This window comes from Protopterus annectens, chromosome 6.part1 (assembly GCF_019279795.1).
Source record: "Protopterus annectens isolate FY-2018-M chromosome 6.part1, PAN1.0, whole genome shotgun sequence".
Classification (NCBI taxonomy): Eukaryota; Metazoa; Chordata; order Ceratodontiformes; family Protopteridae; genus Protopterus; species Protopterus annectens.
This window is the reverse complement of record NC_056738.1, coordinates 374,760,699-374,901,129: the sequence shown is the minus strand read 5'-3', so window position 1 is coordinate 374,901,129 and position 140,431 is coordinate 374,760,699. Positions and strand designations below refer to the sequence as shown.

At 38.2% G+C, this 140,431-nt stretch overlaps 1 protein-coding gene across 1 annotated transcript; it reads right to left on the bottom strand.

The window, feature by feature from the left end:
- Nucleotides 1–19,238: 19,238 nt before the first annotated feature.
- Nucleotides 19,239–117,452, bottom strand: CHRM1 (cholinergic receptor muscarinic 1). Its single transcript, XM_044075787.1, has 4 exons — nt 117,293–117,452; nt 85,721–85,810; nt 54,922–56,617; nt 19,239–21,523 (listed from the first exon to the last, which is right to left on the bottom strand). The coding sequence occupies exon 3, from the start codon at nt 56,545–56,547 to the stop codon at nt 54,943–54,945; it is 1,605 nt and encodes a 534-aa protein (XP_043931722.1). The 5' UTR covers nt 56,548–56,617; nt 85,721–85,810; nt 117,293–117,452; the 3' UTR covers nt 19,239–21,523; nt 54,922–54,942.
- Nucleotides 117,453–140,431: the final 22,979 nt, after the last annotated feature.

Here is a 140,431-nt window from a genome sequence, read left to right as displayed (position 1 = left end):
ATTTGATGGTGTGCATCACTTTCATTATTTGATGGTGTGCATCACTTTCATTATTTGATGGTGTGCATCACTTTCATTATTTGATGGTGTGCATCACTTTCATTATTTGATGGTGTGCATCACTTTCATTATTTGATGGTGTGCATCACTTTCATTATTTGATGGTGTGCATCACTTTCATTATTTGATGGTGTGCATCACTTTCATTATTTGATGGTGTGCATCACTTTCATTATTTGATGGTGTGCATCACTTTCATTATTTGATGGTGTGCATCACTTTCATTATTTGATGGTGTGCATCACTTTCATTATTTGATGGTGTGCATCACTTTCATTATTTGATGGTGTGCATCACTTTCATTATTTGACGGTGTGCATCACTTTCATTATTTGATGGTGTGCATCACTTTCATTATTTGATGGTGTGCATCACTTTCATTATTTGATGGTGTGCATCACTTTCATTATTTGATGGTGTGCATCACTTTCATTATTTGATGGTGTGCATCACTTTCATTATTTGATGGTGTGCATCACTTTCATTATTTGATGGTGTGCATCACTTTCATTATTTGACGGTGTGCATCACTTTCATTATTTGATGGTGTGCATCACTTTCATTATTTGACGGTGTGCATCACTTTCATTATTTGATGGTGTGCATCACTTTCATTATTTGATGGTGTGCATCACTTTCATTATTTGATGGTGTGCATCACTTTCATTATTTGATGGTGTGCATCACTTTCATTATTTGATGGTGTGCATCACTTTCATTATTTGATGGTGTGCATCACTTTCATTATTTGATGGTGTGCATCACTTTCATTATTTGATGGTGTGCATCACTTTCATTATTTGATGGTGTGCATCACTTTCATTATTTGATGGTGTGCATCACTTTCATTATTTGATGGTGTGCATCACTTTCATTATTTGATGGTGTGCATCACTTTCATTATTTGATGGTGTGCATCACTTTCATTATTTGATGGTGTGCATCACTTTCATTATTTGATGGTGTGCATCACTTTCATTATTTGATGGTGTGCATCACTTTCATTATTTGATGGTGTGCATCACTTTCATTATTTGATGGTGTGCATCACTTTCATTATTTGATGGTGTGCATCACTTTCATTATTTGATGGTGTGCATCACTTTCATTATTTGATGGTGTGCATCACTTTCATTATTTGATGGTGTGCATCACTTTCATTATTTGATGGTGTGCATCACTTTCATTATTTGATGGTGTGCATCACTTTCATTATTTGATGGTGTGCATCACTTTCATTATTTGATGGTGTGCATCACTTTCATTATTTGATGGTGTGCATCACTTTCATTATTTGATGGTGTGCATCACTTTCATTATTTGATGGTGTGCATCACTTTCATTATTTGATGGTGTGCATCACTTTCATTATTTGATGGTGTGCATCACTTTCATTATTTGATGGTGTGCATCACTTTCATTATTTGATGGTGTGCATCACTTTCATTATTTGATGGTGTGCATCACTTTCATTATTTGATGGTGTGCATCACTTTCATTATTTGATGGTGTGCATCACTTTCATTATTTGATGGTGTGCATCACTTTCATTATTTGATGGTGTGCATCACTTTCATTATTTGATGGTGTGCATCACTTTCATTATTTGATGGTGTGCATCACTTTCATTATTTGATGGTGTGCATCACTTTCATTATTTGATGGTGTGCATCACTTTCATTATTTGATGGTGTGCATCACTTTCATTATTTGATGGTGTGCATCACTTTCATTATTTGATGGTGTGCATCACTTTCATTATTTGATGGTGTGCATCACTTTCATTATTTGATGGTGTGCATCACTTTCATTATTTGACGGTGTGCATCACTTTCATTATTTGATGGTGCATCACTTTCATTATTTGATGGTGTGCATCACTTTCATTATTTGACGGTGTGCATCACTTTCATTATTTGATGGTGTGCATCACTTTCATTATTTGATGGTGTGCATCACTTTCATTATTTGATGGTGTGCATCACTTTCATTATTTGATGGTGTGCATCACTTTCATTATTTGATGGTGTGCATCACTTTCATTATTTGATGGTGTGCATCACTTTCATTATTTGATGGTGTGCATCACTTTCATTATTTGATGGTGTGCATCACTTTCATTATTTGATGGTGTGCATCACTTTCATTATTTGATGGTGTGCATCACTTTCATTATTTGATGGTGTGCATCACTTTCATTATTTGACGGTGTGCATCACTTTCATTATTTGATGGTGTGCATCACTTTCATTATTTGATGGTGTGCATCACTTTCATTATTTGATGGTGTGCATCACTTTCATTATTTGATGGTGTGCATCACTTTCATTATTTGATGGTGTGCATCACTTTCATTATTTGATGGTGTGCATCACTTTCATTATTTGATGGTGTGCATCACTTTCATTATTTGATGGTGTGCATCACTTTCATTATTTGACGGTGTGCATCACTTTCATTATTTGATGGTGTGCATCACTTTCATTATTTGATGGTGTGCATCACTTTCATTATTTGATGGTGCATCACTTTCATTATTTGATGGTGTGCATCACTTTCATTATTTGACGGTGTGCATCACTTTCATTATTTGATGGTGTGCATCACTTTCATTATTTGATGGTGTGCATCACTTTCATTATTTGACGGTGTGCATCACTTTCATTATTTGATGGTGTGCATCACTTTCATTATTTGATGGTGTGCATCACTTTCATTATTTGACGGTGTGCATCACTTTCATTATTTGATGGTGTGCATCACTTTCATTATTTGATGGTGTGCATCACTTTCATTATTTGATGGTGTGCATCACTTTCATTATTTGATGGTGTGCATCACTTTCATTATTTGATGGTGTGCATCACTTTCATTATTTGACGGTGTGCATCACTTTCATTATTTGATGGTGTGCATCACTTTCATTATTTGATGGTGTGCATCACTTTCATTATTTGATGGTGTGCATCACTTTCATTATTTGATGGTGTGCATCACTTTCATTATTTGATGGTGTGCATCACTTTCATTATTTGATGGTGTGCATCACTTTCATTATTTGACGGTGTGCATCACTTTCATTATTTGATGGTGTGCATCACTTTCATTATTTGATGGTGTGCATCACTTTCATTATTTGATGGTGTGCATCACTTTCATTATTTGATGGTGTGCATCACTTTCATTATTTGATGGTGTGCATCACTTTCATTATTTGATGGTGTGCATCACTTTCATTATTTGACGGTGTGCATCACTTTCATTATTTGAGCAAAACCCAAGACCCATAAGCTACTAGTCTACTTTCTTGCAGTCGTACTTCTTGCTCCAAGCCCTTGTTAGCTGTTATCCACTTAAAGTGTATCTGCTTGTGATACATCATAGAACTTAAGTGTAGATGCCTGATCAATAGCTTTTTTTGGTATCAAAACTCCTGTCTTACTCTTGTGATGAAAAATAAACGATATAATGGTCTAGTAGCTTCCTTAATAATACTATTTTAGCTGACAAGTTGTGCAAGAAATTGTAAAGATATTGCATAATACTAAAAAGCTGCTTAAAAGATTACTTGTCATTGAATTTCTGCATGTTCACTATGAGACTGTTTTTATCAGAGTCTGGTTTAAGACCTTCAGAAGTCTGGAAAAAACAGCAGCAACAAACCGACTAATGCTCCACAAAAAGAATAAATCCATGAACTTGCAAGCTAGTAATGCAAACTTTTTATTCCATAAAGCGCTTTTTGTCTGGCTGGATAGCTAGACTTCTTCAGATTCAATTAAATATTCAAAACACAGTGTATAACATGAACATCAGTCAGCTGATCCACCCCACTAATTAAAACAGCTGATCAACACCAACCAATGCATATACATACCCTCACAGCCTAAGCCAAAATGCCTTAAACACACATACCATGAATTATATCTACTTCTAGATAAATTAATTAAAATCTACTAACATATTTATTAATTTAAATCATAATTTATATATCCATAAATATTCTAAAAGCATTTTAAAAACATATAAAATACTTAATATACTATATGTAAAGTGTAGAAGTCAGAAACCATACCTGTAAATGAGTTTCTGACTTTAATTATGTACATACTCCAAAAACCATCTAATTTAAACAAACTAAAACAGTTAAACTAATGATGCAAAACTCATACATTGCTCCTACTGGGACAACTCTATTTAGTAAAATAATATAATATAATATGCATAACATGAAAAAATCATAAAATGTTTGCTATGTAGAATAATATTCATTTCTGCCCTAAAAGGTTTTTTAAAAAACTGCTTTAAAATATATATAGCTGTGATTATCTTAAAAGACTTTTCAGTTTTAAAATACATTTGATAGAATACATCTCATTAAGACCTGGAGCGAGACATGCAAATGTATGTAGTTGCCAAAACAATTCCATTTTTTCAAGTAACAAATGTACTGGGCCACCTCTAGCATCTGAGGTTACACATTCTATAACTCTAAACATAAAACCATGATTAGGAAAAGAGTGAGTGTGTCTACCTAAGGCATTGTCTAGTTCATTATTTCTAATGCTATACAAATGCTCATATACTCTGTCCCTCAACCTTTTATCAGTCTTTCCTATATAGAAGGCAGGGCAGCTGTGACACTTAGCAAGATAGACCACTCCTTTTGTATTACAATCAAATCTATGTTTAGTAGTATATCTAACTCCTCTGATAGAGATGTTTGTCCCTACCTCTATGTATCTACAATATGGGCACATATGACTTTTATACATATCCCCATGTTTTGTACTAAAATTAATAGGTTTATGAGTTTCTAATAGATTCTTCAAATTCCTACCTTTCTTAAAGACTACCTTAGGAAAAGCATGTAGTTCTTTAACAGTAGGTAGGTCTGTTTTTATAAATTCCCACTTCTTTCGTATTATGTTTACAAAATTGTAGTTATCCACATAAAATGTGAGAATAAGACTACATGGGTCCACAGGTTTGCTAGGTAGCTCATCCAATAAAGTGCCCTCTTGGGCAATAACACTATCTAATCCTATATTGTAGGGTTTAGGGACTAAAATAGGTCTATAAGTACCTAAAATTCTCTTTTTTATTACCTCTTGACTTATTTCATCCAATAATACATCCGGATAGCCCCTCTTTTTAAACATTTCTACTAGTTAGTTACATTCCTCCAAAAAGTCCTGTTCATCTGAAACCATTTGGGATGCCCTTACTAATTGTCCTTTTACTACGGAACGTTTTTGAAATGATGGGTGGCAACTACTGTAATGAAGAAATGTGTTGGAATAAGTTTTCTTTCTAAATGTACTTGCTTTCCAACATTTGTTTATTCTGTCCTTTCTTAAATCTATATCAAGGTAAGATATTCTATCACTGTTAAATCACTGTGTAAATTTTAAAAAGTTAGTAGTGTTATTCAACTGGTTAACCAAGGACAAGGCTTCATTTTTGTTTCCTTTGAATAAAATAAATATATCATCCAGGAAGCGAGTATAAAAACTGATCTGTTCCATAATGTGGGTCACTCCAAAAATGTGTTCCTGTTCCCAAAATGCCATAACTAGGTTGGCAAAACTGCTGCCACAGGGGGAGCCCATAGCAACCCCTATCTTTTTGTAAAAAGTATCTGTTGTTGAAAGTAATAAAGTTGTTGGACAAAACAATGTCCAACAACTCTTCTATTAGTTTTATTTCACTTTGGGGGGGCCCCCATCCTGTGTAGCGGTAAGCCTACCCATGCTATACCTTCATTGTGTGGGATGGAAGAATATAAGTCCCTCAAGTCAACTGTAAGGAAATTAAAATCATCCCTGTATTTTAAGTTGTTCAAGTTGGCCATAAAGGTCCAGGAATCCTTACAAATTTAACTTTGTTGGATTACATATTTGTTAAGCATATGGTCAATAAATTTTGAGCAAGCATAAGTAATGTTGGCTCTAGCATCCACTAATGGTCTCATAGGGGGGTTAGTGATAGACTTGTGAATCTTTGGAACGCCAAAGATAGTAGGTATTCTTGGTGCTGGTGTGTCAAGAAAATTAACAATTCCTACATCTATCCTTGCTTCAATAAACAACTCATCAAAAATAGAACAAATTCTAGCGTAAGCTATGTTTAGCTCATTTTTAGATACTTCAGTGTATGTTTCACTTGCTAACATTTCTTCCATTTTCTTAATATATTCATCCAAGTCTAGTATCACTAACCCACCCCCTTTGTCCGCTTTCATTGTTCTCACTCGGGCTTGCTGAAGCACAGATAAAGCTTCCTTTTCTTCTTTAGTTGTATTGAATTTCAAAGTACAACTTTTTTATTGTTATTTTTGTTTGAAGTTACTTGGTTAAAAAAATCTAATATACACACTTTTTCAAACAAAGCTATAGTAGGTTGTAATTGAGGGCAGAAAGTACTAGATACATAAAATGGTGTTACTGTGTGTTGCCCCTCCCCAAACAAAACTTTAAAATTAAGTTTTCTTGTAAACAGTTTAAAATCTGTAATTAATTATGCTATGATAGTTTTTACCGTGGGGACAAAAGTAAGTCCTTTTGGTAGCAAATCAGCCAGAACCAAATTCACTTTAAATTCAGAATAATTAAAATTATTAAAGTCACCTTGCGTGTTACACAATACTGTGTGTTTTAATCCATTTAGTTCTGAAGTCTGACTTTCCAGTCCTTCACTCTCTATTGTTTCTGATGTGAACTTTAGTAAACATTCGGAGCTCCCTGCCTCGGGTTGTAGCCTGAGGCAGGATGCTGAAATTTTTCTCCATTGTTTGGACCATGCTGTTGGCCCACAAAGTTAGTCCTCCTTCAATAAGCTCCTCTGTTGTTCATGTTATTATTGCTAGTGTTATTATTAGAAGCATTGCTCTTCTTTTTAGTGGATACATATACTAGCCCAAAAAGACAAAGACGAAAAACTGTTAAATCCACGAAAAAGGCACTGCAGCTCTTAAACGAAACTCTTTATTTACAGATGAATGGTAAGCGCTTTCACCGGCACTGTCGCCAGCTTCTTCAGACCAAATTCAAACAAGTCAAACACAGTCCCCACTCATTTTATATATTTACAGAAACATCCAATTAGTGAATAATTGATTAATGACCATACAAATTAATGAAACAAGATTTTTCTTAAAAAAGTTAGTAAGATATATAGAAATATAAAAATGTCTTGTGGATATAAATAACTAAGGGTAATATTTGTTTATATTTATTTTTAAATAATATTCAGCATTCTATAAAATGATTATTAAGGTACATGCTGAATTTATTTTGTATTTTACTTATTTTATATGCACAATTAATTTAAGGAACTTGGTTGCCTTTTAAATAATGACATTTTTAAGTGTCAAAGGGTTTTTTTAAGAAAAATCTTGTTTCATTAATTTGTATGGTCATTAATCAATTATTCACTAATTGGATGTTTCTGTAAATATATAAAATGAGTGGGGACTGTGTTTGACTTGTTTGAATTTGGTCTGAAGAAGCTGGCGTATTGGTGCCGGTGAAAGCGCTTACCATTCATCTGTAAATAAAGAGTTTCGTTTTAAGAGCTGCAGTGCCTTTTTCGTAGTGGATACATATGTCTAACCTTCTTCACTCCGATCTGATCCCTGAACAGGTAGAGACGTTTGGTTCACACCTACTGCTGCAGTAACTTCCTGAATGCCCAAATTTTTTTGTATACCAGATTGTGATAATGATGGTGCAGGGTAGGCAAAACCTTTTGCGTACGCTTCTCTGTCCCGGTTTAATTTTTTTAAGCTTTGTGCTTTTTAGCTTTTCTATATGCTGGTCAATACTCGTGAATGACCTTTCATAGTCGTATTTGTATCTATGAATGGTTTAGGTTGTGAGGGTATGTATATGCATTGGTTGGTGCTGATCAGCTGTTCTAATTAGTAGGGCGGATCAGCTGACTGATGTTCATGTTATATACTGTGTTTTGAATATTTACTTGCATTTGAAGAAGTCTAGCTATCCAGCCAGACGAAAAGCGCTTTATAGAATAAAAAGTTTGCATTACTGGCTTACCGTCATAAGTCTAAATATATCCCATGCACTTCAGAGCACACAACAAATGACTCTCGTATTCAATCTCAAACCTTTCTCCATTAGCCTATCAGCTTTTTAAATTGCAAGTCATGATCACATTTAGTATCTCCCCAATCTAGAAGATCATCGATTATACTGATACCTTCTTCCATTCATTCAATCATTTCAGCTACCACTATCTAAAATACTTCTTGTGTGGATGATATTCCAAATTGTAACATGTATTTACCCAAATGTGTACAGCTTTAAACCAGCATTACCCAGGATGTTTTGCCAAACCTCATGATTGTTATTAAACACAGAAAATAACTTAACATTAGGCATGGTTGTAGAAAGTGCTTCAGTTTTTTGAATTGTATAATGCTTCATTTTAATCTATTTATTCAAGGTTTGAAGACTATAGATATTCTAAACCTGTCCTGCTTCGCATCTGTCACTATACTCATTCTTTCATTTGGTTCTACTTGATTAACAGTTACACCTATAGTTTCCATGGGCATCAGTTCCTGCTCAGTCCTGCTTTTAACTTCTTCTACAGCTTCTGTTGTATCAAATGAAATCTTACTATGACATTCCCTTGATAGACTGTATAAATTTAAGAATAAGTCGCATTATCTCATGAAAATGTCAATAATACTTTGAACATCGTCTTGCTTGGCCTTCAGGGAAGCATTTGCAACAACATTCCCATTAGTGCATTTGCTAGCAGTATTAACACTTTCAGCAAATTCTTTCAAATCTATTTTTCTATTGCTTTTAGCTCTGTTAAACTCTGTTAGTAATACATTGTGACTGTTCACATGATCATATTTTGTACTAATAGATGTACATGCTGTCCCTTTTCCCATTTTGCTTGCTCTCACTTCTTGTCTTCTCTGTACTATAATTATAACTTTCTGCATGTCTGTAAACCATTCTGTAGTGGCACAGTATAAGTCCTCTTGGCCATTGTCTCACCAACATTACAACACAGTATATTTGGTTGATTTAAATGCTTTTCTAAGGATACTGACTAGGGAACCAACTTGTGGATTTCCTGCTATTTTACTTGGAATCAAGAAAATGTGACCCATTGGCTTCAGTATGTGCCTAGAATATGTCAAAAGAGTGCACAGTAGTTTGCATATAGCTTTAAGCAAGCTTAGTAAGATAAGTCATGTCTGATAGTGTATTGTGTTCTGCACAAGTATCAGGCTTAAATATAATCGTTGACTTAAATCACAAGCTTTTTAAAACAAAAGTCAGTTTTACTTACAGCATGAAAGGCATGCATATTCTGTAACTCAACTGTAACCACAAACACTTTAGTTTTATTCTGTTTCTTTGCCTTTGCTACTTGCAGATCTTACTATACTTATTTATTTTATTTATTTATTCACATTTCATTATCAGGAAAGTTTGACTGGGTATGAACTCATTTTCAGTGGAGGCATGGGGAGAAAAGCTCCAAACGTTTTACAAAACATTTTAAGAATAATTTTATAGTCTTTAAAAATAATATAAAAATCAAATAAAGCTTAAATAATCATACCAAATTAGACATGATATGAAAACATTGGTTAAGAATAGATACAAGTTATATGACAATGATTTAATAGAGAAGTTCTAGCCAGTTTATAGAGAAATTAAAGGTACGTTAGCATTATACAAACAGGAATTGCAATACAAAGTGAGAGAAAAATCAGACTTATGGTAAATCTGGAGAGAAAACCAGGGGCGAGAATTTGATAGAAGTAAGGAAGTGAATGAAGAAGGGAGAGTAAGGAGATGTAAGGTATAAATAGGTATTTGTGCACATTTAGAGATATTGTTATATCCATATATATTTCATATATACACATGCACATGCACACAAAACTTTCTATAAAGTTTTGCACATCCCTGCAAAACGGTTAGAATCTCTAGTCTATAAGCCAAAGTAATGGGTCTACAAATGGTGTTCTCATGCCTATAGCTGCACTGCTTGCATTGGGTGTGGTGTCTGACTGCTCATTTATTTGTAGGCACCATCTAGGATACACACATGGCATCTTTATCTTCACTTTTTATTTACTTTATTAATTTTGAGCTGCATTTTGCCATTTTGTTCATTGAGCTTTATTTTGCACACTTACAATTCCTCAGTCATGCTTTTAAACTGAATATTAGAAAGCTCAACTAGTCTAGACACTTTTACTGTTTATCAAGTGTCAAGTTTGCATCTCTTAATAGTGAATTTATTTATTTTTTTTATTTTTATCTTACATTTGTTGACCGGGATAGTCTGACTGGACGAGGTCTATTTACAGCAGAGGCCCGGGGAGAAAAGCTCCACATTAGTTAAACAATAATTAGCAAAAAGTAATAAGACAAGCAAAAATCACACAAGAAATAATACATACTACAATAGATTTGTTTGTAAATTGCATAAAAAATATGATGCCAAGTTGGCAATCATCTGAGGTGTTTCTATAACTGTAGATAGTAGGAAGTAGGAAGGAAGGTAAGATGGAGTAGAAGAAAGTAGGAGAAAAATTAACTAATGCATGGACAGAGCTAGGAATTCATAAGATGGGACTTGAGTGAGTTTTTAAACTGTGTTATAGAAGATGCAGAAGTCACATTATGGGGGAGATTATTCCATTTTCTAGCTATAGTATGAGACAATAGAGCTTTACCTGCAGTGTTGTTAGCTCTAGAGATACAGAGGAGAAATTTGTCGGTGGAATGGAGGGGACGATTTGCTGAGTAATGGGTCAGTAGTTGATTTAGAGCTGGAGTTTTGTGAGGATTCCTTAGGATGGTGCAGGCAAGAACTAGTTGGTTGTAACTAAGTAACTGAGGAAGTTCTAGCCATTGTAGCTCCCTTAGAGCTAGGCAGTGATGGGTTCTGAATGTGGAGTTATTGGCAAACTTGGCAGTTTTATTGTAACATGATTCAAGTTTGTCTAGGTACAATTTTCTGACCTGGGTTAGGATTGCTGCTGCATACATTAGGGTGGACAATAGGTCAGTTTGAGCTAGGGTGACCCGTGCCTGATCTGTTAGGAATTTTTTGTAAATATATAGAGTTCCCATTTTTTTATGTACCTTTTTATGTTTTGAGAAATATGGACATCAAAGTAAAGATTTTTGTCAATTTCTACACCAAGGAGTTTAGTATGGGGAGAGGGAGAAATTACAGTGCCATTATTAGATGTGATAGTGAAGGAGAGAGGAGGGGTTTTAGATTTGTTGGGGATGAATAGGAGTAATTTGGTCTTGTTGGGATTTAAGATAAGTTGCATATCAGTAATCTATCTTTCCACGGAGCTAAACGATTCCTGGGTGAGTTGTTGTAAAGTGGTTAGTGACTGGGCTGAGCAGATTAGTGTTGAATCATCTGCGTACTGTGTAAGTGAGGCATGCTGGGTGGAGGTGTATAGTTTATTGGTGACAATAGAGAAAAGAAGTGGGCCCAAAATTGAACCTTGTGGTCTTGTGTTACACTTATGGTAGTTGGAAGTAGAGGAGATAGTATACCTTGCCATTGGACAGATTGCTGCCTGTCAGCTAGATAGTTTTTGAACCAGGCAAAGGCAATAGTGGGGGGGAGGGAGTCAAAGGATAGGAAGGATAGAGTGTCTAATGGTATGGTATGTGAGACCATGTGAAATGCATTGGAGAGATCTAAGAATATAGCTGATACAAAATTATTGTTGTTTCTATGTTGGTTGACCTAATTAATAAAAGAGAGAAGTACGGTAGTTGTGCTATGATTTGAGCAGAAACCATGCTGTGTGGTAGAGAGGAGATTATGTGTATTCAGGAAATGCATAACCTGAGTATGAATACATTTTTCAAGTAGCTTAGTAAGCGAGATAAAATAGTAATGGGGCTGTAGTTTGAAAAGTCATAGGAGTTGCCACCTTTATGGAGAAGGATAATATATGAGACTTTCCATGGTTGAGGAATGCTGTATGGCTTCCTGTATGGAGTGGTTGATAAGGACTGAGACAGGGTAAGCTAAGGATTCAGCTGCTATTTGTAGGAATTAGCAAGTATATCATCAGCTACAAGAGTGGTGGGTTTCAGTTTTAAGATGAGTCTTTTGATTATAGAGGTGGGTACAGGAGAGAGAGTAAAGGAAAGTGAATTATCTGGACTTATGGATGGGGTAGATATAAAGCTATTTTTAGATAGCTGGGCAGATAGTGACAAAACAGATTCTGTGAAGTGATGATTAAATTGAGAAGCTATATCATCATTATTAGTGGTGTTGGGAGCTGGAGTGGAAGATTTGCCAGGTTTTAGTAGGGAGTTGATAGCTTGCCAAATCTTTTGGGGATTTTTGGAGTGTTTGTCTTGGATACCTAGGAAGTAGTTATGTTTATCAAGTTTTCTTTGTTTTTTGGCCTGATTCCTAAGTTGTTGGTAGCTTTGTTTGGCTAGGCTAGTGTTATTCTTTTTCTAGATTTTCCAAGCTTTATCTCTGGGGTTTAGTTAGGCTCTTGTGCTCCTACTTAGCCACGGGGCGTAGTTTACTTTAGCTCTAATTTTTCTAATGGGAGCGACTGTATTAAGGAGGTTGATGAAAGTACTGTTGAAGTCATCTACTGCCTGGTCTAATTCTAGAGTTTGTAGTGGATCCCAGTTACATTGTTTTAAAATACTGTTAAGAGTTTGTGGGTTTAATTTGTGGTCTTCCCTGATTTGTTTACGAACTATAGGTTTGGGTATGTTTGCACGTTTCCATAGGAGGAATGTGGGGAGATGATCACTAAGTCCATCTGGTAGACAGCCTACCTGGTAATTTTGTTTGGGGCAGTTCACCAAAGTCCAATCAAAAATTGATTATTTTGGGGATTTCTTTGTCCATTCTAGTGGGGTTTTGGATGAGTTGAGAGAACCCAAATAAGTTAATGTGGTTGGAGGGGTTGTTAGAGTCACAGTCAGAATTTAGGTCACCTAGCAGGATTGTTTCCTGAGGGAAGTTATCTGTTGTTCATTGTAATATTTCCTCGATTATAGGAGAGTTGCTTCCTAGAGGGATATAACTACAGATAATGCTGATTTTCTTTTTCCTGTTTAGAAATAGAACTGGGCTTAAGGTTTCGGCATTCTGAAATTTAGGTAGAGGAGTTTGTAGAGGTTGGAGGTTGAGTGTGTTTTTAAAGAGAATTGCAGCTCTGCCTCCCTTCTTACCTCTTCTATCTAGTCTTAGGATATTATGTCCTGGAGGGAGAATTTCTTCGTTTATAGGTGCTGGGTTTTAGCCAGGTCTCAGTAATGGTTAGTATATCAGGGGAGTAGTGGGCTATGAATGCATGTAAGTCAGGTAGTTTGTTAGATATATAGAGTTAAGGTTAATAATAAGTAGGTCTGATGTCTGTTTGTCTGAGAGTATGGTATTGCATGGTACTGCATTTGGGTGTATGTCTCCTGAGATAGGTAGCCATTTTCTAAGAAGTAGTTTAATTTTAATTGAGTGTGCTAGTTCTGTATTAGATCTGGATGATATTTTTCTCTGAGCTATATATTTAAAATACAAAATGATGTTTCTTATCAAGGAATCATGGAAACCACCAAACTCACAGTCTTTCACTATGCATTGCCTCATAAGTATCTCGTGATTCTTTAATCCCCATAATTTCTAGTGAAAAATAAATCTTACAAATGGAAGATTGTTGTTTGGCTTACAATATGCCCGAAAGCTCTCAAGAATGATAACATTTTCTTTTCTTCTGTTTAAAGGTAAACATGTTAAGTACTTTAACTGATTCTCCATACAGAAACACTGTATGCCAACTTTTCTGAAGTTCCAGTTGTGGTGACTACAGCTTGTTTTTAAAACAGTTTTCAGGCAAGTTTCCATGCAGCTTCAATGATGTTGGTGGTTGTAGTGAGGACATTTGAATCAAGAATGAACAAAGTACAACTGAAGAATTGATAGTTCTGGGGTATTGAGAGTGGCAATCAAAAATAATTTACTGCATTTGAGAATGTGACTCAAAACTGAAAAAGTAATATTATAAGCAAAAAATGTAACATTACATGATTTAATATTAGTAATACAAAAATACAAAAATTTTACATTTTTCATTTTTCTAAAAACGAAAAAAACAAGACTGGCTTGTCAGTGCATGTAGCTTAGACACTATACAGGGGTTTCTGAACAGGAAACTTTTGCAAACTGAAGAAAATTTCTACGGAATTTCCAACATTTGGAGAAGCATAAGAAAGCGACATCTGCTGTTAAAAATAGCTTTGTATCTTATATTATATCCCCCAGTCTCTGACAGCATGCAGAATATGTGCACTACAATTCTTCTCATAGATATCATCTTGAAACGAAGTCTGTATTATTTAAAATGAGTAGGAAAGAAATTTATTTAAGGGACTTTCTGCCTCCGAGCTGTTTTAGAGGTAACAGAAGTATTTATTAGTTACTTTTAATGCTGTAAACTTCTATGGACCTTTTGTCCTTGGGACCTTGCTGAAAATGGAATTTTGCCTAGTTGGACTCGCCCAGTAAACAAATACAAATAAAATAAAATAAATCTTATGACAATTTAATTGCCTCATTCATACTGCATTGTGTGCTTGGTGAACTACGGATCATACTGTACTAACTTTATGGCAGCATTAAGACAATAAAAAAACAGTTTCAGCAGTTCAGGTCTGCTATCAGTCATCACATAATTTAAAGTTTACCAGCTAAAAACTAAGACTGCTATGCAGGAACATAATTAAATATTCCACATAAAGCCAGTGCAGATGTAGAGTTTATAACAGGGGAATGGGTTTGGGAAGATCAAAATATCAAACAGGAATCGGTCCAAAGTGTCACAACAGACAGATTACTGGATAAGTGAGGCTAGCAGACAACAGGCTCATCCGTTTATGCAGTCTGCCATTAACAACCCATCCACTAGAAACAAATGCAAAATTTCAGAATTACAACACTGTTCCCATACTCCCATCATACAGCATTTTAGAATAACATTTTACCTTTTGCTTTTCTTTGCAAGAAAATTAATAATTTCTGTTTAATCAGTATTGCAAACACTTAATGGACATTCACATCTTGCCTTGTACACTTAGTACTCAGACAACAAAGCAGCAAGAACAGATCTATGCATGTGCATTCTTGTAGACACGCATAACAAATATTTATCAGACTATCTCTGAGGAGCCCTTTACAATGATAAAAAGTATGTATCTGTGCATATGCATATGCTTATGCTCACTGACACCTGTGATTATACGCAATGCTTCTGGTGGTTACTTCTGTTACCTCTGAACCAGTTCAGAGGCAGATGTTCCCAGAAATTAAGTGCTTTCCCAGTCATTCTGAATAATACAAATGTTGCTTGAAGATGAGATCTATGAAGAGACATTTCTAGTATGTGGAGCCATGTAAATATATATCATTCCTACTATATTTTTTTGATTATCAACCTCAAAAATTATCGCATGTGGGTTTCTTAAAAAGTAAAGGTGGGATTCAGAGAATGGAGCCAACATTGTGTAGTAAGCACTTCAAAACAAGGTCAAATCAAAGGAAGCAATGTGTGTCACTATATACTATGAGGTCTACATGGCAAAACATCAACACTGGAGAGCAGCAGGGCTCCATTTTTGGGATATATGCTGTTTAATATGTTATTCTTGACCATGCTAACTATATCTAATTTCTGGATGTCATAGTATGGTTATGACTACCCGCGGTGGTGGTGCTGCGGTAGCGTTGTCGCCTTATAGTCAGACGCTGTCCGGTTCGATTCTCATCTAGAGCGTCTTCTGCATGGAGACATGCGTGAATGGGCGCACCTTCGTTGAAGGTTGTGCATCAGGGCTGGTAACTCGGCACGTAAAAATCAACTACCAATCATTAGCAGACCGTAGTTCTGCTGTGGCGACCCCTAACTGGGAAAAGCCGAAATACACAACATAGTATGGTTATGACTGCAAAACAGGGAGTCACAGCAACATTTCAGATATTGAGAATTTGAATAGATACTGAAATACATTGAAGATGGGCTACTCAAATGATTTATGGTTTAATGTGAATAAATGTAAAGCTGTTGCACATGGTGTACTCAGGAAAACTGACATATGGATGTGCCATCTATATCTTGAAATAACTCCTTATATTAAGGATCAGGGTATCACATTTTGATTTGGTCTGACTATGAAATAATATGTCATTGAGATAAATACAAGAACCATGGAGAAAATCAGGTTGAGATTAAGACATATAGAATCCGGAGACTTGGATTTAGTCAGAACACTGTATATTTCAACTGTATAGCATATAATGGATTATAACTTATTTTTTCTTACTTGACCTTGCTGATATTGTTATGTTAGAATCATTTCAGAGTAAATACACAAAAAAAGTGAATAGTATAGCTGACTTTCTCATTCAAACAGATGAAAACAACTCTATTTATGTAATACACTTTAAAGGAAAGCTACATTTGGTTATTTAGGAATGAGACTGGTTTAATTATTAAACAGACAGAGGACCAGTATTTACAATAGGAAAGACAGAACGTGTCAAAGAGATAGATATTTGTCACAAACTTTATCCAGGTATTTGAATAAACTTCTTCTTAGGATTATGAAATAAACAATATGGGTAAGTATATGAGAAATAGGAGATATGTGCATTGTATCTAGGACTCTGCACTTTTAATGGCCTAATTAGTTTACAAGGTGAAAATAACTATCCGCTGACACATGTGGGACACACATACAGATAAACTATTTGCTGAAAAATAGGAGAGTCTTATTTTCACCATATCCCTCAAATGTATTCAGAAATATTGTCTCCTTGGGGGATCCAGAGCATGTCTATGGCATTTTTTTCTGTCTACATTATATGCCTGTGCATCTGATTTCAGAATATTGAACAGTTCCGAACATGGCCATTGACTGCCATGCTTGGGGCTTCCTATAAGGTGCCATTATCAACTAATTGCAACTTCAAGTGGAGAAAAGCTAGATAGTTGCTACCTGTGTAGATACAGTGCAGTTACTGTGTCTGGGGCAACTCACATTCAAACACTGAGTACTAGGCAAATGTAATGGATACTTGTCCAGTATATCATGTAGAAAATGCCACAGGTTGTTTTATATGAATATTTTTTATCTTTTCCCTATGTAAAAGTATGCTTCTTTTGTGCATGCCATTAAAAAATAGCTAGGCAATACTGGGTCATTAAGCTTCTTATCACATTTCCTATTCATGTGCATAGAGGTTGAGAGGGGTGGTGTGTGTGTGTGTGTGTGTGTGTGTGTGTGTGTGTGTGTGTGTGTGTGTGTGTGTGTGTGTGTGTGTGTGTGTGTGTGTGTGTGTGTGGGTACATATACAGTTTTTTTTTATGTATATACCGTATATGTGTTGAGGTTAGCCTGTAACTTTACTCCCATAATGGAATGCACACATACTTTCTCATGTTTAAGTATCACAATAAATATTATACATTTTCTTCTTCTGCATCGTTCTCACTGCAACAGTTCATAAGGGATATCTTAAAGCTATTTGCTAACAAAGATCTTTATGGGATACAGATCAAGCACTCTTGTTCTTAAAATATTTTGGTATGTTTTTTTTTATGAGAAATATAGTATAAGGAAAGCTTGTTTTCAAAGAACAATGCTGAGACAATGTCCAGTTTTCATAGTGCTGCCCTCCTGTTGTGCATAGAGGTAATCCACGAATATTGGCACCAGATAGATATGCAAATATAAGCAGTGTATGTGATTCATGTTGACTATAGAAACATGCAGGCATGTTGTTAAACACTCCAAAAGTGCAAAGTACTTGAGGATAAGCTTTAAGTGGAGAAGTATTACGTGGGTAAGAAGCATTAAACATTAGCAATTTGGCGTATAACTGCAGTTCATACAGATAAATGTAAAAGGGCCTCATTTGTATACAAAACATATAAAGGATCCCAAACTTACATGAATATGTTTAACAGCACCATATTAACTCGGGATAAGTAGAGTTATGTGGTGAATTATTTAGGAAGCCACGGACTTTCTAAAGCAAAAAAAAAAAAAATATATATATATATATATATATAAATATGGGAAATTATTATGAAACAGTTCAAAATGAGGTAAAATTACTGAGTTAACTTTAAGAAATGTTTGTTTTATTCATATGATGGGGATATTACAGCAGCTTTGGTGAATGAGCTCTCATGTGCAAATGGGAAGTCATGACAGCAGCAGTGGAAATGATTAGTGATCACTCAGAAAAATTTACTTTGGTGTCTTTTAGTGCTTATGCTTGCATTCTAGAAGTACTGAAGTGGCAAGGATGTTTTGTTGGCTGAACATTTGCCTTTACTGAGAGATTCCTGAGTGTCATTGAGAGCATTATATGATTACAAGAATATGGTAGGGGTGAATGAAAGGATAGATGTGTACTGTCAATGTATTTGTGATTGTGCTTTAGCACATCTTTACTTGACTGGACTCTACATGTGTATGTAATTATGGGGGTTGTGTCACATCATTTTTTTCTGAGGATGGCAGGTGTTGTTAGACTGATGATTATGTGTAATGATGGTTTAGAAAAAGGGAACAAGGCAGAATGAGGACAACATAAAACATTTTACACAAGCAGGCATCTACATGGATTGCAAAGTAGATATAATAGCCACAGTAATGTTTTTTACAACAGATGTGTTCACAGCGCTGATATTTGACTATGAATTGCAAGTGAGCCAAAGAAATTAGCATATGGCAGTTTGCATAATTTCTCTTTTACATCTCACTGTTGTTAATTCACTTTACATTGAGTTATAGCCATTGTGCATTAATGTAAAAGGCATCTGAATTGCACACTAGAAATGCTCATTGGCAGATAGCTTGGATACCTGCAAAGTTTTAGCACAACTATGAATACTGACCAATCTCTCCTGTTCAAAACATAACTATGTTGATATTTTACATATTCTGACAAAGACTGTTGAAAATCATACAGTCTTGTTTAGCTGAAGCACTGCTGAGATAACTAGATTGTATGGCCCCACTAATGACTAAACAGAACTTGTACAAGAAAAGACACAAAAATTAAGTCTGTGTATGAAATCATGCAAAAACAAATGAAAACACAACTTATGGAGAAGCAGAGTTATGTTCCAGTTTTATTTCTGTCATTTGGTGAAAATAATATTACAAAGAACATTGATACCCTTTGTGAAATAAAGTGCTGGAAAGTTGTGCAATGATGTGCCTCTGTTGTAATAACTTACATGGTATCAAGAAATTAAGTACTGTATCTGGTTGTGATGCAGTTGGGAACAAAGCTGTGCTGAACTCTCTGATCCAGTTCTAGGGAAAACCATTTTTACAATGGAAATCCTTTTTAATACTGCAACATTTCTTCAAAAGCAGGAGCTTCCACATTCTGAAAGCAGGATATTAGATACAGTATTATACGTACGCACTTTATACTATTGACAATTTCTATTCAGTGTACCACATTATGTGATTTACAAAGCACAATTCAAGAATCAACAAACAAACAAATGCATTTTCAAACTTGATTCATTACAACTAACATTGCATAATGAAAAATAAAAACAAAACTGCCACACCCACTTTTGTAAAGTTTGTGTGAGGAATTAAAAAGACTTAACAGATATTTTGCTTTTCTGAAGAAACCCACAAGCACAGTAGTCACCACAAAAGGATGTAGCAGCAATGGAATATCAGCTAATTCTCACTAGATTCTCATAACACTCTGTCCTGCTAACTTTTTTCTGTTGATGGGCTTTCATCAGCCCCATTCTTAAGACAAGCTATGTCTTCTCTTGGTGATTGCTAACTGCAGATTAAACATGAAGTTGCAGATACACCTCTTTCTTAGCACTTCTGTCTGTGATTTGAAAAGGCAGCTTGTCAGATCAACAAACTACAAAAATACTGCATTAAGCAGAAATGAGCCCAAATTCTCCAAACTGTACCTGCATGCTTTATGATGCCACTCAATTTTCTTTACTAGATTGTGCACGTGCCACATCCTGAAAAAGCCATTTCAGCACAGGAGGCTTTGTATAGTTATACAAATTATAAATAAAAAATAAATTCTATAACTTAGTTGTATCACTGTTTTCATGTACACAAACTGCTTACCACATTTCTAAGTTATCTTACTTATCTCTTAACTGGAATCTGTTGTCTTCACCATGTAGTTAATAATCTGCATGGCAGCTCTTTACATTGTTTTCAAACTGTTCTATTGGTTTTATATTCATAATTATATGCTACCTGTACCTTACATTTATTGTTTCTGTACATGCATTATTGTCACTACTACATTTGATACTGTTCAGTCCCACCTATAACCCATTGAAAGCTACACAGTTTAGCTTTATGGCACCAGTCACCAAATATGAAATAAATACAAATAAATATATTTTCTTTATTGTGTGAATTTACTGGGTGCAAGTTCCATTCTTGTTCAGTTTTATAGGAATTCTTAAGCTTTCCTTTATGACTGCTGTTGAATTCAGAGTCAATGTGGTTCAATAATTGCTTTCATAAGATTCTCTAGAAATAGACTGGTATGAGGTTAGTGTGAAGCTTTTTTTTATGTGTGTGTGTGTGTGTGTGTGTGTGTGTGTGTGTGTGTGTGTGTGTGTGTGTGTGTGTGTGTGTGTGTGTGTGTATCAGTGTTACTGTACATTGTGCACCCTTATTTTTCTCTATAGGTGCATACCACGCATATCACATATACACACATGTGGAGCACCTCAACAAAAGATTTTCAGTAATCTTCTGGAAATTAATCAGACCTTGGGAACAAACTGTTTCATTCATCTGACATCCCTTCAGTCACATGCATTTTTAACCAAATTCATCTTAGAATAGCTGTTGAAAAAGTTGGTTTCTCACATTGACTAGCTACCTGTTAACACATCACAGGAAGAAGACACATTGGTGCAGTCAGACTCTGTGTTTTAGCAGCATGTTATATGTGGTAATAATTCGGTTCTTCTAAGTATGCTGCTGTGTTTTAGAAGGACACAGAACCATACTCCCAGTGTCTTTTACTGTCAGTACTTATATGAAATGGAGCAATTCTGTGAGTCACCTGACTTTAAGCAGCATATGGAATACAGCTTTTACCTCCAGTATCAAGCTTTCATATGTTCCTGCAATGTACCTTTCATTTGATGATCAGAAGAAAAGATATGTACAAAGCTCGAAACTAATTCAAAACACTGTCACGTTTTGGTGGAGTTTCTTTGGTCTCCCATTTTTCTCTCTGTCTGCTGTTTATAGATGTACCCCTTCTTTGACAAGGATCCTAGGAACACATGGCTGCTTCCACACTGTGAATCCTTGAATGAATAGGATACTAAGCCATCCTCCACATAGGATCACTGAGCCTTAATGTGCTGCAAAAGAGACAGAGGGATTGATTGAGATATTGATTAAGATGAGCTCACTTTATGCTTCATTTGTAACACAGGTTCATAAAAGTTTATCTTGTTTCATGTTGCAGCTGTGTCTACTTTAACACATATTAACGGTGGAATTAAAATGTGCATATTACATTACATTTCCTTTATGGTGGGGGCAGTTAATAAATCTGTGTAATCTGCCCTGTAAATGCATTTGAGATGTTACCTATTTTCCATCCGTAACTTCCCCTAGCTCTCCCATGTGTTGTTGAATGCTTCTGAGACTTCCACTCATTATCACTTTGGCAGTGTATTCTATGGCTCCTGTCTGTGAAGAAGGAGTATGTTATGAGATCCACAGTGTACTTAGTCCCTGAAACTAGATGCTTGTGCACTCCCCCCCCCTTTTAGGGAGACACTTTTATATTGTGCACAAATATCAAAGCTCTGGCTTCTAAAATCTCTTGTCAAATCACTTTCTCCAGCTCCATCTCATAAATCCTTACCGTATTTTCCTCTTAACAACTTCCAGAACTATGATGTCCTTTTCTTTCTATTGCCTCCAGAACTGTGAACTGACCAAGGACTGGTACAGTTGAAGCATTACCTCTTTGCTTATGAAGTTTACATCTCCCCTAGGTTATAACCTGGCATTGTGTTTGCTACTGTGCTCTAACTCTGCTTCTGGTCATCCAGTCCAGGTATGCTAACACCTCAGACCCTTTTCCTTCTCAACTGCCACCTCTTTCATTCTTCTCAATGATACTTCACTCCAGGAGTTATTGTGACCCAGAAGCAGAACTTTGCACTTGTAATAGTGAACCCCAGGTGCCATCTTTCTGTCCACTTGGCCAGCCTTTCTAAATCCTTCACTAAACAATTCCCCACATCATAAAAATTCTGCACTTAGATTTGTCTCATCAGTGCTAAGGTAGATCCTACTGTCTTTTTTCCCTCAAGTATGTATGAAATAAAAACACTGAACAGCATCGGACCTAGAGCTGACACCTGTAATACTCTATTGGCCACTTTCTTTATCCTTCATGTTGTTCTTTTCATCATAACCCTCTGTGTCTTACCTTTAATTATACAACAACCCCCTATTAAATATTCAAAAACGTGCATGCTGATTGGTCAGTGTGCACGTTGTAAATCAGAGTTATAGTAATTACTATAACTTTTTTCACACTGTTTCGCTATGAGATTCTCAGTTGCTTTTTTTAAACCCATTTAACATATCGAAAACAGTTTGTAAAAAGCAACGGAGATCTTGCTTTCTCCGTTGCTTTTGCCCACAGTTCTGATGTACTACGTAGGCATATGCATGCACAGTACATCAGAACTGCCGCAGAATACCAGAAAGCTGCGGAAGGGCAGCAAGGAGGCATTATACAATGCCATTATTTAAGAAAAGTAATTTTTTTCTTAAATAATGTCATTATAATAGCATAACCCACGCCTGGGTGTGGGTAATGCTGATTTACCCACGGTTGGCTTTGTTTGGCCACTCGGGCTTCGCCCTTGTGACCAAACCACGCCAACCATGGGTAATTCCAACATTACCCACACCCAGGCGTGGGTTATTGCTATACTATACACCAGCTCATTGCCTTGCTACTGGCCCTATTCCCAAACCTTCCAGTTTTCCTGTTAGCCATTGTGTGGTACTGAACCAAAGGCCTTTGTGAATTCTAGATGGATCACATGTCTTGTACTCCTCTGTCATGTTCACCTGTAAACCATTCATAGAACTGGACCTGGTTTGAATGACTGCTCCTTCTGGCCATAAATTTATGTGGATTTCTGCCACTCAGACATCAGTCCAGCAGACATGGCACTGGAGTAGTCTGACAATATGTCAGGGCCAAACATATGGAGGGACACACATTTCTCCAAGCACACAGACATGCAAAACAAAAAAAAAAACTGGCAGAATGACATAAAAACAGGTGCAAGGTGTCAAGAGAACAATAACAGTTGAGTTTACAGATTTTGACTGCTGCTGTTCATGGTCTAATGGCTCAAATAGGTGCATAATTCTTTACATTTATTACTGACTTCAAATAAAAGTCAAACACTATATGCTACTTGGGAAGTTTACCACCATGGGCTTTTATGGAGGAAAGTGTGGCTTCATACTTTTAATGTTGAACTGGCAAAGGACATTTTTTTAAATTTTAGATTAACTTCAGAATCTAGCTGCTTCCCAGGAAGCCTCGAGAACTACTCTTAAGATCCTTGGTAAAAGAGTCACAGTCTTGGGGTTTTGTGTTCATTCTACTTCATCTATTATTTCAATGGTTTATGCTAACTGGTGGGTGGTTGGGGGTGGGCAGCTGAATCACATAGAAATATGAATGATAATTCACCCTCTTCTCCACATGCTTACTTATACAGAGACCCTTACTTTTCCTTTTGACAGATACTCTGATGAACTGAACCAACCACACACACACACACACACACACACACACACACACACACACACACACACACACACTCACACTCTCACACACACTCACACACACATGCACGCGCACACACACACACACACACACACACACACACACACACACACACACACACACACACACACACACACACACACACACACACACACACACACACACACACACACACACACACACACACACACACACACACACACACACACACACATGCACCTCTCCTTCTGATTCAACATCTTAAGAGGAAATTTTGGCATTTGTGAATGAGGATGCAACATGACTCATCATACATGAACTGCTTGATGCCAGTGAAAAATTAACAGAATTAGCTGTAAGCAGATTCACCAAATGACCAAAAAGTCAAATAAACCTTTTTTTAATATACTGAGAATCACATGCCATTGTTTTACTGGCAGTGTTGATCACTGAGCTAGAATTAGTAAGGAGGTGTGATGGGATCAGCTCCCATAAGAGGTTGTAAAGGATAATGACTTAGTGTTCTGAGAGTTTATGAGTAAACCTTTCAATTCCTGAGTGAGTGATAAATTGTTTCATTAAAAATTACTTTATCAAAAAATAACTTGCTGGCCTTGGGTGAAGTAGAAAACCACCCCCCTCCCCCCCACCCTCATGAAGGAGATTTCACTCCTTACTTAAGACAGCATTCTCTGAGGCCGCACAATCTTGTAGCAAATCTGTAGTTTTTTGATGAAAGAGTCCAACAGTCAATTGATACAACTAACGTTTGTGTGTTTCATATTATTCATCAAAAATGTCTTTGGTTCTGATGTTCTTGGAACTCATTTTTCTATTATTTTGTATTTTTGTATTTTTGCTAATTTCTTCTTGGTTGAGTTTGCTTCACTGAGGTCACCTGTAATGAGCTGATCTAGATCCAGAAATTCTGCTACCCTCAACAAATGTTTCATTCTGTTTCTGGTATTCCACAACTAATACTTATCAGGCCTGAAGAGGAGTCTTGACTTTCCCATTACTGTGATTACTCTAACAAAGTAAGATTAATGCTGGAATAATATCACTGTTTTAATGTGCTGATTGATGCAGTCATTCATCTAATACTTGAAATACCAATGTCTGTAACCTTCCCTTAACCCTATTACTATCTAAATCAGCTTTGACAATAAGCTATTACTCTGGAAATATTCAGTTATATTACCCTGTTATAAAAGCTGATGCACTTCTGCTACCTAAGCTGCAAAGAATAATAAGAAGAGCAGAAAAGATTGTGAACACTAATCGTCCTACCTTACAGGAGCTCTTTGAACTGAGATGTAAAAAGGTTCTGCAAAATAAATAGAGTGAAACTTCTCATCCAGTGTATGGCTGGTTCACTAAACTTGCATCTGGTAGAAGGTTAATGAATATCCACTGCAGGACCTCCAGATTTATGAACAGTTTTTATCCAACTGCAATAAGACTCATTAATGCAGATGTAAATCTGGATGTATCCAAACTATAATAGACTGTTACAGTCTCAAGTGCAATATCACCCAATCTCACCTCTGTGGATAGTGTATGTTTCTTTACATGTGTTAATTATCTAGTAGTCAGTGTTATCCAGTGGATATAAATAATGTACAAGCATGTGTGTCAGCTATCTAGATATTTATTTTTGTACTATAGTTATTATTTATTCTTTAATACCTATCATGTCTGTCCTTTAGTGTTTGTTTTCTCCTGTAAAAGAGCTGACACTCGAAACTTTAAGTAGCACTTGAGTTTCATAAATGACAAAGTTTATTTGAATCCTTGCTCCTACAGTTGTTTGTTAAAGCAGAACATAATATCATGTGGTGCTAACTCCTACATAGTGCAGGGTGCTAGCTACTTACATCATTTTAGCTGCTTATTCCCTCTAGCTCCCAGTGATTACAACACCTTACGCAAACAACCCCTCCAATAAATTCACGCTAAAAGTAGAACATCACATTGAAGGAACTCCTAAATCTGGTGGAACTCTTCTTATCCTCCTAGCTTGTTACTAGCATCACCTAGTTACTCCCATTTCTAAGCCACAGGGGTCCTTAACTGTACTTGTTGAGTTCTGGTTCAGTTATATTTCCCCCATATACTGGAAAGTGTAGCTGCCCTTAGAGTAAAAAGTATAGATACCCATTTTTCTTGCCTTTTTGAACCTTCTTATATTAGCTTTTTTGACATCCACCGATGGGCTTACCCTTATTGTACACAGTAACTTATGTAGTCAAACAAATAAAGATAATGAATGCAGTTTGTTCAGCTCAGCAAATTAAGCATAGATAACCATTTATTTCTCCCACAGAATGAAAGTAAATGTTCTGTTTGCCTGTTTAACCCTAGGACTTCTGGGATACTTCATAGGTTCATAGGTATATACTAAGCTAATGACCACCAGGGCCATATTAAGCCTAGCCATGCAACCCAACCCACTGTGTTCCTATGTACCTTGGGTGTCTATTAGGAGTGATGTGTTAGTTTAGAGGTGTCTAGTCCTCATGGCTCTAATGGACAGAGGCAGACAGTAAGTAAATTAAACCTAACTAACATGCCACCCCTACAAAGTCCTTACAACACCTAATACAGACTACCCCTCCAATGCCGCCATATTAAAAGTGGAACATCACATCACTTTGAAGGAACTCTTAAATCTGGTGGAACTGATTCTAAGACTATGGCTTAGGAATAGCCAGTAATGTCAGAGATGTCTATATTCTCCAGAGTGAGGGGAATTTGTAGGGTGGGGCAGTTTCTTGTTGAGGGTCCTAACATGAAACACCATCCCCTTAAAGTTGCTTTGATTTTTTTATTTATTTTTTGCTATGTTGGAACGTTTCTCATTTTTGTCATTGCCTAAAAAGGCTATAATGGGATGGATAAAGTTTTAGTCAAAATCCAAAAACCCAGGGGAGACAGGTGCGGACCATCCTTGGCAAAGCAATAGAGGCTGTTAACTATGTTCTCTCATGCTAACAGATATTGAACCCCCTGGAATGACACCAGAAATTAAACCAACTGTTAAAAATTAATCTCTGATTGCAATTCTCCTACAGCTATCAGTCTGTTTAGTGTCTGTCTTGTGGGCCTACTACTTGAATTTCTGGAACTAAAGAGAGGAGCACTGTCCATATTATTGGTGCCCTGATAAAATGTTTTTTCTCCCTACTCAAGTACACTGGTTTGCTGGACCTTCACGCCACAAGAGGATCAGGATTACTCAGTAAGTGTTGGCGGCTTACTTGAACCAAAATATGAAGATGGTTGAAGAAGGTCATAAAGCTGATGATAAACTTAACTTTAAACGAGACTTCTGTGGCTGTCCATGCCTTTCTGAGTACTTTCATGGCATTACTATAGACTGCTATACTAATGGGCTAAGATTAGCGGAGTAAGGAGAAGCATTGTTATGATCTTAGCAGAAAAGTACCTGCACATGTCAGTCACTGACAACGTTTGTCTAGATAACTTTTTACATCGAATGGGTACTTTTCATAAGTTAAGCAGCCACTTTATTTTTGGTGGGTGCCTGCTGTGCCCCCCAGCTTCCTAAAGTAGTGCCTCTAAGCTCAGGGACTGAGGAAGTCGTGAACTGCATCTGTGTGCTATGTATTCTAATACAGACTCTCATCACTATAAAGGATGTTCGTTTGGGTGGGTGTTTGACAAGATCAGCCTGATGTTTTGGCATTACTCAGAATGTGAACGTGCTCACAAGTCCTTTTTGGGCAGGTGATAATAAATTTAAGTGAGAACATTCGTAAATTAGAAGTAATGGCTCCTGCCTCCTGTTAATGGCCACTGTCCTCTTATTTTTTGCAGATCCAGTAAGACAGTAAAGGTTTCCCTAGCTATAATTTGTTTTGCAGATTTCTGTCATCTCATTGAAGCAGTCTTCCAATTGAACTTGTCAAAACTGTCTGGTCATAAATATATGGCATTAATAATGTGAAGTTAAACTATGTAATGCTTGCTTTTGGTGAGTAATAGAAAGTCAACCATAAATCTTTAAATAAACTCATCAGATTAAAAGAAAAATGTGAATGAATCCACACAAGAGACAAAGGTAAATCAAATTTAAACCACTGACAAATAAAATAAGCCTTCCGAGGTACAACGACAAGACTACAAATTAATCCGTTTAAGCTGCGTTAATTAAATGCACACTTTGTGTTCAATTCACTGACCGAACTTCTTCAGACAAGAAAAAATACTGAATTAAAAACATTTCTTTTAAATCTATTTCAATCTGTTTAATTCCCTGTCACAGGGTACGTGGTGAATACTTCATTGAATTCTCCAGGAAATATATCAAAGGATATATGTATATGTACCTTAAGAGTGTGTGTAATACACAACCATTGAGTACCCATTATGTTTTTAAAAATATATACATATATCATTTTAAATTTATATCTGCTATCTTTCAATCTTGCTCAATATGGCAAATAGAAATTAGAGGAGAATTCTTAAGAAAGGATTGAAATAGCAATTGGGTATTTAAAGTAGGCTATTGGCTATCAGCCTTTATTAGCTGCTTGTTCTATTCTTGTGTAATAAATAGGCAAATAATATATGAATTAATAGCAACTTAAACTTCTCGTATGTCTCAAGGTATACAACGACTTTTAGTACAAGTGGTTACCTAAGGGTGGATTGTACATAAATAATATAAAAAAGTTAGATATTATGGAGACTACCCAAACTTTATTTATGTTGTTGTTGTCTTTCGACTTTTCCCAGTTAGGGGTCGCCACAGTGGAACTCTGGTCCGCTAATGATTGGCAGTAGAGTTTGACGAACGCCGAGGTGCCAGCTCGAAGTTCAACCTTCAACGAAGGCATGCCTATTTTTTATATACAGTTATATTGTTTCTTCCAGCGTTCAGTTAAAATGTTCAGTATATTGAAGAAGTATGGGTTAATAGTTGCAAACGAGGTCAACTTTACTTGTTGACATCTGTTTTATTTAGTATGCTGTACTAGTAATGTATGCGAGTGTTCACTGATGTGTTTATGTGATACTGCGGTGGTGGTGCTGTGGTAGCGTTGTCACCTTATAGCAAGACGTTGTCCTGTTCAATTCTCAATTAGAGCGTTTTCTGTGTGGAGGCATACGTGAATGGGGCGTGCCTTCATTGAAGGTTGTGCATCAGGGCTGGTAACCCGGTATGTAAAAATCCACTACCAATCATTAGCGGACCGGAGTTCCGCTGTGGCGACCCCTAACCGGGAAAAGCCGAAAGACACAAACAAACAAACTTTCAGATAATGTGAAAGGTTCAGTCAGTCTGTTGCTGAGCAATGTATGCGAGTGATAGATAGTAGTAAGTAGACCCGTCCATTGATTCACTCACTTTGGAGTCTGTCAATGGACTTAATGGGCGGGGACATATGATGAAGTCAATGAAGTATTCACCACGTACCCTGTGATAGGGAATTAAACAGCATGTGACTGTTTGGGCATTATTTTAAAATAAATGTTTTTAATTCAGTATTTTTTATTGTCTGAAGAAGTTGAGTCAGTGAATCGAACGAAAACTGTGCATTTAATTAAAGCAGCTTAAACGGATCAATTTGTAGTCTTGTCATTGCACCTCAGACGGCTTTTTATTTAATGAATCCACACAAGACATTATGTCTGCAATGCAATATGTGCCATAACCCTGGGCAGTAACACAAGAAGAATATCTGAACTTTTAAGCACATTTTCAGTACAGTTACTGTAAATAACAGTCCAAAAATCCAAACATGTTCTGACATAAGACACATACTATCAACAATAGAATTAAAAGATGGTTTAATCTCTGTGATATTATTAATGGAAGAATTAACACCCTCTGCAGCTTGATAAAGCATTTAAAGAACATTTTAGACACAGTGTGGACTTGATGCACCTCAAAATATAGTATGTGGATATCCCACGTATCAGATTTTATACAGTCTTCTCTTTTTAGGTTAGGCACACTGGCTTCCCTGGTCCAGACGTGCTATACCCCATATTTCTCAAGCTGATCACTATAGCACCCATTTCACATTTTTAATTGCCCCACATTACCAGCATTACAGTAGAATCCTGAAACAGCCCATCAGTGCCCCACTGCCAAAGGTTGGAGATCTGACCTATCTGAGAAACATATGGCTTTATCCTTTCTTCCCTTTGCAGCATCATGGCTTAAATAAGTAGTCATTCTGCATTAAAGGAAATATTTACATCATATCTTAGAACATATATATTGCCGTCTGGAAGAGTTTACCGATTACCTAATCTGTGTCCCAGACACAAGGCTTGTGACCACCAGGGCAACTTTTGTTGACAAAAGTCTTTATTTCAGTGGATTATAATTCTTTACTACAGAAGCTGTAGAACGTTTCTATTAACCATTATCCATTTTTCTGATTCCTTAATCACCTAAAGAACAGAAACTATAGTATAAAAGTAAGCTAGCCTCTCTCTGCTCCTCCCTTGTTCCAACTATGGTATGTCCTATGTTTATGTTTTGAGACCCATATATTAAGCATCTTTATAAATAATCTTACCTCACACATCTGAGATACCTCACCTAACCTGAACATGAATGGTCTAGTGCTGTACCAGTCTGCTTTTACACTGGTTATCCCAATAAAATGTGTTTGAGACATTTGATGATGGTTCCACATGCACTGTCCTCAGATAAATGTGGCAAAACAATAAATAGACTATTTGATTCCCATTACACACTTAAACATCAAATATGTGGACATTATGCTCACCTGATGGCACTCTACCTGCGTTTGGTGACTCCTCTTAAGATATGGTTAGATTTAAATCTCTCAGTTTTACCTGGGATAGTTATTTATGGCATCTTGTTCACTGAGTAGACCTTAATGGATCTTTAGCTCTTTTTTAGGGGAAATTCTAAAGTGTTATTTGCATAGACTGAGGAATATTTGGTCAGCATATCATGGAAACTCCCCCTATTATTAACATAAGCAACCAAGGCAGATAGGACCTGGGTTAGACATCTCATACAATTTATTTATTTTTATTTATTTATACTTTGTTAACTGGGATTAATCCCACCAGGTCAATAGTCTGTTTTCTGGGGAATCTTGGTGCTATTCATACTGACTAGGGGAAATTTGGCCAGGGCACTGAATAATCTTCCCCCTCACTCTTTTCTATAATTGTATCAGGATGTTTTACATCCACTTCAGCTACCTCCACCTCAGGCAGATGGGGCCTTGGTTTTCTGTCATCTGAAGGACAAAGAATGGAACTGTTTAGAAAATACCTTATTTTACAAATTTTAGGTTCCTTTCACTTGGTGTTAGGTCAGCTAAAAGAAATAGTGCCCTCCGGTCATATTGGGACTAAGGATTATGTTCCATGAATGGTGTTTCAACTCCCAAGTATAAAACCTTCCACGTCATGTCCTTCAGAACAGGATTATACATTTTTGTTTGCGATATACATCACTGTTTGTCATTCCATGCCAAACTATGAAGCAGATGGTGAGTGGATCGGGGGGGGGGGGCACAATACTTTATCAACGGTATTTCCCACAAAGTACTCTTATGAAGTATGTCCTCTGCTCTTTTCCAAACTAAAACCCAGACTACTGAAAGTGCCCTGTAAATCATATTCTAAATACAGCATCATTTTGGGAATGCTCAGAACAATGGCACTAATTTTATCAACTGTTGTGCAAGGAAATGTCCTTGCTCATAGAAGTCACAAGGAATAGGGTACTTAAGCATCTGGAGAACTAGGCACCACTTTAATTAAGGACGGATGTTTAAAACAAGAAACAATTTCCATACTGACGATGTATTTTTCTTTTTTGGCAAACTGAGTATAAAGTTAAGCATGGTATTTAGTTTGCATTTCCTGGAAACCTGTTTTAAGCTCTCTGTTTAAAGTTCAACAGGCCACATTTTGCTAGGGAGTGCCTGAAAAGGTAAAAATAACTCTGCTTTAGTTTTATACAGGAAGCCCAGCTGATGAATTTCAGAGAGATATGTCTGAGAGAGAACATTTTGTTCAGTGGGCACAATGCAATACCAGTTGCTGATTTTTAAGATAAGATAAAATGAATAGTGCAATAATAATATTTAAAAGAAATGAAATTTGATGTGGTGTTTGATGTATAAAGTATTATTTGTTACTGTTCTCAAATCCTGACACTGGGCTCAGTTTACAATCCTCCATCCATGTTTATTCATTCTGATACAGCACTCCATAATGCCTTGGGGGAAATTGTCACTGGGAGCGTAATTACTGGATGTGATTTAAACTGCACTATGAAACAGAACCTTTAGCTCTAGAAAATAATTCAACACTAAGCTTAAGTACAGGAGGTCTGCATATCTGACAAACTTAAAAAGCCTTACAGGCATTTTTTCTACTCATGGAGAGTTTACTTTATAATTCCCACTGGGGAGTGAAATCTAATTTAAATTATTTGCATGTTTCACTATGGTAGATAATATAAAGCTGATTTTTGCAATGATGAGTAGTTTGTTCCAATGAAGCATTCAGTTTGTGCTAAGTTTTCTCCTATTGATAGGGCACTGAACTGGTCTATACAACTCTTCCTCCTCCTGTAGGCACCAATTAGTGTCTGCACTGCTACCCATGACTCTGTTACTCTTTAAGATGGAACACCCAGCAGGCTTTTAGGGAGTAGGAGGAACCCCACAGAAATGCAGACTTCACACAGATAGCGACTTAAGGTGAGAATCAAACCCCGGAACATGTGTCTGTAAGTCAAACATCTTAACCATTAAGCTATGATGTCTTCACTGATAGGACACATCTTCAAAGTGGATGACATAATGGTAAGGAGGAGACTGCATATTCTATGCAACAAGGGCAGAAGGTGGAAAGGCAGCACAGCAAAGTCTCGGCCTGGGATCCAGTGTCTAGTACCACCTTGGAGCAACCAGTTTAAGTAGAGTTTTGCTAATATTTAAGGATAGATGAAGGATTTAAAGCTGCTCATTTTCTTGCTGAGACATCGCTGAGATCTTTCCATTTGAGATATATGCCAGGATTTATACATACTAGAGGGGACATTGTATTTGTTGATGGATCTGATCAAGGAAAAGTACAGTGGTAAAACAATGTCTTTGGATCTTGAATATATTTCCTTGGAAATTATTTGGGCTAGATAGAAGGAGTTGCAGACTATGGTGGAAGCATGGCAATCAAATGAGAGAGAATTGTCCACATGAGCATACGAGTATCTCATGACTACATGTGTCTGAGTAGGAGTACCATGAGGAGGGAGCAACTTTTTTCCAAATACTACTATGCTGCACTTTTTGCATTTAGTCAGAGACCGTTTTTGGTGCACTAGGTATGCAGACATTCCAGCCCTTCTTAGAGCCATTTAATATCAGTGGATGAGTGGGTAACAGACCCCAGCTTGGAGTTAACAGTGAATGTGTTCAGCTACACTTCTATATTATTGGTGTGGATGTCTGAAAAATAAATTTCAAACAGGAGAAGGCTCAGCACTAATTCCTCTGGTACCACACTAGCTCCAATTGTATGTTCAGAGGGAGTACCAGCAACTTTCACAGCTCAAGATATGTCAGATATCTGATTTCCAATCCATCAGACAACATAGGGGTGTAAATTTAATTTGCCTAGTTTTTCAGTAATACCAACATGGACAGCAATGTCAAGGCCAGGTTGAAATAAGAAGTAGGCATAGAGTGACCACTGTCCGATCACTGTCCTCAGCCTCTGTAACCTTTTCAGACAACATTACTCAGTTCAGGAGGCAGGCCTTCATAAAAAACAAAATGATCAGGGTCTAGATCAGGTAAGTTGTCTATGTCTACATACACAGGTTCTGCCATGACACTTTCCATGGCTTTACACAAAGATTGGTGAGGATGACGGGCCTATTATTACCCCAGTCTGTAGAGGGCAATCCTTTTGCATGGAAATCACAGTAGCTGTTCTCCAGGCATCAGGCAAAAATCCTGTAGATAGGATGAGGCCAGACAGTTTAATCAGATGCATGGAATACATACTGATGAGAATGTAGTTTAGTATGTTACCTGGCCCCATAAAAGTATTATTTATTATTTAAAGTATTATTTTTAGCATTTGACAGGGATTCTTAGACTTGTTCCAAGGAGATTTCAAAGAAAACTAAATTTAATGGTTAGTGTGGGGCCACAATGTGGGTATGTGGGGTAAAGCTAGCACTAAGTTGGTCTGTTAATATATTGGCCATATCCATGAGATCAAAAAGTATGATATTATGGATGAGCACAGTGGAGTAGTGGACAGTATACCTTACTTTCCTAATCTAACTAAAGAAAGATTTCTATGTTACTTTGGTATATGTAGCGACCTTAAGCTCATGCTCCACTTTTTATTCTCTAACAGTACTCTTAGTTTCCTTGATGGCATATGACAGTGTGGTCTTTAGGTAGCATGACAGGGAACTTTTACAGCTTGTTGCTATTTTTCTTTTTTGTTATACAGTTTATTAATACAGAAGTTCCATAAGAGAGGTTGGTTTATTCCTGCATTTACCATTATATTTAGGAAGAACAGGTACTGACTTTTCTATGGTAAAAGACTGAGGTGAATGTGACTACCTTCTCAGCTGAGTCCATTTGTGGGGATTGTTGAGAATTTTGGTTAGTTCATCTAGACAATGAAGTAGGTTTGCCCTGGAAATCTTCTGAAATACATTCTCATTTAGTGATTGCAGGGTATCACTAGACCAAACAGAGAAGATGACTGATTTGTAGTCACATATAACCAAAGATAAGGAGATGTGATAACGGGGTGGGGGACAATCAGGGACTAGGTTGATAAGGACCAGGTCAAGGATATTAGTTTTTGTAATAAGTAGTTTTACAATTTGCTCCAGTGCATTATTGTTAACAAAATCTAATAAACACTGAGCATATCCATTTTTAGAGTTGTAAGTGTGTCACTCAATGTTTTGGTAGTTGAAGTCCCCATATCAAGAAAGTTTTTGGTTTGATATTTAACCCTTAATGGCATTAAGGTAATTCTACGACCTTTTGGGGACAGTGATGGGGATGTCTAGCTAGCAATGAAACAACAGTTGAATTTATTAAGGGTGATTTCATTCTCCATGAGCTCCAAATTAGAGTCATGGATAATTTTATGTGAGGTGATTGTACTTCTGACAAATATAGATACTCCCCGAAGATACCCAAGGGCTTGAGGACATGCTAGGTTCTAAACTCTGATATAAAGGGAGTGCTGTGACTGTACTGAAACTATGTCTCAGTAAATACACAAATATGAATATGTATGAGTTGTAGAAGGGGCTCAAGTTTTTGGCATCATTCTATTTATACTTCCAGCATTGAGTGGTGTCACCATGATGTTGGCCAGATTTGAGTTTCATAAGGGACACCAGCAACAATCTGCTGACCAGTCTAAAGGACATCATCAAGGACCATTGGATGGAGCGTTTCAAGAAGCTTCAGAAAAGCATGAAGTGCTCTAAGGAAAATGAAATCAGGAAAAGCAGGAGGCTCGGATGAAATAATAGCAGATATCATAAAACTGTTGGATACAGTAGAGGATATATGGCTCCCTGGGATACTCACTGCAGTAGGAAGAGGCAGCTGTCTCCTGAATGACTGCAGAATAAGCATTCTACTGCCACTGTATTCACAACTACAGGCACTGCAGATGTAGCAAACCCCTGTCACACTAGATAAAAGTACTGGAGAGGGTGACTGTTATATGAAAACTCGGAGTTATAGAAAGTAAGGTGGCATATTAGCATTTTGGATTCAGATTAGGATGCAGTACAATTGACCCAATGTTTGCAGTGAGACAGATAGTGGAGAAAAAGCTCCCAGACTTTGAGGAAGTGGATTACTAGTTACTAAGGAATTAGTACAGTCTATAGATCCAATGACATATGTATCTGGACTCCTATTCACACTAGTGACAGTCTACATCAGAAAACAGGAGGGAAAGATCAGCAAAGCTGGAAATTTGGCACTATAACATACTCTGAACAGGAGCTTAGCAAACGATAAAGTACTGGAATGTAAAGCTGATGGCACATGGCATGAAAATGAGTGCAGATAAGACAGTGGTCATGGCAGCAAATAGAAAACTTCAACAGAAGCAGAAAATTGGGTTCACTATTTAAATTCTAGAACGTGTCATGTCGAGTCCCTAAACACTGAAAAAATAAGGCCAAAAATAAGTAACAGCAAATACTGAACATTTCTGTTCTACTTTAAACTTATCTTTTGCAAGGGAAGCATCTTGTACCTCCTTAGTACAGGCAAGGGCAGCTTCCATCCCCCCAAACATATATACTCCTACTCTGATATCACCATACGTCTGAGAAAAGTGAATATTCTGTGAAATGGCCATCTTGGACTTAGTCTATGTAAGTCTGGATTTTTCGTCATTCAGTCTCAACATTCTTGGCCTCAGCATTGAGAGTCCTGACATTTCAAGTGATCACCAAAAAACTGAGACAGATGAGAAATAGTGGAACAGATTAACAGCTTCAAGTATCAGTAAGGTGTGCATGAGGAGAAGGGAAGTCTGAATAAGGAAGCCAAAGCTAGAATCAGAGGCAACTGGCAAAAAATGTGAGGGGTAGTGTACAACAGAAGAAGTGGAAAAGCAAGATCTGCAAAACCGTGGTGTGAACAGTGCTTCTATATGGCACAGAAACCTGGGCAGTGAAAGCATAGGAGCCGAGAAAGCTTAAACTAATGGAAATGAAGTACATATGATTATGCATACACACCGTGGGACATATGAAGAAATCTGGACTTCAGAGCAGAAGACAAAGTAGCCCAATAACAGTAAAGGGCAAGGAGACCAGATCACATGTGCAGGAAAGCAGAAGGCAATTAGATAAAACAGGTGTGGAAGAGACAGGAAGAAGTCAAGAGGAGATGCGGATATCCAGTCAAGTGATAGATGGACTATGTGAGAGAGGACCTGTGGCAGTTAGGCATGACTGTCAAGGAAAGTAGTAGAAGGGCACTGAATCAATAGAGGTGGCAACAGCTGATGCAATATCCTGACCCCATGTAAAATGGGACAAAGGAGTTTAATGATATTTCTAGGGAGCAGATTTACATTGTAGCAGGTTCCTGACCTAGATACTCCCCATACTCTGGAATAGACTGCCCATACATGTCAAGCAGAGTGCCTTCTTGGCCCTCTTTAAAAGGAACCTTGATGATTGAATGGGAGATAGGAAATTCAACCCAGGGATCACGTCAGTCGTCCTGCTAGAGAGGAGTCCAGGGAACTAAATATTGTGGGAAGAAATATCCAGGGAATTGTTATGGCTAGGCTTGTATAGGCCCTAGGGTCGATAGCATAGTACCAACATATGAACCTATGTGTGGTTTATTTCCACATCTTTTTCAATCCACAAGGGCCTATATATTAATATGGATGAAGGCTACCTAAATAAAAACACTATCATATGGGTCAGGAACATGTGAAGCAGATGTGGTAGCTACTCAGTCTGGTAGCAGGTTGTGGGGACAAAGGGACAACTTTTTCCAGAGGGAGGGATGTAGCTGCCTTAGGATTATAGGTTATTACTAGGCAAATTACCCTAGAGGGCCTTTTTAAGCCTATCTATGCTTTCCAAATACATTGGACAGATTTTGATACCATAGATTTTTATATGGGGTATATATAACTTGGACATGACTGCTTCCTCTTTCTAATAGAGTCATAGGTGCCAGACCAGGGGTAAATTTATGATATCCCCATCCAAAGGTCCATGTTGCAGTTGCATAAGTGTGGGGAAGAACTTTGCTTCACATGTATGGGAAGCCTGTACTAGAGAAGGGGTAATCCCTGAGACAAATACCCGTCGCTCTAAAATAATAATAATAATAATAATAATAATAATAATAATAATAATAATAATAATAATAATAATAATAATAATAACAACAATAATACTCATTTGTTAACCAGATAGGCTCACTTGGTACACAATCCCTTTTCTGGGGCAACATCTGCTTAAGTTAAATCAAACCCTTTATCAGAGTAACTACAGATCATAGCTTTTACCCTCTGCACCAACTGCCAGAGGTCTTATTTACGCCATAGGCAAAGTTTAGGTAAATGTGCAACAGGTTGATCAGGGCTGGATCAGAAGATGCTTTGTATGCCATGTTTAGATCGCCTCTCAGCAGTGTGTAGGAGACCGAGTATAAGGCTAGGGCTTTTAGGTGGAGCATGTAAGACATGTCTACATCATGTATTCTTTTTGTAAAGAACCTCTTACGATGTTCCAGTTGTTGCATATGCCTGGTCAGGTACATACCAGAGGGAGCACTTTACTCAAAGTTTAGCCTAATGAGGGCTACGTACAGCAGAATAATGACATCATTGTACCTGGCTGCCACACCCCTGCATATAAGTTGTGCAACACAGATTGACTTTCTTGCTACAGTAGACACATGCTGGTCAAAGTCTAAGTCACTGTATATGTTACCAAATCCCTGACCACTAGGTCTACTCTTAGGGGTGTATTATCAGTGTAGAAATTTTCAGACGTGACTCTCATTCAGAAAGATACTATTAAATATTTCTAGGAATTAAGTTTTAGACTATGACTCTGGCACCAGTTATTAAACTGTGTCAGGTCTTCTTGAAGGGCATTTATGTGTTTGGGGAATTCTATAACGGTACCTAGTTTGCATTTATCTGTGAATTTGGTCGGGTGATGTATGGGTTTATACCTAATTTTATGTACTTGCCAGAATGTCTGAGTGGGTATTGTGTTGAATGCTTTGACCAGATTGAGGTAGGCAGGATACACTATTTTGGCCTTGTCCATTGCTTTAGAGAACTTCCCAAAGAAATCCACCAGGCTGAGTAGGCATGATCTGCTCTTGACAAAACCAAACAGGGTTGGATCCAGTGTCTGAAGGTTTCTTATGTTATTATTTATCATATCCATGATAACTCTTTCAATGGCTTTTCAGATGAGACTAGTCAGGCTTATGGGTCATTAGTTTCCTGGTTCCATGGATGGCTTACATTTATGCAGGCAGATAACAGTTATAGTCCTCCATTCATTTGTCACAAAGCTTGTTTGGAGGCTACAGTTAAAATAGTGATTCTAGTCAGCCTGATAAGTCATGTTTCATGCTGTTAAAGAGGCATTCTGGGATATTATCAGGGCCCATTGATGCAGTGTTTTTGGCACTGGAGAGTGCATTGAGCAGCTATTCCTTAGTGATAGTTGGGGAAGTAATGGTAGGAAGCATTTTTTAAGAGGTGTCTGGCAGAGAAAGCAGTGGAAAACTGGAGCTAAATTTACCAGACGGAATATTTGCTATGTCCTCCAGCTCAGTATAGGTGGCTTCATTTACAATTAGTTTGGCACATTGATGTGTATTGTCTTTGAGGTTGCAGATAGAGCTGAAGAATGCTTTGTGAATGTCCTTAGCCCTGGAGGCTTCTTATACCACTAATTTGACCTTGGTGGACAAAATCAGTCCTCTGAGTTGCTTATAGAGTTTGAAGAGGAAGTTCTTACTTTGCTGGGCATTGCACTTTCTATTTATGGCCATGATCATCTTCCTTTTGTTATACAACTTATTGATGGTGGGATTCCACCATGGGGGCTTGCTTTTTGAGTTTTCTCTGTGCCTATTTTAGGTAGTAAAGGGTTTTTGTGAACAATTCTGCATTGGCAGCAGTGTTCCCTGGGTTTGGGTGGGGGTTATCACTTAATAGTAGGAAGTTTACCTTGGAGTAATTTCTAAAAGTTCCAGGGTTAGCTGGTGTTGCAGGTTTTATTTTTATTTGGCAAGAGACAGGTTAATAGTCCAACCTGACCAGTGAAGGCACTACACTTGGGGGGGGGGGGGTTTCTTCCATGCTGGTGAGGACTAGTGTTAACAAAGTCCAGGAATCTTTGGGCCTAGCTGTTTGGGACTTAGTATAATTCCCAGTTTACAGTGGGTAGTTGAAGTTGCCCATGCGCATGTTGCTGGATTGAATGGAGAGTGACTCCTCTACATTTAAGTAAGTGGCTTGGGTTTCCTGCATCATAGAGAGGGACCTACATCTCACAAGGATATGGTATGGAACTTTGCTTATGGAGAGTTGATGGAGAAGCTCAAGTGTGTCATATTGTTTGACCAGTCTTTAGGTGTGTTTACTTTTGATGTTAATTGAAACACTACCACCTTTTGTCCCTACCTGCTCAGAAGCTGGTCTAAATGAGTAGAAGGATTATAGTTCTGCACTGTGAGAGAGGGGAGCTTTGAGCAGCCTATCTGTCCCTGGAAGAGTGGTTCCAGCCCAGAAGTTAGTAGTTTATTGGCCATTTTGGGCTAATTTCTCTCTCTTTCATTTCCCTACTATAAAAAATGTGTTTGCACGGTTTTGCGTGCTGGGCAGCGCCGGTTAGCTACGGTTAAATTATTCCCAGCTCCACTAAATCTCCTATTCAGTTTTTCCCTTGAAACTAGTCTAACTCTCAACCTAAGCACTCAAAAAGCATCCTACAGCCCAGCACTTGCTCAGACCTAATAGCAAGCACTAATATACCCTGACACTTGATTGCCGAGCAGGGCAAGGCTCTTTATTCACCCCTCACCAACCAAGCGACTAAGCAGCTCACCCTACTATTCAGGCATGACCAAAGGGCAACTTCAGGTGTACTCTCCAGTCCAGCTGGTGAATCTGGGTATCCTGAGGCAATGTTACAACTGCCTCATGTACACAGACAGCCCTCTCCTCCTACCACAAAACACTAACATATGTGAGAGATGCAATTATACAGCCAAACTGGAGGCTAAGCTGTCTCCACCCAAGACTGGAACAGACAGTCAAGAGGGGAAGGTTAACACTTGCACCTCCAGCCACACACAGACCTACTAAAACAGCACTGGCAAAAAATACACATAAATACACAAAATCATACTCGGAGGCTCTAAATAAAAACCTGCAAAAGCATCAGAGACCTCCAAAGCAGACACCCAAACAACCTGCACCTCTCATCAAAAACCAGTCATCACATAAAACACAAAATCTGTGTGCCACACAATCACAGCCCTTAAAGCGAAATAACATACCTAACACACTAGTAATAGGTGACTCTATAGTCAGGCACACTGACATCCCACTCACTAGGCTGGACAAGCAGAAGGTTACTGTTAGCTGCCTGTCGGGAGCCAGAATCCACCACATAACACAAGCACTCAGGTCACTCCAGAACAAGTACAAATATGACTCTGTCATTGTTCATGTTGGTATGAATGACCTGAGACGTACCTTCCTGGACTACATGAAAAGAGACATGGAAGAGCTCTCTGATCATGTAGTCCAGGCTGGTATGACCCTGACGCTGAGTAGCATCCTGCCCTCACCAAGAATGATACCTCAGTATAAAGAAAAAATTATCAATTTCAACAATTGGCTAAGCTTGTCATTCAAAGGGGATTCAGTGTCTGTCAGCCTGGGACTACATGCTCGACAAGCCATGTTGCTTCACAAGAGATGGCTTGCACCTGTTACCCCTAGGCTTTCAAATACTGGCCAAGGCTCTTGCTGCCCCCATAGTGCCTTTTTTAGGCAAGGCTCAAAAGTCAAACCCACCTCCATAAACAGCACAATTAACAAAAAATTGAGGGTTATGCTACTCAACGCTAGGAGTTTAAATCTCAAAATGCACGCGCTCGAAGCACTCCTCAGTATGGAGAATGTCGACATCTGTGCAATAACTGAAACCTGGTTCAAGGCTCCAGAGAGCACCCCAGCACTACCGGGCTACAACTCATACCACACGTTTTGGCCACAGAACACGGCCTGAAACAAAAAAGGAGGGGGTGTATCCATATTCATCAAGGATACCTACACCTCCAGGTTAGTGGCACAGCATGATACCTCTGAGATTGTCCATGTGCAAATAACATCGGGCAAATCTGCAATGCAAATTGTGGCCTGCTACAGATCACCCTCCATGACCCAGGATAACCAATCCACCTTTCTGGAGACACTGGAAAACATGAAGGTCCTACTGAACACCCTGATATTGGGCGATTTCAATTACCCTACCATTAACTGGGAAAACTACTCGAGTACAAACTCCCAGGAACAGCGCTTCCTGGAATTCATAAACTCAAATGCCCTGGATCAGTTGGTAAACTCCCCTAGCAGAGGTGAAAACATATTGGACCTGGTCATCACCAACATGGGCAACAGGTGTTCCACACCAGAGGTCAACCCGTCACTGGTTAGATCATGCCATAAACTAATCAGTCTGGATGTCCACACCCCCCCCCCAACTAAGGAAACCACAGTAAAAAACTTTTCTAAAGCAAACTTCACCTTACTTAAGACAGAAGTGGTAAGTTTCACAGCCCCACGCTAAAGGATAACACTGCCCAAGATGGAGAAACATTTACAAATGCACTCTATGAGCACCTACAAGGATGCATGGATCATGCCATCCCTAGCAAAACCAAAACTCACTCCTCTAAGAGAAGGAAACCAGTTGGTGGACCCCTGCCATAAACAGGCTATACAATAGAAGGAGGAAACTAGTTCAGAAAAAAAGCAAATCCCAAGAAGGAAAGACATCCCTGATCAGTATCAGTAAGAAACTAAGGTCCCTCATAAAATCATCCAAGGCTTACTTTGAAAGAAAAATAGCCAAGGATTCAAAAGATAACCACAAAGCCTTCTTTAGCTATGTTAAGAATCTAAGTGGCAACTCACAGATATGCACTGAACTAGAGCAAAATAGCACAAAATATACTGAACCTACTGATATTGCCAACATCCCGGCAGATAGATTCAGTGCAAACTTCACCCTCCTCTCACCCCCCAAAAGGGCCCACAAAAATACCGGAAAAGTGTAGTGTCCCAGAAATCACAGATGCACAAGTGAAAACAGCCCTTTCAAAAGCCAAAAACACAGCGTCAATGGGGGTCAGATGGTGTCCCAGGCTGCGTCTTGCACAAACTACAGAACAATCTAACCCCCCCACCTAAACACGCTGTTCAACCTCAGCCTCTCCACAGGCTACGTAGAATGGTGCACAGCAACGGTTATTCCTCTCCACAAAGGAGGGGCCACAATTGACCCTGATAACTATCGTTCCATAAGCCTGACTAGCCTGGTCTGCAAGGCTATGGAGTGCATCATCATGGAACTCATTAACAAAGACATTGGGAACCTTCAAACACTTGACCCAACCAAGTTCGGCTTTGTTAAGGGCAGATCATGCCTATTAAACCTGATTGACTTCTTCAAGACAGTCACCAAGGCCACAGATGAGGGAAAGGTGGTACACACAGCCTACCTTGACCTTGCCAAGGCTTTCGACACCATTCCCCATTCAGGTATTACAGAAAAACTCACCAGCCTGAACATAAAATCCCCTACGTCATGAGATGGGTTGCCAACTGGCTTACAGACAGAACTCACATGGTAAGAATAGCGGGCTCCAGGTCCGACTCTAAACCAGTCACAAGTGGTGTCCCACAAGACTCAGACCTGTGACCTCTACTGTTCGGCATATACTTCTCAGAAGTACAGGCAAACACAGGAAGACTATGGCTAACCAACTTCGCTGATGACTGCAAACTGGGAGCCATAACTGACTCTCTGGCTGACACGGACATCCTCCAAAAGGGGTTTACTGAGACAGACACCTGGTGTCAAAGTCATGGCCTCAAGCTAAATGCCAAAAAATGCATAGTCATCCCATTTGGGAAAAACAAAACACCCACGAATTACCACATAGGTGGCAGCCCCCTTAATACAGAAGAGGTAATAAGAGATCTGGGGACCCAGGTAGATAGTAATCTCTCCTTTGACAATCATATTGCCAAAGTAGTTAGGAAATCCTTCTATGTGGCCCATCTAATTACTAAGGGGTTTGCATCTATAAATAAAGAGGCTATAGTGCCCCTCTACTCATCACTCATCAGACCCATCATACAGTACAATGCCCCATTTGGGATGTACCTCACAGGACACTTCAAGCAGCTGGAAAGACCACAAAAGTACCTCACCAAGAGGATTACTGGCCTCAAACATATGTCCTATGCAGCCTGACAGAAAAAACTCTGGCTGTACTCAGTGGCATATTGCTTACTCAGAGGTGATCTGTGCCTGACTTACAAAGCCATGTCCAACTCAGAATTGATGGACATGCTCCACTTAAAGAAATCCAAGTCACTGCGAGCCACGCGCTCTAGTGAGCTAAACCTCGCCCCAACAATAAATAGAACATGCTGGAGGGATAGATTCCTGTCACAGAGACTCCCCATGCTTTGGAACAAAATTCCAAACTACATTAGGCAGAGCCCCTCACTAACACTCTTCAAGAGAAACCTTGACGAGTGCATGGGTAACAGAAAATAACACCCCTGGGATCACTTCATCGGCTCTGCTTGACAGAGTATCAGTTAATTAATTAATGGGGCAGAAAAAGCTGAAACACTCTGGCTAGGCTATAAATGCCCTCGGGCAGATAGCCTAGTACCTACCTGTGAACCTATGAACAAACTGCCTGGTATTTGTAGTGGCTGTATGTAAGAGACTTGCTCCAGTGACAGTCTATAACTACATCTCTCACATGCAGTAAAACATTTTTTGAGAATTAGGTGGTAGTCAGGAAACATGAGACAATTTCTGCATTGTTTCAAGATGCCCATTTCTACAAGGTGGCTACAGACACAGTATTTATTAACTACATTCATTAATTATGTATTTAATTGTAAACTTTTTATTGGGTTGAGGTGCATTTTTAAGGTTTATATGTACAGCCATTTGTATAGTGGAATTTTAGATGTTTTAGAAGTTTATACACATACATATTTTTTTAGAATATTTTTATTGTATTTATATAGGCTTTATAACATTATATATGGATATTTAATGTATCAACTGTATCTCTACGGTTTTAATCAAGTATAGGTATTGTTTTTAAGGTTGCTTATGTGTGATACCTTTAAAAGAGCAACCTATTTAATTGCATTTATATTAACTTAATTTATTTTAATTTGCTCTAATTAATCAATTAGATGTAAGTCAGATGACTACTGAATAGTATAAATGGGTTAAGTTTCCTCATGCATACATCTTGATAAAGCCTGGTATCAGCCAGGCGAAAGCGCTTGTTTTAATTTTGCCTGCTAGTTTTTCGCTACTGTTTCGTCTAATAAAGACTCTTTACTGAAGATATTCCGTGGCTGGTGGTCTCTGCTGTGGTCTACACTTCTACACAGTAGGAAAGTGCAGATCCATGGTTTCAGGCACTTATATAGAGGGCTAAAAGGGTTATCTAAGGTGAAATTTTAGTAAGGCTACAATCAGTGACAAAAAACTCTAGTTTCTCTGCTCCTGTGTTTAACCACTCTAAGGGAGTACCATAAAAGTTTACAGCAGATTTACTTGAGTGCTGCTTTGGTAAGAAAGACAATCTTAGTATACTCTCACTGAGCAAAGCTCCTGTTTGTGCAAAATAATAGAAGATATTTTGTTTATGAAGGGAGTTTCCAGCATTGATAGAGGTGTCGCCTCTTTGTGCAAATGTGTTGCACTTTGAGCACTATTTACTCACAAACTCTTAGGGTAGCTTTATAGGGAAAGTGAGATTCTTAGCATCTGTGTCAATACAGGGCACTGCTAACTGATTCTATATGATGAGCACTATTGAACAAATGCAACAACTTTTTTTCGGCGAAACATACCTCTCAACTGTCCAGATTTTCCCAGAATGTCCGTATTTCCTCATAATTTTGGTCTGTTCCTCATAAAATTTGTGGCTTTCTCACAAATCATATTCTTCAAAATGTATGATAAGGCAAAACCTTTTAATGTAGCAACTTTCTATGTTTATAAGAGCAATATTTAAAATGTGTTACTATTTTTGGGCCTTTGACCTCCATTATTTTGGCTTTGTCCAGATTTCCTGTGCTAAGAGGTTGAGAGGTATGCAGAGAAACAGTAAACAAACAAAATAGCCCACTTGCCAATCACTCTGTTTCCACCAGTTCTCAGCAGAGAAGAGGCCAGGCAGGCTAATCTCTACTCCCACTAGAGGGCAGACCTAACATTTCTTACTTTAAACCATCAAAAAAGAAACCCAAAGTGCAGTAGATCTTCTTCTTCTTTTCTCAGTTAGGGGTCACCACAGCAGATCACCTTGCCCGCTCATGATTGGCAGAGGAGTTTTACAGTTTCAAGTTGCCAGCCCAGTGCCCAACCTTCCACAGAAGGCACACACACACATGCACTCACACCTAGGGCCAATTTAGAGAGTTCAATCCACCTACAGCATGTCTTTGGGATGTGGGAGGAAACTGGAGCACCCAGAAGAAACCCACGCGACCACAGGGAGGACATGCAGACTACGCACAGAAGGCACCCCAGCTGAGGATCGAACCGGAGAACCTCTTACTGTGAGGCAGCAATGCTAACCACTGCACCACCATGGCCACCCAGTTGATTCAAACAGTAAATACAAAGAGGGAAGCAGAACTGCAGAACTCAAAAGTTCAATATGATGGCAAAAATAGCATTTTAAAGTAGATAAAAGTGCAAAAACTATTCAAGTAATGCACAAATATGAAGTGCAACACAGCAATGCGAGTAGCCTGGTCTCCACTAGTATACACACAGCATTTCATGTTGTGAACTTTGGTGATTTGTGTTGTGGTGGCCTGTGGCCTCCTGTTAAGTGATCCATTGCAGGGATGCCATAGAAGTATGGGAATATGCTTGTGTACCCTAATGGGGTGTTCATTTTATGGAACCATCAGATGTATACCTTCTATGACCAGTAAGATGGGTACATGTAGGCATGGCGCTCTGTCTGCTTATGGGTAGAGTGATTTATAGAACTATAAGAGCATTGACCATGCAGCCTGTTAAGGTATCGCAGGGTGAGAATTTCAAAGGTTGGGATCCAGGATGGGATCCTAAGGAGCACATGTGGCCACATTTGTAATCCCAACAATGATCAGGTTTGGTGGCATTTATGGCCAGAGATGACAGTGATAGCCTGTGTCATTTCAGAATGACTAATCTATAACTGCGCATCTCGCATCTGAACCCTTCCATGGCTATGGTCAGCAGGATCTGCAGAGACAAACTGGAACTCTGTTACCATCTGTCACATGGACGTACCGATTGAAGTCATGTTAGTCTCGAATGACTGAAGTAACACTGTCTGCTCTGAATCCTTGTACTTAATATCACTACACATGTACTGTGTTTCATTCTGCAGGCCATGCAGGTGTTGCACATAATCCCTTCAAGCAAAGCCTACTAATCATCTCCATAATGGCTTTGATAGTAGCTGTCTATGCACGGCTCACTGACCTGCATAGGTGCTGGAAGCTGTTGAAGACTGGGGCAGTGGAGGGTGAGAGGAGCACTTAGTGATCTAAAAAGGGCAATTTTTTATCACTATTTACTACTACAACATAGGTTCACTTGGAGAACATTTTAAGCTTATCCAATTCCCTTTTGGTGCTTGAATTAACGTTTTCTGATTGGTCTTACCTATCTCATGGCTGATAATTGTATATTAGCCCTAGTGAGAATAACTGTGATCATATCATAGATAATTTGAGGAGACCCTTGTAAGGGATGCAGCATTTAGGAACTGCCTCTATCCATTAGTTGCATGAGGGGGAATCCTGGAGTACATTTTCCATTACGCATCCTTAGATCCAAGTTGCATTTGAATATGGATGGATGAGCTTTGTTTTATTTTTATGGAAAGTCTGTTCTGGAATAGTGGTAGCCCCTGTGATATATATCCATTTCGCCACAACATTCAGTTTAGATACCTGGACTGAGTATTTCTGATGCCGTTTGACTTGCTGATGTTCAGTAGGTCCATCTGTATTAGGTCGCAGGATGCCTTGTATGCCAGACATGTCACCTGTAAGAACTCTGTAGGATACCGAGTACAGTAATAAATCTTTGAGGTGGTCCATGCAAGACATGTTGTTTAGGACTTGTATCCTTTTAGTAAGGTATCTCCGAAGGTATTCCAACTGTTGCATGGGGCTGGACAGATACATGCCAATGTGGTCATTATACAAAATGATTGACCTAATGAGAACTTTGTAAAGGGGGACAGCAACATCTCTAGATTTAGTCACAATCAATTTGTTTATAAGCTGTGCAATATAGAAAGACTTTCTTATGACTGGGCACATGCTGATCAAAAGTTAGGTCACTGTAAACACAAGTTCCCAAATGCCAAACAATTGGGTCAGTTCTCAGAGGGCATTGTCATGATTTTGACACCAATTATTATTTGGGACAAACCTTCCTGAATGATGGTTAAGTCACTTGGGGATTCAATAACTGCTCCTAACTTGCAGTCATCTCAAATGTAGCCAGCCAAAGCCCTTTGGTATTTCCTTTTACTTTTGAGATGTGTATGCCAAACAGAAAAAGTGTCAGCACCGAACCCTGGGCGACTCCATTGGTGATTGGTCTCTTCCCCTATTTTGATCTCCTGCATCCTGTGAGCAAGTTGGCAATCCAGCTAGTGATGCAAGTGTTTGCTCCTACATTATTCATCTTTTGTACTACACCTGAGTAAGGGATTGTGTCAAAAGGCTTGGCCAGGTCAAGGTAATGCAGTGTGAACTGTTTTACCTTCATCCATTGCTTTGGTAACAAGAGTAAAGCTTAATATTTGCCCATGGCTTTGAGCCTTTCACACTTTCCTCTGGGCTGTTTTCAAACACATTTTTAGGGCCATGCATCATGTATGCATTCTTTGATTCACCTTCCTGATTGTATTAAATTATATTCCTTTTATAATACAGCACCAGTTGCTAGAATGTGATTTAAAATTTTTGTTTAGTCTTCTAGTAAGCAATTAAACAAAATGTATGAACCAGTAATGACAAAACTACCCATTTCAGAAAATTTTAACCATAAAAGGCCACTCAAACTTCTGTCATTACAATTCACCAATATCAGTAAATATGCAAAATCTCTGCAGAAGTAAGTCATCTAAATATTTCCACATTAAAGGGATCTGTAACTAATGAAGAGATTGCTGCTAGGAAACAACTTTATATTTCATTGTTTCATCTACAATGAAAGTTGCTGTTACCCTTGAAAACTAATTTGCCTATGTTACATTACAAAATGATAAGCTAGTAATATTTCATTAGGGAATGGATGGGAAATTGATAAGCTCATAGTTACTAGGTAATTCCTCCAAAGGAGGACATTCATAGGACTGCAGCATCCACTCCCTTTAAAGTACAACACAGTACAATATCAACGATCCATCTGCATACTGTGGGAGTAGAACCCACAGCCTTTTGCATCAAAAGAAAGGCTACTACCTGTTGTGCTACTAACAATGCAAACAGACTTAGAATAAGCAGGACAAACTTCTCTTCCCCTGAAGCTCTCAGCTCCTTGTAAAATATGCTATTTATTTAACAGGAAAATCCAACTTGGAACAAAGCCAATTTTTAGGAGAGGCCCAGGGAGAAATGCTCCAGACACATGTCTTTGTAACATGGGAGAAAACTTGAGTACCCAGAGGAAACCCACACAAACACAGGGAAGACATACAGAAGGCACCCCAGCTAAGAATCAAACCAAAGAACCTCTTGCTGTGAGATGACAACACTACCACTGCACCATCCACTTGACACAACTAAATCTCTCAATTTCACAGCAGAAGAAATTTATTCGATGGTGGGAAAAGGCCCAAAGCCAGTGACACATTTTAAATATTGCTTGTATAATCTTAGAAAGTTGCTAAAATAGTGTTTTGTGTTTTCAAAAAAGATAGGAAGACTGAAACTTAAAGAACTATCATTATTTAGTGAATTCCGTTCTCACTAATTTGCCAGAAAACCACAAATTTTAAGAGGAACAGACCAAAAGTAGGAGCCAAATATTTTGTGAAAATCTAGACAGTTGAGACCTATGGACTAAACTTCCTGAATCACAAGTGGTGGTGTGGGTAGAGAATGCAGGCTTCTGTACAGGATTTGAGCCTCAGAAATTCTAACCACCAGTTAAAAGTATCTGGGGCATACACCACACCTGAATGCAGTACCAAATGAGCATACCAACTATTTAAATGAAACACATAGCCTTGGGGGAAGCATATAAAGAAAACCCTCTCCTTACTGGGGATGATCTTCCAGCAGGCTTGATGTGATCAGATAGTTTTTTCTGCGCACTATTTTGTTTAAATAGCATGCAACACATGCATAAGTCCTTACAGGAAGTGTTTAAATAGCGTGCAACACACGCATTAGTCCTAACAGGTCTTGCAACTGTAAACGTGGGGGGGGCTCCCTCCCCCTCGCCCTATGGTTCCAGCGCTTGTGGACCTGCAAGTTTGCTGATTAATGCCAAGTAGGGCACCAGGTTAGGGACAGACCTGGAGTCACATTGATGCCACATGGAACCCATCAACAGGCATACTGTTATATGACAGAATCTGTGAATATCATATGAATATCTACATACCTTGCTATATAGCATGGTGCTGTTGCAGACTAGAGTTACCTGGAGGACATATATGCAGAGGCTACTTGTTTAGTATGTCCTTCTTTACATGTCAATCACTGTACTATATGTCAGTGTAATGGGTAATGCAAACCTAGCTCCTCCCCAATAGATACTCTTGCAGTCATCAATAACCAAGCTGCAACTTCCAAACCATCACCAGGTATGACAGTCCATTACTATTCCCAGATAATGACATCAACAAGTCTGTTACCTACATATGTGAGCTTAATCTGCATGGGTGATCTGCCTCCTGTCATGCAGATGCCCCTGTCAATTTTCTGTGCTTTATTCTTGGCATGCAGTATCATATTGGTTACCTTCTACAAAACCCAATGTATAACCATATTATGGCTGCTCACAGCAATGATGTCCTGTACCACCTTCTGCTACATTTGTCCCTAAAAAGGCTTATTTGCATTACTTGTATCCACTTGTGTAATGGGCTAGCAATAGCACATTGGTCTAGGTGGTGAACTTTTCCAGTTGTTGCCTCTATCACTTGTCTATAACAAGACAAACTGACAAGCAACACGTCAGTTAGGGTGTGTGCATGGATGACTATGGATGCCCTATATGCCAGCATGCTGCCCCCATCCCCATAAAATGTCCACTTACTTTTCTCTGGTTGTGCTGTTATGTTATGGGCATTGCCTTATTATTCTGACACCCCTTCCTTACTAAACTCTGTAATATACTGCTGACTGTCTCAACCCCAAAAAATGCCTTGGCATGCAGCACCCCATGTACAGGAGCCTCCCTATGTAGCACACCCTGCCCTCTGTGTATATTGACACTTGTGTGCCCCCATCCACATCCTGGCATGATAATGTCATTCATTATGGAGTCTTCCCACTCCCGCATACTTCTCTTCTTCTATAATGATGTTGCTGCCATCCATCATGGGAGTTCAGTGCAGAGTTACATTACCAGATGTCCCGTCTTTCCTCATTATTCCTGTTCTGAGTATTTGAAACTCCAGTGTCCCAGTGCAGTAAAGTTCTGATTTTATGGTTATTCATTTTAGTGTGGCCTCTTGTAAAATGGTGATGCCTCTTTTTATCATGTTAGTTCAAGCCTAATAGAGCAATGGTTATATAAATGAGAATTCACTCCAGCTGTCTCTGAATCACTATTATAAGACACTGTGCTATTATCATAAGCTGCACTACCCTGCTTGTCCCTGCCTGTTCTGAGGCTGTAAGTTATACACTTGTGCATGGCCATATGTACAGCTTGTAGTGCCATGGATCTGTGTTGCATAACCATTTTGTACAGCATCATTGCTTCACTACAGTCCATGTTGTATAATGTCTGAACATGTGACTTTGTACATATGGATACCATTTTATTCCTTGAATGGAACTGTCTGAGTCACTGCTGCTGAGATCAACAAGGATTTAACACGGTACACAAGAACAAGTATGATTTCTGTGTTCTTTCTCCAAAAGAACATTCCCAGGTGGTTGGACTAATGTTCCATTACCTACTTGTTTAGGGATCTAAACTTTTTCTGCAACATCAACAGAATGATTTGGAGGGACTGATACATCTTGCAGAGGGTACCACTGCTTTGGAACAGACTCCCCATCTACACAAAACAAAGTTCACCATGTCCATATTCAAGTACAACTTAGATCTATGAATGGGAAACAGGAAATTTGCCCCAGAACTGCCCCTGTATTCTAATGGACACAAGCAGCACTTAAATGCCTTATCCCATGCATGGGTCCCCTCAAATGATCTATAGTATGATCTCAGTTATTCTCATTAAGTTGTAATACCTAATTATACAACGATCCCCCATTAATATTCAAAAACGTGCAAGCTGATTGGTCAGAGTGCACGTTGTAAATCAGTTATAGTAATGGAAAAAAGGTCCGGTCGCCCGAACTTTTTCCATAACTATAACTCTTTTTTTAAGCAATGAAGAACGCAAGATCTCCGTTGCGTCATACTGTCTCGCTATGTTAAACGGAGATTCTCCGTTGCTTTTTTTAAAGCTGTCTCACTATGTCAAACTCCTTTAACATAGCGAGACAGTTTGTAAAAAGCAACAGAGATCTTGCGTGGGTTATTGCTATATTATCAACTAGGCTTAAAATGGCCTGCAAGGGCAACTAGCCTAGAACTAGCTATGAACCTATGCCACTGCACTGCAGTGCAGCATTAAGGTGTGCTGTACGCCAGAGTGTGCTGTCCTTCAAATGAGACAGTAAACCGAGGCTCCATCTGCCTAAGTCCATAGTATCTCAGATGGATATAAAATATTCCATGGATCTTATTGAAAAGAGTAAGGTTTCTTTATTTAAACAATCAAAGTAACAGAATACAAAACATAAAATCAAAACCGCCTACTTAAAATAAAAATCTTCAACATTCCTTCTCATTTTTTTAATATTCGCTACAATGCAGTTGATCACTGTGGAGTGTAACTTATATATCTATAAGCATTCCATTATCCATGAATGTAGGATGCTATTAAATGTTTATGTAATCCATCCATGCCATACTTAGGTTGTCCCTTTTCTACAGCTCTTTATTAAGGCTTCGTTGAGCAACAGATGCTCGTTTGTTCCATAATAGCTTTATTACTTTTTTTACTCTATTGCCATGATAACTTTGTTTTTTTTTTTTTTCTAGATGGCTATACTGTCAGAAAGTCAGTGGTCTGTATTTCTTAGGATAGCTTGCAGGTTTGGTCTTACTTAAAGTGGATCAAAAAACAAAAAGACACTTAAACATTACAGCAGTGAAGACATCAATTCATTGAGTGCATTTGTTTACAAGAATATTAACTTCTTCAGAATAAAAACATCCCCCACTGAACCTTGCTAAATTTTTACTAAAGTCTCTAGCCACAATTAAATAGTTAATGCACTTGTTTGTCAGAACCTCATTTTTTTTTCTTCTTAATAATGATCCAGCATTTCCTCCTGCCTTTTTCTAATAACACTTCATTGAATAGGTGTCACCTCCCAACATGGTTTCTCCTCTGGTTCAAAAAACATTTGTTAACACTGGGTCATAGTCATTTTCTTTAAATATTTTTCATTTTACTGTGGATCGTTTCATTTTTTTAGGCATTGGTAATGGATATTTATGTTCTCTATAATCAAGTTTCACTTTCTTTCACGGTCACATTATTTTAAAAAAGTTTATAAATTCAATAGGTAGAATGAATAATAAATGTAAATATCTGTATAACAAGCAGAACTAAATGCTTCTTATACTCTCAATGTTTGGGCTGTCCACAAGCTGTTTGTTACACCCTGCAGAATTAAACTTGCAGCTACATGGGACAGCATTAACAGTGATGCCTGATATGGTTGTAAAATACTGTTGTATCACTTTTTTTTTAAACAAGACAACACATTTAGTTTCTCCTGTCTGTTAAAATATAAACTTTCATCTACAAGGAAGTAAAGCTGAAGCCAGAAACTTTCAGTCTGAATAACAGTTAAATCATTTTGCGTGACACATTATAGATTTCATGCCATCATTCTAATCTCATTAAGGCAATACAACATTTGTTCTTGGGTTTTTATAAAATAACTCAAGTTACCCCTTTTCCAGGAATTATACCCAGACTTGAAAAGTACCAAATGAAGTGAATCATTCCTACTCACCTCAGGTGTGTCTATTGACCTTATTCCTTAATACTGATATTGCAGCCTCAATCTTGTCCAGCAGCACTATTTACTTTCTTATGTGGAGGTCTGTAATGTATATGCTGTTTACTCATCAGGTACTAAATACTGGGGTACAGCCCTTTCTCTTACCCTTTTCTGTACGAGCATTTTCTATAACTATTACCCCCTTTCTGCTTTTCTTTAGTATTATCCTACCAGCCCAGAAAAAATGGTGATGGCACAGTACCTCTGCCTCAGTTTAATCCAAATCTTGACCATTTTGCTGTAACTCCGTTTCACTTTCCTTTTCTGGACCAAGTGACATTTGGTGCCCTTGCTTTTTATTTACAACTTTTTTTCCTTTTGCTAAATAACCATTCATGTCTGAATGGCACACTTTATATCTTTTGACTCTGAAGATGATCTTTGAATGGATGAATAAGAGTATGTGTTCAACAGCCTTTTACATCTTCATGGTTCTGGATTTCCCTTTAGTCTGCAAAGACAGGACTCATTAAAAGTACATGCCTTTGTTCAGTAGAAATTATAAAACAGTACACACTTTGGCGTTCTCTTTTTCTTCCCTTTTCTGTAACAAACAAGAACATGACTAAAGGAATCAAAGCTGTCACTGTCATACTTATCTAGACTTAAGATTTATGCTTAAAGTGCTGCTGTATTGTGCAGGTTGCCATTCACAGTGCTGTCAGAATATATCTGCATCTACTGTTTATCTTTCATTATTGTTTATTGTAACTAACTTACCTTTGTTACCTTACCAATGAATTATGACACAATATTTGAAGGTGCCTTTTTCTGGAAGAAAGCCACGTGCTTTGGAGTTTGCTTCCACTTCCGCTTGTCCCAGTGGCACAAAAGCAACATCTTGAAAGTGGTGCGAAATGACTTATTACACAGTGCATAGCACATTGGATTCACAGTACTGTTGACGTAGCACAGCCAGTATCCCAAGTTCCAAAGAGATGCTGGCACACACTCAGCACAAAAAGCAGAGACCAGCACCATGATATTATACGGAGTCCATGTTAGTATAAATGCTAATAGAATTGCACTAAGTGTCTTTGCTGCCTTTTTTTCCCTCACAAGTGATGGGGCTTTCTTTCTTGAACTTGATCTCTTCTTTTTAGGTAGTTGATCCATAACTATACTCTTTCCTTTTGGTGCACCAGTAAGCAGCAAGGTTTTTAATGGAAGGAACTTTCTTGACTCTTTGCAGCAGTCCGTCTTCACTTCAAATTCATCTAACTCCTTACAAATGCTGCTATCCTCTCTGTCAAAAGAATTTCCTGAAATTCTGTTCTTGTTCCTTCCTGAATGATCTTTGTTAAGGGCTCTGCAGTATTGTTGTGCTGTCTCGACATTTGGCTTGGGCACCCTGGAAGTGGTGAGGTGGAATTTTGTGATTATACAACATTTACTTTTTTTCTCAAGTGACTGGGGTTTATCATCATCTTCTGATGCTGAGGAAGCATCTTCATCAGTGTGGTTCCAACTGCCAGTGCTACTTTGTTCCATGTATGGTTTGAAGGCTGCTGAGGACTGAGTTCTTTTACAGGAACAACAAAGGCTTTTCTTATTGACAGTTATCTGCTCAGTGTTATAAACTGCTGGTGTTTCAGAGCTACTGCTACTTTTGAAACTGTCAGAAATCTGGTGGGCTGTTTTTGTTTCAGATCCTTGTAATGCAGCCAGCTCCTTTGCTCGATTCTCAGTCTCTCTGTATATCCTCCAGTACAGAATGATCATTATTGTTACAGGCAAGTAGAAAGCAGCAATAGCTGTTCCAAAAGTGATGATCGGTTCTTTCAGAAACTGAATTTCACATGTACCTGGTGGCACTGTACGCTCACCAACAATGTACTGCCAAAACAAAATGGCTGGTGCCCACAGAATGAATGATATTGCCCATGCCAAGCCGATCATGATTGCTGCTCTCTTTGGTGTCCGTTTTGCTCTGTATGTCAGAGGTCTGGTTATAGAAAAGTAACGGTCAAAACTTATGATCAAAAGGTTCATAACTGAGGCATTGCTTGCCACGTAATCCAGTGCCAACCACAGATCACAAGCCACATTGCCTAAAGCCCATTGTCCCATAATAATGTAAGTTGTAGATAGATTCATGCTTATGACTCCAATTATTAAGTCTGCACAGGCTAGGCTTAGAAGAAAATAATTAGTCACTGTCTTTAAGTCACTGTTCACTTTAAAGGCTGCCATCACAAGAATATTGCCAATGATAGTAATTAGAGACAATATTCCTGTGGCCAAAATAATCAAAACAACCTGCCAGACAGCATGGACATCTAGGGCATCAGAGGTCTGGTTCCCAGATGAATTGCTGTAAACTGTGGACATGTTGGAGAAATTCATGATGATTCAGACAAAGTGATTTGGTCACAATTACCATCCACTTATTCATTGATGACTAGTGGGTTATGGCCTAAACAAAGGAAAAGAAAACAATGTAAATTTATTGTTAAATATTTACAACTGTAAATTAACATATTATTTTGAGTTACATGTAAAACAGAAGAAATTTTCTTTATTTGTTAAGAAACTGAAGTGATTTTAAAATTGTAAGATTACAGTGTCAGTTTTCTAAAATTTAATTCTATTCTATGATTAGAGGAAACATAAACTAATGCATAATGATTAGGCAATAAATGTAATTTGCTTTATAATAATAGCAACCCACTGAATTTCATATTCTACTAGAATTATTTATTTAAAATAGGGACAGATTTAAAATATTGCTAATATAAACTTAGAAACCTGGAGGAGGCAGCCTAAGGACTAGATATAATATCAAAGGGGGTGGGGCTGCTATACCATGGGAAGCAGTGAAAGGCTTATATATGTGTATGATTAAGCTCAAGCCATGCCAGGTAATGTGAGGGAGGTGTGGTTAAGACATTAAGGCAAAAGAGTAATAGACTGTTGGCAACACACCTAGATTCCACCACCCAAAGATCTGTAGGATGGATCCTCTGTCTTCACCCATTCAGCCCATTTGTTCCACTTGGGGCAAGAACCAGGCATCCATTGGTGAGACAAAAGCCCTGCAGCCAATTTGTACTCATCTGTGAAGCCTAATCAGTACATTTGATCCCCCTCATTAGTGACAGTTGGATGGTAGTGAGCAGACCTGCTTTGGATCATAAGGAGCGGTCTAGCCATCCCTCCCACAGGCGTCTTCCTGACGTATAGTTATTGAGTGGTTGGGAGGAAGAAGAGACATGCATGCTCCCCACAGATACTTCTCCCTTTTCCTGGCTCTGGAAAGGAGAGCTTCATGTTGACAGTGCACGCCACCAACCCATCATTAGGTGTCAACAGTGCTACAGACCTAGCAGTTTCCCTTTTCCCGAGGATGAGTAAATTGGCACAGGTCACCTGGGTTGAAGTTTAGGCTTCATCCCATTATGCCATGTGGTTGGAGATAATGTTATCATACTACTGAAAGTACAGAAAGGGTAGCTACAAAATGGTGTGGCGTATGTCAGGTTTAGAGTAAGTGGATCGGCAGATGACCTTAAAAGATGTAGTCATACGAGAACAGAATGCAACAGAAACCCATGATAGGGTCACATGAGTGGGATGAAAGAAAACAGATTTTGACAGTAAAGGCAGAAGATGCAGAAGTGTTGAGTGGAAGACAGGGCTCAGATCAAATATATGGAAAGCTACTTTTGGAAAGTATAAGTGGCTCAAGGTCAGTGGCAGAATATGAAGAAATTGAGCAATTAAAGTAAGCGCAGTGTCACAAAAGAAAATACTGCCAGCCAGGCTTGCAGGAATTTTGTGAATAATTATATGTAATTTGTGAATATTAATATGATTTATATAGAAGTGTAACAGAAGGAGATACTGTCATCACAGCTGTCTAGAATTTTGTAAATGATTACATGTCAGTTGTGAATGTCAACAAGATTCATATGCTTGTGTTACATATGTTTTAGAATTGTATGTTATGTGTATATCAAATTGCTGGTACAGAAGAATGTGTGAAAAGGGTTTGTACAATACTGAGCTTAAAGATGCATCCACAGTATACCCTACTGGAAAAGAACAGAAATGTATATAAACTATTGTAATTGTATAAGTGTATATGTTTTAACAGTGGGAACTGGCACATAGAAGGTTAACTTACAAAGCTTCAGTAAAATAGTTGAAATTAAATTGTTTTATAACTGCGTCATAAAAGTTAGTTTCAAAGCAGCAATGAGGCAGGATGTCTAAAACTAGGGAGCCTTCTGCATTGTTTTGTATTTTATTGTTTTATGTCTTCTAGCAGCTGCAAACACCTGAAGGCTATGTATTTTCACAGGGAGATGCTAAATGCTAGCAGTTTCTAGCAATGGTTGTTGAGCCTGGGAACTGAAGACAGGTGATAAAAAGTGATGTCATGCTGCAAGTATCCCAGCAGTAATATCCAATATTAATTTAACAACTCTCTGAAAGAGGGACTGTGCATTTTGTATTTGTCTTTGACCTGACAACAATATCAGCTAGAAAATCCTTTACCACACATGCCTTGCTGTAAGTAAGTTAACGAGGGTACATTAATTTCTTTTAGATTTGGTAAGGAATATAGTAAAGATTAGTTTACCGGTTTTCTGTATTTATTTGAGACTGTCCTGCAATGTTGTTTTAAATATTTCCTGTGATTTTGAACTCTGAAGTTACTGTGATAATTTATTGAGTATTTTCTTGTTTTTATATTATTTATTATTAAATATATTTAAACCTATCTTTGTGGCTGATATTTGTGAGACATATTTAAGCTCTGAGATTTCTTGCATATTTATTTAGTACCACTGTGCAGGCCACTCCTAACAGCCTTGCTCTTGATCAGACTACCATTTGGATTAATAGTACATTACACAGTAGGATTAGACACCTTTTTTAAGGGCCTTAATTTAGCTGATCAGGGGTTCTAGTGCCAGTGATAAGTACCTTATAGTCTGGGCAGAAAGGGGCATAGCTAGTAAACTTGTGACAGCCTTTTCCAGATGTGTGTGTGTGTGTGTGTGTGTGTGTGTGTGTGTGTGTGTGTGTGTGTGTGTGTGTGTGTGTGTGTGTGTGTGTGTGTGTGTGTGTGTGTGTGCGCGCATGCACGTGTCTGTAAAACAAATCTCCAATAGTGTGTGTGTCAGCTACTTGAGCAGGGACACGAAGCACTGGTTGGACAGAGAGAGTGTTGGAGGACCTGGCTTGGAACACTGGCTAAGGACTCAGCTCTATAGCTGCGCCAGTGGGGAGTCTTACTGGGGATCTGGAGAAAGAGGGAGAAACCAGTTCCAGACTGACTGTGGTCTCTGTGTGCTCTTAAGGGGAAACTGCACTTTACTGTGTGTGTACTTGTCATCCTCCCAGTGTGTATGTCCCCCACTGTTGCCAGTGGTGAGGATTGAGGATTTTTGATTACTGGGCCAGTGCTGGAGTGTCACATATTTATTGGTGGGCAGTGGGGCGATATCCACATGTCATATTAATTGGATTGCAGTGGTGGGATATCCACATATTAGGATTCAGTGGTGTGGATATTCTCAATCAGCCACATAGTGAACATTCAGAGTTTCATATTACAATAGTTTTATTTATTTATTTATTTTGTTAGCTTAGTTAGTCAGGGAGAGAGGGCAAGGATGTCAGCAGAGGAGTATGGCTGGATGTGCCAAGGCAAAGGACTGGTGCATTCCAACCTGACTAAAGCAGAAATGATTGCAGCCTTGGGCACAGCTGCATCATGGACAAGCAATCCAGAGGACAATCAGACTGGCCTTGGAGATGTACAACTCTCAAATAATGGACAGTTCAACCTTTCCATAGAGGACTTAAAATCCATCTGGAGTTAAAGAGACTTGAACTGGAGGCCAAACATTTGGAAATAGAAGCAGCAGAGAGACTGAGAAGTGTGGTGGCTGAGGAAAATGAGAAACTGAGAAATGAGAAACTGCGACATCTGGAAGCTGAGGAGAATGGGAGGCAGAGGCAACATGAGAAGGAGATGCTGACTCTTCGCCAGGGTCATGGAGATAATGGGGAAGGGAATAACCGAACCCCAGAAGTAACAAAGGTCAGTAAATTTCTTCCACAATTTACAGAGGGGAACAATTTTGATAGCTTCATAAATATGTTTGAAAGGGTATGTAAACAGTATAATGTTGACCAAGGGCTCTGGGTATGGTTCCTGACCCCCTTTCTCCATCTTAAAGCTGTAACTGCTATTTCTAAATTGTCTGATACTGATTACTTAAATTATAATACTGTTAAAAATTGTCTACCGATTGCTTAAATTGTAATACTGTTAAAAATTGTCTTTTAGAGTGTTTTAAGTTAACATCTGAAGCTTATAGAAAAAAGTTTCATGAGCACAGATGTAAGGCAGATGAAAGTGTGTATGAATATATTGCTGAACTAAGCATTTATTTTCATAGGTGGATGTCAGGTCACCACCTTTGAAGGACTGGCAGACCATTTGGTGAGGGGACAAGCCCTTGGCATTTTGCCTGAGGACATGAGAATCTGGTTAGCAGACAGAGAATGTAACACAGCAGATGAGTTGGGGAAAAAGGGAGACCTATACCTAGCAAGCAGGGCATCATTGAACAAGAAAGGGATACTCAGTGCTGGTCATGGGTCTAAGGGAACCCATGGTGTGCAGCCTAGACCACTCCAACAGAGTCCACCAGTAGCCACTAGTCCAAGTACGTATCCAGGGCAAAGGGTTAAATGTTTCAAATGCAATCAGTGGGGCCATGTAGCATATAGATGTCCACAGAGGCAAGGTAGGGAACAAAAGGTGGGACAGACAGTAAGTGTGAATAAAATAAAACTGCAGCCCAAAACTCAAAATAAAAGGATGGTCTTTTATTCCACCAAATTCACACTTTAAGTTGAAACAAACAGACACACAGTTGACTAAGCGCTTTCGCCTAACATTACAGATAAAAAGGCATCTTCAGAGTCTAATGTAATAGTGCAAGGCACTCTGTTTAAAAATGTAGGTGGTAACATAATTATGACATAACTTCCTTGATTGCCAGTGTTAACCTTCTGTTTTCCAGTTAAAATTAGTTAACATTTTTTCACATTACATCATATTTAAAACACAAAATACAAAATGCAAAACAGTCACTACATAGAAACTATTTAGAATCAGCACCTCCATAATTATTTCCTATTATTTCCTATTCCAATTTACAGAGGGGGACAATTTTGGCAGTTTCATACATATGTTTGAAAGAGTATGTAAACAGTATAATGTTGACCAAGGGCAATGGGTACTGTTCCTGACCCCCTTTCTCCATTGTAAAGCTGTAACTGCTATTTCTAAATTGTCTGATACTGATTACTTAAATTATAATACTGTTAAAAATTGTCTACTGATTGCTTAAATTGTAACACTGTTAAAGTTGTCTTTTAGAGTGTTTTTAAGTTAACACCTGAAACTTATAGAAAAAAGTTTTGTGAGCATAGACGCAAGACAGATGAAAGTCTGTGTGAATATGTTGCTGAACTGAGCACTTATTTTCATAGCTGGATGTCAGGTCGCCACTTTTGAAGGGCTGGCAGAGCTCTGGGTGAGGGGACAAGCCCTTAGCACTTTGCCTGAGGACATGAGAATCTGATTAACAGATAGAGAATGTAACACAGCAGATGAGTTGGGGAAAAAGGGAGACCTATACCTAGCAAGCAGGGCATCACTGCACAGGAAAGGGATACCCAGTGCTGCTCATGGGTCTAAGGGAACCCATGGTGTGCAGCCTAGACCACTCCAACAGAGTCCACCAGTAGCAGAGGAAGCCACTAGTCCAGGTACACATCCAGGACAAAGGGTTAAATGTTTCAAATACAACCAGTGGGGCCATGTAGCATATAGATTCCCATGGAGGCAAGGTAGGGAACAAAAGGTGGGAGAGCCAGTAAGTGCGAATAAAATAAAATGCAGCCCAAAGCTCAAAATAAAAGGATGGTCTTTTATTCCACTGAATTCACACTTTAAGTTGAAACAAACAGACACACAGTTGACTAAGCGCTTTCGCTTAGCATTACAGCTAAAAAGGCATCTTCAGAGTCAAATGTAGTAGTGCAAGGCACTCTGTTTAAAAATGTAGGTGGTAACATAATTAAGACATAACTTCCTTGATTGTCAGTGTTAACCTTCTGTTTTCCAGTTAAAATGTAATTTTTTTCACATAACATCATATTTAAAATACAAAATAGAAAATGCAAAACAGACACTACATAGAAACTATTTAGAATCAGCACCTCCATAATTATTTCCTAAAATATTGTTCTATTGGTTATACACAATTCAATTTAGCTAATATAAGAGTATGATAAATAGCACAAGTTATTTGTCATGGTAAGACTGTTTGTGTAAAGCCTATATCTGGTTGGCTCTTCTTTTTAAAATGCTAATAATGGACAGGCTATCATTTATACCTGGTTTTACTTTAGCATTTAATCTCAGCTTCCTTTCTGTTTCTTTTATTAGAAGCTGTAAGTCACTATCACCCCCTCTAGGGTTTCCCCTACTTTATCAATTATAAAAAATATAAACATATTAATGTTGGTGCATTCTCTACTGTGTATATAGAGGGCGCTACTTATTTTACATTTTCTAATGTCTCTAGTATGCTCTAAAATTCGTTCATGTAGGGTTCTCACGGTTTTCCCTCTGTAGAATGCTGGACATGAAATACAGGTTGCAATGCATACCACGTTTCTAGTTTTGCAGTTACATTTTCCAGAACATTGCAAACTTCTGCTGTATGTCACTATCTCTATGTAGGGTCCGTCATTAATATATCTACATGTACTACAAAAAACACATTTACTGATTTTTGACACATAGGTCTCAGTGTGTGGTTCTTTCGCCCTTTCTAATATTTCCTTAATATTTCTTCCCCTACTAAATACCACCCTGGGAGATGATCCCAACTTTTCTTTTAATGCTTGATCAAAGACAGTATTCCACACATAGTTTACTGTCTGTGCTAACTTGTGGGCATCTTGATGGTAAGTAATAACCATGACATCATTTTTAGGTACCCCACAATCTTTAGCTGTTTCACTGTTTATTTCTCCCTTCAAAATAGGGAGAAACCTGGAATTTCTGTTTCTCATAACTTCTCTCTTAACTGATAATAGTAACTAGAGTGAATAACCTCTTTCACTGAACATTCCTACATGTATATGCATTTCTTCTTTAAACTTGTCTTCAATGCTTACTAATCTGGACAGTCTGGCCATTTGGCCTTTAACTGCACTTCTTTTTGATGGAAAGGGTGGCAGCTGTTGTAATGCAGGAACATATTGGCATATGTCTCCTTTCTGTAAATAGTGGAGGATAGTGCCCCAGTGTTTGGATCTTTAGTTAACTTTATATCCAAATAATCAAATTCTTTGTCATGCACCTTGTATGTAAACTTTAAAAAGTTTGTTGATCCATTGAGAAAATCCATGAATATCTTCACATCTTCCTGCCTACCTTTCCAAACAATTAGGATGTCATCCAAAAATCTATAGTAAGCTGGAATGTTGTTCATGAAAGGTGAGGGGAAGACTTCTTTTTCTTCCCAATCTGCCAATACTAAGTTGGCAAATACTGGGGCACATTTTGCTCCCATTGCTACCCCCGATTTTTGTCTAAAGTATTCACCATCAAAGTATATAAAATTGTTGACCAACACTGTTTCTAACATGTCTATTAACACATTCACTTTGGTGTGCTCCAGTTTACCACTATGCACTAGATTATGCTCATAGAATTCCAAACCTACATCATGTGGTATCACTGAGAAGAGGTTTATAACATCTACAGTTACAAAAATGTATTCTTGATGCATTTCAAGAGTCCTCAATTGTTCTAGACAGTGCCAAGAATCTCTAAGAATGTGTGCAAAAGTCTGCAATACAAGTTTGGAATGGTGGTCAATAAATGCTGCCAATGGCTCTGTCTTTGATCCTTGGGCCACAACTATTGGCCTAAATGGAGGATCAGTATGTTTTTTGTGTATTTTAGGTATTCCGAAAATTCCAGGAATAATAGGAAATTCCACCTTAAGATACTCGTATTCACCAGAATTCAAAGATTCTTGATTCAAAGCATAGAGCAGCGTTCAAAGATCCTTGATTCAAAGCATAGAGCAGCGTTCAAAGATCCTTGATTCAAATCATAGAGCAGCATTAAATCAATCTTGAGGTAAGCTCTATTTACCTCATTGATAGAAACTGTTTCGTAAGTTGTCTCATTATTTAACATTTCAGAAATCTTGCATGCATAATCAAATTGCTTCATAATGATCACCCCGCCACCTTTATCAGGCTTCATAACCCTGTATTCTCTCTTGTTGGAAAGTTCTGACAAACACATTCTTTCTTGTCTAGTTAAATTGTCTATTGCTCTTTTGCTATTTCTTATCATTTGTCTAAATTCATTTTCAATTAGGTGTTCAAATGTGGCAACTAGTAGGGTACTTGGGGGTATAAAAATGCTCATACGCCGTAAAGACGCAACAGTGTTAACTGGATTATCAGTTCTACCATTGGAAAAAAGTTTCAGATTTAGTTGCCTTGTGAAGTTTTAAATTATTGAGCATCTTTGCTATAACAATTTTAAACTGGGGTACAAAGGTAAAACCTTTGTTAAGTACAGCCACATGTGCTTGATTCAAACAGAAATCACTCAGATTACAAATTGTATTATTAATGTGACTTAAATGTGTCCTTCTGTTTGTTGTCATACCATTTGTTTCATTAACAGTGACTGCATTCTCATTACTGAGCAACTCATCACAATTCAAACCAACATACATGTTAATGTCCAAATCACAGCTTGTGTCAACAAATTCATTGTTTGTATCTGAATAGTCATTAACAAAATCACAGTTCACATTTATGTTTATCCCCCCCCTTCCTCTCCAATCCTTCCCTCTGTTCGCTTGTCCCCTGTATTGTCCTTGATGGGGACTCCCCATAATCCCTGCTGCTGCCTTTGATTCATAAGGTGTTCTGACCTCCTTGGGGGGGTCCTGCTGGTCTAAAAATATTCCCCACCTTCATTAACAACACCTATGTCTCTGCCAGCAGTATTTTCATGAGTATACATAATTCCCCCTTCATTATTGCATTCAAAGTCATTCCTGTTGATAGGGAGGGGGGGGGTCAGGATAAACATTTTTATCTGCATAGTCTTTAATGTCTCTGCTTAATTTCTTCTGTTTTCTTTTAATGTTATCAAGTGTAAATTTCTCAATATCCACAAAAATGTTATTGTATTGTGCAGTCATTTCTTGAAATAGCAAGTCACTAGTGATGCTATCATTAAGTCTTTTAATGTCTTTTTCAAGGTTCTGTAACTTTCTATTGTTGTCTCGCTTAATTATATGTATAATTTCCAACCCTGTCTTTTCAAACAGTTCAATAAGGACTGAATGCATTATAGAAGTTTTCTCTGTACCTACCGGGAATCTCCACAAGCACAGTCCCTTAGGTACCTGCTTTAATGAAATTGATTGTGTTAAAAATTTGTTGTCGAACTGCAGGGATTTATTTCTCCTGCTTAAATGTTCAAGAGATGCCATCTGCATCTTGAGACCCCATTTCCACTCGTTGGTTCAGTTGTTGCTCATTCGCACATAAGGATGGTGCCTGGAATAATCCATTTAATGCATTCACTGGTAGGGATGCTGCATTAACATCCATTGCTCCTGAATTGATAAAACCGGGTGGTGGAGTGTGCAATGTCAAAGAAATTTCTTGTGTACCTGCTAGTTGTGTGTTCTCATCACAACAGTGATTAGTACCTCTCATATTTGCTATTAACTCTCTGACCACCACAGTTAATTTGTCGATCAGCAACTCAAATATGATGCTACTGTATGTAGTGTCTGTTTTGTATTTTGTATTTTAAATATGATATGTGAAAAAATTTTAACTAATTTTAACTGGAAAACAGAAGGTTAACACTGGCAATCAAGGAAGTTATGTCATAATTATGTTACCACCTACATTTTTAAACAGGGTGCCTTGTACTACAACGTTTGACTCTGAAGATGCCTTTTCAACTGTAATGCTAGGCGAAAGCGCTTAGTCAATTGTCTCTGTTTGTTTCAACTTAATGTGTGATTTCAATGGAATAAAAGACCATCCTTTCATTTTGAGCTTTGGGCTGCAGTTTTATTTTATTTGTGTTTAAGGAAGGAGAGTGGAGTTTGGTTCGCAGTAAGTGGGAATGACAGAATGCCAGCAGTGAATTGTCTGAAGACAAGGGTACCAAACTACCACAAGAGGTTATATCCTATCTTAGTAAATGGGAAAGAGGCCACTGCTAAGAGAAACACAGCCTCTGACCTAACCATTGTGAAGCCTGCAAAGGTTAAAAAGGAGCACTACTTGCTTGGGTAGTCAACTCCAGTCAGAGCTTTAGGAGGGACCCCATTCCAAATACCTTTGGCTGGGGTTCACCTTGACTGGGAGGGTGTAAAAGAAGCAAGCAAGTAGCTGTGTTTGAGGATATCCCTGCAGATGTCCTGATAGGGAATGAGTTTGATAACACAGTAGCTTGTGTGCATGCAGTTACATGCAGTCACGCTTGGAGACAAGCACATGGGTCTAGTAGCCTGGAGGAGACCCAGACAGACCGCATACTTGCAGCCAGGACTGGTGAGGTGGTTACTTCAGGGAGAGAGCTGCCCTGTAGCAGTGAGACTGAAGGTAAACCACATCTGCTTGCGGGTACTGATGTTCCCTTGGACAGAGTGACTGTAAGGTCAGAGGTGAGTAGTAGTACCGAGGCTGACAGTGAGGCACTGCTGTCAGAGGATACCAGACTTCCTGTGGAAGGGGAGCTGGGAAGGGATACAAAGAGAGAGTTGAGACAGACTCATCTTTCAGACCCTACATTACAAGGCCTGAGGGAGGTAGCCAGTGATGCACCTGATTGTCAAGGAAAAGGGGAATCTGTATACTGAGACAAAGAGTTACTGTGTAGAGAGTGGACCCCTGAGGGAAGGCAAGAGGGTGAGAGAATACAGCAGTTAGTTGTGGCCACAGCCTACCATCTGGCACTTCAAGCCATAGCCCATGACATTCCCTTTGCAGGTCACATGGGCATAAAGTGTACAAAGAGACATATTATGCAGAACTTTTATTAGCCTGAGCTTTACAGAGATGTAAGAGGTTACTGCAGAACCTGTGAGCAGTGCCAAAAAGTAGGCAAGGCAGGAGACAAGGTGAAAGCTATTTTGATGCGTTTACCTGTGATTGAGGAGCCATTTCAGAGGGTAGCTATGGATATTGTGGGGCCTCTGAGTACCCCCAGTTACACAGGGAAAAAGTATATCCTAGTGGTACCACTGTGCAGGTCATTCCTAATAGCCTTGCTCTTGGTCAGACTACCATTTGGATTAATAGTAGCATTACACAGTAGGACTGGACTCCTTTTGTTAAGTGCCTTAAAGAAGATGATCAGGGGTTCTGATGGCAGTGATAACTACCATATAGTCTGTGTGTAAAACAAATCTCCAAGACTGTGTGTGTCAGCTACTTGGGCAGGGACATGAAGCACTGGTTGGAGAGAGAGAGTGTTGAAGGACTTGGCTTGGAATCCTGGCTAAGGACTTAGCTCTACAGCTGTGCCAGTGGGAAGTCTTATTGGGGAACTGGAGAAAGAGGGAGAAACCAGCCCCAGACTGACTTTGGTCTCTGTGTGCTTTTAAGGGAAATTGCACTTTACTGTGTGGGTGTACTTGTCATCCTCCCTGTGTGTACGTCCCCCACTGTTGCCAGTGGTGAGGATTGAGGCTCCTTGATTACTGAGCCAGTGCTGCAGCATCGCACACAGGATAAATGAAAAACAGGAGGAACAGTCACAAGGGAGACTGCCATACAAAATGGGCTTTTGGCTTACATGTTGTAGCTTATATGTATAATATACATGTTATATAATTAATCACTGCATGTATTTCATTGCTGCCTGTAATGCTGGTTTTTTTCATTGCTCATACAGTTGGTTGAGTTATGCGGTGGTTGAACTTTATCAGATGGGCCGTTACATAATTCAAGGGTTTTTCCCCTTTTGTTCAGGTTGTGAGACCCTGGAGTTAGTATATTTCATTTATGTTTGGTAATTGCAAATGTAACCTATTGGTTTACATTTGCAACTGCCTTCTTTTGATGATTTACATGGTGAATAATGGTAATTGCCAATGAGTTTGTTTGATATTTTGTATTTCTAACAAATTCACTGGCACTTACTCATTCTAAACTTATATAATGCATATTATACATGCTTGGTGTGTGTGTGTGTGTGTGTGTGTGTGTGTGTGTGTGTGTGTGTGTGTGTGTGTGTGTGTGTGTGTGTGTGTGGTAAAATAGTCAAGGTTTTTAACAAAAGGCATACTTATGTTACTTATCAATGCAAGTCTGCCCATTGTTTGTTTCCACTTTGTTCAATATTGTCTTTCAAATATGTATTTGCCATTTCAGGATTTAACGTTTTTGCAATAAATCATTCCTGATACTGCAGACATGTCACTGCATATTCATTGATGATAGTCCTTGGAGAAGTTGTATATCTTGTATAGTAGCTTGTTCTGAGAATTTTTATGAAAATAATTAATGTTTGTAAGACAATAACTGAGATACAGAAAGGTTACTATGAACATTAAGCCTGTTTTCTCACTTGAGGTAACATTTTAAGATTCATACAGATCTTTTCTGCAGTGCTGTAACATGACATGTTGTAACATGAAATGTGTGGCACCACGATGTGTTGTCTCTGTGGCCTACTGCACATGCTAATGAGGCATTGCAGGGGCGTGACCTATACTAATTAGTCATATGCTCTCTATTGGAAATGACTGAGGTATGAACCTTTCAGCTGCATAAGTCAACTTGGGTGGTGGTGTGAATATATATGACCAAAAGTTCAAATTCACCCATTGTTTTCAATGGGTGAGATCCTGTTAGAAGCAACTTTGAGAGAGTATACTGGACAGGTAGTGGGGGGGTGTGTGTATGTTTGTGGCTAGATGCATAAATCTACATAGAGGGATGAGTGTTTTCAGGTGAGAGTGTGTGTGTGTGTGTGTGTGTGTGTGTGTGTGTGTGTGTGTGTGTGTGTGTGTGTGTGTGTGTGTGTGTGTGTATGTGTATAAATGGGTAAATGCATCTGTGTGCACGATTGGATGGGGGGCTGTGTGGTGAGGGGGTGTCATACTTCTAAAATCTGCTAGACTAATGACATCCTCCAATTTTAAGGGGATACTAAACATCAATTATACATTACAGTTAAAAGAACAACACTTGTACAGCATGAAATACCTATGGGGGGAACACTAAACACCAGTAATATATAAAAATTAAAAGAACAACACTTTTACAGCAAGAAAAGCCTATGGGGGACATTAAACACTCACAATATGTAAAAACTAAAAGTAAACACTTTTCAGCATGAAAGATTTATGTGGGGACACTAGACACTAGGGATATGTAAAAGTTAAAAGAACAATACTTTGGCATCATGAGAGTCCTATAGGTGGGGGACACAAAACAACAGTGATATGTAAAGGTTAATAGAATAACTCTTTTGCAGCATGGAAGATCTACAGACAAGATACACTGGAGAACAGGAATACATAAGTTAAAAGAGCAACATGTTTTCAGCATGAAAGACCTATGGGCAGGGGGATGTAAACGTGCACTAAAAAAGCTTCAAACCCTGTTACCTCATCACATAAAAACATAGCTCCTTAGCAGAATGCTAGCCATCTGTGCTACCACTGGATACCAGGGGTACTCTTAACAGATTTGCTTAAGTCACTGAAAAAAAATAAAACAAGTTAAAATAAAAGGGGAAGGGGGAGTGAAGTTTGAACTCTATACCCTTGGCAAAGAAAGCAGCTTACTTGCAAACCAGAGTTTTGGCTGTCTATACGAACTAAGGAGGGCTTGTATTGCAGTCTGTTTTTAAACTATAAGAAGTATGAATCTCTGTCTGGTACTATTGACTGACTGCAATGGTCCATAAATTATGAGGGCCAGGGCACATATTAGAGGCAAAATTAGAAGTGTTATGTAAAATCAGGGACAGTTGTGATGGATGGGGGGTGTCCATGGAGGAGGGAGTGCCATACTTGTATACAGTCATGCTAAGACTTCAAGATATAGCTGGTAGGAATGCTAGATGACACCACGGAGAGGTTTTAAATTATAACTTGGACTCACTTAAAAGGGTAATATCACCAAAATGTACTTTTTAAACAATAAGCAAAATGGGTAACCATTTGAAATGTACTGACCCACTAAAATACAGAGACTAAATGGCCGAAAGAACAGACTTACATATATTAAGTCCAAGATACAATTTCTCAGAATATCCTTTTTTTCTCTGAGGTATGGTGATCACAGAGTTAGTATATATAGGTTTTGGGAGGTGCAGAGGCTGCTTGCCCCCCTGCAAAAAGTAGCTTAAAGGAGAAGAGTGTTTTTCAAGTTTCACTCTTCCCCTGTGTTTTAGGTCTTTTGTTTTTTGGCTTGTTGGCATTCAGCATTTCAGTAGGGAGACAAAAATGAAATCCTAATATCTGGCATTATTGTCTGACTGTACAGATCTGTGATTTATGAGGGCAGGGCCAAAAATAAGAAGATATATCGGGGACATTCTGTCAACCATAAAAAAAGTTCACAAATAACTTGGACTGCTCTCCCATAACAAACACTATCTCTCAAAACAATCTAAAACAACAATAGCCAGGACACATCTGCTATCTTCCTTGCTTTATGCTTCCCCTGTGCTCACAAACCTTCGTAAAACAGATCGAAGCAAACTTGAATCCTGCTATAATAAGATAGCTAGATTTGCCACAGAATCACCTTACAAAACACATCACTGTGAATCTCTCAACAAGCTTAACTGGTTAGAACTCCCTCTCTTACTGCAATTAAATCAACTCTCGTTAGCACACAAAATATTACACCACTCAGACAAAATCCCAGTTCTTCAACATCTTATACATCCCCACACCACAACTAGAACCCTGAGATCTAGCACCCCAAATCACCTAGAGGTCACCAAATTTAACAATGAGGCAGGAAAAGCTGTCTACAGCTACTCAGTCTTTAAACTCTGGAACTGTCTCCCTACCCACCTAATAACCAACAACACTACCACTCAATTTAAGAAATCCTCAAAGTTCACTTCATGAACAACAGGCTATGCTCCTGACTCACCCCAGGATAAAAAACTTAGATTACAAGTAACTCCCATACACCACAATAATAATTGTTATTCTCTCATCCTATCCACAGTCCAATCATGACTACAGGCAATGAAATGCCTTTAACTCCGAAAAATCACTACCAACTACGTTTCCAACAAGTCCAATAACCACTGTATGGCTATGTGCAGCTTGTCATATTTGGAATGTATAATGTAATGTCCTACCCAATGATGTTCTTACTTACTTTGAGTGTGTGCAATATGCTGTCATTTAATTGGAATGTTAGTTTTACCTATAAGGAACGTTAATTCAAAATCTGTAAGATGTTGTGAATGTATGTTCCTGGAGCTTTTCTCCCCGGGGCTCCGCTGAAAATGGACCTGTGTCCAGTTGGACTTTTCTGATTATCAAATGTAAAATAAATAAATAAATAAACTCAGTGACTCAGTGTGTGTGTGTGTGTGTGTGTGTGTGTGTGTGTGTGTGTGTGTGTGTGTGTGTGCATGTGTGTGTGTGTGTGTGTGTGTGTGTGTGTGTGTGTGTGTGTGTGTGTGTGTGTGTGTGTGTGTGTGTGTGTGTGTGTGTGTGTGTGTGTGTGTGTGTGTGTGTGTGTGTGTGTGTGTCTGTGAGTGTGTGTGTGTGTGCGTCTGTGTGCGTGTGTGTGTGTGTTTGTGTGTGTGTGTGTGTTTGCATGTGTTTGAATGTGTGCATGTATGTGGGAGACTGAATGAGTGGGAGTTCAGCCTCTGCCAGTGTAATGCATGGGTCACCTGAGGTGCCAGTTTGCATTTGTAGTGATTACCTGTGATTTAGAAACATGCAAATCAGCTGATGAGGTCTTTCCCTACTGCAGCTAACATGTCTCTGAATCACATTTTCTATGATTGCAAAAACAGTCCCTTTTGGTCATAGCTCTTATCACATATGCTGGGATTATTTCTGAATCCCAAGGGATATTTATAATATGCAAATAAAATATGAGAAGCTGTCTATTTAATCACCTTTTCTGCAAGCTCAATACCACCTGTATATTTAAAAAAACACAAAAACTACTTAGGTAACAGCAGAATTAATATACTACAATGTTTTTGTAAACAATAACTAAAATAAGGTAGGAATTCCAATTAATATGTATGTGACTTTTTAGATATAATTTGAGGGATAACTCTACAATTGAAATGTGTGACTTTTTAGATATAATTTATGGGATAACTGTACAACTGATACATTTGACTTTTTAGATATCATTTGAGGGATAGCTTCTACTATCCACAATTGCCCCTCTTATGCACCCCATAACCATGGATGATTAAGACCAAGGCTGTGATAGAAAATATTCTGACTTATCCTGTCACCAATAAATAGAGCTCTAGGAAATTGCTGACATTCTGACATACCAGACAAATATGATTTTACAGCAAGTTCCAAACCAAGCTATATCAAGTTTGCTTGTCTCAGTGCCAGACATCTTCGTAACAAATTGTCTGATCTTGAGGCCCACCTGCAACTTGAACACATCTATATACATGCTGTAACTGAGACATGATTTAGTTGAGAAGATAACACTCTGCCTTACCTGGGTTTTTGTACTTATAATGCCCTTATCAGGCATTCAGACCTGAGGGAAACTGCAGGGCCATTTCAATATTTATCAGATTTCCTGAGACCGTCAAACAAAGCTCACTGAAATCTAACATACCCTAAACAAAGCAAATATGTACCCAGATGATCACGAGAGACTCCTGAATGTATTTTCTGAGATGCCCCAAATCAAACATACCTTTTTGATGGGTGATTTTAACTGTCCACTGATAAATTGATGCACCTATACCTCCAAAGTTGGGTATACCCCCAAAATTCTGGTACTTAATACATGATAATTCCCAAGAACAATTACTTAACCAACCCATTAGGAGGTAAAACATTTCAGACATTGCCCTTGCCTATATAGCCCCCTTAAATACTATGCTTACAGCATCCCCACCCCTGGTTAAATGCAACCATAAACTAGTGACACTCTTCTTTACAACATTCCTTCAGTGAACAGATCTGAACTTCAGTACTTCAAATGAACAAACCTACTTAAACTCTATAATGAGCTCTCACAATTTACTTCTAATATCACCAGTCCCCATACATTGCATCTTCAGCTGCTACTTATGCAACACAGTTTTTCTCCCACCTGGAAAAGTACTTAGACCTGGCAGTCCCTAGTAGAGCCAAATATACATGGAAATTCAAAAACAAGCCACTCTGGTGGTCTATGGGTATAAATAATCTGTATAACAAAAGAAAAACAATAACAGCCTGGTGATCTGCACACTGCAGGTACTATACTGTGCTGGTTACGAGGTTTCTCATGAGCAGAAGTGCGCATGTGCTGCTGAAGGCAGTCTTTATAGGGTAGTGGTGGTTAGGGCACAATAAATCTAAATCTACCTAAATTAAAACTATCAAAGGGATTGGCAAAGAGCTAAAAACTACCATCAGGAAGAGTGAAATTAAACATGAGCTAAAGCTAGCATCTGAAGCTAAGGATGTTTATAAATCCTTGTTTAACTACATCAGGAAATTAAGAAACAGCACCCAGCAGTATCATGAACTAATCCAAAGTAGCATCAACCATTCAGACTTGCAGAACGTAGCAAATATTCTTGCAGATAAGTTTAGCACTAGCTTTATCCAGGAAACAGTCACTGGAATTCTGTAAATCTTCCTCTTTCTCTGTTGGACATCACCCAAGATTTTAAAGGAGCACATCCCAACTATCCTTGCAAAAGCCAAACATAGCAATTCAGTGGGACAGATAACATACCTGGAGGCCTGATAATTAGTGCCAAACATATCCTCATGGAACTGTCTCCTAAAATTGTTTAACTTAATGTTAACCAAAAGGCATGTCTCTGAAATACGGAGAACTGCTGTTGTGATGTCTCTCCAGAAAGAGGGTTCCACCACAGACCCCAGGAACTACAGACCTAGCAGTCTAATTAGTCTAATCTGCAAGACCATCAAGTATATTGCATCTGACTTCATTAACTGTGATATAAAAATATCATACATTCTGACCTTTAGCTGCTAGGTTTTGTTAAAAGGAGATTGTGTCTACTTAACTTAATAAACTTTTGACACCATCCCTCATTCTATTAATATAAATAAACTGCCAGACCTAATTATAGATCTGTACATGATAAGGTGGATAGAAAACTGGCTAACTGGCAGAATGATAATTCCACTTACTTAAAGTCTCAGGTACCTTCTCCAAAAACAAGAAAGTAACCAGTGGTAAATCTCAATAATCAGTCCTGGGATCTGTCCTCTTTGGCATACACATCTCTGACAACTAAATAGCAAATCCAGATCTGTGCCTAATAAAGTTTGCATAGAAGTCAAGCGTTATTGCTCAATTACCCCTTAATCATCACTAACCAATGGGATACTGAAAAAGGTACAAAAAGATCTAAACTTAAACATGAAAAAGTGTAGTATTGTTGCATTTGGCACCGTAGCCTGCATCCCACTTAAAACTGAAATAATATGAAGAGATCATGGTACCTGGGTTCATAACTCAGTCTCCTTTGAACAGCATGTCACATTAGTAGTCAGAAAATCATATTTAGCACAACTGATATTTAAACACATCTTATCTAAGCCAAAATAAGTTATTGGACCACTGTACACTGGACTAATTAGACCAAGTATGGAGTACAATGTCCTCATTGGTATGTATTTATCCAGGCATTGCACAGCTAAAAAGACCCCAGTGCTTCCTAACTAAAACGATCAACGGTCCCTTATCTATCAGGACTCAAGCCCTAAACATTTACTTGATCTGTCACATACCCTTATGTGGTGATCTGCATCTAATCTTACATTCCATAAAGGACCAAACCTTCTTTGATCTGTTTCATCTCCAAAAGGCAAAGAGCTCTATTAACACTAGAAATAAGGAGTTAAACCTCAACCAATCTTTAAATAAATCATGCTGGAAGGGCATTTATCCCATTTATGGAATACACTTGCCTTATGTGTTAAGCAAAGTGACATCCTCATATCCCTTAAGACTACCATGAGAGGATGGGCATTCATAAATTCACCTCTGGTCTGACCTGCTTTGTTCATATGGAATTAGGACGTACATCATGAGGATGGCATTGGTAAGGTGCAAATGGTCTTATGATTTCTCTGCCTTATAGTTCCTGTGATCCTATATCTCTACTTGGGTCCTTACATTTAACAAAACTGTCACAGCCAAAACAGTCTCCTTGTCTGCATTTTCATCCCATTTTCTGTTTTGCTTGCATCTATCTGAAAATACCATTCTGATAGTGTATATTCCAATCCATCACATTATAAAAAGAAAAAAGTATACTTTTCTTGTCTTTGTGGCTTAAATAGTCATCACTCATAAGATGCTATTTTCTGCATTTTACCAGTCTTGAATGGTAGAGACTGACAATATTAAAATGCCATAGAATGAGCTCTGTACTTATGACACAATAAGACAAGGTCATCTTGCCAGGGGGAGTGAGCAAAGAGGCTGATAATGGCTCAGCTGCTTACTATGCTACAGTGGACAGGTGGACAGTAAGCCCAGTAAAGGAGAAATGACATGCAGTGGTTAAAGGAGATATGACATGCAGTGGTTAAAGGAGAAATGACATGCAGTGGTTAAAGGAGATATGACATGCAGTGGTTAAAGGAGAAATGACATGCAGTGGTTAAAGGAGATATGACATGCAGTGGTTAAAGGAGAAATGACATGCAGTGGTTAAAGGAGATATGACATGCAGTGGTTAAAGGAGATATGACATGCAGTGGTTAAAGGAGAAATGACATGCAGTGGTTCATCTTTCTTGCTGAACTGATACAGAGTCAAGTTTTTTTTTTTTTGGAAGGTGGAATCTTAATGTGACATCTGCTCTGACTTGACTTAAAGGTTTGTAAGGTTAATATTGACTGCTAGGTAAGCGTGATTTAAAAAAAAACTTTATGGAAAATCAATTTGTTGTTACAGTGAGAAACATATAATTTGTGCTGAGTACCTCAGTTTCAGACATATTTAGAAGCTACATGATGATTCTAAGGACTGAGAGATGTTGGAGTACAGTAAAAGGATGATACAACCTTTCACTACTGAAGTCGACAATGAAATGGCCCAGTATACCTCTCAACCACTTAGCACAAGACATCTGGACTAACCAAAAAAATAATGAGGGGACAAAGGCCCAAAAATAGGGACAGATTTTAAGAATTGCTCATATAAACTTAAGAATGTGATAGAATTAAAGGTCCTGTGTTACTATACATTTTCTGAAGGATATAAAATCTGAAACTCAAATGTCTGTCATTATTTAGTGACTTCATTCACCAATGATTTGCCCTAAAACCGCAAATTTTATGAGGAACAAGCCAAAAATATGAGACAAAAATATCTGGACATTCTGCAAAAATCTGGACAGTTGAAAGGTATGTCACTGAACTCTGTTCTGAAGTCTCTAAGACCCTCTATGTCATGGCCTGAAAGTCATTATGTGACTACACATATGAAAAAAGATGAATCAGGGAAGAATAGTTGGAAAAAATGTGTACATTAAACAAACAGAGCAGTGCTTGAGACATTCTTTCTTACCCGTTTCTACTAATTTAATAGTAGGGAGGTAATTGCTAAGTCCCCAACTGTAGAATGTGGGTTAAACCGATAGTCGACATTACAAAAATGTATACAACATTTTGAGAAGGTGATGCCACATAAGGAGCAGGAAATATCAAACCAGAAAAATTTCAGACTTACACTAAGAAACACCTCCAAGATACAAGCATCTGCCCCTGCTCCAAATAGACCTAGAAACTCTGTTTCCAATCCACCTAACCCCCAGCCCATCTTCCACTCCCTAAACTCTGCTATACTTTCCTCCTTCCTCTTCTATTCTCTCCTCCTCCCCTCTTTTAAGCTACCCCTTTTTCTCTTCCCTTATCAACTCTTAATCCTGCTAATACTCATCTAAATTGACTTTTGCATTCTCTTGTCTTCACTTTACAAAGGTCTACCTACAGATTACCTAAATACCACTGTAAACATCCACCTCAACTAGACTAACTCTCTTTACAACCGTACCATTAGCCTACCAACATTTCAAATTAGACGTACTAACTAAACTAGCCAACTTGCATCTCTTGGCTGCTCAATGGCTGCAGACATTGAAACTTAACTGCTTTTATGTCATACAGGCTATCTTCTAACACTGCAAACTATGCACCTGTATGTCAAATGTTTTACTTTATATTTCTCAGATGTAAATGTAAATGAAATTACCTTTGTACTTATGCTTTGTCAAATGTTTTACTTCATATTTTAATTGTTTCTAGTTTGTGGAGTTTTTCATCCCGGGTCTCTGCTGAAAATAAGTTCCTGACCCAGTCGGATTTTCCCTGTCAACAAATGTCAAATAAATATTTTTTTGGCTTTATAAATACAAAACAGGATCCAATTCTAAGAAACAACACCTGTGTTTCTGTGTATATATGCTCACTGATTTATTGGTTTGAGCTGCTGTTCATAACGGTGAATTTATTTCAGTTTTATACACAGTAATGAATGCATTTTTAACATTTTCTTTATAAAAACAGATTAATGTAAATGCAGCTTTACTTTCAGAATGTTAGGGCATCACTGTCATACTGTTTCTCTCTGTCTCTCTCTGATTTTATAGCTGTCAGCTGCAGCAGATAGTGAATTCACTTCAGTTTTATACTGTCATTTTTTTAAAAATAAAACTAGATTACTATAAAGTTAGCAGTACTACTAGAATGGTAGGGTATAACTTTTACCCTGCATTATCTCAGTCTCACAGTTTTTTTTTTAACTTTTCTCCATATCTCTACTGATTACCACATCCTACACATATCCATAAACAGTAACTCTATTTTGGTGACTTATAAAAACAACTATCCTGTATAGTCGATGCATATTCAGACATTTGTTGTGTTATACAAGGCAGAAAAATACACATCAGAAAGATTTATGGCACCAAATCAGAGTAACATAAGGAGGTACAGCCAGATAATTTTAGGAGAACGTTTTGTTTGAAATTCCTACTGTGATTCCAGACTGCAGCTTTACTTGTGTGGGCTGTGCTTATATCAGATAGTGGGTGGTTTGTTAACCATCATTTTATGCTCTGGACACTATATTTATTTGATTATAGGTTTCATTTAATGACTCTTCTCTGCTCGTTTTCAAATAATAATGATTTCCATAGCAACAGTTGCTCCCTGCTGATGTTGTTCATTAGTTTTGTGTCAGTATTGATATGACGCATTGGACAACATACACTAAGGTACACAACGCAGGACTGTGTTTGCTTAGTTAAGTTGTGTGTAATACCAGCTCTATGTATACTTACTTTTTTATTTGCTATCACTTTTTAAACACTTTGTAGCCCGCAAGGTATGGGAAAATAAATGTGGGTGTCATGATCTCCATCATTACTGTTTGTTCTCACGAGCAAGTATTGTTGAGCTGTCAAGATGCATTTGTTAGGCAGAGGCATGCAAAGATTCTTGAGTGTTTTCATATCATTTTATTCATAAACTGCATTGTCAAGCAAATATTAAGAGACTTTGATACAAATCAGAGTTTGATTTTAATTTTTGATGATTTTTGACAGCTATGTCATAAAGAAACTGGTATAGTAGCTACACATACAGACCGCATTCATATTTAATAATCACTTTCCAGTTAGTCATCTTGGAGAAACAGACCAAGCTCTGAGATACACTTTTACATGTGCTTAATATAAATATATTGGAACAGCACATTACTTAACATAATGTACATTTAGAGGATGAAGGATGTTTACTTAAAACTGATAGAAGATGCACACACATATATTTATGAACTTGACATCTTTCTATCTACAGTATGGGCAGAGCCTTTTGTACCAACTTGGGATAACAAACATACTTACCACAGTCCTGATGCTACATTTAGGGGTGTAATCTCTTCAGATATGCAGTAAGGTTTAAACATTATACATCTTTTAATTAATGTGTTTATTTTGCCCTCTTGTCCTGGGGTTCTACATTTTGTTCGCACCAATGTCAGCTGAAATCACAGTTCAGCTACTACTCTTGCCCTTGACCCCTGCCATGATAAATTCATGCACCTAACTGGTATACACTGAAAGTGATGAATATAAGCATTATTATTTGCAGCTTGAAGAAAATAAATTGAATTTCTACTTACCTTAATGCTGACTTACATTTATGCAATGTCATACCTCAACTCTGACTAGAATATATGCAGAGCCACACCTTAACCTGGCTAGCATTTATGCAATGCCACAGCTTAACCTCACTAGCATTTATGCAATGCCATACCTTAACCTGGCTGGCATTTATGCAATGTCACACCTTAACCTGTCTGGCATTTATGCAACACCACAAATGCCATTCCAGCCAGCATCTGCTCCTGTGCATGAGCAGCTCCTCAGAGTATTCTGTCAGTGTGCTGTATACAGTTATGTTGTTTGGTAAACTCTATATTGCCAGAAAATTCTGCTACAGATGCCATAGTTTCCGCCCATCATGCTACCTAAAAGATCTGGCATACAAGGTGGGGTGGGGTGGGGGCATTACTTTGAAATACATGACTTGGAAAGTCATTCAGCTACCTTAACTCATGACTAGCACTTTCCTGGCAAATGATCCAGTGGCTAAACCCTGATCTATGAGTGCTGTAAGAGAGCTGGTGGCTAAGCATCCATCTGCGATTCCTGTAAGACGTCCAATGGCTAAGCATTCGTCTGCACTATTTGACAGAAATCCAGTGGCTAAGCATCCATCTGCAATTGCTGTAAGAGATATAATGGCTAAGCATTCATCTGCAATTGTTAAAAGAAATCCAATAGCTAACTAGAGATCTGCGATAGTTGTAACAGAGCCAATGTCTAAGAATTCATCTATGACTGCTGTAAGAAACCCAGTGGCTGAATCAGAATCAAAATAGCTCTGACAGTGACTTTTCCATACTGAAATGCACCGGCATCTCATCACTAGTTCAGAGCATGAGCACAAGGCAGACACGGCTCAGTGGTGATGCAAGGAACAAGAACACAAAGAAGATGAAGATGATGAATTATGTATCGCTCATCCACTGGCCTGGATTTGATTCTGTGTTATGTATAAAAACTTTGTGTGAGCTTGAAAACAAAGATCCCATACCCTGTAGCTTGTTTAGTGATGGGCTTTTCTCGAGGATATTGCTGTCCTTATAATCAGTTTGCTCATATAATAAATGTTTGGAGATTTGTTCTGCCATATAATAAACTGCACTGATCTGCCCTGCCTACAAGTCTCCAGAGTTTTAATATTTTATTCTTTTCTTTGAAACATTTTTGTTCTAGTATAAGAAGTTTTATTTATAGGGGGCTGATTTTAGTGGATAGTTTATAATTTTTGTGTGTGTGTGTGTGTGTGTGTGTGTGTGTGTGTGTGTGTGTGTGTGTGTGTGTGTGTGTGTGCGCACATACTTTTGTGATGTATGTGAAGTTACTTTTTACTTTGAAGTCAATGGGAAATGTCATGAGTGTTTTTCTTTATATTTTATTCTTTTTGTAGATTTACATTTGGTATTTGTCTTAGGTGTGCTAGGGTGTTTTGGAATTGTATACATGTCTATGTATTGTTTTAGGATTGTATACATCTCTATGTATTGCTTTGTGATTGTATTCAAGTATATGTATTATTTTAGGATTGTATACATGTCTATAGTTTTAGGATTGTATACTTGTCTATGTATTGTTTTGGGATTGTATACACGTCTATGTATTGTTTTAGGATTGTATACATGTCTATGTATTATTGTTTTGGGATTGTATATGTCTATGTATTGTTTTAGGATTGTATACATGTCTATGTATTGTTTTGGGATTGTACACATGTCTATGTATTGTTTTAGGACTCTATACATGTCTATGTATTGTTTTAGGATTGTATACATGTCTGTGTATTGTTTTAGGAATATATACATGTCTATGTATTGTTTTGGGATTGTATACATGTCTATGTATTGTTTTAGGATTGTATACATGTCTATGTATTGTTTTGGGATTGTATACATGTCTATGTATTGTTTTAAGATTGTATACATGTTTATGTATTGTTTTAAGATTGTATACATGTCTATGCATTGTTTTAGGATTGTATACATGTCTATGTATTGTTTTGGGATTGTATACATGTCTATGCATTGTTTTAGGCTTGTATACATGTCTATGTATTGCTTTAGGATTGTATACATGTCTATGGTATTGTTTTGGGATTGCATACATATCTATGTACTGCTTTAGGATTGCATACATGTTTATGTATTGTTTTAGGATTGCATACATGCCTATGTATTGTTTTAGGACTGTATACATGTCTATGTATTGTTTTAGGATTGCATATATGTCTAGGTATTGTTTTGGGATTGCATATATATCTATGTATTGTTTTAGAATTGTATACATGTCTATGTATTGTTCTGGGATTGTATACAAGTCTATGTATTGTTTTAGGATTGTATACATGTCTGTGTATTGCTTTAGGATTGTATACATGTCTATGTATTGTTTTAGGATTGCATACATGTTTATGTATTGTTTTAGGATTGCATAGATGTCTGTGTATTGTTTTTGGATTGCATACATGTCTATGTATTGTTTTAGGATTGCATACATGCCTACGTATTGTATGCACAGTATGTGAACATTTACAATAACTTTTAGTGAGTAACATAAATAATGGTAGTTCAGAACAGTAGCTAGGGTGGGGTGAAGGAGGCAGACACCCTGGGTGCAAGGTGTCAGGAGGTGAGATCAGAAATGCAATTTTTTTCTTCTCATGTAAATGTGTGGTCTGTCAGTAGACCAAGGTGGCTTTAGGACCTGGTGCTCTTCCTTAGTAGGAAGGTGCCTGAGAAACTGTGTTGTATTCGCTGGTAGAAAGAACACTAGCAAATTTAGGTCTAAGCACGTGTGTTTGATTCTCAGACATGAAAATGAGCTGCTAAGTGCTCAGTAGAGCTTATACTATTACTGAATAAGTACTGGGCAGTATGACAGTGCTCATTTAGTGCTGGCATTGGTAATCTTTCTGAATCATGGGGCAAGGGTGCAGATAAAAAATCTATGCTAGATACCATCTGTATATATTTATAAACAAAAGATATATATAAAAACATACAAGATGCCTATTTTACCATACCATTTAAATGAGGACTGTTGAAAAATATGCCCCTCCCCCCAGGAATTGTGCAGTGTCAAAATTAGTACATATAATTAACAGGGGTCCCCCCACAGTTGGGTTTGTCCCCTAAAAAATGAAGTTTTATTTTTTTGCATGTTTTTTATTTTACATTTGCTGAGATTGTTGCTCAGAGTATACATAATAGTGTGTCAACATGTCTGATGTTGACGATTTTGTGTTGTTCAATATATTCAAATTGACCCATATATATGTGCGCACATGTGTGTGATTTGATCTAAACTCCTCTTACCTAAATGCAGCTGATCAAAAAAGGGATCTAATACATACTTCATCTATACATAGGGTATGGTAAATAAATAGGTTTTCCCACATTTGCTTGAGTCACAAGAATATAAGCTACTCTTTTTTGAATACTAAATGCTGAAAAGCAGAACTCAAGAAACAAAAAAAAAACAGATTTTTTTTTTTGCAGGGGGCAAGCCTGCCTGTACCTATTCCCATGTCAGGGGCTTGGCTCCTCCATATCCCCCTAAGTGCACTACAGTGGAAACAAGGGTGAAAAGCACTGAACAATGCAACAGTAGTTTGCAATATCCAACACATTGGAGTAAAGTGAACTACAATATTCAAAATTTGATCTACAGACCATTATCACACCTACATGTATGAATTTCTTGCAAATCCACAAGAAAACTACCACCAGTGATCACAAAATTACAAACTTTTCTTATTAGGGGTATTAGATCACTTTTTTCAATCAGATATATTAAGTAACTATTAGAAGAAGTGAATTGTTAGATGAACTGAATGTAACATTTATATATATATATATATATATATATATATATATATATATATATACACAAACACACAAACAAACACACACACACACACACACACACACACACACACACACACACACACACACACATGCACACATATTTATACATATAAAATATACAAATAGTCTCTCAGACTCTGTACGTTTTGTTTTGAGGCCAATAGTCATGAGGACCTTTGAAGCTTTGTCCCTTCGCTTCTTTAACTGAAGCAAAATTCATTTGATATTTCTTGCCAAATGTTCAACATTCAGAAATGATGGCACTGTTAAATGCTGTGGAAATTCACTAGGGGTTTAACAGCAGTCTGACTAGGTCCCAGACTTGTTGCAGTTCAGCATACTCCTTCTTCCTGAAGCATCCTTTTCTAGAGAGCCTTGACACTGATGTCTGACATCACCAATGCTCCTTATTTAGTTCACAATGTATCACCATAAAAATACATTTTTGTTTGAAGAATCTCCAAGGTTTTATTACGGTTTATTTTGTTTATATTTCAACAACTATTGCTTTACTTTTAACTTTCCATTTATTGTTTGTGGGTTAACTATTTTAATTTCAACATTTTGCTCTCTTTGTATTTCTTTCACAAAGATACTTAGCTACTCAGAAATACGTATCCATGTAACTGCAATCCAGTTCTGCTCAAAGTGCTTTTCACTTTTATCTTGTTCATCAAATGGATAGTGGGGCTTTTGAGATCTATTAAACCACTTGTTATAATATCTAAATCCAGATGATTTTTAACATAAAAGCATTCAAATATGTACTGGTTTTCTGCAACAGGAATTGTTCTGTTAAGCATTCAAAGTCTGTAGTTACAGTCCATGATCATTCTTCCTGTTAGAGAACAAGCATTGTCAGTATCGTCCCTCAAAGCATGTTTTATTGTTTAATATTTTAGTTAATCATCTTTTAATGTAATGGCAATGATGATTTTCCACATTTAAAAACATAAAATAGAGGTTTATGCTTAAGTCTCTCGTCATAGCCGCATTATTTTTTTCAAGAAATGGGTGTCAAGAAATTCACCTTGAGAATGCAGCTTAAGATGTGAATTTCTTAGCATCCATTCTGATAATACTTAACAAATGTTTGTGGTCAGAGACCCAATCATAATAAACTGTTATATATAACGAGTTTGATACATCATTTGTGTGGCAGCAGGTGTTTGCTAAAGGTTCAAAACCAATTCTGCACTATTACAGAAATGTGACTACTCTGAGTATATTATATACTTTAGTTTTTTAATTTTAAAAATATTATTTAACTCTTGACTGCATGGATATGATCTCACCCATGAAAAATAAAATTAAAACAATTGTGTGGTTGTGTGAGGTGTACGACAGATAATGTTTCAGTTGATCATCACTACACTTTGCTTTGCCTACCATGTGTGCGTCAACAAGTGATTTTCTTTCTTTCTAACCTTGAACTTCATATGAAAGAACAAAGCTACAAAAAAAGTTGTTATGCAGAGGTTCTTATGTATGCATGTATGGACCACATTAGTTTAAGTTTACTGAATCTATCAGCATGGCTCATGCATACCACGTCTATACACACACACACACACACACACACACACACACACACACACACACACACACACACACACACACTACTACACTGACATACATTCGGGCTTTATCATAAACATTAATGATACTAACAAATTGCATCTAATAGTAGGTATTTAGCGAGCTCTTCCTCAAGAGAGATTTTTTAAAAGAAAACTAGTTGGCTTAATAAATAGACTACCTTCTCCCATTGAGAATAAGGCAGCTTTCAAATGAGCTGCAACCTCAGACAACATATTCACTGTGAAAAAACAAATTCTCACCAATCCACTCCTAAGCAATATTAAAGTATAGTAACCTTAATCAAGAAATAACAAAAGGGAAATGCAGGAAATAGTTCAAATGTTCACACAAAGAGTATTAGATCCACTGGCTGAAAACATGAATACTGCAGATCAGGTAACACAGATATACCGCTGGCAAACACTTATTGTCATCAGCTGTTTGCTTCCTTTGAAGATTGTCATGATTTAACATTTCAGGATTTCTGCTTGACACACATTTCTGTATTAAGAACCCTGATCAGAAAACTGTTACACAATTTAGAAAATATAGCTCATACTCTGATATATATACTTTTTATGTATTAAGCTTCTTAAACTGACTGTTATAATAGGTATAACAAAAACAGACCCACCTCTGAAAAGTTTCACTATATGCTCAACGACTCTTTGAAGGCTCAAGCACCTTAAATGCAACAAAACTCCCTTGAGTCTGACAAGACCACCTATAAAATCAGGAAGAAAGTAATGTTATTAAAAAGTAATACAGAAAGATCATGTCAGAGCATGATAACTGTCATGTGAATGTGGAAGCAAATAAGTCAAATGCTAGATATTTCCTATGTACTGCTTCTTCAGATATAGTAGAAACAAAGTACTCTTAAATGACTTGTCCTAAGAATCTGGTCAGGTAACAAAGAGTCTGTTGCAAGAATATAAATGTTGTAGCATCATAAATGATTACATTAGAGGCAGATGTATGATAGAAAAAGAAGCCATAACAGTGAATTTAGTCGGATATTCAAAAGTATTTCCAGGTGACAGAAAGAGAAAACAATGTCCACAATTTTAAAGGTACGCTTTTGAATTACAAAACTTTTTCATGATTTTTGCTTTCTTTTCAAAATCGTCTCTTCTACTGGCTAGCCACCAGCACCTGATAGCCTCTGACACTTTAGCTTGTATTGTTGCCCGGCCTAGTTGCATAGTGAGCCACTGCACAATAGATCCTTCTTTTCTAATGTAACTGCATCTTTGGAACTCTGAAATTTAGATCAATAAAGCTAGAGGGATGGCTAAGTCACAAAGTTACCCTACTGTTGGCTGGAATTCTTTTAAGTCTTCCTCTCCACAAATCTGAACAACATTGAAGTTGGCACTGTGGTACATACAGTAAAAGATACATTTGCCAATGATTTTACCACAGCAACTATACCAATATCTCTGACTTCGGTACTATAGATCTGAGCACTCAGAAATGTCTGTTACAAGCTATTAGAGAATGGACAAACTATATCAGCACCCTGATTGGAGAGCGAACATTCTCCAGCAGGGTAATTAATGTACAAGTAATGCCCATTGAAAAATTAGTCCACCTCTTCAAGGCAGCATATCAAACTGTCTTGGAGCTTGGACTGAGAAAAACGAATGTCCGCTATTGTTTTATGCTTGGCAAGTGGCTCTTTTGCTGTTTAGCGAGTGTAAAATGTGAAAAAAAAGAAGACAAAAAAAATGTGTGTGTGTGTTTATGTCTGTATGTGAGTGTATGCGTGCATGTCAGTGAAAGTGAGAGTGAGTGAGCCATTATTTTACACCCGCGAAGCAGCACTTTTGCTGTTTAGCGAGTGTAAAATAGAAAAGAAAAAGCATTTAAAATAAGGTGTGTGTGACAGTGCATGAGTGTATGAGGGTAAGAGAGAGATCAACTGAGCAAAACAGAAAAAAGTGTGTGTATGTGTGCTTATGTTTCTGTCTGCATGTGTGAGTGAATGTCTGCATGAAAGCAGAAGAGACTGTATGTGTGTGTATTTGTGTTTGTGTGTGTGTGTGTGTATTCTATATTGACCTGGAGTTTAAAGACTGAATTAGTAGCATGGTCATAGTGGTCAAGTATGAGAAATACATACTGTGCACTAATCTAGAAAATGAAAAATGTGCAATAAAAAGAAAGCAACATATCCTGCAGTCAGTAGGAGATAGGCTGGTAAAGGGCAAGGCAGCACCAGATCTTGATAAAATGTGCGATTCAGGCAAAAAACTTAAAGAAAGAAAAGATCAAACTGTGGATATTTAATATTTCATTTAGTAGACACTGGTTTAAAAGATACTTGTCTTGATCTTACATGCACTTATGGTGAATTATGTCATTTCAAACTGAACTGAACTGGTCAAACCCCAGCTCGGTCATCACTGATAGGTACTTAACAAAGTAAATTTTAGTCTGTTTGGCAAATGTGAATTATAAACAATTGGCCAATAATAGTTACCATAACGGTGGGAATTTTGACATAAGGGGAAATGCTAGGCTAAAAGGGATTGTCTATAAAATATGCTGATTACAGATCATATGAAGCAAAGTGTATTATTTTTTTCTGTTTTTTTTCTCTCATCTATTCCTGGCATATTTATCTGAAATGTATCTTCTCCTGGTAAACCCTTCTGTTTCTCCTGATGTCAGTGTTAAATAAATAAATATTAAAGGACAAAGAGAGGAGCTGGTACTAAAGACACAAAGGAGCCTTCATCTAATATAACAAGCAAGGATAAAGCAGCATTGGAATATAATGGCTATTGGAGCATTTTAAGACCCAAACAGGAATCATAACAAGAAAAAAAATAAAACATGTAGAGGTGTTGTGACAAACTCTGTTAACTGTGGGGGTTGTTATCTGTCTCCATAGTAATGATGATGCGAGTGGACACTGGAACTGGCAAATGTAGATTGGGACAAACTAAGTTGTCCTGGTCCCACGAGCAGGGGTAAAGGGGGGGAGTGGGTATAGAAGTTAGGAATTAATTGGAGTCTTTGCATGTGGGCTACACAGTGAGATTGTAGTGGTGAAAGGGTTAAAGAGAAAGGGAGAGGTTAAGGGATGTGATGTAGGAGAGGGAGGGAGGGACTTATAACAGGGTTAAGTGGTATGGATTAAAGGAAGTAGGTACATTTTGTCGTGAGCCGGAGGAGGTGTGGAATCTTGGGTTGAGGTAGCCAGGCAGTTGGAGTGGAAATCCTGGGCTCCTTCTATGAGGAAGGGATACTGTAGGGCTCTTTCTGATTTTAATCAGTTTGTTTTGCAGTTGCCAGAAGAGGAGGGGGTTTGGTTGGAGGAATTACTGTTGCAGTATGTAGCTTGTGCTTGGGGGATAGGCAAGGCTTTGCAGACGGTCAAGGTGGATTTGGCTGGTATTAGCATTTTCGCTAAGGAAGTCGGGATTGCAAGATTTCACCAAGTCTTGGACATTAGGGCGAATGTTGAGAGGTTGGGGGAGAGTGGTGGTGGAACATAGGAACATTCCATGGCCGCTTACGAGGGTTATATTGAAAGTTTTGTTGAGAGGGTTAGGGTTGTTACAAGGGGGGGGGGTTAGGAATACTTTATGTGGGGCACGTTGTGTACATGGTTATATTTTGGTGCCTTCTGTGTTTCTGAGTTGTTAGGTTCGTTATGTTGGAAGGATGTTATCATAGGTGAGGGAGATGTTACTATTGCATTAAGGAAGAGTAAGACAGATCAGTTGGGTAGAGGATGCTTGGTCGTGATTAAACCTGGCAGGAATCCTAGCCTTTGTCCAGTAACGTGGGCTAAAGAATTCAAGAGGAGGCAGAAGGGGAGTGTAGATGAGTTAATTTTTTGTTCAATGGATGGGAAGGTGGTGTCGAGTAGTAGATTCATATGTTTGGTAAGGAGGGTTTTACGTTGCATGGGGTTTCCAGCGGACAGGTTTGCAGCTCACTCTTTTAGGATTGGTAGGGCTTCAGATTTAGCTAGAGAGGGTAGTTCCACTGAAGTGATTAAGAGATTGGGGTGGTGGTCTTCAAATGCATTCTTATCATATATTAGATAAAGTTGTTGGCCTGATTATTAACTTTTTTTCTTTTCTGTTAGGGAAGAAGATTGTCATCTTGGGGTATTCATATATCCACTGGGTGAAGAAGCGTGCGTTAGTCAGGGAAGATGGGATAAATTTGTGTTTATCACATTTAGGGTGGTCAGTGACTTGGCATGGTGTTAGGGGTTTTAGGTGGGATAGGTTGCTGCATGAATTCAAGAAGGTTAAATTGAAGGTGGGGTGTCCTTCTATATTAATAATTCATTTGGGGGTGCAATGATTTGGGCATTCTTTCCAAAAAGAGATTAGTGGATATTATTCTTCTGGACTTGCTGAGATTACAGGCATTGTACGCAGGTATGGAAATTGTTTGGTCAAAGTTGGTTCCTCGTTTGTGTTGGAGGAATGCTTATAGTTACAGGGTGATTGAAAGGGTCAGGAGGTTCATCAATCAGAGATTGGCTAAGCAGTTAAGAATTTTGGGGATGCATACCATTGAATATAGAGATTTTGGGGATGGAGAGGATGTCTGGTATCTAATGGATGGGGTCCATCTTAATGAGGTAGGATTGGATCTGTTTGATCTGCATTTGAAGCTCTTTTGGTTCAGTTTGGTTTGGTATGGTTGGTGCTAGGGTTTAGGAGGGGAAACAGCCTGGGGACTAGGTTGGTGGTGGAGAAGAGGGACAGGATTGTCCTCTTCTGTTCCCCCTCTAAGGAAGGTGGTTATTTATTGGTTAATAATTGGTCAGGAGGTGAGCAGGTATGCTGCCTATTTAAGTGTGCTGGGTGAGTAGGTATGCTACCCCGGATGGAGGATGTTGTTTTGTGTGCATAAGTTCATTGTACAATAATATTCAATAAAGGTCATCAAATGGCTTTATGTGTTTGATGTGGTTTATTTAAAGGGAGGGCCAGGACAAATGTAGTTTGGGACAAACTAAGTTGTCCTGGTTCCACGAGCAGGGGTAAAGGGGGGGTGGGTATAGAAGTTAGGAATTAATTGGAGTCTTTGTATGTGGGTTAGATAGTGGGATTGTAGTGGTGAAAAGGTTAAAGAGAAAGGGAGAGGTTAAGGGAAGTGATGTAGGGAAGGGAGGGACTTATAACAGGATTAAGTGATAGGGATTAAAGGAAGTAGGTGCATTTTGGCATAAGTTGGTGGCCCTCCCACCCTCCCTTTTTTTTTGGATATGGATGGAAGATGTTGGGCAGTTTAAGGCAGAGAAGAGGGACAGGATTGTCCTCTTCTGTTCCCCCTCTAAGGAAGGTGGTTATTCATTGGTTAATGATTGTTTGTTCAGGAGGTGATCAGGTACACTGCCTATTTAAGTGTGCTGGATGAGTAGGTACGCTGCCCCGGTGAAGGAGGTATCAGGGTGAGTAGGTACGCTGCCCTGAGGTATATTCGTCCACGTTGAGTAGTTACGCTGCACTAAGATCGTTGCTGATGAAGATAATTGATGTTGTTTTGTGTGCATAAGTTCATTGTACAATAATATTCAATAAAGGTCGTCAAATGGCTTTATGTGTTTGATCTGGTTTATTTAAATGGGAGCCAGGACAAAGGACTTCTGCTATATATTTGTGAAAGTGAGGGAAGAAGAAATAAAAAAGAAATGTATCTGCTGACTTGCCTGCAGAATTGTCCTGTCTGTGAAAGCTAGCATTTATTTTAAGGAGTAATCCTCTCATAGCAATCTAGTCATGGAAGTTAGACATTTGGAATTAGATTTTTCTGTATGTATCCAGTTTATGTTTAGTACATTTTGTTTTAATTGTCCTTGTGTGCCAACCTATGTATATTTTACTCTAAATTTGCACTATTTATTTTATTAAGTAAAGGCCATTTATGTGCCTTTCAGTGTGTGTTTGTGTGTGTGTGTGTGTGTGTGTGTGTGTGTGTGTGTGTGTGTGTGTGTGTGTGTGTGTGTGTGTGTGTGTGTGTGTGTGTGTGTTTGTGAGTGTGTGTGTGTGTGTATCTGCGTGTGTTTGTGAGTATGTGTGATGCGTGCATGTGTGTGTGAGTGCATATGTGTATGAGTGAAAATAACACTTTATGTGAAAGTGAAGTGGCTTAGGTACAGCAGCGAGGTGAAGTATATAGGTGGTTACCTACAACTGCTGAGCTCTTACTGACTACAGTACCGAAAAGTAAGTAATAAGAGTTATTTACAGATGGCAGTAATGTCAGTAATATTTATATGAGAAGCAATGGAGGGAGAGTAAGGCCAGTCATGTGAAGCAGCAATCAAGAGTGCACAGAGATACCCTGCTGAAAGGATTCAAGCAATAAACAACATGTCCGACATGGGCTGACTCACAGCCCTGTCACTATACTCGGTATTCTACAGACTGCTAAGAGGTGACCCACGTCTGGCATACAAGGCATCCTCTGACCAGTACTGATGGATTCAGTGCACATCAGCAAGTCAAGTGGCATCAGAAATATTCAAGTCTGTGGATCTAAACCTCTTCTGCAACATCAACAGAATGGTTTGATGGGGCAGGTATATCTCACAGAAGATGGTACTGCTCTGGAACAGACTGCCCATTCACTTAAAACAAAGTTCATCTTTGTCCATATTCAACCACAAATTGGATCTATGGATGGGAACAGAACATTTCCCGCAGCACTACCCCGTACTACTAATAGTCAGAGGGAGCTCCTAAATGCTTATCCCATGCAGAAGCCCCTCAAATTATCTTTGGTATGATCCCAGTTATTTTCATTAGGGATAATTTATAATTATTGACCATGGGATGGGTAATGCCAATCTCTAACCAAATGGGATAGGTTATTTTGAGTATAAAAAGGGAGGTATGTTGTAGGTGTGAGAGATATGTTTATTTAGTGGTGAGTTATGCTTTTTCAGAACTGTCTCTAACCATTGTTCTTGTATTATTGTTGAAAGGTCATTTCTTGTATATTGTTTTCCCATGCAGAACTGTGTTAGGGCATTTGCTGAATCAGGAAAAGTTACTGCTATGTATACATGGATGTGTACATGTCTCAGTGCCTTTTGGAATCTCCACATAGATTGTTTCGGCAATATTTAGAAAGTGAACTTGGGAAAAAGGTGCAGTACTTGGTTGTTATAATGTTTACGGTGCAGGGTGTGGATTTTGTTGAATGGGATAGAAGAAAATCCCTTAGTGTATCTGCTGAAAGACTGGAAGGTGAGAACTTATGACATTATGTAATTTGGAGTTATCTAGCAATCATTTTTCTATACAATATGATGTGGATTACTCAGAAGAAAAGGATTGTCTGATTGTTGTGTTTTTGTTACTTTTAACTGCATTCAGTCTGTCTATATCATGTTAATAAACTTTGTGTAGTGAACATGGAGAACTGTTTTCCAAGAGTGCCCTTCGCAGAATCTTTTGCACAGTGATTTTTTAATGTTCAGTATTAGCCTAGGGCATTTTTATACTCCATCAGTAGGAGTTACTAGGCAGAAGTTGTAACTTTGAACAGAAAAGGGGAGTATTAGTGAGTAACACTGTAAAGCAGTATTTATTTATCTAGTAATGTTTAGTGGTTCTGGTACATTACAAAGATGTGTGCTCAAGATGGATTTTAACACATAACATTTGGTAGCAGTTGATGAGATTTTGAGTCTTTTAAATGACCAGATAGAAAGAACTGGGTTACAGCCTCTAATTAAGCTGTGCATTGTCACACTGTTTGCAGATGTTAGGTGAGTTTTTAAGTATAATATCAATAAACTGGGTATTTCCTGATAATGTTGGAAAGAAATGGAGTAGAAACTCTTCTAAATAGCCTGTATCATGCAACACAAACCAGTACCCATTTTGGAGCAGGTGCAACTTAAGATTACAGTTCTAGTGTGAATTTGCAGTACTTTTCCGTTAAACCTCTACCACGTCTTCCTGCTGCTGTATTTCGGCACTATTTTATTATTCATGCACAACTGACAAATGTGATGTGAAAATAATCATTTTCATTAGGTAAGGTTACCTTTTTTTTTAATTTCATTTGGCAAGCAGGCAGTACTGCAGAGACGAATGTCTTGTGTGGTGCTGCACGATCGCAGTTTTTACAATGTGGAGAACGACTCCTTTCATTTGCATGTGAGGGATGACTGAATAAACCGGGGACTGTGAGCTTTGACAAGACCTTTTTTATGGGTATTGTAGTGCAGTACAACTGTGAAGACTTTTTCAGAACACCTCGCGTAGCTTAAATCATACTGTTGCAATGCGATGTGTTTTTATAAAGTATGCAGTTCTTGATTTGACAGCAGTACACATTAATCCTGAGAATACATGGTAAACATCACCTGATCCAGGCATATCCAGTAAGTAGTATGAATCTTTTCACCTTCTCTCCTAATGGTATTCCCTTACATTAACCTTCTTCTACAATGAGACGGGATTCTCTCTTAAGTATTATACTGAAAAGGTAACTAGCTTCTGGCCAAAACCATGTGTAACAAAAAAAAAAAAAAAAAAAACCTCCCACAACTGGTAGGGGTTTAATGGTGGACTGCAGCTACTTCTGCAATGACCAAATGTTCCTGTACACCTAACATGACAATAGACACTTGTCAGTCAGTTGTACAGAAGTAGTTGTCACCCACAAACCTGTGTCCGGTACTGAAATACCGGTGAAATACAGCAGCGCAAACTGGTAGGGGTTTAACGGAAAAGGACCAAATTTCCATTAAGGGATATTCTGATTAAGGATATTTTACTTGTTCCTTGTTCATTATTAAGAAAATATGTGAATGAAATCCCTTCTGAAAAGTTAATAAACTGGTATAAAATATTAGGTAGCAGAACATTCATAAAAGCCACCTATCTGATTTCTAATGATGATTATGTCAAACATTGACAAGTTACTTCTTACATGAAGTGCATATCTACAGTAACAAAATGCATTCTCTGTAAGCTTAGCCCTTAAAGAAAAGTATTATGCATATTTTTCAAGGAAATCAATGTAGACTGAGCAGGCCAGAAATTCTCCAGTATTATTTCATGAATGCATTAACTCACTCAAGTATAAAACACCTTTATGTACACTTCCATTTCATACCCATATCTCCTTGTTCTTCTTCTTTCGGCTTTTCCCGGTTAGGGGTCACCACAGCGAAACTCAGGTCCGCTAATGATTGGCAGTAGATTTTTATGGTGCTGAGGTGCCAGCTCGACTGTAACCTTGAACGAAGGCATGCCCATTTAGGCATGTCTTTCGAATGCCACTCAACCGCGGGGAGGACATGCAGACAACAACACACAGAAGGCGCTCCAGTCAAGAATCGAACGGGAGAACCTCTTGCTATGAGGCGACAGTGCTACCGCTGCACCACCGTGGTTTCCTTGCCTATATCTCCTTGTAGCATTCAGAATTTTTTCTGGGTCTGGCTTCTTTAACTTAGTCACTTGCCAGCTAATAATAATTAGAAAGGACAAGGAGTTAACACAGTGACACTAAGACTGTTTGTCTAGGATATCCTTCAGTGGAGAAACTAATATTTGTTTGCCACTTATTTTTCATATTTTCACATTTATGTTCATATTTTCATAAGTGAGAGACCTACATGTTATTAAGGTGTATGGTGTGAAACACCAATGTGAGAGGCAGAACAATTCACTGTCAGTGTTGGTTTATATCACACTATACTGGAAATATTGCTAGTTGTTTGCTACTAATTGTGAAAATAAGCAATATTTCCATAGTACCTAGCAAATCAAAAGACTTTCTAACTGCTGGATGACATTTAATGAAACATTGGATATGGTTAAAGAAATTGCTTAGATATTTGTACTGTAAGTTGCACATCTTGAGAGATATAGAGTACTATTTATTTTTCTAATTACACAATTAAGCATATGATTTCATATTTCTGTAAATATTTACATAAACATGCACTTATAGAATAATTTCTTCTTGTCATGTGAAAGCTTTTTGCATGTTTAAAAATATTTTAACAATATACGTTTAGATTGCACAGTTTTCAAGATATGAACATTTGTTTATGAAAGTATACAAAAATATAATTTGGGGTTTGAGTGCATTATAATATAGTATAATGGAAGAGACTGTGAATACACTGACTATTATCGCTGTAAAGAATGCTTCTTACTTACAGCATTGCTATTTGTACAGTTTTAAGATTTTATTTTTCACAGAATATTTACATTTGTTTTTCTTATGCTTTTTAAGTTTATTTTTCAGAAAATGCTCTGGAATGCAACATGCGTGTAGGCAGCTAGAGGTGTGACATTCCACACCACACAGGTGCTAATGAGTTTACATCACTCCACTTAATGTTCTAGTGAAACATTCTAGGAATAATTCTGACATCTGACCGAGGCTTGTAATAACATTACTCAGAGAATGGGCAGCCGTTACATCTTCACCTTGACTGGAGAATGAACATTCTCAAGCAGGGATTTTAATGTAAAGGTAATGCCTGGTGATAAACAAGTCCGCTGCTTCACGGCAGCATAGTAAATTCAGACAGAAAAAAGGCACATGGATGCCATTGTTCATGCTTGTTAAACAGCGTTCTGCTGTTTAGCGAAAGAAAAATTAAAAAAATAATGTAAGTAAAGGAGAAAAAAAGGTGTGTGTGTGTGTGTGTGTGTGTGTGTGTGTGTGTGTGTGTGTGTGTGTGTGCGTGTGTGTGTGTGTGTGTGTGCCTCCATGAGTGGAGGAGGTTATGTGTGCATCTCTATGTTTGAGCAAGCAGGAGACACACACACACACACACACACACACACACACACACACACACACACACACACACACACACACACACACACACACACACACACACACGGCACATCCTAAAGCCTTGACAGCCCATCAGCACTCATTCCCTACAAAGTATGAAACTCTAATGCCTAGTATTATTAACTGACAATAATCCTCAGTGACTTACCAAGATAAAATAAAGGGCACTTCATTCATTTACATGCATCAGCATACACTTCCTGAACAATACGAGGAAGGAAACTCTTAATAGTAATCCTTAATAGTGATTATAATCTGCAGTGGTTTATTAGAAAATCAAATGCGTTACAATGGAGTACAGGACAAAAGAAAAAAGCACAATGAGATCACATGCGTGCAGTGCCACACACTTCCTGAAGAATAAGAGCTATAAAAATCTAATGTTTATTTATTTATTTGTGGCATTATTGACCAACTTTAATACTCAGTGATTTAATAGCAACTTGATCAATCAGTGACAGTAAGAAAACATTGGAGGTGGGGAAGTTAGAACGCCTTCCATTCTATATATTTTTTCATTTAGTTATAGTGAGACAGCTGAGGTTCACTCCTTAACAAAGTGGCTGTAACTGTTGTGTGTGTGTGTGTTTCTGTGTAAATGCACGCGAGTCTGTCTGTTTCTAAATGTGTGTGTGTGTTTTTATGTGTTTGTGTGTGAGTCTGTCTGCAACTGAATGTGTGTGTGTGTACATGCAAAATAGTCCAACAACAACTGCGTATACTACAGAAAGTTGGAAACGTTAAGCAGAAAAACTATTTTACATCAAAAATATAAAAAGGGATGATATTATTTAAAAAAAAAACAAATAAAAAACAATTTAACATATATCCTATTCTCTATGAGAAATAATGCCCTCCAGGGTGCATCTTGTTGGGAAAGCAATGCCCTTTCAGGGGTGCAGGGGCCCTCTGCTACCCCCTAGGTGGGCATTATTTACCCAATAACGCATACCCTATCTGGCATTATTGATTACTTAACAGACTGTGCTGAAGAATCATATAGTTTGAAAGACTACAGTCTAATTGCACTCTTTGCTCATTCATTTTTACAGGATATGTTTTGCCAGCTGCATTGCGTTTTACTTTTGCTGAATGTCATGCATAGTTTTTGAGATCTCATTCTGTCTAGCCTGATTACATTCTGTCACAGCTGAGTCTCATGTGCTATTACACAGAGTCCACTTTCTTTCAGCTTGCTTTTATGATTCAGCATGGTCTTATAATCCTTCTGCTGGATCTTGCTTGATACTAACATGCCACACACATTGATCCTGACCTTAGGCTCTTTTTCTGCTGAATGCCATGCAAAATGAGATTTTATGTTATGATAAACACATCTCAAGCTCTGTTTGTCAGATCTTACAACACTTAATGGACTCACTGCTCATCAACTGCCACCCTCACTCTGTCCACTGGATTTTAACCTCTACTTGCTAGAGCAGGGGCACCTTTCTAGTATTTATTTAATGTAGTTAGACCAGGATGGGGGCACCAAGTAGTGTGGTGGGGGGCGCCATGGAGCCTTTTTGCCTAGGGCACCAGTTGACCTAAGGCCGCTGCTGAATCCACCTGAAGGTCACACTCCAGAAAAAGAAAGCTGTATCAAAACTCAGGGATTTTCCTTTCTATGCTGTATAGTAAATTAAGAAATGGGAAAATTACTTTTTCAAATCAGAATACACAGATCTGGCTGTTGTACTGCATTTTATTAAAATGTATGCATTCTTTACATGATAGGCAAGCAAGAAGCAATATTCCTGCATAGGACTAGCAGAGCAAGAGTTGCCCTATGATTTGTCAGAACGATTGTAACTAGTATTGTTGTGTTTCCCTTTAATGTGGACAAGTACACTTTTTTACTTTTTAGAAAGGTTCCCAGGGACAATGTTGTTAATAGGTAATCATCCTATTGTGTGGTATATAAAAAGGAAGACTACGTCCTGGTAATTGGATAAATCGGCCTATTGATGTAGGGGGAAGTTTGTGCCTGGGCCAGTGGTTCTGTTGAACGTGCTGTTGCCAAGAAGAGACAAGCTGGCAGAACCAGAAGTAGCCTAGAGATTTTCAGTTATTAATCCAGACAGAAGGAAGCTGTGTGAAATCATACTGGGACAGTGACAGAACTTATATGATAGATTGTACAATTGTTATGTTACCTTTGCTAATGAGGAGTCTGCACTATCATTTTTTCTTGTTTAATAAAACCTCCTTATTTCAAGGACTTGTGTCTGTACTTGTGTCTGTTGTCCTACTGATGCCACTATAGAATTATATTCAGTTAAACATTAGTATCTTTGTAATGGCAGTTTAAGTACAACAATTCTAAATCAACATTCAGTGAGCAAGACAGACTGAGTCACAGAAGCACTCAAATATATATTTTTCTTCAAGTTTTTTCAGCCTTTTCTTAAATGTTGGGAGATTATCTACTGAAGCAATTTTTGTAGGGAGGGTATTCCATGAGGTTGAGGCTAATTTGTTGAATGTTTTTTCAGAGATAGCTAAGGTCTGTTACTGTTTGTGTAATTTAAGGATGTTATTACTTCTTGTATGGTATCACATACTGTTTATTAGCCAGAGGAAAGAAGTATTGATGGATCAAATATTTGAAAGATAAGGTATTTAATGAAAATGTAGTCCTGGCAAAAAGAGTAGAACTGGGTTAGCAGTGCTGTTCATGTTCTGTTGATCTGATGCATTCACTTTACATACCATAGACAGATCTTTTGTAGTCTAACGAAGGTTATAGGCAGGAAGCCCTAGTGCATTGTTTGTTGCGACTCTCATTTGAGCTTTTTTCTCTAACCACATGCCCTGTGTACTGCATGCCATCTCTTTGACTGTCAAAAACTTTCAAATTAATAAACTACATATGCTCTAACAGAGTTCTGGAATGTATCTAAATAGTTCCAGAATGTCTAACTAAAGAAATTAGCTCATGTACCTTATCATTTTTTCTATGTTTTTATAAAGCACTGTTGACAAATATTTTTATGCTTCCTTTTTCTGTTTTTCTCTCACTGAAGGATTGAAACAATTGCATATGTAATGTTTAGGCTTGCTATGGTGCACACACCTCTCAGAATTCTACGTTCTACTAGAAAGAAAGAAAGATGATCTCCCTGAATTCCCCAAAAAATAACATATAGAAGACTATGACCAGGTCACAATCATAACCCCTTATTAAGTGTTCGAGACTTGGATGCCAAGAAATTCACCTCAAGAGTAAAATTCGACATCCGTATTGAGATCACATAATAATAGTTTATGATCGGAGACCTGATCTTAATTATTTGCAGCAAATGGAGCTTTATTTGCTCCATTTACTTCTACTTACAGAAATAAAAAAAGGAAAGCATTAAATGTTTTGCCAGTTGTGAAAACGTAAATCACTTAGTAAGCTCTGTCGCTGTTGTTTGCTGCTCAGTACTGGGAGGTTTAACTGTCTAGCATGACACCTGATTCTAACAAGTGAAGCAGGGGGTGTTTAACATTTGTTAAGATTGGGTTTCAGGCTATAGAAGCGCTTAACTGATTTGTCTTTTTCTGGATATTGAAATGTTATCACCGCAGTCAGTGCACTACAAAGGCCCTTCTGCAACCAGGAGTCTCAGTTCCTATAAATGTCAGGGAAGAAAGGCAAATTTTCTTTAGTAATAATGTAAATCCAGAGTGACGCCAAACAGTTATAAGTGAATCTCTGAACACTGTATCATTATTCAAACATTTTGTATATGAGAAAAAGATAATAATAATAATAATAATAACATAAATACTATTCATCTACTTTATATTACTGATCAACTGCTTTAGTTGTAATTATGAGACCTTTCTGCAATCTATTAGTAGTACTGTTCTGAAAAAGAAAGAAAGAAAATACAGTTGTGAAAGTTAAACTTACCATAACAATTAATGTTTGAATGATCATTGCTGCAGTAGCCATAAATGGGGTTATATCCTAACAAACATTTATCAGCTGGCCAATTTCCAAAGCTTCAAGGTACCTTCTATATGCCCAAACTGTCAGGCAGCTTCAACTGATATGACTAAAAGACATGTTTGGGCACAAAGTCCTTCAGAGCTTTTCTTCACAGAGGGGGAGGCTGTGCCCTGAAAAGACAATGCTAGGAACAAAAAAAAAAAAAAAAAGTCCACACCCAAGCATTAAAAAAAAAAAAAAAAAAAACCACCAACAAACAAGGAGATGGAGGGAGAAAGTGACTATGATCTGTCTCCCCTCTGCTTGTTGATGTACCACATGTGGTATTGTCTGTAACCACTTGGAGACATCCCAGGGACCGGAGATAGTTCTCCCCTCTGCTTGTTGATGTACCACATGTAGTATTGTCTGTCACCACTTGGAGACATCCCAGGGACCGGAGATAGTTCTCCCCTCTGCTTGTTGATGTACCACATGTGGTATTGTCTGTAACCACTTGGAGACATCCCAGGGACCGGAGATAGTTCTCCCCTCTGCTTGTTGATGTACCACATGTGGTATTGTCTGTAACCACTTGGAGACATCCCAGGGACCGGAGATAGTTCTCCCCTCTGCTTGTTGATGTACCACATGTGGTATTGTCTGTCACCACTTGGAGACATCCCAGGGACCAGAGATAGTTCTCCCCTCTGCTTGTTGATGTACCACATGTGGTATTGTCTGTCACCACTTGGAGACATCGACCGGAGATAGTTCTCCCCTCTGCTTGTTGATGTACCACATGTGGTATTGTCTGTCACCACTTGGAGATATCCCAGGGACCGGAGATAGTTCTCCCCTCTGCTTGTTGATGTACCACATGTGGTATTGTCTGTCACCACTTGGAGATATCCCAGGGACCGGAGATAGTTCTCCCCTCTGCTTGTTGATGTACCACATGTGGTATTGTCTGTCACCACTTGGAGACATCCCAGAGACCAGAGATAGTTCTCCCCTCTGCTTGTTGATGTACCACATGTGGTATTGTCTGTCACCACTTGGAGACATCCCAGGGACCAGAGATAGTTCTCCCCTCTGCTTGTTGATGTACCACATGTGGTATTGTCTGTCACCACTTGGAGATATCCCAGGGACCGGAGATAGTTCTCCCCTCTGCTTGTTGATGTACCACATGTGGTATTGTCTGTCACCACTTGGAGATATCCCAGGGACCGGAGATAGTTCTCCCCTCTGCTTGTTGATGTACCACATGTGGTATTGTCTGTAACCACTTGGAGACATCCCAGGGACCAGAGATAGTTCTCCTCTCTGCTTGTTGATGTACCACATGTGGTATTGTCTGTCACCACTTGGAGACATCCCAGGGACCAGAGATAGTTCTCCCCTCTGCTTGTTGATGTACCACATGTGATATTGTCTGTCACCACTTGGAGATATCCCAGGGACCGGAGATAGTTCTCCCCTCTGCTTGTTGATGTACCACATGTGGTATTGTCTGTAACTACTTGGAGACATCCCAGGGACCAGAGATAGTTCAGAGAGTCGAGTGCCTTGATCAGGACAAGCATCTCCTTGATATTTATGTGCTTGTGTCTGCCCTTGAAGTCCCACATCCACTGCACTTTTATACCTCCTGAAAATGCACCCCAAGCAAAGTCTGAAAAGTCTGTGATGACTGACTGCTTTAGAGCATGGAGAGAGAGAGAGAGAGAGGGGGGAGAGAGAGAGAGAGAGAGAGAGAGAGAAAAGGAGAGACCTGGATTTAAGAATATCTGTTGTCTCCACTAAAAGATTTCTCTTCTGATGAACCCCAGCACTGGGATTTGGAAAGATAAAGGGTGTTGATGCTGGGACCAAAGAAATTTCAGATACCACTGTATCTTTCTCATGTGGAGTCTTACCAGGGTTATCATGAGAAACTATGGCAATAAGGTTCCATGCTGCAGTGCTTAACACTCTGGACTTTGACTCCAGTGATCTGAGTGCATACTGAGTTTTGTCATTTCGATGACATTCATTTAATCTTTCTAACTCTGTGGCACAAGGAGTAAATGCAGTGAGTTTATAGAGAAAACCTAGGTGACCTACGGTTCAGATCTAGATAATATTTACTTGGGGAGAGATGGCATAATGGTTAAGGTCTTAGTCTCCCAGACACAAGGAAAAGGGCTTGATTCTCACCTTTGAAGGAAATTGGTTAGGCTTAAAATGTCCCATAAGTGTAACTAGTCTTGTACTTACCTTTGAACCTATAAACTGAGGTGTCTAGTTGACATCCCAGGAACACAATCCTGTGTGAAGGAGTCAAGAAAGACTTTTGAATGTTCTCTTGGAATCCCAGCTTGTGTGAGAGATCTCTCACTCAAAGAGAGATTCCTGACACTTTGAAAAAAAGACTCTGCAATGATAAGCAGGTCACGTCAATATGGGCAAATTTGGATACCCTGTAGCCTGCAATGAGCTATAACTGGAACTAGACACTTTGTGAACAGTCATGGTGCAGTGGATAGTCTAAAGAGTTAGGCAGAGAACTGATAATGTGATCACAAAAAAAAAAACGGAGGAAATATCTGAAGTCTGGATGAATAGGGATATCATGATAAGCATCTTTTATGTCTAATGTTGCCAAAAATGTTGAAATACAAATAAGAGTTAACAGGTTGTGAAGTGATATCATTCTGAATTTGGGCACTATCACAAATAGGTTTAGAAATAAAGATGCAGAACTGGTCTCCAAGCATTTTTGTTATACGGTACTAGGAACACCTTGAATAAAACCCCTTCCCACATGGGAAGGAGAAACTTGTTCTATCACTCCCTGGGACAGCATATGATGAAGAATTAGTTGAAACAAATGAGTCTGATCTGGAGAATGGGGAATGACTTTCTGAAATGGAATGATGAATGATTTTCAGAACCCATTTATCTAAAACAGTCTGCTGCTAAAGACAAAAAATGGATATTCAGACATTCTGGAAGAAAAAAAGGGCCAGGGTGAGGGGGGTGGGTCACAAGGTATCTTGAATAGTCATTCAGATTTGTTGGAGTGTCCTTGGTTTTGGGAGGTTCAAGACTTCTTTTTGGAACCCCTCCCCCTTGCCACTTCTGCTTAAATGTCTGTTTACTTGTATTTTGTTGAGACTATTTAGTCTGTTTTTTTTAGCCAAGATTGGATGAGGATATAGAAAATCCCTCAGAAATTTTGGAAAAGGAGACCTTAAAAATCCGAGAGATTCTCTGCAGCAGAGAGGCCAAACACTAAATTTCTATTCAAGGAAGAATCTAAAATCTAAATTTTAACATCATCTGCAATGTACTGAGAAAGCAGCCATGCAAACCTCTTCAAAACAATAAAATTGGCCATTGCCCTGGAAGAAGTATCAAGAGAGACACACATAGGCTGTAAACAATGAATAGTGATCTGTACAATAGAAGAAACTGAGTTGTTTAAAGCAGATTTAAAGCAGAGTTTTCCTAACAAGAAGAATCTTCAGATAAAACCTTCCTCATACTTTCACAATTTGTAGGAAGACACTTTAACATATGAGCCTGACAATTCAAAATTGTGAAAATCAGAGTTGCAGAAATGTACACTTTTTTCAAATACCTATCAATAATTTTCCTATCCTTATCAGCAAGAGTAGGATCAAAATTAACTAAGTGCTTAGAAGCAGTGGATCAACTAAAGCTATACTGGGACATGTTTGGGAATACTGCAGTGGCGGCTGGTGACTTCAAATCAAAGGGGGGCTGCAGGAGACAGCTGAATGGGTGGGGTCAATGGGAATGGGTGTGGCCAACTAGAAAGGGGAGGAGCTATGCTCAAAACCACAAAAACTTTAATTAAATATGCTGCCCTGGGTGCCAAACCATCATTATGGGAGTCTAATCAAGACAAAATGAAGTGTAGAAGAAAAAAAAAAACATTTCAATTCATTGGCTGCATGACAGCTTACTTAATATCTAGATGGAAACAAAGAGGATGTGAGGCATGAAAAAATAAATTACTTTTTAAATACATTACTGGAATGCCAGTCAAAATCAAGTATAAGAAAAGCAAGCAGCACTTAACTCAAATCACTTCTCCTTGCACTCCAGTTCTAATTATAATTTATATTCAGCTTTATTAAAGTACCAAGTAACATGCTGAAAGTAGCAATCTCTGGGATACCCTCACTTGTAAAAATGTTTCTTATCCAAAAAAGACCTGCTGCCTGACAACTATCTACTTGTTTCATGGGGAAAACATGATCAAAGTAAAAAATGAAAAGCAAACAAGAAACAAGCTCAACATATATTGCTTAAAGGATTACTGCACAGGATATGGACCACACATGATAGATTGGCATTCTGTTTACTTTGCAGGTAAAGCCTGTAATGAGCTTAACATAATCTAATCCTGGCCTTTATTACAAATACTGTCATATGCATTTCAATACCCAAGGCTTATACATTATCTAGTTATGTAAGTATTCTCTGCATGGCAACAACAGAAAGGCTTTCAATGTTGGCAATACTGCTTATTAAAACTTACTTGCATCTTACAATATCAGACAAGCTTACCTGATGGTCATTAAAGCACTGCTACTTAAACACAGAGCAAAAGGCACTTTCTGAATAATAATAAGCACATATCAGCAGTATAAAAATGACAGAAACCAGAACATTCTGCAAAATCAATGACAGATGAAAAGCCACTGTAGTACTTGTGTTTACCTTGTATGGGGGGGGGGGGGGATAGTCTGCACATTTACACTGCATAACTGCTCCTGCCTTGCTTGGACACATCCAGAGTAACTACATGGGGGAGTGGGGTGCAACAAGTTTGTCACAATTTGAAATGTCTCTGGCTGACTGCGATGGCCCTGACACATTTGTCATACCTCTCAACCTCAGAGCAAGAAATCTGGACAAAGCCATACATAGAAGTGGGACAAAGGCCCAAAAATAAGGACAATTTTTAAATATTGCTCTTATAAACTTAGAAAGATAATAGAATAGTAGGTATTGCATTAGTATGAATTTTCTGAAAGGTACGAAATCTGAAACTCAAATGTCTTTCATTATTTTCTAACTTCAGTCTTTAATGATTTGCCACTAATTTGCCAAAAAAAAACATAATTTTATGAAAAATGGACAAAACATGTGATGCAAAAATATAAAATAGCCACACAATACAGCTGGGAACCTGTCAAAGAAGGGACACTTTTAATATTAGTACTACTAACTTGAGCAGCCAACAAAATAAAATAATCTACATGCATTTCTGAAATAAAAGTAATCTATAACTGATTATTACAATTATTTATTAATTGTAAACCCTCCATGTTTTATTCCAAAGTTGCCATTTTGCAGAGGGATTATTAGGGGAAGAGCAACATTTTGAGCCAAAATCGGAGACAGGTGAGAGGTTTGGATATGCCTAATTCTATGAAGCAATTTTATTTGCACGTACCTCTCAACTTGTTAATGCAGGAAATCTGGACAAGGCCAAATATATTGGGGGAACATACAAACACTACTAAAAATTGCTCTTGTATAAACTTAAGACAGTTGATAGAATAACAGGTCTTGCTTTAGCATGCATTTTTCTGAAGGTTATGACGTAAAACTCAATGTCTGTCATTTAGTAACTTCATTCCTAAATGATTTGCCAGAAAACCACACGTTATGAGGAACAAACCAAAAATAAGAAGCAAATATCAATTCATTCTGCAAAAATATGGACAGCTGAGAGGTATAGTTCAACCAGGACTGTCTGAGTTTGCTGCCCTTCCCCTCTCAAAATCATGGTCGATTGGAGCCTACCCCCTGCAACCATTCCAGTGTCCCATTTCTTGGTTATTTTGCCCCATTTACCATAAACACTGTAATGTGCATACTGCTTTACTTCTGCGATGATTTGGATTTCATTTGAAAGTTTTATTTTGCATTTTTACAGCACAAACCCCAACAGATATCTGCTAAACAAAGCAATGCAGTCTCACAATGAAAACAGACTTAGCATTAAAACTTATCTGCCCTTGAAACTCACATGCATTGAAATAGCTTTGAAACCCACATTCAAAGAAAATACATTTTGCCAGTGGCAGATAAAGATTAACTTTGGGCTGTTTTCAAATCATAGGCCCCTTTTGGGCAATGTTTTCAAATCATAGGCCACTTGAACATGAAACATACACATGCTCTTTGATACACCTTCCCAATTGTATTAAATTGTATTCTTTGTACAATACAGTACAGTTGTTAGAGGGCATTTTAAATTTATTGTTTTGAACATTAGTAAACAATGAAACAAAATGCATGCACCAATGACAAAACTACCCAATTCAGAACATTTCCATCATAAAAGTCTACTCAACCTTCTACACTCCACCAGTATCAGTAAATATGCACAATCTCTGAAGTGTAAAAGTCATCTAAATAATTCCACATTAAAGAAATCTGTAACAATGAAGAGGTTGCTGCTAGCAAACAACTTTATATGTCATTGTTTATTCATCTACAAATAAAGTGCCTATTGCCCTTGAGGAATAAATTGCCTATGTTGCATGCATTAAAAAAATGATAAGCTAGTAATATCGCAATAGGGACTGTATGGCAAACTGATAACAGGTTCATAGTTACTACTCTAGGTATCTTTGCCAAAAAGGACTGCAGCATTCACACACTTTGCAACACAGTACAGTATCAGCAATGCATCTATCTACTGTGGGAGTAGAACCCACAACCTTCTGCATCAAAAGCAAGCACACTACCTGTTGTGCTATTAACAATGCAAACCAACTCAGAATAAGCAGCACTAAAGTTTTGTTTCCCTGCAGCTCTCAGCCTCTTGTAAAATCTACTCGACACACAGTTGTATCTCTGAACTTTGCAGCACAAGAAATCTGGAAAAAGCCGAAATTTATTGGGGGGGGGGACAAAAGCCCAAAAACCAGGGACACATTTTAAACATTGCTTGTACAATGTTGGAAAGTTGCTAGAATAAAATGTTGTGTTACCACCATACATTTCACTGCCACGTCTTTAACCCAGGGGACCCTGTGCAAAACAGTCAGAGAAACATACCACTATGCCAAATCAGCTGTTTTGTGAAAGAGAGGAAGACAAACTTAAATGGCTACCATTTAGTGAATTCAGTTCTCACCATAGCTGTCAATCTGTTGGCACAAAACACCTGAACAAAGCCAATAATGGGGGAATACAGCCCCCAAACATATTCAGTTCTCACCATAGCTCTCAACCTCTTAGCAAAAACATGTGGACAAAGCAAGTAATGGGGGAGAATACAGCCCCCAAACATTCTCACCATAGATAGCTCTCAACCTTAGCACAAAATATCTGGACAAAGCCAATAATGGGGGAATACAGTCCCAAAAATAGGGACACATTTCAAATATCCATGTTATAAACTTAGACATCTGCTAGAATAAACAGTTTTGTGTTACCATGTATTTTCTGAAGAATATGAAGTCTGAAATTCAAATGCCTGTTATTTTTAAACATTTAACCAGGAAACTAGTCTGACTTGGAACAAAAGACAATTTTCAGCAGAGCACGGAGAAACTCCAGACACATCTTTGTAAGATGGGAGGACATGCAGACTCCACACAGAAGGCACCCCAGCCAAGAATCAAACCAGAGAACCTGTAGCTGTCAGGCAGCAATGCTACTAGTGCACCACTGCACTTCAGACTTTGCAAGCCAAGGAAAAATGTAGATACAGAAACCACAGATTTTTATGAGGAACAGAACAAATATGAGGCAAAAATCTGCAAATTTTTTTTAGAAATGGTGGTGGATAGGGAATTCAGGTCCTTGCCACCTGCATCCAATGTACAGGGTTCAAGCCTGAGTATCTCTACCCACCACCATTTGTTCTCTCTAGCCACTAGTATATAGCAACTGGGGCATTACACACATACACTTCACACTACCTGTTTCATGAACAGAACATGTCTGAAGCCTCACCTACTTGTTTCATGAATATAATCCATGTGCACAAAGCCCATCCAGCCAGCGACCATTTGTCCAGCAGTATAATTCATGAAGCCTGCACAGCAAAATCCCTGTGAGAGCTGTCAGCTCACCTCTCATTGGCCCTGCCTGCAGGGGAAGCAGTCTGGAGCTCCTCTGTTCTGTGCGGTCGTCACTGCAGATTCCTGGGTATCTCACAGCACAGATTGATGGGTACCTCTTTCTCTGCATCCGGACTGCTGCTAAAGGCAGTCTGAGTTCCCCAATGCCTCTGTGCATGCGTAGAGAAGTCAGGACTCATGATTTTTTGTTTCACAGATTTTTTTTTCTTTTTGTTTTTTCTAGATGGGAGGGCTGCAGTCCGGCAGTCCGATAGCACGAGCCGCCCCTGGAATACTGTATAAAGATTTAAAACACTGAGAAACTTTATACAGCCTCTCTGCTTTTTAGGGGCAGCTGGATTACTATTAGAAAAATTGTAGGCAGTAACACACACATCCTCTAAAGCAGACAGAACAGGAAGAAAGGATGTAGGTTCTGGAAAATTCTTCTGTAACAACTCATACTATTTTCTGTGTTCTCTTACTTAAAACACTGACACACTGTAGCAATAAGAGAAGCATAACCTCTCCGTGCACACACACACACACACACACACACACACACACACACACACACACACACACACACACACACACACACACACATACACAAACACACACACACACATACACACACACATGAAAAGAAATTGACCACTCCTCTGAGTCTGACTCAGAAATCTGAGGAAAAAATATATTTGTCCCTGCATCTTCCTGTTCAAATTCAAAATCTTACCTCTTTTCAGGAAAAGTGGAATCCATCTTTCTTTTACCAGAAACAACTTTACAAGAAGGATCAATAGCCTGAAATGAACCCTGAGCCAGACCCAGTAAACTGCTCCTATCCAAAGAAAATTGAGAAGTAATAGTAGAAACATGCTTGATTTTCTGCTGACAGGAAAAATGGGGCCGACAGTGTTACTAATGGCAGCAACAGCTTCCCCAAGGATGGACAGAACAGTCTGACACAACAGGGACACCTTCCTTGTTCCTCTTCTTAGGGCGGACAAGAGTGTCTCTCCCTTGCCACTGTGTTGACCCCAGTAGCCACAGAGGATGTGGCTATCCCCTGGTACATAGTGACTGTAGGTGCTACACCAGAGGACTCTGGCGTAACACCCAAATTTGTCTTTTAGTTAGCTCAGACTTGAGCTGCCTGACAGTTTGGGTATGTGGAAGGTGCCCTGAAGCTTTGGAAGGATATAACTCCATATAGCTAAGGCTACTGCAACAGTGATCAACATGATGAACATGGAATGATTTCCCGTAAATTTTGTGATGTAGTTTAGGACCACAATGACAAAGGAGGTCCTCTACTTATGATAGGGTTCTGTTCCTATGATTTTGCCATAAATCCTATTGATATGCTGTATTCTACAGAACAGAATTGTATTGTACTGTACTGCACAAATCACAAGGATATGTGCTTAATTACCATGTATGAATGCTACACTATAGTTGTTGTAAGTCTAGATGATTGTAATTCACATGAGTTGTAACTCCAGGATCTACTGTATTAGAGATTATTGTATACTTACAGGGCACACAATATTCACATGGCATGCTTTGTAAAATGAGAAATTTTTATTTTTGGTAGTCATTTTATAAAAACAATCAAACCTTTGCTGTGTATGAACATTTTTCTTTAATGTTTATATTAATAGATCTAATAATTACTCCTTGTTTTTATTTATACTCATTGTTAAATTGCTTACTATTTGGCCGTAGAAACAGTTTTATTTTTGAAGCAGTAAGATGAAGAAAATAAGGAGTAAGCTAGTTAGGTGTGCTTAACAGTTCAAATTTTGATTATTGGCAGAATTGCTGAAATTTGACCAGATTGTGCCTGAAACTGAAACTTACTTGTCTATAACAATCTACAGTTTCATATCGCTTGTTAATATCTGTAATATACCTTATCTTGTGGTGTATTTACAAATGTTTATTTGCTTATTTCTATATTTCTATATTTACCAATGTTTGAATGCTTATCACAGTTATCATACTGTTGAACTGTCTTGCCTTATGGCCCAAGAAGTAGCTGAAAAGGATCTTGTACCAGTCCATCATACCAGTTAACGAGCAAAAAAAAAAAATTAAATACTACTAGGATTGTTACATCTAACACAAGACAGAGATGCTAGAGTTGACTGATGTCATGGGCTTGGTGAGGTGGGGGTGGCGGGGTTAGATGACTTAAAAATTATTTAAGAGTCTCTTGATCACTTGAAGTCCTGTTTCTCCACACATCCAATATCTCCAGCAACACTATAAACAAGGTCTTAAATATTCATCAAGAGATAAAACATGAGAGGTTTACAACCCAGAGCCTCTACAACAGACCTCTCAACTGTCCCTGTTTTGGTGAAACATTCCTCTTTTCTGGCCTGATTTATCCCTGCACATGATGCTCCTAGTTTTGGAGTTATGTCCTTATTTTCAGGTTTGATTTACCCCTTCACTTAGCTTTCTGAGTCCTCCTCTTCACTGTCTTGAGACTGTACTTATATTTTTTCATCATTTTTGTCATGTGTTTCTGAGTAGTAGCCCATATTACTACTGAAAGTGAGAAGACTTATTTTCTATCTGCTATTCAAATCTTATGGTAATACATGTCCAGATGTTTGACTAGATGTACGTACCTTCTCGAGCCTTTGTTCATATTTTCAATGTCTGCAGGTTGAGAGGCATTTTTTCAAACCTCTTCATATTAAACAGTGTGATTAACCATCTTTCTTTAAACATAAAGTAGTTGACTGGATGGGTATCTACAAATTTACTCCAGTATTGACAAGTACACCTCTTGGAGAAAAGAGGTTCTACTGGAGGGAGGGTACTGGTAAGTTGTTAATGGTCAAGAGACCCAGTAACTTTGGAATATTTACTGAATCTATGAATCTGACATTTGGCAACATTATTGACTACTTTGTCCATTTGGAGAAATTGCTTTTTGACCAATCAACCTAGATTAGTGTAACATATTGTTATCTTGCATTTCAACACATGAAGCTTTCATCTGTGAGACTTACTTTTGTAGTATGATTGTAGATCCAACAGAATGGAAGTTGGATTTACAGTCATACTGCAGGAATTTCTATATAGGGATGTCTACTAGATGTTTAAATCAAAGAATTAAGGAGCATCTTTATTCTATTAGGACAAGTAATTGTAATAACACACTTTATAAGCATACCCTTAAGTGTCCTAACTACAAAAACATTTTGTTTTCCATCTTGGAAGAGGTACCTAGGAATATTAGGGGAGGTTGTTATAAGGACCAAGTGGAACAAAGGAAAACTGCTTGGCAGTTAAAGTTGGGGTGAATGACTCAATCGATATAAAGTGTTTTTAAAAAATAGGTTAAAGATTTTCAAAAATACTTTTGTATATATTTTTATTTTTTTATCCAAGTGTTTTATAAATGCTTTTTATAAAGTCTTAGTTTGGGGACGGGTTTTTAGATTAGATAATTGGGTGTTTGGTTATCATGTAATAATTGGAACAGTTTGAGCTTGTGTACATAAGATTTGGTTTGTAGTTGATCTTTATTCTGAAGAAGTCTTCTTGGGGATGAAAGTGAAGATAAAGTAGTTTTATTTGCTAAAAAACTGTGATTTGATTTGCCTTGTGGTTCCCATTCTACCTGTCCAGTGAACTATTGGAATTTTCCCTGATATATGATGGTGCTGTCTCAGGTGAAATCTTAACATGGTACTCTCTGGACTGCAGAGTCTTGCATGGTCTGTCTCATAACTCACAGTGAAGTATTCATGGCTGTATTTATGTTTTTAACACTTGCCAACAATGTTAATACTTTGTCAATGCTCCTGATACTACTCAAATCTTTATGAACACTCATGTTGTCTATTCAACTGCTTCCTGCTCTCCTTTTGAGCAATGTTAAGAACATTAGGCTTATAGTCAGAAACAATAAAATGAACAACCAGCTCACCAGGAAGTAAATGCTCTTTAAATGAAACAGCAGAATAATCCCAATAAAAAGAACGCAGGAGAGCAAAACAAGGCTGTAAGTCAACCGGAACATGCACAGAACACAGTATCCAGTGAGTCACAAGCGTATAAAGTCCAGACACAGTAAGAAAGAATCCACAAATGTATAGTCTCCAAATACAAATCGATTTATTAAAGAAACATGAATTGGCAAGCGCTTTCACTCGATAAGGGCTTTATCAAGCCATAAACAAATAGTAAAAAGGCGCAATCTTTTAAACCATTTTAAAATACATCACAATGACATCATTTCCTTCCATACCTCATTAACCCATTGTAACAATTCAACATAACAGTGGGTATAAATACCTCAATACCTCAAAATAAATTTAAAACTGACTTAAAATATGTGCATAAATAAAAATATGTACAAATATATATGCATACAAACACACAAAATATACAGAAACTGTCTAAAATGTACAGTTCAATTTGGATTTTGGGGGCCAATCTGTACATAACCTGGTTAATTTCAGGAAACCCTGTACATATGTACCTATATTACATCCATCATTAGAAGTTTTTGCTAAAATAGTGCAGGAAGACTTATATAAGTTGGAGATGAATAACAGCCAACGGAAATGGTTTGGGAATTTGCCTACTGGTCTGAGGGTAGCGTTAAACAAGTTGAGAAATGATAACACCATTGTAATTAGACCTGCTGACAAAGGGGGTCCAGTGATAGTGATGGACAGAGTAAAGTATGAGAGTAGTATGACCCTGATGTTACAGGATGAAAGATTCTATTCAGTAGTTCAATTTAATGAGATAGAGAGAAGAATTAATAGGATTTCATGTATGTTGGAGGATTTATTTTAAACTACTGTCATTAATTTGGATATATATAGATTTTTGCAGGTGGAACATCCTTTATTACCCATTATATAGGGTCTACCCAAGATCCATAAACATACCACTAACCCACCCATGAGACCTATTGTGGCAGGTAGAGGTTGGGTCACTGAACCCCTATCTTTATATTTGGAATATCACCTCAGACCAATAGCGGAAGAGTATCCATATATCTTGATAGACACGAAACAGTTCCAAATGATGTTGTATGATAAAACTATCAATTTTACCAGTAATGTGAACATTAAACTTGTGACTTTAGATGTCCAGTCTTTGTTCACAGTAATCCCTAATCAAGAGGGTATTGGGTGTACACATAGATGTCTCATGAATAAGACTTCCTACACTAATAGTGAGATTGACTTAATTTGTGCTTTTCTAGAAGTAGTCTTGGAAAATAATATTTTCCTCTTCAATGACATAGCTTACATTCAAATAGATGGCATAGCTATGGGCACATCATGTGCCCATAGCTACATCAACCTGGTGATGGTGGATTGGGAGCAGAATAGAATGTTCTCCCTACCTGATTTTCAACAACATGTAATTTTTTACACCCGTTTCATGGATGATATTTTTCTTCTGGACGGGCAGTGTGCCTGAATTGCGGAGTTTTTTTGAACTTATTAATTCTCTAACACCTTATTTGAGGTTCACTATGGAAGAATCTGGTACTCAGATTCCTCTTTTGAATGTTTATATAGAGAAATTAGGTGATGGTTCCTTAAATACAGGTGTATTCAGGAAGCCTTGCTATAGAAATTCATTATTACATTGGCAAAGCATGCACCCTGGCTTTGTCTTTTGGAATGTTGTTAGAGGGCAAGCTATGCATGCCTCAAGGTTAAATCCCACCAATCAAGGTTTCATAGATGAATTACTGACTTTACAGGGTAGGCTAATAAATAGATCCTATAAAACAGAAGAGATTCAATCAGGTGTTGAACATGTCAATTCAGTTAGGACTACAGTTGCTGCACCATATTTCTCTGATAGGGCCAGGGTTTCCATGAGTGGTTTGGATAATGAGAAAAAAGTACAATGTGTAGTAGATACACAGGGAGTTATAAGTAATTCTAAGGTTAAACCTGTATTGAGTTATACACAGGATGTAAATTACATTAGGAATATGGTTGACCAAGACTTGAAAGAAATAGTTGGGGGTAGACCTCTGTTCACTTATAAAAATAGGAAGAATTTACAAAGAATATTGTGTTATCCTACAACTCAAGTCAATCAGGTTTAAGACTTCCCTAATTGGGGCACGAAAAGATGCAATAGGTGCAACTATTGTGAATATATTAATACTGATTCCCAGTTCATACATCCTATAACACATTGTTGTTTTCGGTTTAAGGCAGTAGCTGATTGTCAATCTGAGCACTTAGTATATCTAGCTAAATGTACATCATGTATGGATTGAATGGGAAAACATATATGATTAGATGGGAAATAGGAAATTCACCCCGGGGATCACTTCTGTGGCTCTGCTCAACAGGGGTACAGGAAAATAATTTTCTTGGGTGGCGAAAGCCAGGGTACATTTTTTGGCTAGGCTTATATAGGCCCTAGGGCCAATAGCCTAGTACCTACCTATGAACCTATGAACCTATGTATGGCATTTTATGTTGGTAAGACCGACAGATGCCTTAGGGAGAGAGTCAGGGAGCATCTTTATAATATACATATCAGAACCATGAATAATGCACTCTCCAAACATGTTATGGAGACCTCACCTGCACATAATGTTAGATTTCAGGTATTGCAGGTCATCGTGCCGAGTTGCAGGGGAGGGGACATTAGAAATTATACAGAGAGATGTGAGCTGGATTGGATCATTAGGCTAAGGGCACATCAAAGACCTGGCCTGAATGACAAGATTCCCATCAAGCCACTTTTAAAGAATAGAAGGCTAAAGATTAAGTCATAGAGTGCTTTGTTCTTGTTTTAGAGTATGTATTGTCTGTTTTATACACTTTACATTTTAAATTATATATGTGTATGTGCATTCACGCCTGTTTTATATATTTTTTTTATATATTTTGGTTATATGCAGGTTTATACAGTTTCTGTATACTTTGTGTGTTTGTATGCATATATATTTGTACATATTTTTATTTATGCACATATTTTAAGAGAGTTTTAAATTCATTTTGAGGTATTGAGATATTTATGCCCACTGTTACGTTGAGTTATTACAATGGGTTAATGAGGTATGGAAGGAAATTATGTCATTGTGATGTATTTTAAAATGGTTTAAAAGATTGCGCTTTTTTACTATTTGCTTATGGCTTGATAAAGCCCTTATCGGGTGAAAGCACTTGCCAATTCGTGCTTCTTTAATAAATCGATTTGTATTTGGAGACTATACATTTGTGGATTCTTGCTTACTGTGCCTGGACTTTATACGCTTGTGACTCACTGGATACTGTGTTCTGTGCATGTTCCGGATGACTTACAGCCTTGTTTTGCTCTCCCGTGTTCTTTTTATTGGGATTATAGTCAGAAACATCAATACTGCCTCCTGTACATAGCTACAAACCATTGTGTGTAAGTCAGAAATATGCCTGATACTTTCTGCACACATTGTCAACTCCTTTTGTGTTAATCAGAAACATATTTGCTGCTTCTTGCAAAAATCTGCAAATCATCAGCATCTGCATACTATAATTCTTTTAAGAATACCAATTTTCTCACAGACATTAGGACTATGTAGATACTGTAACTCTTTTTTTACAAGGACACATACTAAAAATGGACTAGTAGTTCTGCAGTCATAGTCACAATTAAGCAAAAGTTGACCCAATGGTAACATGTTCTGAGTATGGTAGAGTAGTGCACAGACATTTGTATATGCAATTATGCAGTTTTATTTACTTAAAAGTAGTTTCCAATAAGATACTAAATCCAGCACCTATATTAAGTTTATATGTAATATTTTGAGGTCTTTTTGATGAAAGCTCATGGATGGTAACATTTTAGCTACCTGAATACTGAATTTACATTATGTATATTAATTTTGCTCATACACACTCCTTTTGCCACTATAGCAAGTAAAACTTGTTACACAGTTATATTTCAACCTTTATGCTTTTTTTAAAAAATAGATATGGATAATGGCTTTATAAATTGCTTTTTTGCCTATAGCTACATTTCTTCTATTGCGTGGGGTACTTGGCTGCTCATTTATTACTAGACAACATTCTGAGAAACCATGTAATTGCCAGCACTATTATTTATATTTATTTAATTCACTCCAATCTTTATTTTATCCTCATGTTTACTCACGACCTTTATTGTATACAAGTCCAGTTCCTCATTTGGATTTCTTTAAGCAGAATATTTATTTATTGCTGTTATTAATTTTACGTTCAATTTTATATTATTTTTATGTATGTGATGGATTTGTAATTTATAACAGTTTATATATGATTTTTCTTTCATATATTTACATACACTTACGTTTCTAATATGTTTTTTAGCCCATTTTATCTTTAGAAGAAATGTGACTTCTAAGTTTAATGAATGAGGGGAGGGGCAGGTGATGTCATTTTTCATTGCAGAATTTAATTGGTGTGTCAGAAGACTTTTAAACCATGGAATTTTGTAAGATATTCACATCTGAAGATGTTCACACTACGAATTTTAAGTGGAAGAAAACACTTATGTTTGTTTTAACATTTTTTTTGAATAAGTATAATAAATAAGCTGTATAACAGAGCTTGTACCACCTTTCTTTTAGCAATAACTTTGTTTCTTTTTGCCTGTTTGTCTAGTCTGCTGTGCCATTGCTTCTCTTAAAATTTTATTCTGTGAGGAAAAAAATGACTGCCATAAAAATAGCAGCCACTCATTCACTTCTGTGGGTGCACTGATGGTGCAGGTAAGTTCAATAAATGCTGGAGTGTGTTAGTACGTGTATGTACATGTCTTTAGGGGCTTGAATGAGGCTACATGAGTGTGTGTGTTTGTGTGTGTGTGTGTGTGTGTGTGTGTGTGTGTGTGTGTGTGTGTGTGTGTGTGTGTGTGTGTGTGTGTGTGCATATGCGTATGTGCATGTAGGGTGTGCCTTTGCTAATGTGATGCATGGGCCACAAATGAGAACACTGCAGTGGTCAATTCAGAGACATGGTAATAAGCAGACAATGAGTTCTTTCTCACTGAGGCAATACCCATCTCTGAATCATTTTTTTGTCTCTATTGCTCTAATTGACCAATCCATGTTGATTATTAAGTATGAGCAGTGAGAATTTTACTGAATTCCAGCACCTTTCTTTTATTCTCTGTTGCATCAGCACCTACTGTCTACTGAACACCTTGCTTTCTAGTGAAAATTAAATGCCTTCCTTATACATGAAAACACAACTGACAGATTAATAATATGTCTGAAATTGTTCTTTCATTATTGCAGACATGTTGCTTTCCTCCTAGTTGAGGCTAAAAATATCGAATACATTTATTTCTTCCTCATCTGTGGCAGGAAATGACACTGGATATTGGACCTTACCTGGCTTTACTGAAATTTAAGTCAATGTAAGACATAATTTAAATATTTGAATCCAGAATTTCCAGTTTTCAGACACATTTTTGTACGGCTTCAAAGATGCTGATGGTTGATGTGAAGAATGTGAAAATGAAGAGCTGCAGCAATAAAGACTGGTGGTTCAGATGTCTTAGAAGCATAAAATGGAAAAATGAAATTATTAAATGTGAAAGCATAATTCAACATTTGCTTTATGCAAAAATTATGTAACATGACTTGTTTTTGAGAAAGAAATAATAGAATTCCAAAAATTGTTTTCAAAATTTTTTTTTTATTTGAAAATTGGAAAATAAACTTGGTTGCTCTTACACATGGCTATGAGATGGTAGGATTACCATTCAGAAGAAAGATTTTGCATTCTGAAGACACTACTTCAGATATTCCAAAAAACACCAGGTAAAATGAAGAAATAATATGTCATACAGTATCTTTGCATCTGACATCAAGCCACCATGTAGCATATCTACTTACTTAAGTCCACATATATTCAGTACGATAGAATAAAAAAAAAGTTAGACATGATATGAATTTCACAACAGCTTTAACTGAACAGACTCTCTCTAAGAAGTCACATGGCACACAGAACCACCAGCTGGTATTTTTCTTCTCACCTCTGCCATATGATTTCTAGTGCAGGAATATAATGCTGAATCAATATAGATTAAGGACACTAAAAATAAAGTAAATAAGATTAATAAGGGAAAGAATTAAGCTGCAATGAGATGACCTGAAAATGAGGCCAAGGAAATTGATGAGTAATAGTGAGCAGAATGGAAAGTAGGAGGCAAACTTAAATTATAACATGCATTTGCAGTGTTATAAGGCAATAAAAGGAAAGAAACTGAGCTTTATTTGCACTCCTAATTATTAAAGGCTTAGGACACTATTTTCAAAAATATTGATACACGAGGGAGTACAGATGGTGTGTAGTACACTGACATATCAATACCCATAGTGATTTGTAAAGATTTGTAAACAATGGGTCAAGATCACACGTGTGGTCATCCCCAATGTCTAGGCATTGTACTCCATACACAGAGTACCTAGGCAAACTACTCCTATCTAGATCATATATGATTCAGCAAGTCAGCACCATTGGCATACAGCAGCTACATACAACATGATGGTGGTGCACTTGGCAGGGCAGCTGTGCTGCTTCCTTGCTAATATGTTGCTCTGCACAAAGTGCTGATGAGCTATACCCATTATATAATGGTGAGAGTTATAGTTATGTCCACATGGGTACTGTAATGTCACTCTTGACTGCTCTTTCATTCCAATACTGTTTTCTGCTTTCACTTTGACTAAGTTTGTCACTCTTCCTCTGTTGTCCAGTGAAAATTCTTCAAATACGAAGAGGATCACCTACTCTTTGGATACAAGGATGGCTTTAATTACTTTTATCACTGATCTAAGAACATTGATAAGATGGCATCGAGCATAGAGTTGATCCTCACCCAATGCTCCAAGCTCCTTTTGGGACCTGCAGCTAAAGGAACAACTGTCAGATAGCTTGGTCAAAGTAAATTTTCAGCTTCCTTAGGACTCTGGGCAAGTGGTTATTCACTCTGGGTGACTGTCTTCCCTACTATAATTAATGTCCCTTTGCAGGCACCTGAAAGGTTGGCAACTGGATGATATCACACATTTCTGTGAACCATTGGATCAGTCTCATTCAGTACAATAAACACCTAATCTTACATTTTGAACCTAATCATAACTATTTGAGGGGATATATTGCTATAAAAATGGAACATTAGTTAACTACACAAATCTTTCCTTGCTATATGTTCTCATAAGAATATGTCTCCTTCTTCCCTCTTGTGTTCCTTCTGCTGTAGTTGGGAGGAAGTTATGGGGTTCATATCATGTTATCGAAAGCCTATAATGTCGAATGCCACAATGTCAAACACCATGCATCAAACGCTAAAAATAGCGAAGCTGCAGAACATCGAATTCTTTCCTAGGGAAAGAATTTGGTTGTCCGTTTCTGTGGCTTCGCTATTTTTAGCACTGTGGTGGAAAGTTACAGGGGTTCAGGTAAGTGTATGATTGTGTGGACGTTAGGTTTAGGGCACGGGTTACGTGAGTTAGGGTTAGGGTGCTGGTGAGGTGAGTGTGCGATAGTGACAGAGTTTAGGGTTGGGGCGGGTTAAGTGAGTTAGGGTTAGGGCACGGGTAAGGTGAGTGTGCGATAGTGACGGACCTTAGGGTTAGGGTTGGGTTAAGGTAAGTGGATAGATAGTAGTGTTTGCATAGTTTAGTGTAGGGTTAGATGCATGATTTTAAGTGTAAGTGTGTATTGCTGTTTTTTTGGTGTGCCTGTGTTGTGTGAATGTGTTTCGGAATAGCAAATATTTTCCCTGGGAAAAAATTTGCTGTTCTGAATGTTCGATATTGTGTGCTTTAGATTATTTAGGTTCGATTAAATGGTGTTCAGTGTTTTCAGCTTTCGATAACGTGATATAAACGCAAGTTATGCTCATGATAAATGGCACAAATGTCTACATATGTCAACAATGTCACCTTACACCTTGTAAATCTGCCTAAGTCCACACTGACAATTAGAGGACAAAATGTGATAGCTGAGGTTTGGGCGAGAAGCAGTGTCATTAACTCCTAGTGATGATTAATTCAGAAAGGTGACATCAAATATATGTACTGCTATAGCTATCTCTCCCTGTTTGATGTCTAGTGAAGTCAGGTTTTTCTTGCAAATGTCATACCGCTCTGAGAGGGTATACAAAGGAGATTAGTATTAGTCCATGAGTTTCCTTACATTTCACCAGCTAACACATTTATTTTCCTAGATTAATTTTCATAAACTCATACCTTTAATTTCCATGCCATTTAGCAGTGAATGAATGAAAGTACACCAAAGGTTCAGACCATTTCTGGTTTCAATGATCATTTTTGATCCTATTCAAAATGTGACTCAAAAGTGTATATGAGGGATTTAAAAAAAGGAAGCTGTGGTTAGGCATATGTTACAGTGGCTTTTAGAAGTTGAACCATGCAGTTCTCTAAAACATGTTATTAGATCTACTGGGCATACTGTCATTGTAAATTGTACAGTATCTGTATAATTTCTATAACTTCTGTGGTGCCATAAGTTTTATAACAGGTCATTCTGAAAGAGTTGTGATAATAGCAAAGTTTTTTTTTCATAGACAATTTTTTTTTTTTGCAAAGAAAATTATTTCTCAGTAAAACTGTTTCATACTTCATTTGCAAGTCTTTAGAAAGAAGTATATTGGAATCAGACCACAAAGAGCATAGGCTCTTGACAAGTTTCACAATGTAGAAAGAGTTCAGTGCATTAAAATTGTAGGCCAGTCTTTTCTAAAAAAAATGAAAGACAAACACACAATATAGTGTTTGATGGTGGTATTGTTCCTGCAACATTTTGTCAATCAAGCTAAGAATGTGAGCACAAATTTCAGTCACATCTTTCACCTACACCATAATTAAAAGTCTGAATACATTTTGTTTTCATATTTTACCAAGGGACACAAGCCAAAACATGAAAATGATGAATAACTCTCAAATATCCGAGGACATAGGGGTACTCTTTCCACGCAGTTTCTGAGAAAACTAAATTTGATGTAAATGATTTTATGGAGAAATATACAGTAATAAGTCATAAAAGTGATTTGTGAGGCTGATGCATGAGAATTGATCCACAAAGTGCACAGCATCACTGCTAACAATATGTAGTGTTTGACTATGGAAAGCTGCATTATCTGGCTGTAGTCTGTTTTATTCAGTTTATTCTCTGGTTTGACATTTGCCATGCTTAAAAGTACATTGTGATTCTCAGTGTGAACATTCTGCTTAACTGGTATTATCTCAGCTGATGTTTTAATGCTATCAGATATTCATAATCGTTTCAGCTGCATGTACATTCCCATTCACAAATTATAACTTAATTTCTACAACAATTAGAAGTTTTACTATGAAAGTTAGTCATACTGTAAGTACACAAAAAAAAAACAAAAACAAAAGATTAAATACAAAATTATGATATATTTCTTTTTTATTTTGCTTTAATTTTTTGAAACAGTAAACATCAGTGGTAACTGTGAAGAGTTTAGCTTAAATCATCCTGTTTAACCTGGATTAAAGAGGACTGCAGAATAAGAATTCATCACATTTTATAAGAATTATGCCAATTTGCTTGAAAGTTATAGACTACAGTAATTAGTATTTATGAAACTATTATAATAGGTCTATAGATTCATAGGTGTTTACAAGGCTAATGATCACAAGGGCTTTTTTAAGCCCAATCATGCATCCCAAATCTCTGACAAGTTCTGGTACCCTTGATAAGTGTAAGGAGGGGCTTAGCAGATGAAACATTTACAAGCAGGGGCCTGGGAGATGAACCATTTACAGGCTGCCTGTGTCCATTAGAGACATAGGTGCCAAACCAGGAATGAATTTCTTGTTTCCCATCCAATTGTCCAAGTTACACTTGAATTGGGATAGGGAGGAACTGTTTCACATGGATAGGGAGCTTGTTCCAGAGAAGGGGTAGTCTCTGGGAAACATACCTGTCTCTCCAGCAGGTCCTAATTATATCACTGGCAAGGCTTAAGTCTTTAGAATTGGTAATTCTGGTGCTGTTTGTTTTGTGGATATGCAGGAGGTCCATCAGAGTGGGATCTGACAATGCATTGTATGTCAGGTATAGATCTCCCCTCAAGAGCCTGTAGGACACAGACTACAGGGATATGGCTTTGTGGTGGTCTGCATAGGAAATGTTACTTATGCCCTGTATTATTTTAGTGAGGAAGCTCTGTGGACATTCCATTTGTTGGATATGCCTGGTTAGGTACATACCAAAGGAAGCACTTAGGTCTGATGAATGTCAAATACAGTGGAACAATGACTTCCTTGGATCTGGATGCTATACCTTTGTTTATAAGTTGCACAACACAGAATGATTTCCTCACTACTGGCAGTACAGGGACTCTGTACAGGTCAACACTCATATGACTTACTACTGACATTTGCACTTATGACTAAAAGCAGATGATATTATTGAAGGATGACCAAAATTGAGAATCTTGGATGTGGTGGATTAAGCAAAAAGGGATGCCAAGAAACAGATGTTATCAAGCTTGATGCCAGGCAAAGCAATGCCAAGAAATGTATTGAAAAAAAAACATGTATCCATTGTTAAACATGGAAAAGATAGTTATAGACACAGGAACAGGTGGGAAAGTGGAGAAAGAGACAGAGGCAGACGGTGGGTGACAGTGGTCTCAACTACACCACATCAACACCCACAACACAGTCAGGAACTTTCATGTGGCACACCTCATCACCAAGGGCTTTTCATCCAGAAAATCACCTCACCCATTACTCACTATCCCATCCCTCCCATTTATGAATACATAGAATACAATGTCATTTGGTCTCAAGACATCTGCAACAACTGGAAAGGCCCCTGGCAGGAAAACAAAGCCCAAAAGGCCTAAAAAAGATAATGAGATGCCCTGACCCAGCTGAAAATACCATAAACTCAGCTATACTCCTACCTGCCCACCATCTCAGAGGCACTCAGCATACCATACACAAACCCATCAAACCCAGAGCTGCTGGCACTAATAGAACTTAAGAAAAATCCTCGCTCAGGATCTAACGCCCAGGATCTAAAATAAATCAAAACAAAAAAAGCTGAGGCTGGAGGATAGTCCCAGACCAGAGACCCCCAGACTTCTGATCAATAGACCCACATGTCAAGCAGAGGCCTCTTTGGACCTCTTCAAACCTTGAACCTTGGTTTGAGAAAGGAGAAAAGAAATTCCGGATTCACACCAGCCCTGTACGCTAGACAGGAGGTCAGGAAAGTAAATAATGTGGGAAGAAATAGCCAGGGAATTGTGGCTAGCTGGGCTTATAGGCTAGGCTGATGATAGCCTAGTACCAACCTATGAACCTATGAACCTATGAACCTATGAACTACTGTGGATACATGATAGTCAAAGGCTAGATTATGTTTATGTGTGTCCCTAAGTCCCTGACTACTGGATCACCTCTTAGGGGTGTGTTGTCAGTATGATACTTACCAGGGGTAGACATCTTCCTGAAAGAGACTATTATGCATTTCTTGGCATTTAGTTTTAGTCCATGACTCTGACACCAGTTATTTGTTTGTGTCAACCCTTCCTGGAGAACATTTGTGTTAGTAGGGGATTCAGTGACAGCTTCTAATTTGCAATTTTGTTCGAATTTAGTCAGCCAGAGGCCATTGACATTGGCCTTGAATTCAGAAAGTAAATGCCAAAAGGGAGTAGTCACAGGTCTAATACCTGATAAGTTAATACTAGGTTAACTATTCTGAAGGGCCATTTTAAGTTTAGCCAATGACCCAAAGTTAGAATCAAACTCTGTACTTTGTGCCTATGAAATGAAATCCTTAACCATTATGCCAAACCCTTAGCCACCCTTATAGGATTTAACTTTGTTATTTCCATATACTATTTTATTGTACAGTACCTTAAAATGCTCTAATGTACTGTTTTTACACAGTAAAAGCTAATCAAAAGATTAAATGTGTTCTATCAAAGCATAATTTTACTAACAGAACTGTTAAAGGAAATTCACTTTTGTGTTTCTTTCTGACAGCTTGTGTTTCTGCCATGATTATGAATAATCAGGAACCACATCTCAGAAACACATATCCCCTTTGACTGTGATTACAGATATTGTATTTAATTGTAATAATGAGTGACCTAACTTCTAGCTGTAGCTTTAAAGTTTCTAGTATCACTGCCAGTATGTGAAATTTGTCACTATATAGTATAAAGATCCATACATAGCTCATTTTTACATGATTTAGGTATGCTATAAAGACATATTAAACAGCCATTAGTGCTAAATACAGTAGATCATTTTAAAATGCACTCAGTTACTGAAGTGTATTCATATAAACCCAAAGACGCCTAAGAGTTAGAGATGAGATCACATCTATGCAGAACTTTTAGAAATATCACAGAATACGAAAGTCCTTTGTGTATTGATATGACCATGAGATAAAGTGTGTATGTAAGAACCAACACAAAGTTTTAACAGAGCTAAGTATGCTGAGTTGTATGCTTGTCCTTCTGAGAGTAGGTTCTTCTTTTTTACCATATACTGTATACAATACATCATTCCCAGATGCCTTTGTAAATTTTTTAATATTACAACTCATATGAGAAATATTTAGTTTGCAAATCATTATACTGGTTTAAAGATGTATCCTGAATCTTTTTTTTACTAAAGTTTCAAGAAATTGTTGTTATGTTTTCTTGGCAGGCTCTTACCTAAAGAGAAATACAAGCTTTTCCAAGGAAGAATGGAGCAAAAAACAGAAGAGTTAATCTTGAGGTGCTTGCCTTACCTTCCGTGACATCATTACTTTAGATTTAGGTCTCTGATATTCATATTCCACCAACACAGAACTATTATAATCTTTTAATGGATGATCTTGAATAGTGAAACCAATAATCCTAACCAGGGAGGACTGTGCTGGCTAAAGCAACCTCAATGGGAGGTTATTATGTGCCAGTTCTTTAGGCTCAGCAAAAATGAAAAATAATTTTTTCCAAGGTGCTTGCTTCCTGTTAATTATGTATATCAACTCTGAGATCGCACAACAGTAAGGTAAGGGCAAATTCCCTTATCTTGCTACACCACAATCCCTTTCAAAATGTTGGCAGCAAAAACATCATTGAAAACGTTCACTCATACGAGAAAGTACAGTTTTGTACCTACCATAAATGTAGATGTTCGAGTGTTCACCCTGCTGCAGTCATCACACTAGGGTTATCCTGCCGTCAGGTGGTTCCGCAATCATCCAGAGTTCCAAAGTCTTGGTCCGGCATCAGTTGCTGTCGCTTCTTCCCTGACATAAGAGGCATCCAATGCCATTTTCTTCAGTTTTTCTTGCCCCAGATGTCAGGTGCCCCCAATAGGTAGGCAATACATATTGCTATATAAAAATAGACATATAAAAATAAAACAATACCTTCAGTCACAAGCAAATACACCACAGAGGTTGTATAGGATATAAAGGTATGGATAAGTTCAGCTAGTTCAGAGGGGATGGAGGGAGGATAACCTGGACTGCAGCAGGGTGAACACTTGAACATCTACATTTATGGTAGGTACAAAACTGTACTATGTTCATCGTGTTACCCTGCTGCAGTCATCACACTTGGGTTGAATCCCAAAGCTAAGGATGGGTGGTGGAGTTAAACAGGGTTAGAAGAAGCTAGTAGACCCTGCAAAACTGCAGTGGCAAAGCCAGCTCTAGTCTTAGAATATAGAGGTAAGTGATAGTGTTTGGTGAAGGTGTGCACTGAACACCAAGTTGCAGCTTCCAGAATATCCTTGGTTGGCACCCCCCTGAGAAAGGCTGCTGATGTAGCTGTAGCCCTGGTGGAGTGGGGCCTAATGCTAGCAGGTACCAGTTTCCCATGATGCGTGTAGCAGAAACATATGCAATGTCCTATCCATTTTGAAATGGTCTGTTTTGAGATAGCTTTTCCTTGTGATCCTGCAGCATAAGCTACAAAGAGCTGGTCAGAGTTTCTGAAAGCCTTAGTTTTATCCATGTAGTAACGTAATTGTCTGTGAATGTCCAAAGAGTGCAGGAGTCTTTCTCCTTTGTTCTGGGGATTTGGAAAAAAGGTGGGCAAATGAATGGTTTGGTTTAGGGCCACACTGGATACCACCTTTGGCATAAAGGAAGGGTTAGTTCGTAAAGAGACTTTGTCTTGATGAAAAATGAGGAAAGGCTCCACTGCCATTAGTGCCTGTAGCTCTGAGACTCTTCTAGCTGAAGTAATTTCTAGCAACAGGGCAGTTTTCCATGAAAGAAACTTTAAATCAGCTGAGAAAGCTGGTTCAAAGGGCGGCAGTGTAAGCTTTTCCAGAACAAAGTTGAAATCCCAAGTAGGTGTTGGTGCTCTCCTGGGCGGTCTTATGTTCTTAGCCCCTCTGAGGTGCTGTCTTAGGAGTGGATGTGAAAATAAAGGAGGATCCGTGTTGTAATGAGCTGAAATTGCTGAGGCGTGGATCTTAATAGATGAAAAGGAAAGTCCTTTGTGCAACATCTCAGTTAAATATTGTAGAATCTGAGGAATGTTTGGATCAAGGGGGTTTTGGCCTTTAGCCTGGTTCCAGGTGCAAAATCTTTTCAATTTGTCTGAATAGGTTTTCCTGGTGCTGGGCCTCCTGGCCTCCAGAATGACATCCATAACAGCTTTAGATAGAGGTGTTGGTTGATTGTTTAGGTAATTTGCCATGCTTCCAGGTTTAAAGTCTTGAGCTGGCTGTGTAAAATTTGATTGTCTCGCTGGGTGAGCAGGTGAGGAATTTGTGGCAAAATCCATGGTGGGCCGTGGGCCATGTTCTTTAGAATTGGATACCAGTGCTGGCGTGGCCAGTCTGGTGCAATGAGTATCATTTGTGGCCTCTCTAATCTGACTTTCAGCAGCACCTTTGCTAGAAGAGGCAGTGGAGGAAAGGCATACACTGTTAATGTTTTCCAACTGAATGAGAGGGTGTCCACTTTCCAAGCTTGTGGGTGGAATGTCCTTGCACAAAATTTTTGAAGTTGGTAGTTTTGGGGGTTGGCAAACAGATCTATGTCTGGGCGTCCCCATTTTTGAGTTATCATTGCAAATACTTGTGGATCCAGTTTCCACTCGTGGGGATCCATGATGTTTCTGCTTAGGTCGTCTGCCAATGTGTTTTTCTTTCCTGGCAGGAATTGTGCTTGTAGTTGAACTTGGTAAGACAGTGCTGTGTTCCACAAGGTTATTGCTTGCCTGCATAGAGGGTAGGAATGTGTGCCCCCTTGCTTGTTGATGTACCACATTACTGTGGTATTGTCCGTCTTTATTATTAGTTGTCCTAGGTGTAAGAGGTCCTTGAAAGCTGTTAGGGCATTCTGTACTGCTAGCATTTCCTTTTGATTGATATGCAGATGCCTTTGATCTGTAGTCCATTTGCCCTGAATGCACTGTCCTGCCATGTGTGCTCCCCAGGCATAGTCCGATGCATCTGTTGTTATAGTTTGCCTGGCTGTGGGTAATGTGAAAGGCTGACCCTTGTTTATGCCTGTGCCCACCATAGAAACTCCTGTTGAAGGCAGGGAATGAGTGGTATCATTGTTTCCAAGCTGTGGCTGTGCTGAGTCCATACGCTTTTCAGGTACCAATGTAATTTCCTCATATGCAGTTTTGCAAATGGTATTAGTAGTATGCAAGATGCCATGAATCCCAAGGCCTGCAGAATTTTTCTTGCAGGGAGTTGGGTCTTTGTTGCCATTATTTTGAAGTATTGAGTCAGCTATTGTTGCTTGTCTGGCGTGAGATAAGCCATCTGGGCCGTTGTATTCAAGCTGGCACCCAGGAATATTATGTTTTGTGAGGGCACTAGTTTTGATTTCTTTTTGTTTACTCTGTACCCTAGGCAACTTAGAAGGTGTTTGACAAATGCCAGATGTTTTAAAAGAATGTCCTTGCTTTCTGCTTGAATAAGGCAGTCGTTCAGGTATGGGTATATTTGAATTCCTCTTTGTCTGCAGTATGCACTTACTGGTGCCAGGCATTTTGTGAAGACCCAGGGCACAGTAGATAAGCCAAAGGGCAGTGCAGAGAATTGATAATGGGTTGAACCTGCAAAGAAGTGGAGGTATCTTCTGCAATTTTGTCTGATAGGGACATGCAGGTATGCCTCCTTGAGATCCAACGTTACTAGCCAATCCTTCTTGCCCAGCATGAGAAGAAGCTGCTGTAGTGTTAGCATCTTGAATTTTGGTACTTGCAGATAGGTGTTCAGAATTGAAAGATCCAGAATGGGTCTCCATGCTTTGTCCTTACTGGGGACTAGAAAGAGTCTTGAGTAAAATCCTTGTCCTTGCTCCTGTGTAGGTACCTGTTGAATGGCTCTCATGTCCATGAGAACTGTAATTTCTTTTTGTGCCTCTGCCCATTGATTTGGTGGCAGGTTTGGCATTCCTTTTATCCTTGGCAAGGTATGAAAGTGGAATCTGTATCCTTGTGAGACAATGTTTAGGACCCATTTGTCTTTTGTGATGATGTGCCAGTTGTCTGCAAAAAGTGCTAATTTTCCTCCCAAGGGAGCTGCCAAGAGAGATTTGCTTGGTAGTTGGAGGGTTGAGTCATTGTGTTTGTCTTCTGCTAGCTTGGGGCCTGTCTTCACCTCCTTTCTGGGTTGCGGCACCCCATTGGCAAGGTTTGTAAGGGCCTTGTGACTGACCTCTGCCCCTTGGGCGTCTGTATTTGCCCCTCTGTGGTCTGTCAGAAGCTGGAAAGGACCAGTTTTTTGTTGGCCAATTTCTGCTGAAACGAGGGGGTTGTACCTGTAAAAAATCCTTGACCGTCTGCATAGACTTTGCCTTATCCTCCACTTTCTTTAAAATCTCTTCTGCTTTGACAACAAATAAGACATCCTGCTGTAAAGGTGCATCCAATAATTTTGCTTTAACATGATCAGGTAGGGTTTGTTCTTTTAACCAAGCATGTCTATGTATGACAGACCCAGTAACAGCTGCTCTACAGGAAGCTTCCAATGAATCAAATCCACATTGTAAAGTATGTTTGCCCACCTGTTCAGCTGCATGCAACAGATCCTGCATTTCCTTGAATTCAGACTTTCAGAATGTGTGCTCAGTTTTTGTTTTAATTGAGACATTAGGAATTGCTGATATTTCAGCATGTGAAACTGACAATTTAATGCTCTCATAGCCAGAGTAGCTGAGGTGTATATCTTCTTTCCCCATCTATCTAGAGCTCTGGAATCCCTTTCAGAGGGTACAGGATTTTTAGCCATAGAAGCTTTAGCCCCTTTGGGACCCTGGGAAATTGTTTCTGGGTCAGCCAGAGGGCTTTTATAAAGGAATTTGTGTGAGCCAGGTACCCTGTAGTATCTGTCTGGTTTGGCTGGAGCAGGAGGTAGGGAGTCTGGATTTAGACTAGACTATAAGTAAACATCATCCACAATATCTAAAACTGCAAGTGGTCTGTGCTGGGTAGTAAAAGAAACTCTCTGAGCTTTTTCTTAGAATCAGAGTAGTCCTGGCCTTCCCAGTGGAAATGTTCCCTCATGGTATGTAAAGTTTCCCCAAAGGAGTAGTCTTCAGGGGGAGATGCTGAGGGAATAGTCTTCAGCATCAGAGTCTTCATAAGGGGGAAAAGCGTAATCCTGTTCCTAAGAAGAATCTGAGGAAATAGAAACCTGGTCAGAGGAAGCATAATCCTCCTCTTGTCTTGGCCTTTTATCTGGAGGGGGATAGGAATCCCTGATTAGGGTAATCAAATCTTCAGCCATCTTAAGCATCTGTTTCTTAGGCATGGGGCCTTGAATAGGAGACTGATGTACAGTCTTTTTTGGTTTTAATGGAGTTTTAAGCTTAGCATAAGATTTAATGGTGAGTGTAGTCAGTCTGAAGACGCCTTCTGTAACCGAAGGTGCTTCTACTGCACCGGGATCACCTTCTGCTCCGGTGTTGGAAGGGCCTAATGAAGATGGCTGCGATGGCCTAGTACACTCCGCTTGAGAATCCAAAGCTGTCTGGGGTTCCAATTCTGCGGTCGTCAGGGGCTGCGTAGGCATCTCACTGAAAACCAAGGAACCGGCGACAGGCCCAGCAGAGGCCTCGGAGTCTGGCTTGGTTCTAGGCTGCCTGTCCTTATCCTTGCGTTTTTTATGCATGTCGGTCGTCGGCTGCTCCGATGGCATGATATAATTAAATTTCCTACCAAAGTAATGTTGTGCGAAGTCAAAACGGCATTTGATAGTTCATTTATTAAACCTAGCACAAAACCGACAACCTGTGACGTCATGGTCTGGGCCTAGGCAAGAAATACAATAAGAATGGAAGTCCTTATGAGGTATTTGCTTCCCACAAGAAATGCAATTGTTAACTTTTTCTGACATCGGACTGAGGCAAGAAAAGTTTCCCCAATGGGGTACTTAGCTTTATTGAAGACTTCGGACTGAAATTCAATTCGAAAATCTCAGGTGTCAACTGACCGGCACTTGCGAACTGCTTCTGCTTCGGGCACTGCGTGGCAAGAAAGACTGAAGAAAATGGCGTTGGATGCCTCTTATATACCCCTGGCGCACTGACGTCAGGGAAGAAGCGACAGCAACCGACGCCGGACCAAGACTTTGGAACTCTGGCCGACTGCGGGACCGCCTGATGGCAGGATAACCCTAGTGTGATGACTGCAGCAGGGTAACACGATGAACATTTCAATGTTTCAGACTGTACCTACATATATATATATATATATATATATATATATATATATATATATATATATATATATATATATATATATATATATATATATATATATGATCATACCATCCAGCTCCAAAAAATGAATACATCACCTTAATAGATAAGCAGTAAAATATATAAACATCCAACTGTCATCCAGTTCAAGTATATATATATATATATATATATATATATATATATATATATATATATATATATGTGTGTGTGTGTGTGTGTGTGTGTGTGTGTGTGTGTGTGTGTATGTGTGTGTGAATGGCAGTATGTTGACATGGACAAGCATCAAAACAAAGTATATTGATGCTAGCTCATCAAAATATAACCATTAGAACTGCAACCAATCTCAAAAGGAAAACAAGTAGTTTGTTTTTGTGATTGGATAGTCAAAAACCTACTACTAACTTGAGACACACTTTGACAGTGGTAGAGTTAGGGGAAGGGCTTTTCTTAACTCATTCACTCCAATGGAGCTCAGAAAGTTTGCACTGTAACTTCCAATAAGCGGACCCTAAGCCTTTTGACAGAATCAAATTATGCACTCATTTCAAACAAAGGTTCATATATATGGAACCATAGGGGTTATAAAAGAAGTATAACTGGCAAACCCTTCAGCACAAATAATTTGTATAGTGGTAGCATTCTTTAAGTTCTAAGTCTTAAACTGAATTTTATAAGTCACAGTAAACACAGTATTTATCGCATTTGTACTATTTTGTAAACAACTTACAATATCTCAGCAACCACTTAAGTTACATACATACTATCAGCAGCATTTTATGCAGCTAAGTGAGAGCTTTCACGTGAGGCTAAGGAGTTCTGTCTGTATTACTTGGTTGTTGAGATATTTAGAAACATGTGACCACTATATCTATATAAACTGATATCATAAAAACAACAGTTAATCTCTCATTACCTGCACTAGAAAGAGGTCAAATATTAATGTAGTTGAGTTTGTCATTGTGTAAGCTTTAAGATGAAATCTTTGAAAACTTTGTACATAGCATGTTTTTGGAATTATTGATGCAAATATGAACAAGCAATATTTGATGCCTAGAGGCATCAGTAGGAGTTAACTGCTGATGCAGCTGGAGGTGTCACTCAGATGTAATGTGTTAAGGTAAGATGCAGGGCTATGGTTGGGAGCAAAGTTATGATTAGAGTAAATGCACATTAGTAAGGATGGACAGGGAGCTACATTTACCAAATGCAAAGGCACCGAACACTGGTGGTTATCAATATTTTTAAGAGTTTTCTGCACACCTGTTTAATGATAATACTTCACAAAATAAAGTAATGCCAGTAACAAAATATTATCAGAATGTTCATTTTGCAGGGGGTCAGCAAAATTATATTTTGGGTTACATGTGCATTGACAGAGCTGCAGTTCATGAGGTGAAGACCAATAGATTACATGTTGAAAAAACTATGCCCATGATATATCACCATAAAACAGTATAGATAAATATTCATTCATTCATTTATTCATTCATCAATGTTCTGATTACCCACAGTCCAGTCCTGGGTTAAGGGGGAGTTAGATCCTATCCCATCATCCAAGAGCAGGTGGGCTTGGACTGAGTATCAGACAATCACAAGATGGTCACTCATACTCACTACTCAAAAAATATACACAACAAAAGGCAGTTTGGATGATCTCCAGTTCATATACTCCATACATTTCTGATGTTGAGGGATTCAAAAGCACCTTGTGGAAATCCATGTGGACATAGGAAGAATGTGCAGGCTCTGCATGGCAGGTACCCCTGTCAAGAACCAAACTAGAAAACCAAGCACTGTGAAGCAGCAATGGCAACCCCTGTCTTATTATACTTCCTAAGCTGTAACTTGGTCAAGTCCCACAATATTTATGCCTGTTATGATCATACCACATATCTGGTTTATAGTAAATATATTTTGGTTTGATTTCTGACATTAAAAGCTTGCAGCAAGGAATCCATCAATCCTGTATAACAGGGATTTGATCTTGGGGATTGAGAGTCCCTAATATCAATGCTATATGTGGTGGGTGATGGTTGGACAACACAGTCAGGGAATAAGATAACTTCCTTATAATTATTATCTTTGTAGTTTAGTAGGGACAACACAGAAAATGGTTGTCAGCAATAGAAGGGAGCTTAACGTTATGTGTGCTCATGTGCCATAAATGGATCAAAAGTGCATTGTTGTTCTGTACCTGTTCCCCATTGCTCAGGCTAGTACAGCTTATGCCCTAAATATATACTTGACTATCCTGTACACCTGCTTATCAAACTGAAGAGGCTATTCAGAATGAAGCAGTCCATGTGGTAGCCTTCTTGACTCTAGAACTCTTCTCAATGTCTAAATGACAGTGTTGTATGGGTGCCATAAAAGCCTTGTAATCATAATCAACTAGTCCTCATTGGGTGCATTAATAAACTAAGTAACATCAAAGCAGACAATGCAGCATACAAAGAAACCGCAGAACCTTTAAACCACTCTAATAAATAATCACTGAAAATTGCAAAAAGATGCTCGGATCACATTGCTCTAAGAAAGTGGGCAACAAGAAAACTGTGCATAAGGTACAACTTTAAGTACAGTGTTTAGAACGCATAAGTAATGTATGCTTCAGGCAACATTTTATTGCATTTATTTATTTTCTGCCTGCAGTCAAACAGCATGTGTTAAAATGATCCAGAAAGTATCCTTTACCTTGTTAGTTACAAATTCTGAATAGGCGGATGATGAAGTCTGTAGCATAGGGTCATAAGTCCTTAATGGCTATCGCTCCATGAGGATCTTTAGAAGGCTAGCCATACATTCCCATGAAGTTTTAGCCCTTATATTTTAACTATGACTAGCCCAGAGATAAGCAGAGCATTTACATATTGCCCCTGTCCACATGTGACAAAGGTGCTAAACCAGGGCTGAATTTGTGGCTATCCATCCATTTGTCCACATTATGTTTGAATAGTGTAACAGAAGTACTTTGCTTTATGTGGAGAGGGAGACAGTCCCAAAGAAGTAGAATTCTCTGTGATACACATCTATCCCTCCAACATGTTCTGTTTATGTTGTAAAAGAGATTTAGATCTCTTGAGTGAGTGTTTCTGTCCCCAATGGACTTGTGAGTGTGCAGGACGTTTGAAAGGACTGCGTACCCAAGGCACAGATCACCCCCTCAGTAACTTGTATGACACCAAGAAGAAAGGCAAGGCTTTATGATGGTCTGCATAGTTTTTATGCTATTGGCTTCTGATTTTCTTAGTAAGGAAGCACTGTGGACATTCGAGTTGTGTCTAATATTTGTATGGGTACATACCAAAGTGGGCCTGATGAATGCAGAATACAGTGGAATGATCACACTCCTGGACCTGGACACTGTAGCCTTAGTTGTGCAATTAAAAAGCATTTTCTTACAATAGTGTGTATGTGATGATTAAAGGACTGTTCATTAAGTACACAGTTTCCCAGGTTCCTAACTACTGGATCAGTTTTTAGGGGTGTATTGCCAATGCAATAGTTACAAGGGAATTCCTGCTCAACAAAGAACACTTTATTTTGGCATTCAGTTTTAGTCCATGATTTAACACCAGCAAATGGTTTGGGAAAAATCCTCTTGGAGGATCTTGGTGTCTCCTGTAGAGTTTATGATGGCACCAAGATTAGTCATCTGCAGACTTGATCAGCCATAAACTCTTAACTGTAGCTTTGACCTCGGAGAAGTAAACGACAAAAAGGAGTGGGGCAAGGACTGAACCCCAGGGTACATCACTAGGAGGAAGAGAAACCCATCCTAATTTCTGGGTTCTATTTGTGAACCAGTTTGCTGCAATGAGTTACACAGGGATTATCATTTAGCTGGGATAATTCAATTACAATACCTGAGTATGGGATGGTGTTAAACGAGGTCTAGATATGCAGTGTACACTGATACTTTCTCAAAGAAGTAAATTAGGTTAAGTAAACATGACCTGCTGTTAGAAGTCAATCAGGTTATGTGAGCAGGAGCTGCCCTTAACAAATGTGAACTGGCTTGGGTCAAGTGGATGCAGGACAGATTATGGGTCTATACTTTCCCAGGTCCATTTACACCCACCCTTTGTGCATGGTAATGACAGTTTCTGTCCTCCAGCCATCCAGAAGACTGACACTGAATAGAATCTTGAGGGGAGTCTGACAGGTCCTTTTTCAGGCTGGCTAGTGAGCAGCCCAGTATGTTACCTAGCCCCATAGAAACAGTCTTCTTGGACTTGGATAGTGCCTTGAGGACTTGTGCTTGGGAGATTTGATAGGGAATGTAGATGTGGGTATGAGATCTAGGAAAGTAAGAGAGGAATCGGAGGGGGTGAAATTACAGCTAAAATTATCTGTCAGTAGATTCCCTATGTCCTCTACATCCAAATATGTGGTACTATTTACTATCTGCTGTGCACAGTGTTGGGCCTTTTTTTCTAAAGTTTTTAACAAATTTAAAAAAAGCTTTGTGGCTACCCTTTATCTGAGTGACAGCTTTTACCTCCTATTCAGCTTTAGGTGACTGATCAGGATCCAGAGTTTCCTATTAAGTTTAGCAAGATCTTTTTTGCATCTTGACAGTTACACTTATTTGTACATATAATGAGATTTTTTCTTTTACTATAGAGCCTGCTCATGTTTGGGTTTTCACAATAGGGGTTTATTTTTGAATTTCGCATTGTATTTACTTTGGAAGGGAACAGATGCAGCTATGCAGCTGTTTACACGTGCATCAAATTTGGCTGTAAAGGATTCCATATAAGCAGTGGGGTAATGGATTTGGAATCTGTGAGTACAGTGGTGCTGGAGGTTGCTTCTGTCATCAGCCTTAATGAGAATATGACTATGTTGTGGTTAATCTGACCAGTACAGGAGGGAGGAAGGGAGTTACAACTGGTAGGGAGGACAGCTGTCCCATATTAGTGATGAACAAGTCCAGGATTTAACCGCTGCTGGTGTAGGTACAGGCTAACTGGTCGAGAGAGTTTGCACTGATAAAAAGGAAATCTCTGTGCATACATGTTACAGGATGTATATGTCTCTCAGTTATTGAAGGGGTTTTTGATGCCCCCTAGGAGATTGATTTTTGGATTAATGCATAGTGACTCTATACTAGTCAAGAAAGAGTTATGGGCTGAAAGGGACACAGAGGGAGGTCCTACAGTTAGCCATGATATGATAAGGGGTCTTATTAATGGAAAGTTGGAAATGGAGGATTTCCAGATGGTACTGTGACTGTCTAACTAGACTGAGGGTGAAACATTTTATTACAAATATGGAGGCACTGCTGCCTTTACTGCCTTCATCTAGTGCAATGCCTGAACATGTGATAGGCATTGAAACCATGCACTGATGGGGTGCTCTCAATGGTCTTGAACCAGGCATCCATAACAATGCATATATAAATGTTTTCCAGGGTTAGGAGTGCTTTTAGTGAGTGCAATTTATTGCTAATGTTCCTAGTGATGAGTAACAGTGCCTTTATGTTATCTGGTATCTGTTTTGTTATGGTGGAAGTTTTGAGAACTGACATTGCCTAAAAAAGCACTATGGGAAAAACAAACTTTTGGCCAATGTACAAATGCCTTGGGGGGGGCTGTCTACCATCTCCTCTCAGGCAGATATATATATATATATATATATATATAGAGAGAGAGAGAGAGACATTTGTACACACACACACACACACACACACACACACACACACACACACACACACACACACACACACACACACACAAACATGCGCACGCGCAAACACACAGTACCTCCCTTTGAATGACAACAGATGCTGAGCCAGTCGTTGATGTCAGTAGTATTTGGTTTCTATTGTGGTATCATTGTTGCTGAAGGTAAAGTTCATACCTCCATCATGTCTCTCTTCAAATAGTTCATGGAGGTGCGTCTCAAATCATTTATATCCATGTGTACTGTCACTGTCGTTTGTGTACTTAATGCAGAGCTAAATCTCTGCATTTAGGCACCGGATCTGAAGCTGCTAAAATAAGCTTCTATTTGCTTTAAGTGGACTTGTTTACATTTTCAGTGTTAAGCTGACTGTATTTCTTGCAGATGGCAGAGATGACTACTCAATTCGTTATCATTTGCTAGTGATGATGATTGTGTGTGCTTGTTTGTTGTTCCTTTTACTTCCTACTTAAGAAAACTTTCTTCCAAGACATGCAGGTATAGCATAAATACTGGATTATGCTTCTTTGTTTGCAGTCAGAGTTGCAATGACTTGCTAATAGATCAAGGTGTGTATCACTAAATATGCTGAATCAGTGATTACAGATTTATTCTGATCCCATTAGATGGGAGGTTTTGCAGGAACTAGGGAAGTAACAAAATGTGATAAAAATGGATTCTCAGGAAAAAAAATATTTCCATTCATTAAAGCTGAATGATACAGGCCCAGATATACATACACAAACTTGCACAAGCACACATGAAATGTAATGTACAGAATGTTCTCAAAATTAAGTTCATTGTTCTAAAATCTTTTAAGACAAAATTATATTATTCCTTACTCATTAGCTATTATTATTGTTGTGTTATATTATGAAAAAAATTATCAAAGTTCTAAAGGTGCAATACATATCCCCAAATGTCCTCCTGCTAGAGCTTTGCAGTTTTGTTCTTCTTCTCAAGGTTGTAAATTTTATTAAGAAAATATAAGTTGCCTTCATGACAGAAGTAAGTTTATATAGGTACTAACAAAGAGCAGGGGGTAGAGGCAGGATGTTTTGAATTGCATGCTGGCTTCTAGAATGCAGACACCCCAACAAATGAAGTGTAGCATCTGCTACCCTGGTGCTTCTAGGAAGCATATTTTCAAAATCTCGTGAAACTAGTTTAAGAAAACTAAAACACTACTTAGACAACTAGGTATTCTCAAACAAAAATCACCTTACAAAATCTAAAACTTAATCATATATAACTATAGTAAATATACAAGGCCTTTTTTAAATCTTAATTCTGCCACACATTATTGTACAAAATAAGTATTTTTTTTTAAGAAAGGCCCCACTAGCACCATGGTGTATGCCTGGCTACACCCTGGCTAAACAGGTATGATAAGCTGTCTGATGCAGCTCTTTTTCTGCAGGACTGTTAATATTATTGGGCTTCTCCAAGACCTATATGTGGAGTGAGATTCTTTTTTACATTGTTGATAGTAGATCTGAAGATTTCTAAATTAAATATGATTCATGCTTATTAACAATTGTTATTGATAATCAGTATAAAATATTTAACTATAAATATTTATTAAGCAATGTTTAGATAACTGTTTACCTTTCAGAATGCCATTGTCACCTGCTGCATTTCTGAGGATAGAATGTTTATTACAAAGTGAGACACATATTTTCATTTATGATTAAGAGGACATCCTAGTAACCAATGTTACACCAAAGAACTTTGATGACGTGTGTGTGTGTGTGTGTGTGTGGGGGGGTGTACTAGGGGATGTGCAGTGGTTGCTAGTTAGAGATTTCTCATCTGTCCCTCCATCACAGACTAAAGCTCTAACTAACTCTTTATGTGCAACTTGATGTTTTCTCAGAGTAGGGTTACCACCTGTCGCACTTTGTGAGGGACAGTCCCTCTTTGGGCAGTTGTGTCCTGACAAAAAATATTAAAAATGGCAAATGTCCTGAGATTGTAAGACATAATTATGTCCTATATTTTATGTAATAGTTGCATAAAACAGTTATTCTGTATCTAAAATACCTAAATGTTACAAGAAACAGAATAAGCAACTAAAATGCTACAAGAAGAAGCTTTTATTTAGGCAAAAAAGTTAAGTTCTATCCTTTGTACTGACCGTGGGTATGTGTTGGCCTGTAAAATCTGATGTGTGTCCCGAAAATGTCCCACTTTGGCCATTTGAAAAGGTGGCAACCCTATCTCAGTGTCAGAAGTTGGTGTGAGGCATTTTTTTATAATCCATTTTTATAATCAAAAGGGCTGCATTTGGTTGCTGGACTGGTATTTGTGCAGGTTTCTACTTGGCTGGTGAAGAAACAAGATGCTGCTGTGTTACAGCATTATAGTGGATGCTTCACACATAGCCGTAGATGAGCTCAAAGTGCTTCAAATGAACATGCAAACCCTTACTTCCATGACTCAAATCATTTTGCAGGGTGTGTAACAGACAAAAAAAGTGTCACTCAACCATGAAATCCAACTCTCGAAAACTGAAGAACATTTGGCTGACCATCAGAAGCAGGTATGGATGCTAACTGATACTCTTACCTCACACGCCCTGGATATAAAGGAGCTACAGTCTTTTTACTGTAAGTTGGAAAATAAAGTGTAAGAAATTGCAAATAGGGTTAGAAGGAATAACCTTCATTTAACTGGATTACTTGAAGGTGTAAGAGGAAAATCCCATAGTATTCATCACTAAGGCGTTAATGGAGTTTTTGGGGAATAAATCTACTTCAATTATCGAGTGTGTGCACAGAATTACACCATGGGATACCTTTCTTATGTGCCTAGACAGTTTATCATTAAACGTTTACATTTCAATGGCAGAAAATGATTCTTCATAAATGCAGAGAGGTAGGAGGCTTTATTTACATCAAAGGTAATAATGTTTGCTTGGCACCTGATTTTTCGACAGTATTGTATTATAAAAGAAAGGCTTGGTTCCTATTTAAAAAAAAAAAATGTAGAGTGAAGAGAATTCAAATGTAACTACGATTTTCAGTTTATGGGTAAATCCAAGTCTGGAGTCAAGCATACCCTTTTCACCAGCCTTCAGAAGCAGAAGAAACACTGGCTAAATTAACTTTTAATCAGAGTTTGAGAATGGAAGGTTCACCCTCTTCCAATAATTTTTATTGGGATATAGTTATGATAGAAAACAAAAAGAGGACAGAACTTCTGTTTCAGCTCCTACCAGATATAAAGGAAGTATGTGTGTGTGTGTGTGTGTGTGGGGGGGGGGGGGGGGGGCAGTAAATCACTTTAAGTTTCTTTCAGTCTCTCATTGGTACAGTCTGTGGTTGAGGTATCAAGCAGTTCTTTAGGTACATAACCGCTGTGCTGCCCATGCACTGAAGAAACAGACTTCAAAAGTGACTTTTCTAGCCTGGATCCCACAGATGAGAAAGTTTCACTGATTAAGCAAGAAGGAATTCACTCATCTTGACGTAATCTGATTTGTGGAATTCCAGCTATATGGAATTTTGATTCTGATGTTCACTTAACACAATACCCCAAGCCCATGTAGAAAAAATGGGAAAAAGGGGCTGATGATGAAGTTCACACTAATTTCAGATAAGTAATATTTAATCATATTTCATTACTGAATCCTGAATTATTGCAGAATATTAGATTGTACTTTTAGATATATTTTGTTACAGCTCTTTGTTCAATGTTGCCAAAGAGGGATTGCATGTTCATTTATTTGATGTCTACCTGTGAGGGGTGAGTCTATTGTGCTGGGCAGAGTTTTTTTCTGCTATACATCCCTGCCTTTGGATAGACTTGTGCGAGAGTTGTTATATAAGCTTATTGACCTTATTCCCTCTTTTTATGGAGCATAGTATTGTCTTCATTTAACTTTGTACTGCTCCAATCCAGATACAGTCATATTGTTGAACTATTTTCTCCTTGTGTTTCCTCTTATCTATGTGTATAAGTTTTTTTCTGACATAACTACCTTTACTGTGGGTATCTGACAGTCTATACAAGAAGAACGGGGTACCACTGAAGACAGGTAATAGAAATCTCAATTACCGTACTATTGTTATTTCTTGGAATGTGAG

What these genes read in the sequence shown, in the direction of transcription:
- CHRM1 (XM_044075787.1), bottom strand. Translation starts at nt 56,547, where the DNA reads ATGAATTTCTCCAACATGTCCACAGTTTACAGCAATTCATCTGGGAAC.